The sequence below is a fragment of the Vulpes lagopus genome, chromosome 7 (assembly GCF_018345385.1).
Source record: "Vulpes lagopus strain Blue_001 chromosome 7, ASM1834538v1, whole genome shotgun sequence".
NCBI classification, from domain to species: domain Eukaryota; kingdom Metazoa; phylum Chordata; class Mammalia; order Carnivora; family Canidae; genus Vulpes; species Vulpes lagopus.
Window position 1 is genome coordinate 130,503,257 of NC_054830.1, and position 126,530 is coordinate 130,629,786.

A 126,530-nucleotide genomic window follows, 5' to 3' on the forward strand; every position below is an offset into this window, starting at 1 on the left:
TCTGATATTTCCCACTCATTTTTTCTCCTTTCCCCTTTATTCCCTTTCACTATTTTTTATATTCCCCAAATTAATGAGAACATATAATGTTTGTCCATTTCCAATTGACTTATTTCACTCAGCATAATACCCTCCAGGTCCCTCCACGTCAAAGCAAATGGTGGGTATCTGTTGTTTCTAATGGCTGAATAATATTCCATTGTATACATATACCACATCTTTTTTTAAATAATAAATTTATTCTTTTTGGTGTTCAATTTGCCAACATACAGAATAATACCCAGTGCTCATCCCATCAAGTGCCCCCCTAGTACCCATCACCCATTCCCCCCCTGCCTCCCGTCCTCCCCTTCCACCACCCCTAGTTTGTTTCCCACAGTTAGGAGTCTTCATGTTCTGTCCCCCTTTCTGATATTTCCTACCCATTTCTTCTCCCTTCCCTTCCATTCCCTTTAACTATTATTTATATTCGCCAAATGAATGAGACCATATAATGTTTGTCCTTCTCTGATTGATTGATTTCACTCAGCATAATACCCTCCAGTTCCATCTACATTGAAGCAAATGGTGGGTATTTCTCATTTCTAATGGCTGAGTAATATTCCATTGTATACATAAACCACATCTTTATCCATTCATCTTTCGATGGACACTGAAGCTCCTTCCACAGTTTGGCTATTGTGGACATTGATGCTAGAAACATCGGGGTGCAGGTGTCCCGGCGTTTCATTGCATCTGTATCTTTGGGGTAACTCCCCAGCGGTGCAATTGCTGGGTCGTAGGGCAGGTCTATTTTTAACTCTTTGAGGAACCTCCACACAGTTTTCCAGAGTAGCTGCACCAGTTCACATTCCAACCAACAGTGTAAGAGGGTTCCCTTTTCTCTGCATCCTCTCCAACATTTGTGGTTTCCTGCCTTGTTAATTGTCCCCATTCTCACTGGTGTGAGGTGGTATGTCATTGTGGTTTTGATTTGTATTTCCCTGATGGCAAGTGATGCAGAGCATTTTCTCATGTGCATGTTGGCCATGTCTATGTCTTCGTCTGTGAGATTTCTGTTCATGTCTTTTGCCCATTTCATGATTGGATTGTTTGTTTCTTTGGTGTTGAGTTTAATAAGTTCTTTATAGATTTGAAAACTAGCCCTTTATCTGACACGTCATTTGCAAATATCTTCTCCCATTCTGTAGGTTGTCTTTGAGTTTTGTTGACTGTATCCTTTGCTGTGCAAAAGCTTCTTATCTTGATGAAGTCTCAAAAGTCCATTTTTGCTTTTGTTTCTTTTGCCTTCGTGGATGTATCTTGCAAGAAGTTACTGTGGCCAAGTTCAAAAAGGGTGTTGCCTGGGTTCTCCTCTAGGATTTTGATGGAATCTTGTCTCACATTTAGATCTTTCATCCATTTTGAGTTTATCTTTGTGTCTGGTGCAAGAGAGTGGTCTAGTTTCATTCTTCTGCATGTGGATGTCCAATTTTCCCAGCACCATTTATTGAAGAGACTGTCTTTCTTCCAATGGATAGTCTTTCCTCCTTTATCGAATATTAGTTGACCATAAAGTTCAGGGTCCACTTCTGGGTTCTCTATTCTGTTCCATTGATCTATGTGTCTGTTTTTGTGCCAGTACCAGACTGTCTTGATGACCACAGCTTTGTAGTACAACCTGAAATCTGGCATTGTGATGCCCCCAGCTATGGTTTTCTTTTTTAAAATTCCCCTGGCTATTTGGGGTCTTTTCTGATTCCACACAGATCTTAAAATAATTTGTTCCAACTCTCTGAAGAAAGTCCATGGTATTTTGATAGGGATTGCATTAAACGTGTAAATTGCCCTGGGTAACATCGACATTTTCACAATATTAATTCTGCCAATCCATGAGCATGGAATATTTTTCCATCTCTTTGTGTCTTCCTCAGTTTCTTTCAGAAGTGTTCTGTAGTTTTTAGGGTATAGATCCTTTACCTCTTTGGTTAGGTTTATTCCTAGGTATCTTATGCTTTTGGGTGCAATTGTAAATGGGATTGACTCCTTCATTTCTCTTTCTTCAGTCTCATTTTTAGTGTATGGAAATGCCATTGATTTCTGGGCATTGATTTTGTATCCTGCCATGCTACCAAATTGTTGTATGAGTTCTAGCAATCTTGGGGTGGAGGCTTTTGGGTTTTTTATGTAGAGTGTCATGTCATCGGTGAAGAGGGAGAGTTTGACTTCTTCTTTGCCAATTTGAATGCCTTTAATGTCTTTTTGTTGTCTGATTGCTGAGGCGAGGACTTCCAGTACTATGTTGAATAGCAGTGGTGAGAGTGGACATCCCTGTCTTGTTCCTGATTAGGGGAAAGGCTCCCAGTGCTTCCCCATTGAGAATGATATTTGCTGTGGGCTTTTCGTAGATGGCTTTTAAGATGTCGGGGAATGTTCCCTCTATCCCTACACTCTGCAGAGTTTTGATCAGGAATGGATGCTGTATTTTGTTAAATGCTTTCTCTGTATCTAATGAGAGGATCATATGGTTCTTGTTTTTCTCTTGCTGATATGATGAATCACATTGATTGTTTTACGAGTGTTGAACCAGCCTTGTGTCCCGAGGATAAATCCTACTTGGTCATGGTGAATAATTTTCTTAATGTGGTGTTGTATCCTATTGGCTACTATCTTGTTAAGAATTTTTGCATCCATGTTCATCAGGGATATTGGTCTGTAATTCTCCTTTTTGGTGGGGTCTTTCTCTGGTTTTGGAATTAAGGTGATGCTGGCCTCATAGAACGAATTTGGAAATACTCCATCTCTTTCTATCTTTCCAAACAGCTTTAGTAGAATAGGTATGGTTTCTTCTTTAAACGTTTGATAGAATTGCCCTGGGAAGCCATCTGGCCCTGGACTCTTGTGTCTTGGGAGATTTTTGATGACTGCTTCAATTTCCTCCCTGGTTATTGGCCTGTTCAGGTTTTCTATTTCTTCCTGTTCCAGTTTTGGTAGTTTGTGGCTTTCCAGGAATGTGTCCATTTCTTCTAGATTGCCTAATTTATTGGCGTATAGCTGCTCATGTATGTTTTTAAAATCGTTTGTATTTCCTTGGTATTGGTGGTGATCTCTCCTTTTTCATTCGTGATTTTATTAATTTGAGTCTTTTTTGTTTCTAATAAGGCTGGCTAATGGTTTATCTATCTTATTAATTCTTTCAAAGAACCAACTCCTGGTTTTGTTGATCTGTTCCACAGTTCTTCTGGTCTCTATTTCATTGAGTTGTTTTTTTTATTTTTTTATTTTTTTATTTCATTGAGTTTTGCTCAAATCTTTATTAATTCTCTTCTTCTGCTGGGTTAGGATCTATTCACTCTTTTTTCTCCAGCTCCTTTAGGTGCAAGGTTAGCTTTTGTATATGCGTCCTTTCCAGTTTTTGGGTGGATGCTTGTATTGTGATGTATATCCCCTTCAGGACTGCTTTTGCTATATCCCAAAGATTTTGAATGGTTGTATCTTCATTCTCATTAGTTTCCATGAATCTTTTTAATTCTTCTCTAATTTCCTGGTTGACCTTTTCATTTTTTAGCACGATGGTCTTTAACCTCCACATATTTGAAATTCTTCCAAACTTCTTCTTGTGGCTTAGTTCTAAGTTTCATAGCATTATAGTCTGAAAATATGAAGGGGACAATCCCAATCTTTTGGTATTTGTTAAGATGTGATTTGTGACCCAGTATGTGGTCTATTCTGGAGAAAGTTCCATGTGCACTTGAGAAGAATGTGTATTCAGTTGAGTTTGGATGTAAAGTTCTGTAAATATCTGTGAAATCAATCTGGTCAGTGCATCATTGAAAGGTCTTGTTTCTTTGGATATGTTGTGCTTAGAAGATCTATCGATTGTAGATAGCGCCATGTTTAAGTCTCCCTATATAAGTGTATTATCTAAGTATGTCTTGACTTTGGTTATTAATTGATATACTTGCCAGCTCCCACATTCAGGGCATAAATATTCATGATTTTTAGGTCCTCTTGTTGGATAGATCCTTTAAGTATGATATACTGTCCCTCTTCATCTCTTACTACAGTCTTTGGGATAAACTTTAATTTTTCTAAGGATGGCTACCCCTGCTTTCTTTTGAAGACTATTTGAGTGGTAGATGGTTCCCCTACCTTTTATTTTCAGGCTGTAGGTGTCCTTTTGTCTAAAATGAGTCTTTTGTAGATAGGAAATAGATGGGTCCTGCTTTTTTATCCAGTCTGAAACCCTGAGGCTTTTGATGGGGTCATTAAGCCTATTCACATTCAGCGTTACTTTTGAAAGACATGAATTTAGTGTCATCATGATTCCTATTCAATCCCTGTTTTTGTGGATTGTTTCCTTGGACTTCCTCTTTCTTTTACAGTGTCCCCCCTAATATGTCTTGCAGTGCTGGTTTGGTGGTCACATATTCTTTCAGTTTCTGCCTACCTTGGAAGCTCTTTATCTCTCCTTCTATTCTGAATGAGAGCCTTGTTGGATAAAGCATTCTTGGCTGCAGTTTCTTCTCATTTAGGACCCTGAATATATCCTGCCAGCCCTTTCTGGCCTGCCAGGTCTCTGTAGAGAGGTCTGCTGTTAACCTAATACTTCTCCCCATAAATTTAGGGATCTCTTGTCTCTTGCTGCTTTAAGGATCTTCTCTTTATCTTTGGAATTTGCAAGTTTCACTATTAAATGTTGAGGTGTTGAGCGGTTTTTTATTGATTTCAGGGGTGGATCTCTCTATCTCCTGGATCTGAATACCTGTTTCCCTTCCCAAGTTAGGGAAGTTCTGAGCTATGATTTGTTCAAATACACTTTCTGGTCCTCTCTCTCTTTCAGCGCCCCCTGGGGCCCCAATTATATGTAGAATTTTCCTTCTGAGGTTGTCATTTGTTTCCCTTAACCTGTCCTCATGATCTTTTAATTGTTTTTCACTTTTTTCCTAATCTTCCTTCCTTGCCATCAACTTGTCTTCTATGTCATTCACTTGTTCTTCTACCTCATTAACCCTCATCGTTAGGACCTCCATTTTGTATTGCATCTCATTTTATTTATTTTTAATTTCGGCCTGATTAGATCTAAATTCTGCAGTCATGAAGTCTCTTGAATCCTTTATGCTTTTTTCTAGAGCCACCAGTAGCTTTATAATTGTGCTTCTGAATTTGCCTTCTGACATTGAATTGTAATCCAAATTTTGTAACTCTGTGGGAGAGAGGACTGTTTCTGATTCTTTCATTTGTGGTGAGTTTTTCCTTCTAGTCATTTTGCTCAGTGCAGAGTGGCCAAAAACAAGTTGTACTGGAAAAAGGAGAAAAAGAGAGGGAAAAAAAGGGAGGGGTTGGAGAAACAGAAAACAAAAAACAAGGGGGAGTATCCTCTGATTCTATATAGTGTAAATCCCTTGACTTTCCCTGGAACTTTCCAGTGCTGCTTTGTCAATAAGTTGCTTTTCCCCTGTCCTTACATCTGGTCTTCTGGGGGAGGTGACTGCTGTGCTGATTCTCAGGTGTGTGCACCTGGGGGAGCTGCCCAGCCCCCAGCCAGATGCATGGCTCAGTGGGAGCTGCTTATCCTGTGAGGCCCCTGCTCAGTCCCAGGTACAAGGTGACACTGGGAGGAACAACAACAGTGGAGGTGGCCAGCTCTCCCGCTCTGGAGTCAGCTCCCACAGTAACTATCTCAACTCGCAGTCCGCAGGGGCCTGGATGCTCCAGGGACGGGGGCCCCGATCTGCACAGCTCCAGGCTACCTGCTGGCAGGAGCATCCTTGCTGTCCTGGGCCCTGCTGGCCTCTGCCTTTCCAAGGGGAGGGCCGGATCTTGGGCTGTATCCCCCAGCTCCCTTGGCTCCGGGGCCTGCACCGTTGGAATCACGCTCCCGGGGCAGCGCAGCCCCCTCCGCATGGAGCCGCCACCTGAGCCGCTGCTTGAGGTGCTCCCGGGGCCCGCCGGGTGGGCGCTCCTGCCCTTTAGGGAGCTCCGCTGCGGTGTGTGGTGTGCTCTCTCCCGGGGCGCAGTTCCTCTCTTAGTGCCCGTGGGAGCCTGAGGGCATCCCTGCCCCTCCTAGGATCCTGCCCACCTTTCCATCTGGGAAGATTGGTAAAGTTTCTGCTCCGGGACTGGGCTCTCCTGTCCTGGGGGCACTCGCCACTAGGCCTTAGCCTGGCTTCTTGCGGGGGTCCCTCCCCCGGATGCTTTTTTATTTCTTTATTTTTTTCCATCTTCCTACCTTCATAGAAGCATGAACTCTTCTCACTGTAGCGTTCCAGCTGTTCTCTCTTTAAATCTCAGTCTGAATTCGTAGGTTTTCAGGATGATTTGAAAGTTATCTAGGTAAGTTGGCAGGGACAGGTGACTTGGGGACCCTACTCTTCCACCATCTTGCCCCGCCTTGAACAGTTTTCTATAAGAAACACACTATGTGGCAGTTCATTTTACGATATAAAAAAGTAAAAAGCAACTGTCAGATTATTTTTACTGCAACTGGCTCTTATAATATTTAAAGACTTCAGAGTGGTCAAAATAAATGAAGAATGGAGTTTTCTCCACCTGTATATAGGGTTTGTCCCATGTTTATGTTTGCCAAGTTCATATTATTGAGATATAAAATATATGCCAAGCCCGCTTCCAGGAAGAACATGGAATAATTTATAATCAAAAGCATAGAAACCTGCAGTCTTCGAAGGGCCTGGAGTTGATAGAGTCATAGAACCACATGATGACAAGACCTTGGTTTAGGCAGTGTATGTATGGAATTCAGTCTCAAATGGCCACAGACAGTAGATAGGGTAAGGTGGGTATGAAGCACAGTGGGGCAGGGAGATGGACAGTAGTGAAAACTGGGAACTGGAGAGGAATGTCTGCTTAAAGTTTACCTCCAGCAAATTAGTATCTTAGATGAATATTGGGTTGTGCTACTGCCACTGATTTTTACATGAGATACTAGAAATTATAATTTAAAAATAAAATATCCCAATTTTAAAAGATTTATGTAAGTCAAACAAAATATGAGTTTCCAGTTTTGGTTCAAAGATCACACACTTTAGATCTTTGGACAGATATTAACTGACTATACACTTGTCACTTGCCAGACATTTGACAATTAATGGAGATTTAATAATGAACAAAAGAAAAACTCCTGTTTTTCCACTATCACATGTCTGAGCTCTGTCCCCAGGGTGTCTGAGAATCCAATTTTTCACTTATAAATGGGTTCTCCCATTACATCTTTGTATCCATCCCCCTTGCTTCTGTATAATCCCAAATTACTCCCAATAAATTTTCCTCCATCTCCCCATCTTCTTGTTTTAATTTTCATTGTGAATTTTTAAATTTAAGCATGAATTAGTAAAACATTATTCACCTGTACCATATGTAAAAGCTTGCTCATCAAATTTGTTTAACCATTAGTTCTAATGAAGCAAACTGTGGACAAGGACACTAAGAATGTTGTATATACACCAGTGCCCAGCCCTTACTATCTCAATATGCTCAGTCTAAAGGCATGAAGAATGCAGTTAATAACTTGTATACCAATGAAGAGATAAGATACTGTATCACTAAGAAAAAGTATTTCTTAATTTAATATGATTAGTGGAGGGGAAAATACATTGTGAAAGACCTGGATATCTCAAAATGTATTGAAGTCAGTGGCAATGTATCTAAAAGGCAATCCTATGAAGTATTTCTGTTTAACAGAAGAGGGACAACTGGAGAAGTCATGGAGAGAATCAAGGTGGAAATTGTTAATGACATGTATGGAAATAACCTTTTGCCTCGCGATCTGATTTCTCCTTCAACTTCTATTCAAATGGAGTGAATTTGTTATTTAATTTTGGTTTCTTTCATGGTACTTCAGGGTCCTGGGATCAAGCCCTGCGTTGGGCTCTCTGCTCAGCAGGGAGTCTGCTTCTCCCTCTCTCTTTGCCCTTCACACCTGCCTGTAATCTCTCTCTCTCTCTCAGATAAGTAAATAAAATTAAAAGAGAATAGAGAAAATTTATAAATATTCATTTGGAATGAACAGTGATCTGAGTTCAAAACTATCTCCTTCAAACAGGAAAAGGTGTTTTGAAGTACCTGCCCCCATCACATCAATAGGTATGCAGATGAGAGACTTCAATAGAACTGCTTGAAGATTTCAGTAAATGCATATTTTAGTTGGGTGGGAACAGAGTGAACCAGGTCAGAAATTCTGGGAGATGAGAAAAGAGCCGATAGCTGCTACAGTAGTGGATTCAAGAAAGTCTTGGCTGCTGCAATGGTTTTGAGACAAATGATGAAAGGGACCTTCCTTTGTATTGGAAGAGGACCACAGTGAAGGGAAAGCTAGTTCAGGGTCGCTCCAAGTCTAATCCAGTAGGGCCACCAAAGGGACAAAGGGATCTAATAGCATGATGCCGGGAGAGAATGCTGGGTCTCCAGAGGCTACAAAAGTGATATAAACTTCACAGGAGGAGATGCACCAGGCCAGACTGGGGACCTGCAGGCCCATTGTCCCAGTAAAGAGATTTCTAAGAACCCATATTTTTCATATGAGAGAAGAGTCAGCTTATTAAACACCTCTCAGGCTCAGATTGGTAGAGTAAGAACTGTTTTGTAACTCTTTCCTTTCTCCTATGCATGTCCCAAAGTGGAGGACCCTATGGCCATTCTTAACATGCTGGCAAGGAAGGGGCAGGGGGAGAGAGAGAGAGAGAAGCTGCCCAAGGGGTCACCTAGAAGGAGTCCTAGCTGGGGAGAGGACAAGGCTGAATGTTAAATGAGATTATGAGTTTTTAGTATTCATAGATCATGCTTTCAAATTAGTGAATTTAGATTCTGGTTATGTTTATAACTGAAATTGGTTGTGATACATTTATTACTATGGATGTCATGCACCTGCAGGAGTTTTCATCCAAATGCAAGGGGAAATAAGATAGAAAGGACAAGAGGAAACAAAAATGTAAAATTTAGGTCACATCTAAGGACCACACTGTCCCTTAAATCCATTATATGTATTAATTACCCACTTATTCTTAAATCCCACTGCAGAGAGTGTGCTACTTCCTGCAGTGATAAGGCTGAAGAGGAGATGGAAACAGCTAATGACAGCACAGGTGGGTATTTCATCTTAGTGGGCTTCTCTGAACGGCCTGAGTTAGAGCTGATCCTCTCTCTCTTTGTCCTGATGTTCTACACCGTAACTCTTGTGGGCAACGTGGCCATCGTCCTGCTCTCTATCCTGGATACTGGACTTCACACACCCATGTACTTCTTCCTTAGAAACCTCTCTGTGCTTGACCTCTGCTTCACCACCAGTATTGTGCCCCAGATGCTGGTGAACATGTGGGGAGGCAACAAGAAGATCAGTTATGCTGGCTGCATGGTCCAGTACTGGGTGGCCTTGGCACTTGGCTCCACTGAGTGTGTGCTCCTTGCAGTAATGGCGGTTGACCGCTATGTTGCAGTTTGCTGGCCTCTGCGCTATGCCTGTATCATGCACCCCAGGCTGTGCCACCTCCTGGCAGCAGCTTCCTGGTCCTTTGGTTTTGCCAACTCCTTTTTACAGTCCTCAATGGCCATCGTGCTGCCTCGATGTGGAAACCAGCGTGTGGACCATTTCTTTTGTGAATTGTTGATCATCATTAAACTCTCCTGTGTGGATACTGGCCCAACAGAATCTAAAATGTTTATTGCCCGGCTAATCATTCTAGGCATGCCTGTCTCCATTATCCTGACCACTTATGTATGCATCACCAGGGCAGTAGCAAAAATGCGCTCAGCAGAGGGAAGGAAAAAGGCCTTTGGGACCTGTGCCTCCCACCTAATGGTAGTCTCACTCTTCTATGGGACCATTATGTTTTTGTATCTGCAGCCCAAGGACAACTACTCCCAGGACCAGAGCAAAGCACTGGCAGTGCTGTACATGATCCTTGCACCCACACTCAACCCTCTGATCTACACGCTGAGGAATAAGGATGTGAAGAAAGCAGTCAGGAGGATGATAGGGAAGGAGCAGGTGTAGGGAGATCAAGAGTGTGAAGAACATGTGAGGCAACCACTGGAGACATATGTGGGGTGCACTTGTTTCACTTTTGTGAAGGGATTGGGAAATCTGCTGTGTTTTATCCTCTAGCTATTCCTGGGATCCTTACGGGGTGGACGCTCACCAGAAGGAAACATAACCATCCCTTAAAGGAACAACTTTGGCTAAGACAATCCTCACTGGCAAGTAATTCTGTGTCTGACTATTGATACTTTCCCATTTTCAATGCATAGTCACAAGCTTGTTCAGGTGCCACCAAATATACATCTAGATGTTATAATAACTCTGATGATAATTCTACTACATTTATTAGGTAGCTACATGACCATAGAAGCTTCTTCATTTTCTCCACCACCACTTTCACTGCACCATCATCAAAACAGATTGTAAAAAACAAACAAACAAACAAACAAATAAACAAAACCAGATTGTAGTCAGCTATAGAGGGTTTAGCCGGTAATGTACATTGCAAAACCTGACCATCATGAATAAATATATGGGGAACAAGGACAAAAGAATAAAAGACAAGTAGACAGAAACTGCACAGTATACCAAGTATTCCTGTTACTTAAAACTGAAAGGAATATCATGACTATTCAAGGCATGGCTGTATAACATGTCAAATTCCACCTAATTTAGAACAATTTTAGAAGAGGTGTTATACATTTCAAAATTATAAAAATGATAAATGAATAAAGAGAACTGTTAAGTAGAGATAAGGTAACTGATGTTAAGGAGATTCTAAATAGAATCTCTGCATACCTTCATAGAAAAAGAGAAGAGGAAAATTAAAAAGCACTATTTTGAGTAAGGAAGTGAAAGCAAAGGGAGTCATGTGGCTTGATTTGCACTGCTACATTCACGTGGTTTTCATGCAATCATGATTGCGTGGTTGCTAATCCACATTGGCATTAACATGTTGCTCAGTCATTCATTCTGTGGCCAAATATGGGCCCCAAGTGCATCCTACCTTTCTGATGGTTGGTTCAACCTATAATGACGTATCATTGTAAGAGAAAGTCTCCATTAATTAAAGCAAGACTTGAGAAAAGCATCCTCTCATTCCCAGAAGAGCACAGTCTTTTCTTACATAGCTCTGGATGTGATGTTATGCCCAGCTATAATAGACTGGAAGCATTACTTCTGTACTTCTTAAATTGCATATCCATGTACTTAGAAAGGAGCCTAACACCCTGTAAATAATCAATAAATATGGGTTGAACGAATGAATATGGCAAATGGCAGCATAGTTTAGAATACCTCAGGACGTCTTTGTGGGGTTATAATGCAACCTTTCATCCTATAGGATGGACTCTTTGTATTGCCATGTGACTGAAGGTACAGACTGAAAAATAAAAATGACTGGCTACAGCCATGTCTACTGAATTCTGTAATAACCACACTAAAACACAATAGGCAGGGATTAGTCCAAATACAAATCATTGCTAAAAAGAAGAAAAAGAAATAATTGCAGTGTTTTTCATCAGCTTTTCAACTAGAGCTGTTCTCAACATGAGGCAATTTTGCCCCCCACCCAGAGGACACTTGGCAATGTCTGGAGACATTTTTGGTGATCACAACACCAGGGAGGTGTTACTGGCATCTAGTAAGTAGAGGTCAAGGATGTTGCTAGATATTGTACAATGCACAGGATAGTCTCCCACAATAAAGAATCATCTACACCAAAATGTCAACAGTGTTGAGGTTGAAAGTCCTAAATTAGAGAAATAAATATGGATGTTCTGATCAGAAGTATAACACTTATAAAGGCAAGCATATTCATGACAGTGAGGTAAACTGATATCTGAACTTCTATGAAGTCAGTGATCACTCTGTGTCAGAGAAGATCTAACTAGGAAAATAGAAATAACTAAGTATTTACAATGAAAGCTATTTAATACAGAGCATTGGTGACACAAGTGATAAAAGGACTGCGAATCCAAATAGGAGATATTGAGGAAACCCTGAGATCAGTAACAGTATGAAGATGCTAACATCCCTAGACTTGAGATAAAAGAAGTTGGTGTTAGTAGAACTCAAGGAGTAGGGTCATCTGGAAGAAACTGCAGTCAGCATAACAGACTGGTCTTGCAGAAACTGGAGCAGCTTTCCACTGCTACTGCCTGAGGTGCCACCTAAAGCAGAATGGGACTAGCCCACCTATCCCTTCATTCTCTCCTCCAATATTCTGTGGATATGGAAACCAGGAAAATGCAGCCTGCAGGGTCGTCAGCACCTCATATCACTCTCTCTACCTCACCACAAACTGACTAGATCAGGGAAGGGCAATAAAGGTATTCAGAGACCAATAGGCTTGGGGTTGGCACCAGTAATCCTTACTAGAGTCTACCTCCATTCTCTCCTTCTGTGAATGTTTCCATCTCATAGAAAATTCAGGCTTTCAGTTTATAGTAGGCAACTTCCCACCTCTCTCCAGCAAGGGGGCCACATGTCCTGCCAGTTATATACCAATCCCAAGTCCATTACTTCAGGTAATACACCATCCTTTTCATCTAGTCTGAGTAACATCTCAGGGTCTGATGGTCTACAAATGAAATAGAAAATAATTGGTTAATATATACATAAAAATATCCATAACAGCCATAGTCTTCATTCCTGTAATGGGTTATAATGCCACTGCTGTTACTGATTTCAATCACATTATTTTATGACCCAGTTTATGTTACTTTTGCTTTCAACCACTATCTGGTGAGTTGTACCAAATTTTTGTTTCTAAAGGTTATGAAGCCTTTTTGGACTGTCATAGTTTTTTTTAAATATTTTATTTCTTTATTCATGAGAGACACACAGAGAGAGGCAGAGACACAGGCAGAGAGAGAAGAAACAGGCTCCCTGCAGGGGTCTGATGTGGGACTCGATCCCAGGACCCTACGATTACAACCTGAGCAAAGGCACATGCTCAACCACTGGGCCACCCAGGTGCCCCTGTCATAGTTTTTAAATAACACTGTCAAACATGGCAGTACTAAGAGTTACCCAGAGAATTGCGTGGGTTTCAAACATTGTGTTTCTTATCCTCATTGTGTAGTAACCAGCCTACTTCCCTTAATAACTGGGATTATTTGCCTTGTATAAGAAATTAATATTCTTAACTAATTCTCAATTCAATGGCATCATGGAATGAAGTCCCATCAGACAAGGTGAAGTCATAACCATTGTTGTGTCTTCTGGTGAACACACTTATCTTTCAAAAAGGAATTAAGACCTCAGAAGCAGCAGAGTTTAAGGTTGTAGGGAATGTAAAGAAAAACTGAAGTGGTTTACACTCATCTCTTCTCCTTGGTTCCTGAGCCCATGGATTCTATCTTTGGGAAAAAAGTAACCAGATATAGAAAGCATATAATACATGATATATAATACCCATAGAATGTTATATACAAGCTGATGAGATAATGTTTATCAGTAGGTTATCCAAATACTCTATCAGATTACCTACTTCTAGATATTATGGTACATGGAAAGAACAATACCTTTTATGGACATAGAGTCATTGTCACATTTTGTTATGTTGAAATGAATTTGAGATGATACTATGTGGAATACCGTGATGGTGAATGAGGCATTCCTGAAATCCTCAGACAATTACACAGAAGCATAGCAAAGAGGGATGGCAAATCCATGTGCAGAATATGTCCTGTTATAGTGATGACAGTTTTTATGTTGGAAGGGGACCAATGGCATAAACCAGGAAGATAGATTGAGGATTCAGGGGATGACAGATAGTTGGGGCTCCATGTGAACCTTCAGTTTTGACAGTTAAGACACTCATTTTTAGTCGTAGGCAGATCGGTATGGTAAGGAAAAATCTATATGACTAAGCCTATGCATAACCTCGATTGCCAGCCCCACTGGCAATTTATACACAGGCCCACTGAGTAACTCTTGGAGTAGCTAAGGAAAGAAGCTGGCTGACACCCACATGCTCACAAATATTCCCAACTCGTGACCATTCTGGGAGGTTCCTCCATATATGCTTTCCCCAGGGCCCATTAACAATCTGGGATTTATTTCTTGAAAATATTGGAGGATGGGACTTTGTACTAAGACTTTTTGTGTTACTTACTCATTGGGCTTTTCGGAAGGTCTGTCCAGAATCCCTATTTTGCCCTGACTCATGGAACATTGGAATTTGTTCTTAAAACCCAAATGGTAGAGTGGCTTTTACTGCAGCATGGATTTGCTATACAGCGTTGAGACATCATATGGACTAATGGGGGAAAAGGTTGGAGCAACAGAACCAAATGTGGTGTATTTTGCATTCCAAATCCAAAGTGGCTCAGCAATTGCAGTGCCTCTTTCTCACAGGTAACCGTTTAAGATATAGTAACTTTTTTCACTTTAGAAGAGAATGAATGAATGTTGCACTTCTTCCTTGGTATGATAGGTCTCTGAAATTTCATGGGTCTTATCTCCTACCTGTTGTCATGCAAATATTTTATGAGGGCATAAGATATTCACAATTTTGTCTGGCCTGATGTCATTAATTTAGTGGGCCAGCATGATATACTGTGAGATTTCTATATGATCAAAGTTCCTATGGATTATATGATGATTGACAGCAGAAGAGTTGAGACAGCTCTGAGGAAAGACAACACAGATATACTGCTTTACATGTCAAGTTAAATTGTACTATTTTTGATAAGTCTTGCTGATTTACATGAAGAAAATCTTATTTTCCAGGGAGGGGACTATGTTGATTTGCTAAAGCAAAGATATCCAATCTTCCACAGATGCTACAATTTTTTATGACTTCCTGATTAACTTTGTGGTAATCTATACTTGTTCCACAAGACCTGGAGTGACCTTGACATTAGATAGGTTAAATGGAAATGGCTCCAATCCTTGCAATTTTTTCCCAGAGTTGCAGTATTGTTTTTTGTTTATGATTTTGCTATCAAGAAATACTTTCAGGGACTTAACTTAGTCCTTTGTACCATAGTAGCTCCCATTCCATAAGAACCAATGTGCAGTTATTGTAAAAGAATATTTCCTCCAGGGATCCCTGGGTGGCGCAACGGTTTGGCGCCTGCCTTTGGCCTGGGCCGTGATCCTGGAGACCCGGGATCGAATCCCATGTCGGGCTCCCTGCATGGAGCCTGCTTCTCCCTCTGCCTGTGTCTCTGCCTCTCTGTCTCTCTCTGTGTGACTATCATGAATGAATAAATAAAATCTTTTTTTTAAAAAAGAATATTTCCTCCAGCTACATATCAAGACCAGTAAAATTAACACAGAATTAATTTGCGGATACACTACCCACTATGACATGGATTTGGCCTAAACTCTATTTGTTAGATGATTTCTTTAAGTTTCCAAACTGGCCTTTTAAATCTGTATATTTTCCTTTGTCTAATGCAGGGTCACCCTGGTAAGTAACTGCAGACTCCCTGTAGGGAAAAGTGAGAGACCTCTACGCTTCATTTTCGTTCTTTAAAAAAAATTTTTTTTTAATTTAAATTCATTCCCAGCACCATTTGTGGAAGAGATTGTCTTTTTATTCCAGTGGATAGTCTTCCCTCCTTTGTTGACTATTAGTTGACCATAAAGTTGAGGGTCCACTTCTGGGTTCTCTATTCTGTTCCATTGATCTATGTGTCTGTTTTTGTGCCAGTACCACACTGTCTTGATGACCACAGCTTTGTAGTACAACCTGAAATCTGGCATTGTGATGCCCCCAGCTATGGTTTTCTTTTTTAAAATTCCTCTGGCTATTCAGGGTCTTTTCTGATTCCACACAAATCTTAAGATGATTTGTTCCAACTCTCTGAAGAAAGTCCATGGTATTATGATGGGGATTGCATTAAACGTGTAAGTTACCCTGGATAAAATTGACATTTTCACAATATTAATTCTGCCAATCCATGAGCATGGAATATTTTTCCATCTCTTTGTGTCTTCCTCAGTTTCTTTCAGAAGTGTTCTGTAGTTTTTAGGGTATAGATCCTTTAGCTCTTTGGTTAGGTTTATTCCTAGGTATCTTATGCTTTTGGGTGCAATTGTAAATGGGATTGACTCCTTCATTTCTCTTTCTTCAGTCTCATTGTTAGTGTATAGAAATGCCATTGATTTCTGGGCATTGATTTTGTATCCTGCCACACTGCCGAAATGCTGGATGAATTCTAGCAACCTTGTAGTGGAGTCTTTTGGATTTTCTATGTATAGTATGTCATCTGCGAAGAGGGAGAGTTTGATTTCTTCTTTGCCAATTTGAATGCCTTTAATGTCTTTTTGTTGTCTGATTGCTGTGGCTAGGACTTCCAGTACTATGTTGAATAGCAGTGGTGAGAGTGGACATCCCTGTCGTGTTCCTGATCTTAGGGGCTTTCCCAGTGCTTCCCCATTGTCAATGATATTTGCTGTGGGCTTTTCGTAGATGGTTTTTAAGATGCCGAGGAATGTTCCCTCTATCCCTATACTCTGAAGTGTTTTGATCAGGAATGGATGCTGTATTTTGTCAAATGCTTTCTCTGCATCTATTGAGAAGATCATATGGTTCTTGTTTTTTCTCTTGCTGATATGATCAATCACATTGATTGTTTTACCAGTGTTGAACCAGTCTTGCATCCCGGGGATAAATCCCACTTGGTCATGGTGAATAATCTTCTTAATGTATTGTTGGATCCTATTGGCTAGTTTCTTGTTGAGAATTTTTGCATCCATGTTCATCAGGGATATTGGTCTATAATTCTCCTTATTGGTGGAGTCTTTGTCTGGTTTTGGAATTAAGGTGATGCTGGCCTCATAGAACAAGTTTGGAAGTACTCCATCTCTTTCTATCTTTCCGAACAGCTTTAGTAGAATAGGTATGATTTCTTCTTTAAACGTTTGATAGAATTCCCCAGGGAAGCCATCTGGCCCTGGACTTTTGTGTCTTGGGAGGTTTTTGATGACTGCTTCGATTTCCTCCCTGGTTATTGGCCTGTTCAGGTTTTCTATTTCTTCCTGCTTCAGTTTTGGTAGTTTGTGGCTTTCCAGAAATGTGTCCATTTCTTGTAGGTTGCCTAGTCATTGGTGTATAGCTGCTCATAATATGTTTGTTTAAAATCATTTTTATGTTTTGGTATTGGTTGTGATCTCTCCTTTTTCATTCGTGATTTTATTATTTTGAGTCTTTTTTCGGTTTCATAAGACTGGCTAATGGTTTATCTATCTTATTAATTCTTTCAAAGAACCAACTCCCGGTTTTGTTGATCATTCTACAGGTCTTCTGGTCTCTATTACATTGAGTCCTGCTCGAATCTTTATTATATCTCTTCTTCTGCTTTGTGTAGGTTTTATTTGCTGTTCTATCTCCAGTTCCTTTAGGTGAGAGGTTAGATTGTATATTTGAGTTTTTTCCAAAATTTTTAAGGGAGGCTTGTGTTGCAATGTATTTCCCTCTCAGAACTGCTTTTGCTGTATCTCAAAGATTTTTAATGGTTGTATACTCATTTTCATTAATTTCCACGAATCTGAAATTCTTCTCTAATTTCCTGGTTGGCCCTTTCACCTTAGCAGGATGCTCTTTAACTTCCATGTGTTTGAATTTCTTCCAAATTTCTTCCTGTGATTGAGCTCTAGTTTCAAAGCATTATGGTCTCAAAATATGCAGGGGACAATCCCAATCTTTTGGTATTGGTTGAGACCTGATTTGTGACCCAGTATGTGGTCTATTCTGGAGAAAGTTCCATGTGCACTGGAGAAGAATGTGTATTCAGTTGCATTCAGAAGCAAAGTTCTGTATATATCTGTGATATCCATCTGGTCCAGTGTATCATTTAAAGCTCTTGGGATCCCTGGGTGGCGCAGAGGTTTGGCGCCTGCCTTTGGCCCAGGGCGCGATCCTGGAGACCCGGGATCGAATCCCACATCGGGCTCCCGGTTCATGGAGCCTGCTTCTCCCTCTGCCTGTGTCTCTGCCTCTCTCACTCTCTCTGTGACTATCATAAATAAATAAAAAAAAATTAAAAAAAAAAAGCTCTTATTTCTTTGGCAATGTTGTGCTTACAATATCTGTCCTTTGCAGAAAGTGCCATGTTGAAGTCTCCTACTATTAGTATATTATTATCTAATAATAATAATACTGTCTTTATTTTGGTTATTAATTGATATACTCAGCCCTTCCCACATTAGGGGCATAAATATTGATGATTGTTAGGTCTTCTTGTTGGATAGTACCCTTAAGTATGATATAGTGTCCCTCTTCATCTCCTACTACGGTCTTTGGATAAACTTTAATTTATATGACATGAGGATTGCTACCCCAGCTTTCTTTTGAGGACCATTTGAATGGTAAATGGTTCTCTAACCATTCATTTTCAGACTGGAGGTGTCCATAGGTCCCAAATGAGTCTCTTGTAGACAGCAAATAGGTGGGTCTTGATTTTTTATCCAGTCTGAAACCCTGCATCTTCTGCTGGGATCATTTAGCTTATTCATGTTCAGAGTTACTATTGAAAGATATGAATTTAGTGTCATCGTAATACCTATTCAGTTCCTGTTTTTGTGGATTATTTCTTTGGGCTTCCTCTTTCTGTTACAGAGTCCCCCTTAATTTTTCTTGCAGAGCCGGTTTTGTGGTCACATATTCTTTCAGTTTCTGCCTATCTTGGAAGCTCTTTATCTCTCCTTCTATTCTCAATGAGAGCCTTGCTGGATAAAGTATTCTTGGCTGCATGTTCTTCTCATTTAGGACCCTGAATATATCCTGCCAGTCCCTTTTGGCCTGTCAGGTCTCTGTGGAGAGGTCTTCTATTAATCTTATATTTCTCCCCATATAAGATAGGGATCTCTTGTCTCTTGCTGCTTTAAGGATTTTCTCTTTATCTTTGGAATTTGCAAATTTCACTATTAAATGTTGAGGTGTTGAAGGGTTTTTATTGATTTTTTTGGTGGGGAACCCCTCTATCTCCTGGATCTGAATGACTACTTCCCTCCCAAATTAGGAAAATTCTCAGCTATGATTTGTTCAAATATGCTTTCTGGCCCTCTGGCCCTGGTGGAGCTCTCTGGAAACCCAATTATACATAGATTTTTCCTTCTGAGGCTATCATTTATTTCCCTTAACCTTTCCTCTTGGTATTTTAGTTGTTTTTCCCCAGATTCTTTCCTTGCTATCAACTTGTCTTCTATGTGTCTCACCCTTTCTTCTACCTCATTAATCCTCCTCATTAGGACCTCCAGTTGGATTGCATCTCATTCAATTGAGTTTTAATTTTGGCTTGATGAGATCTAAATTCTGCAGTCATGAAGTCTCTTAAATCCTTTATACTTTTTTCCAGAGCCACCAGTAGCTTTATAATTGTGCTTCTGAATTGGCTTTCTGACATTGAATTGTAATCCAAATTCTGTAACTCTGTGGCAGAGAGTACTGTTTCTGATTCTTTCTTTTGTGGTGAGTTCTTTCTAGTCATTTTGCTCAGTGCAGAGTGGCTGTATGAGCGAGCTGAGTCAATAATATCAACCATAACCTAAGTAAATTTCACCCTAGATGATTCTGACAAGGTCAGAAACCAGAAATTGAAAACAAAGATCAGACCAAAATAAAACAAAAGGATCACTAAAGTGAAAAACAAAGTTTAAAACAAAGTAGAAAGAAATAAAAGGCCAAGGAATCCCAAAGAAGAAGAAGGAAAAAAAGACAAAAAAGCAAAAGTAAAGAGGGGAAAAAAAGAAAAAAGAAAAAAAGACAAGGAAAAAAGGGTGGGGGGCTTGGGAGATGGTGGTGGTGACAACGTTGTAGTGGAGGGTGGATATATTGTACCTGAGGGTTCCTAGACGGTGATCCTCTTGGTTCTGAGTATATTAAGTTCTGTATGTTAGAAGATGCTCAGTCCCAAGTTTATATAAACCAGAAAATCTTGTAGAAAGCCCCAACATTGACCACCAAAACATAAATGAGATAAAAGTGGGGGGGGCAGGCAGATAGGGAATGAGGAATCTCACAGAATGAATCAGCATGGTATACCACTTGGTTCTGGGTGCACACTGGTCATGTTTTAGAAGGTATTAACTTCCACCATTGTAGAACAAAACGAGGCAGAGAAAACAAACAAACAAACAAAAAAACCCCACAAAACAAAAAAAACCCATAAATCTTGTAAATCTCCCAACGTTAAGTTGAGTATGTTGAAGGGATTCTAGAAGTGGAAAATATATCTAGGACCTGTAACTGTAGAAATTTGAAAGTGAGAAAGGAAAAAACTTACAAATGAAGAGGTGGTAAAATATTGTAGTTAAGGTGGGAAAAGAGGAAAAAAATTGGAAATTTACAGTCTGATATTGAAACGAGTTGTACTGGAAAAAGGAAGAAAAACAGTCGGATGGGTACCCTCTGGTTCTACATACTGTAAATCCCTTGTCTTTCCCTGAAGCTTTCCAGCAGTGCTGGGTCAAGAACTTGCTCTTCCCCTGTTCTTCCAGCTGGTCTTCTGGGGGTGTATGCTGTGCTGATTCTAAGGTATGTGTACCTGGCGGAGCTGCCCCACCCTCTGCTGGGCGCTGGGCTCAGTGGGAGCAGTTGACCCCATGAGACCTCTGTTCCCCAGCGGTCCACCTCTCCCAGGTGCAGGGTGACACAAGGAGGAACAACAACACTGGCGGTGGCCAGGTCTCCAGCCCTGGAGTCATCTCCCCACTAGTAACTAATGGAATATCCCAATCCACACTGGCCTAGATGCTCCTGGGTGGTGCGGTGCACTGATCTGCACAGCTTGGGGGTGCCTAGTAGCAGGAGAGTCTTTGTTGTCCTGTGCCCTTCCTGTTTCCATCTATACTGGGGAGAGTGCAGGATCGTGGGCTGTGTCCCATCGGCGCCCTGGGATCTGGGGCCCTGTGCTGCTGGAATTGTGCTCTGGGGCCAGTGCTCCTGAAGTCAGCAGGGCACAGACCCCTCTGTCTGGAGCTGCCCACCTGACAGACCTGGCTTCTCCCTGATGCCCTGCTGGGTGCATGCTCTAGCCTTTTACAGAGATTGGCCCACAGTTTGTGGTGTGCTTTCCCCCAGGTGCAGTTCCTCTATTAGTGACTCCAGGAGACTGGAGGCCTCACTGCTCCTCCTGCAATTCCGCCCGATTTCCTTGCTAAGCGTCTTTTTGGCTAGGAAGAATCTGATGCAGATTTTTTTAAGTTCCCGCTTCTGCAGGGCCGGGCTTTTCTGTTCCGGAGGCTTTCTCTGCTGGCCTTAGCCCAGCTTCTAGCAGTGCCTCTCCCCCACTTGATTCATTTTTATTTTATTTTTTTTCTGACTTCCTACCTTGTTAGAAGTGAAAACGTTTCTCTCTGTAGCGTTCTGGCTGTTCTCTCCTTAAATCTCAGGTCGAATTCATGGTTTTCAGGATGGTTTGAAAATTATCTAGGTAAGTTGGTGGGGCCAGGTGAGTTGATGACACTATTCCTCTGGCATCTTGCTGGCAGCCTCCAATCCCAATCTTTTCCTATTGGGTGAGACCTGATTTATGACCCAGTATGTGGTGTATTCTGGATAAAGTTCCATGTGCACTGGAGAAAAATGTGTATTCAATTGCGTTCAGATAAAGTTCTGTATATATCTGTGAAATCCATCTGCTCCAATGTAACATTTAAAGCCCTTGTCTCTTTGGTGTTGTCCTTAGAACATCTGTCATTTGCAGAAAGTGCCATGTTGAAGTCTCCTGCTATTAGTGTATTATTATCTAAGCATGTCTTTGGTTATTAATTGATTGATATCCTTGGCAGCTCCCACATTAGGGGCATAAATACTCATGATTGTTAAGTCTTCTTGTTGGATAGACCCTTTAATTTTGATATAGTGTCCCTATTCGTCTCTTACTACAGTCTTTGGTATAAACTTTAATTTACCTGATATGAGGATTGCTACCCCAACTTTCTTTTGAAGACCATTTGAATGGCAAATCGTTCTCCAGCATTTTTAGGCTGGAGGTGTGCTTAGGTCTAAAGTGAGTCTCTGTGAGTAGACAGCAAATAGATGGGTCTTGATTTTTTATCCAGTCCAAAACCCTGCATCTTTTGATGGGATCATTTAGCCCATTCATGTTAAGAGTAACTATTGAAGGATATGAATTTAGTGTCATTGTAAAACTTACTCAGTTGCTGTTTTTGTGGATTATTCTTTGGGCTTCCTCTTTCTTTTATAGGGTCCCCCTTAATATCTCTTGCAGAACTGGTTTGGTGGTCACATATTCTTTCAGTTTTTGCCTATCTGGGAAGCTCTTTATCTCTCCTTCTATTCTGAATGAGAGCCTTTCTAGATAAAGTATTCTTAGCTGTATGTTCTTCTCATTTAGTACCTTGAATATATCCTGCCAGCCCTTTCTGTCTTGCCAAGTCTCTTTGGAGAGGTGTGCTGTTAATCTGATATTTCTCCCCATATAAGTTAAGAATCTCTTGTCTCGAGCTGCTTTAAGGATTTTATCTTTGGAATTTGCAAGTTTCACTATTAAATGTCAAGGGTTTTGAGTGGTTTTTATTGATTTTTTTGGGGGAACCTCTCTTTGTGTTGGATCTGAATGTCTGTTTCCCTCCCCAAATTAGGGAATTTCTCAGCTATGATTCATTCAAATATACTTTCTGTCCCTCTTGGCATCTTATGGAATCCCAATTATATGTAGATTCTTCCTTCTGAGGCTATCATTTATTTCCCTAAGTGTTTCCTCATGGTCTCTTAACTGTTTTTCTCTTTTTTCCCCAAGCTTCCTTCCCTACCATCAACTTGTCTTCTGTGTCAGTCTCTCTTTCTTCCACCTCATTAATCCTGGTCATTAGGACATCCAGTTTGGGTTGCATCTAACTTAATTTATTTTTAATTTTGGCCTGATTAGATCTCAATTCAGCAGTAATGAAATCTCTAGAGTCCTTTATGCTTTTTTCCAGAGCCACTAGTAGCTTTATAATTGTGCTTTTGAATTGGCTTTCTGACACCGAATTGTAATCCAAATTCTGTAACTCTGAAAAAAAAATTCTGTAACTCTGTGGCAGAGAGTACTGTTTCTGATTCTTTCTTTTGTGGTGAGTTCTTCTTTCTAGCTATTTTTCTCAGTGCAGAGTGTCTGTATGAGTGAGCTGAGTCAAGAGTATCAACTATGATCTAAGTAAATTTCACCCTAGATGATTCTGACAGGGTCAGAGATCAGAAATTGAAAACAAAGATCACATCACTTGCCATCAGGGAAATACAAATCAAAACCACAATGAGATACTACCTCACACCAGTGAGAATGGGGAAAATTAACAAGGTAGGAACCAACAAATGTTGGAGAGGATGTGGAGAAAGAGGAACCCTCTTGCATTGTTGATGGGAATGTGAACTGGTGCAGGAACTCTGGAAGACTGTGTGGAGGTTCCTCAAAGAGTTAAAAATAGATCTGCCCTATGACCCAGCAATTGCACTGCTGGGGATTTACTCCAAAGATTCAGATGCAGTGAAACACCGGGACACCTGCACCCCGATGTTTATAACAGCAATGTCCACAATAGCCAAACTGTGGAAGGAGCCTTGGTGTCCATCGAAAGATGAATGGATAAAGAAGATGTGGTCTATGTATAGAATGGAATATTACTCAGCCATTAGAAATGACAAATATCCACCATTTGCTTCGACGTGGATGGAACTGGAGGGTATGCTGAGTGAAATAAGTCAATCAGAAAAGGACAAACATTATATGGTCTCATTCATTTGGGGAATATAAAAAATAATGAAAGGGAATAAAGAGGAAAGAAGAAAAAATGAGTGGGAAATATCAGAAAGGGAGACAGAACATGAGTTAGGAGTCTCTCTGGGAAACGAACAAGGGGTGGTAGAAAGGGAGGTGGGTGGGGGGTGGGGGTGATGGGCACTGAGGGGGGCACTTGATGGGATGAGCACTGGGTGTTATGCTATATGTTGGCAAATTGAACTCCAATAAAAAAAAAAGAAAACAAAGATCAGACTGAAGTAAAACAAAAGGACCACTAAAGTAAAAAACAAAGTTTAAAACAAAGTAGGAAGAAATAAAAGGCCAAAGAATCCCAAAGAAGAAGAAAAAAAGATAAAAGTGAAAAAAAAGAAGGAAAAAAGGCAAAAGTAAAGAGAAAAAAAAGAGAGAAGAAAAGAAGGTGGGGAACTGGTAGATGGTGGTGATAACCATGCTGTAGTCGAGGGTGAATGTAATCTACCTGAGGGATCCTAGAGGGTAATCCTCTTGGTTCTAAGTATATTAAGTTCTGTATATTAGAAGATGCTCAGTCCCAGATTTATATAAACCAGCAATACTTGTATAAAGCCCCAACATTGACTACCAAAACATAAACAAGATAAAAGAGGGGGGCAGAATGGGAATGAATAGAGAATATAATCTCACAGAATGAACCAGCATGGCATTCCACTTGATTCTGGGTGCGTTCTGCTCATGTTTTAGGAGGTATTAACTTCTGTCATTGTAGAATAAATGAGGCAGAGTAAACAAAAAACAGAAAACAAAAACCCATATCTCGTATATCTCCCAAAATTAAATTGAATCTGTTGAAGGGAATCCAGAAATGGAAAATATATCTAAGACATGCAATTGTAGAAATATGAAAGTCAAAAAGGAAGAAACTTAAAAATGAGGAGCTGGTAAAATATTGTAATTAAGGTGGGAAAATAGAAAAATATTGGAAATTTTTAGTCTGATATAAAAAGAGTTCTAATGGAAACAGGGAAAAAATATTTTAAAAAGTGGGGGAACCCTTTAGTTCTATATACTATAAATCCCCCGACTTCCCCTGGAGCTTTCCAGTGCTGCTTGGTCAAGAACTTGCTCTTCCTCAGTTCTTCCAGGTGGTCTTCTGGGGGAGGGATCTGTTGTGCTGATTCTCAGGTGTGTGTGCCTGGGGGAGATGCCCCACCCTCTGCCAGGTGCTGGGCTCAGTGTGAGCTGTTTATCCTGTGAAGTCTTTGTTTCCTGGTGGCCCCTCCGTTCCCAGGCACAGGGTGAAACAAGGAGGAAAAACAATGGCAGCATAGATCTCCGTCTCTGGAGTCAGTTCCCCACTAGTAACTAATACAGTCTCCCTGTCTGTACTGTTCTAGATGCTCTTGGTCAAGCAGATGCACTGATCTGCCCAGCTTGCAGGGTGCCCAGGGGCAAGAGAGTTCTCACTTTCCTGTGCCCTCCCCACTTCTGCTTGTTCCAGGAGAAATGCAGGATCGTGGGCTTTGTCTGCTTGGCACCCTGGAATCTGGGGCCCTGTGCTGCTGGAACTGCTCTCCTGAGGTCTAAGGTCCTGAAGGCAATGGGGCACAGCCACGTGCATCCCAAGTGGACCTGTGCCTAACTGACTGGCTTCTCCCAAATGTCCCGAGGGCTGTGGTCCTCTAGACCTTTACCAAGATAGGTCTGTGGTGTGTGGTGCACTTTCCTCTGGGGCGCACTTCCTCTATTAGAGACTCTGGGAAATCTGGAGGCTTCACTCCTCATGGGGCCCCTTGCCCACTTTATACTTTTTATTTATTTTTTTCTGCCTTCCTATCTTGCTAGAAGTGAAAACTTTTCTCTCTGTGGTGTTCCGGATGTTCTCTCTTTAAATCTCAGGTCAAATTCAGAGGTCTTCAGGGTCTTTTGAAAGTTATTTGGTGGGACCAGATTGAGTTGAGGACTCCTACTCTTCTAGGAAACATTTAAAGAAGAGTAAATTCCTATTCTTTTCAAACCAGTTCAAGAAATAGAAGAGGAGGGAAACTTCCAAATTCATTTTATAAAGCCAGCATTACCCTGATACCAAAATTAGATAAAAACATTAAAAGAGAGAGAGAGAGAGAGAACTGCAGGCCAATATCTCTGATGAACATAGATGTAAAACTCCTCACAAAATATTAGCAGGCCAAATGTAACAATACGTTAAAATATCATTCACTAACATTATGTGAGATTTATTTTCAGATGCAAATGTGGTTCAATATATGCAACTCATTCAAAATAAATCAAACATGGTATATCACATGAAAAACAGAAAGAGTAAACTCATATGATCCTTTCAATAAATGCAGAAAAAACATCTACAAAGTACAAAATGTACTCATATTTAAAAACCCTCTACAAAGCAGGTTTAGAGGGAAGAAACCTCAACATTATAAAGCCTATATATGAAAAATTTACAGTGAACATCATACTCAATGGTGAAAACCTGAGTGCATTTCCCCTAAGGTCAGGATTAAGACAAGGATATCCACTCTTACTACATTTATTCAAGATAACACTATAAGTTCTAGCCACAGCAATCAGACAAGAAAAAGGAATGAAAGGCATCCAAATTGGTAATGAACTGCTAGAACTGATCAATAAAATCAGAAATGTTACAGGATACAAAATCAATGTGCAGAAATCCATTGCACTTCTATAAACTAATAATACAGCAACAGAAAGAGAAATTACAAAAAGCATCCCATTTAAAATTGCACGAAAAATATAACATACCTAGGAACAAACTTAATCAAAGCAGTGAAAGACCTGCACCCTGAAAACTATAAAACATTGATGAAAGACTGAAGATGACACAAACAAATGGAAAGATCTCATGCAGTGGAAGAACAAATATTGTAAAATATCCACACAATGCATAGAACTATACAGATTTAGCGCAATCCCTATCAAAATACCAACAGCAGTTTTCACAGAACTGGAACAAGTAATTCTAAAAGTTGTATGGAACCACAAAAGACCCCAAATAGCTAAAGCCATCCTGAGAAAGGAAAACAAAGCTGGAGGTATCACAATTCCAGATCTCAAGTGATACTTTAAACTGGTAGTAATTAAAACAGTATTGTATTGGCACAAAGATATACACAAGATCAATAGAACAAAACTGAAAGCCCAGAAATAAATCTACATGTATAAGGTATAAGAAAGAAGAGAAGAATATGGAAAGGGTAAAATCAATTTTCCAACAAGTGGTTTTGAGAAAACTGGACAGCTACATGTAAAAGATGTAGCGGGACCACTTTCCACACCATAGCCCCCCAAAAAATCAAAATGGACTAACAAGCTAAATGTGATATCTGAAACCATAAAATTGTTCACATAGGTCTTGTTTCTTCAACTACAAAACAGTTGTCTCTTAAAACGACATGAATAAAAATAATTTTACAGGAGGATCTTTGAGTGTGCTCATCTATAACAATTATCAAATAGCAAATCAGTATAAGACATTGCATAGGAAATGCTACCATTTTTGTAAAAAGAAGAAATAGATATGCATATTTCTTTACATGTTCATTAAATGGACCTGTAAGGGTGACATAGTCCCTCTTACAGAAACTTGAGGAATGGCCATTGTGTGCATTGTATACATCTTAGAGCTCTTGGTTTATAAACTACATAGTTGATTTCTTTTCAACAAATACAGGAAAAAAATAAATAAATTGCTTAGAATGTTTCACACGATCAGGAAAGGGTTATACTTACAAATATAGTTTTATTTAAAAGGATAGAGACACATAGGATGGGTCTGGGAGGGAGTACACAGCTTTCATGCCTGTCTCCATGGAGCCAGAGCACACCACCATCCTGGAACATCAACCAGGAAGCCCACTGAGCCTTGGTGGTCAGAGTTTTGCTTGAGGTTTCATCACAAAGACATGACTGCTCAAGTAATTGGCTACTTGATTGAGCTTAATCTTCAATCTCCCTTCTCCTCCCCAGAGGTCCAACTGGCCCAAAGTCCCCATCCTCTAAACATGGTTGGTCTTCCTGGTGGCCAGCCACTGACCTGAAGCTACCTAGGATCTTACCTGGAATCACTTCATTAGCATAACAAAGTCAGCTCCTTTCACTCAGGTAATTCCCAGGGTTTCTGAAGCTCTGTGCCAGGAACCAGGGACAAGGACTAGATACACTTTTATTAGACTTCACTCCCCAGAGAGTTTGGGCTGTCCAAGGTTAACAGGGTTGGGGGGGTGGGCGCTGGTATGAGAGTCATTTTCCAGGACTCAGCCTGTGTTCTCTGATTCCAGATTCAGATTCTGCCTGGCCCGGAGCCTGGGGCCTGGTTAGAGTATCCTCTTGGGGGTCGCTGAGAAGCCCCCTGCCTGGGTTCCTGTGCCCTCCTCTCACTCATGTTGCTAAAACACACAAAATCACTGTCCATGGTGCCTTTCAGTTTCACTTCCTGGCAATGCCTGTGTTTCTCAGAAAAGGAGCCCTCAGAACTTTCCTTTCACTTTCTGTTCCTAGATATTCAGAGCTCTGCAATGTGATGACTGCCTCTTTACTATTGGCCAAGTTCCTGTGAGGGTGGAGCAGAGGCCAGAGATTATTTAAGTCCTGCCAGCTCCTCACACACAGTTTAGACATTGCAAGTGACGGTCAGCTCTTTTATCTCTGCAGAGTGACCACACTAGCACACAGGACCTGTTCCAGTGCAAGGCCAGTCTGTGCAGAGGAGTGTTTCTGCCCTGGGCTGCAGGGAGCACTTCATCCAGGCTCTGCATTTCCTGCCCTGCCAGGGGACACATTCAGAGCTCAACTCTGACACCAGAAGTCTCTTTTCTTTCAGGAGCTGGTAAGCAAGAGGCTACTTTGGATTGTGTGCAGATCTAAAAATAGAATCATAGATCTGTAGGTCTAAGGGTGGGAGAGACTGGATGCTCCATTTTGGGTGCTGTGGACTTGGTAGACTGAGGGCAGGATGTCTGGTGGATGAAGCAGTTAACTATTTGGGACATTTTCAGAGAGCAGCTTCAGAACACACTTTATTCATAAGAACTGCAGAAGGATCACGTGAATGTCAGGGCTCTCAGTGCATAAGGCCTTTTCTCTAAGAGCTTCTGGATCAGACACTTCCCATCTCTTGCCTAAATACCTTTCCCTGGGGAGATGATGCATATTAATCTGTTGAAAAACAAAATTCAAATCAATAAATTTTAATGAGCTAATCAGCTTTATTAAATGATTCATGAATTAGGCAGCATCTTATCCAGCAAATAGAAAGGAGATCCATGGGACCCCTGGGTGGCTCAGTGGTTGAGAGTCTGCCTTTGGCTCAGGGCATGATCCCAGTGTCCTGGGATCAAGTCCTACATCAGGCTTCCTGCGTGGAGCCTGCTTCTCCCTCTGCTTGTGTCCCTGCTTCTCTAGAGAGAGAAGTGTGTGTGTCTGTGTGTGTCTTTCATGAATACATAAATAAATAAAATCTTAAAAAAAGAAAAAAGAAAGAAAAGAAAGGAGTTCCATTGAGCTGTAGGAAAGGAAATGTTTTTAAACTAAGAGAAGTAGAGAAAAAGGAAGAAGTCATTAACAATTCCTTTGCCACTGTGAGGGCATCAGCCTTGCAGCAGAGCTTCAAGCTAACTGGAAAACACACACAAAGAACATACTGATAACCAGTGCTAGGTGACACTAGGATAAAGATGAGCTGTGGGTATACAACTGTCTCAGAAGAGGAGGTGTGAAGCCTCTAGGGCAAAAGTAATTTTTCCGGGATAATGGGCCTGACAAGTCAGACATTGCTGGTAGACTGTTTCCACAATTTTCTAGAAGTCCCCCCTCCAATGTCTAGCCATAGTTTGAATCATTTTAAATGCATATGATGGGTGAAGGAATGAAAAAACAGCAACAAAAAGGAGCTTGCTAGTGAGCCAAGGAAAACAAAGCAGCTGTTTTGGGCTTCCCGAAAAGCCCTGACTGTTCAACTTACAGCCGTTGTTTATCTTACTTTCTCTGGGTCAGAAGCAGAGTGTTGCCATGATAGCCTGACATCAGAATGGCAAAAATCTCTGAGGCAATGAGGGACATTTTTGCAGCAGCAGAATGGATTTTGTCCACATGTGCCTCAGTCTTTACAGATTCTTTTGGGGGCTGCCTTTGCATAAAGGTCAGCTGGGGCATTTTCCTGGTAGTCTGAAGTAGGTCTTTGAGTGTGAGCCTCAGTTTTGAGGACAGCAATTTCAGAAGGTAGGAGAGTAATTACAAGTGATAACATTATACTAGGACATATCAAATTTCCAGGAATTTCACAAGATCTAGAACAATTATACACTTATGCAAATGCAACATATTTCACAGGATCTTTGTGTTCTAAGAAGATCCCTTAAATGGTAAGGGAACATTCACATCCTATTACCAAAGGTGGATCAAATGTTTAAAACAAACAAATCTTTGCATTTTAATAGATAGGAAACCAAGTTCTAGTTTTGCACCAGTTTACTTTTGTATGAGAACATTCATTGCAATTAGTCAGTCCTGACCTTGAATAAATTCCCTTCTAGAGATTCCTTTTTCATAACCTTTTTACAACTTTCTTTTGCCTCAAAAAAATGTGTTTCTCCAGTCCGTATACTTTTTTTTTAACCAAAAATATATATCCCAGTTTTCTTTCTTTCAGATATGTTTCCTTTTTAAATGTTTTTTAAAAAAGATTTTATTTATTTATTCATGAGAGACACAGAGAGAGGCAGAGACAGGCACAATGCAGGGAGCCTGATGTGGGACTCCGTTCTGTGACTGGATCCTAGGACTGCAGGATCACACCCTGGGCTGAAGGCAGGCGCTAAACCACTGAGCCACTCAGGGATCCCCTCCTTTTTAAACTTTTAGTAGCTTTAACAACACACATTATTTAGCTTTCTTAACCCTTAGAAACTATTTTTTAGTGAAAATTAAGTTGTGGGCACTTGTTAACTGTGTTAGACCAATGTTCTTGAGATGAAAAGTTTATAAATACACTTTATGACTTCTATAAACATGTGTTTTTATAGTACAATTTTTCTATACAGTATACCAGAAAAGTTTATCAACAGACTTACATTTATCTTTAGTTTCTCAGGAATAAAGAAGCCAAATTAGAGATATGAAAGTCTAATTATTAATGTTTTTTAATTTTATGTATTTGCATATGATCTAGAAATTTAACGAAATTAACTTAAATCATTACTTAAACTAACTCAGCAATATTGTTTTAGTTTTTCAAAATGATTTCAGAAATGATTTAAATATTTATCTAATTTTTAAAAAATTTATTTTAGATCTAAAAAATTAATTTACATCTATTTAATTTACTTGTTTTTAACAATTATGCTTAGATTACTCATGAGCAGTCAAAGATCATGAGACGTCAAAGTCAATTATTCTCCCAAGCTATTTTTATTTTATTATTTTTATCAAGTTTTTAAATTCCAGTATAGTTAACATACAGTGTTAAATTAGTTTCAGGTATATAATATAGTGATTCAAGCGTTCTATACATAGCTCTGCTCATCATGTTAACTGCACTTTTTCATCCCCATCATCAGTTTCACCCATCCCCCATCATCCCCTCTGAGAACCATCAGTTTATTCCCTATAGTTTAATTTGTTTCTTGATTTGTCTCTCTCTTTTTTATTCCCTTTGCTCATTTGTTTTTGTTTCTCAAAGTCCACATATAAGTAAAATCACATGGTGTTTGTCTTTCACTAACTGACTTGTTTCCCTTAGCGTTATACTCTCTATTTCTATGTCATTGCAAATGACAGGATTTAATTCTTTTTTTAATGCCTGAAAAATATTCCATTCTATGTATATATCACATCTTCTTCACCCATTCATCTATTGATGGTCACTTGGGCTGCCTCCATTATTTGGCTCTTGTAAATAATGCTGCTTATCCACAGAGTACATGTATCCCTTTGAATTAGTGTTTGTGTATTTTTTTCAGTACATATTGGATGGTAGGATATTTCTATTTTTAACTTTTTGAGGAATCTCTATACAGTTTTGCAGAGTGACTATACCAGTTTGCTTCCCCATCAACTGTGAGAGAGGGTTCCTTTTTCTCTACATCCTTGCCAACACTTTTGTTTTTTTTTTGTGATTTTGTTTTAGCCATTCTGACAGGTATGAGATAATATCTTATTGTGGTTTTGGTTTCCATTTCCCTGATGATAAATGGTGTTGAGCATCTTTTCATGTGTCTGTTATCTATCTGGATGTCTTCTTTGGAAAAATGCTTATTCATGCTTTTGCCCATTTCTTAACTGGATTATTTGTTTTTTGAGTATTGAGTTATATCAGTTTTTCATGCATTTTGGATACTAACCCTTTATTGAAAATGTCATTTGCTAGCATCTTCTCTCATTAAGTAGGCTTTCTTTAAGTTTTGAATAGTTTCCTACACTGTGCATAAGCTTTTTATTTTGACGTAATCCCAATAGTTTATTTTTGCTTTTATCTCTTTTGCTTCAGAAGACATATATAGAAAAATGTTGCTATATTTTTCAATTCTCAAAAATAGCATAAGGTGTTATCTGCATCAGATACACTACTGGTATCTCTTAGAGGAAGCAAAAACATTGCTCTACCCAAATTTTAGTTCAACTGACATGGCAGCAAGCTCTCTGTTTCTCATATCCTCCCCTTCACCACCTTGAATCTGGTCTCACCTTAGTGACTTGGACTATGTTCTAGGAATTCTGAGAGTGGAATATAAAAGCTTTGTAGCTTCCACTTAGATCTCTAAATAGTCTTTCTAGGAACCCTTCTCTGCCATGTGGGAGGTTTTGAAGAAGCCACATATTGCCTTATGTTTGCAGTGTTGGCTGAGTTAAGTCATCTGGTTGTGCCAGCCAAGGAGCCAGACACATAAGTGAAAGTATCCTGGATCTGAACACCACCTGGTGACTTCCATTGATGCCACATGGAGCAGTGCAGCCCTGCTTGAGTTCCTGACCCATGAAATTATAAGATGTTCTGACCTGTTCCTATTTTTAAGCCACTAAGTTTTGAGGTAGTTTGTTTTGCAGAAATAGGTCATATCAAATACTCTGTAGGCTGTAGATGGTAAGTTCATGTGACAAAAAGAACCTCCTATCCACTGCTTTTCATTCTATAACTGAAAGAGTCCTCTTGAGACCGAGGCCTGCCTCCCACTGGTCTGGGTGAAGGAGAAAGAAGAGAGATACTAAGTCCCAAGAACTCAAGGCCTTTGATTTGATACTTTACCCAATAGATAATCAGAACTAATGACTGCCACCCTCCAATTATCTTCACGGAAGGAAGAAGGGTGGGTCAGTACATAGAAGGGAAACCCCCCCACTTTGTGCCACCAGAATTGTGGGGAGAAGTTGCCCCATCGTGCCACATTATTTATCAAAAGAATTTTCTGAAGTGACAACTTGGACCTGACAGGCCTGCAAAATACCATATTTGTAAACTTTAGTTATTATTTTTTATTTTCTTTGTATTTATTTTATACAGAATTTACTCCTGTCCATAAGCTTTCATTTCTTCATTTTCTTCTGGGATATCTTTTTCTTCTGTGTAACATCCTCTTCTGGTTTAAAAACAATTTGCTCTTTTTCAGTAAGGATCATCTCAATGTGGCAGGGAGAGCTCATGTATGGGTAATGTGACTGTGAAACCTATAAGTCCTATGCCCCATCTTGGGGCCTTTGTTCACCTGGATGTGCTCAATTACCAGAGGTTGTACATTTAAACCCTTAAGTTCAGTATTAATTTCTGCATCCTTAAATATGTGTAGTAAAAATTCAGTGCTCTTTTTTTTGGCTGCTCATCCTGTGTCCAGATGCACTGTTTGGCCTGGGCAACTTACCAATTCCACCATTGTAGTGACAGGAATGGCACAAATTGTTTCTGCAAAGTGACATCCTACAGACACTTGGTGACTTTATGGACATGCCTACACCTGATGGCCTGGACAGTTTCACGTGTGTTCTTAAAGTGAAAACAAAGATTTAAAACTCTTACTATGAAAGATTTTGTAGGGTTTTCTGGGTCAACTGAATAATGAACCATTTTCAGAGATCACCTCTGGCCATTTATGAAGAGCTTTAAACTTTATTTTTGCCTTTTGAAGGTGTGCCTCATTTTCTAAGCCTTGTACTATTTCTCCCACACCCCTCCCCAATTCTCACATTTTATGTTTCCAAGAATTTTTTCTATTCTCTTCATTTTCCTTATTTATGGCCTCTGATTTTTGTGGATACAGTTTTTAACCAGCTAGTAGTTACTGAGTGACTATTATGTGCCAGAAAATGACTTAATGTGGGGATAGTGTAGTAATTTCTTATCTCTCTGACATTAATGAGAGGTTGGTTTTCCTCCTTCACCATCATTTGCCTCTGATATCTCTGAGTTGCAACAGCCTTGCAGTCTGTATTGCTGCCTCAATCAGAGGTTGTGATCCTTGACTGCCATTTCCTATATATACATATAAAGCCATTCCAAATAGTGATACATACACGCACTCTCCAGAGGAGAAAGCAACAAAAGGACAAGAGGGAAACTGGGAAGTAGATGAATGAGTGCTAAAGGATTTAGTTGACATAAGAAAGCAAAACCTTAAGGTGACAAGAACCCCATTTGTTCCTCCTCTGTGCTCTAGGCTGGTGGAGTTACCTGAAAGCTATTCTGGGCTGAATTGTGTCCCCACTCCCATCTTAATTCCTTTGATAAAGATCTAACCCTCAATAAGTCACAATGTAACTATATTTGGAGATAAGGGCTTCAAAGAGGCAATGAAGTTAAAATGAGACCTTTAGGATGGGACCTAATCCATTATGATTCCTTTTAAGCAGAGGAAAGTGTGACACAAACAAGCAGGTACACAGAGGAAAGACCATGTGTACAAAAGATTCTGCAAACCAAAGATAGAAGCCTCAGAAGAAACCAATCCTGAAAACACTTTGATATATGACTTCTAGCCCCAGATCTGTGAGAAAATCAACTTCTTTTGTTTAAGCTACCCAAACTGTGGGATTTTGTTATGGCAGCCTGAACAGACAAAGCTCTTGCAACAGAAATAATACTGACAAAAGCACTAGTGCTGATAACTGGTGTTCAGGCCCAGGTGAACCCATTTTGTAAGAGTGAAACTAGCTAATACCATGTCTACACAAGGACACAGGATTTTTGGAGTCAACTGAGGAAGGAAGAATGGAATTGGAGGTGGTCTTAGTGCTGCTTGTAACAGAAGGGGGATTGTTGTCATCACTACCTGCCCCCTTAGAGTTGACCTTAGGAAGGAGGCTGTTCGGTCTGAAGGAGACCTCTGGACTCAGAGACTTGAGAGGACATTTCACATCAGTCCTTGTGACTCTGCATGGGACAAGTGTAAAGTGTCAGATCCCCAAGGGCAGCTGAATTCCTTGACTGAGTCAAACCTGCTGTCAGCAAGTCTATACTTAGGTGGGCAGGGAAACTGTGCTTCCAAGAGTCACAAAACCAAAAAACATTGATTCAGAAGGAGTCTTCAAATAGCTTAGTCCTCCAGTTCCTTGTTTTACATATGTGGAATGAGGTCAAGGGTTATGTTGTGACTGGCCTGGTCAGTATTCTGGTTCTAGAGGAAAGAGAGTAACAGGCAGCCACTTTTCGGGTAGCCAGGATGCCTCTAGGTACTACATTAATTAGTGGATTGATCACTGTAGAGAGCAGGGAAGGAGACAGGCTTCATCTTGACTCCTCATATCCACAATGCCAGGTCTTCTCTCATTTCATTCTTTAATTATACCTCCTGGGATACTCTTTATATATATATATGTATATATATATATATATAATTATATATATATGTATATATATATAATTATATATATACTCTTTATATAATCATATATATATATATAATTGAAGTATATTTGACACACACTGTTACATTAGCTTCATATGAACAACATAATGAATCAGCAACTCTATATGTTCTGTGCTCATCCCAAATGTAGCTACCAGATTACACCATACACCACTACTATAATCTCATTGACCATATTTCCTACACTGCAACTACTATTAGTTCTGGGATAGTCTTTACCTGAGAGACACTTTGCTTCCCTGCTCAGCAGAGTTTGCTTTGAGTAACTTCATTCTAAATGTTTTGCCTACATTTCTATTGTCTGCTTCTTCCCACTGGCCTCTGAGAAAAATGACGACATGAAACACTTCCATTGCCGCCATCTTCTCTAATAAGGAGGTGCTGAGCGTCACAGTCACATGCTGGTCTATGAAATGAAGGCACATGTGGTGGTGGAAAAGAAGTTCCACCCAAACTTTAGAGAGGATAGGAAACATTTCTACTTCACCAGCCTGGACACCCATCTTGCAACCAGATAGCCTGAATTTCTTTGTCTCTGACTGATGATACTAGAAGCACAGCATCAACATTTGCTTTTGTGGGCTTCTTGAGTCATTTAAATTCCTTCTCAACAGTCATTTTCTTATCACTGATTTCATGGGACTTTTCACTGTATGCTTAGATTTGAAAATGGCACTGTGTGTTTAGATTTGCAAATGGCACTAAATATAAGGTCATGTCATATCTTTTGGGTAGTCAACTTTTGATCTTCTTAAGTGGTCAGGAAGCAAAAGGCCAAAAATATTTTTACAGTTCATGAAACACAAAATATCTCTCTAGTTGAATTCAGTGAGAGGAACCATGGTCAGGGAAGTCTTCATTCACTTTGCTCCCAGGAAAAGGCTGGGACATGAACTCAGCCTTGTGTCCTCAGCATTCAGAGCACACTCAGGGTCTCAGTGGGCCACTCTGGCTTTCTCATGCACTGTAGCCCAATCAGTGTTGTGTGGTGATGATGAAGGAATGATGATAGAGACTCTGTGGCAGATTGGATGGAGGCCAGTCAGGAGTCACTTGGACCCATGGATCCAGGTGAACAGCTCCCCATACCTGGCCATGGTGCTGGCAGAAAGAAGAGGAGAGTTTTCAAGGCCTCAGAGACAAAAGAAAAGGGAATTAATTATTATTATTTTTTAATTCTTAAGAGTCCTTCTTTATTATAAATTTATTTTTTATTGGTGTTCAATTCTTAAGAGTCCTTTCAAACCTAATTAAAAGCAGACTTCCAATCCAATGAAGAGAAACTGAGGGGTTGAATTGGAATAAAAATCTATTGGGAATCAGATCAGATTCTGGAAACAGCTCTCAGGAGGTTCATTTGATAGGGTTACCATAATAAAATATCATGGACTGGGGGGCTTAGCAACATAAATTAATTTTCTCACTCTTAGGGAGGCTGGAAGTCTAAGATCAAGGTGCCGATAGGTTTTGCTTCTCCTGAAGCTTCTCTCCTTGGTTTGCAGATGGCCACCTTCTGCTGTGTCGTCATACGGACTTTCTCTGTGTGTGTGCACCTATGGTGTCTCTTCCTCTAAGGACACAAGTCCTATTGGATCAGGGTCCCACGCATCTAAGCTCAGTTAATCTTCATTACCTCCTTAAAGAACTTCCTTCAATACAGTCACAATAGGGGTTAGGGCTTCAATATAGGAACTTGGGGATACGTACTTCAGTCCAGAACAGACTTAAGTCTAAAAAATTTTTAGTAGCAGTACTCCTTGCGTAATGTTAGAGTTGTACTAGGTAATGTTGTGGATATGTTTGAGGACACTGGCTGTCCAGGGGAAGTTCATTAAGAGGAAAATCCAGGAAGATGAGCCAGCAGCTCCTCTAGAGCTTAAAGGACATGATTCAGGAAGCTGCTTCAGATACAGAGGTGGTCTGATATCATGTAATCTCCTCTAGAAAGAAATGGGTGGTCACAGACACCAAGTTACAAGTTTACTCCACATTTGAGTGTAAGGGCAGGCAGGTCCTTCTCAACTGTCTAGTAGCACTAGAAATACAGAAAATATCTGAATGATGGGAAATTTGATACTTCTTGATAAGTAACACATTCTCTTCCTTTTGTGAAATGTGTAAGTATCCATATATTATGATCCAGAAAGTCCACTCCTATTTCTGGAGAAATTTCTGCACAGGTGTACCAGAAACATATGTAAGATGTTTATAGCAGAACTGTGTAGAAGGGAAAGAAACAACTTTAAAGAACCCCAAACTCAAATTTCCATTTGCAGGGAAAAGAGAGATTACATGTGCTCTCTTGGCAAAATGGAAACACATGTGATAGAAACAATTAAAAATGAAAAGCAGCTTATAGAAGATGGCACACAAAATAATTATATTTTTCTGAGACACCAAGGAAAGCTAAATGATATATTTTTTGAAGATTTTATTTATTTATTCATGAGAGACACACACACAGAAGCAGAGATATAGGCAGAGACAGAAGCAGGCTTCAGGCAGGGAGCCCGATGTGGGATTCGATCCTGGGACTCCAGGATCACGCCCTGAGCCGACAGCAGATGCTCAACTACTGAGCCACCCAGGTGTCCGGCCAAATGATATATATTATGAGGAATTACACATCTATGGTAAAAACTGAGGGAAGCAAAAAATGATAAACTCAAAATGGGAAGATGCTATATGTCTGAAAAGATATATATAGAGACATGATATGGGGTGAAGGATGTAGGAATATTCAGTTATACAGGAAAACTTCTAGTTCTTAATTTTGGGAGTTGAGTTCACAGGTATTTATATCTTTTTTATATTGTATATCTTTTTTAAAGATTTATTTATTTATTTTAGACAGAAGGAGTGTCTGCAAGCAGAGGAGGAGTAGAGAGAGAGGGAAAAAATCTTCAAGCAGACTCCCCAGTGAGCCAGAAGCCCAATGTTGGCCTCTATCCCAAGACCCTGAGATCTTGACCTGAGCCAAAACCAAGAGTCCGACACCTAACCACCCTGGTGTCTCTGTATATGTTGCTTTATGCTGTGTGTATGTATGTATGTAATATCATATACATCCTACAGTAGCAAGCTGATGAACACATACAACACTTAGAAAATGTAATAAAGGACAAAGCCAAGGGTGAAGAATGACATCAGCAGACATTATCTTTTCCAATAGACTATATCTCAAAGCAGTTTTACTGTCACGGCAAAATGGAGCAGAAGGTACAGAGGGTTTCCATGTATCCCCTGCCCTCACACACCTATAGCCCCCACTATCAACAACTCACATCATTCATTGTACAATTCATGAACCCAAACTGATCCATCTTTCTGGGGTCACTCTTGGTGCTATGTATTCTATGGGTTTTGACAAAAGTATAATTTATCCACCGTTGTCATATCACACAGACTAGTTTCACTGCCCTAAACGGCCTCTATGCTCCATCAACTTATCCCTACCTCCTCTGAACCCTTGGAACTACTGGTCTTTTTATTGACTCTACAGTTTTGCCTTTTTTAGAGTGTTATGCCTTTGGAATCGTGCAGTATTCATCCTTTCCAGATTGGTTTCTCTCACTTGGTAATATGCATTTCAGTTTCCTCCATGTCTTTTCACACCAGCTGTCATTTATTTATTTATTATTATTTTGAGATTTATTTATTTCTTTATTTATTCGAGAGAGAGAGAGAGACAGAGAGAGAGAAAGAGAGAGAGAGAGAGGCAGAGACACAGGCAGAGGGAGAAGCAGGCTCCATGCAGGGAGCCGGATGCGGGACTCCATCCCGGGAATCCAGGATCGCGCCCTGGGCCAAAGGCAGGCGCTAAACTGCTGAGCCACCCAGGGATCCCTGTCAGCTGTCATTTAAAGAGCCTTCTGAATACTGAGTGGTAAGTGGAAGTACTCCAGGTCACTAGTGCCTGGTGACACTACTGAACCCCAGGGATGAATTTTCCCTGGAGACAAACAGGTGACCATCCAAGGAATGAGTATGGAATTAGCATTGGGCTTTTTATTGGCAACAAGGCATGCTTGAAGAAGATACATCTTTAGAGTTCTAAGAGAAAATTATGTTGTATCCAGAATTTGGAACTCAGTTAAACTATTTATTGATAGTAATCACAAAATAAAGGCATTAATTCAAAATGTGAAGACTCAAGTACACCACACAGAGAACTTTTTCTGTTCTCTTTATCTAGGATATTGTTTTAGGGTTTTGTTTTGTTTTGGTTTTTAGATTCCACAAATGGTGAGATCAAATGATATTTGTCATTCTCTGAATTATTTTACTTAGTTAAAGCCTTCAAGTTCTACCCATGTTGTAGCAAGTAGCAAGATTTCAAGATTTTATTCTTTTTTATAACTGAATAACATTACATTATATATATCACTATTATATATAAAAACTTATATGCCACAATTATATGTTTACCACATATTTTATATATACATTTATTTTATAAATATGTAAATATTATAAATATATAAATGATTATATCTCACATTTTCTTTTTTTAATAATAAATTTATTTTTTATTGGTGTTCAATTTCCCAACATACAGAATAACACCCAGTGCTCATCCCGTCAAGTGCCCCCCTCAGTGCCCATCATCCATTCACCCCACCCCCGCCCTCCTCCCCTTCCACCACCCCTAGTTCATTTCCCAGTTAGGAGTCTTCATGTTCTGTTTCCCTTTCTGATATTTCCCACACATTTCTTCTCCCTTCCCTTCTATTCCCTTTCACTATTTTTTATATTCCCAAAATGAATGAGACCATATAATGATTGTCCTTCTCCGATTGACTTACTTCACTCAGCATAGTACCCTCCAGTTCCATCCACGTTGAAGCAAATGGTGGGTATTTGTCGTTTCTAATGGCTGAGGAATATTTCATTGTATACATAAACCACATCTTCTTTATCCATTCATCTTTTGATGGACACCGAGGCTCCTTCCACAGTTTGGCTATTGTGGCCATTGCTGCAATAAACATTGGGGTGGAGGTGTCCCGGCGTTTCACTGCATCTGTAACTCTGGGGTAAATCCCCAGCAGTGCAATTGCTGGGTCGTAGGGCAGGTCTATTTTTAACTCTTTGAGGAACCTCCACACAGTTTTCCAGAGTGGCTGCACCAGTTCATATTCCCACCAACAGTGTAAGAGGGTTCCCTTTTCTCCACATCCTCTCCAACATTTGTGGTTTCCTGCCTTGTTAATTGTCCCCATTCTCATTGGTGTGAGGTGGTATCTCATTGTGGTTTTGATTTGTATTTCCCTGATGGCAAGTGATGCAGAGCATTTTCTCATGTGCATGTTGGCCATGTCTATGTCTTCCTTTGTGAGATTTCTCTTCATGTCTTTTGCCCATTTCATGATTGGATTGTTTGCTTCTTTGGTGTTGAGTTGAAGAAGTTCTTTATAGATCTTGGAAACTAGCCCTTTAACTGATACGTCATTTGCAAATATCTTCTCCCATTCTGTAGGTTGTCTTTTAGTTTTGTTGACTGTATCCTTTGCTGTGAAAAAGCTTCTTATCTTGATGAAGTCCCAATAGTTCATTTTGCTTTTGTTTCTTTTGCCTTTCTGGATATATCTTGCAAGAAGTTACTGTGGCTGAGTTCAAAAAGGGTGTTGCCTGTGTTCTCCTCTAGGATTTTGATGGACTCTTGTCTCACATTTAGATCTTTCATCCATTTTGAGTTTGTCTTTGTGTATGGTGAAAGAGAGTGGTCTAGTTTCATTCTTCTGCATGTGGATGTCCAATTTTCCCAGCACCATTTATTGAAGAGACTGTCTTTCTTCCAGTGGATAGTGTTTCCTCTATCAAATATTAGTTGACCATAAAGTTGAGGGGCCACTTCTGGGTTCTCTATTCTGTTCCATTGATCTATGTGTCTGTTTTTGTGTCTGTACCATACTGTCTTGATGACCACAGCTTTGTAGTACAACCTGAAATCTGGCATTGTGATGCCCCCAGCTATGGTTTTCTTTTTTAAAATTCCCCTGGCTATTCAGGGTCTTTCTGATTCCACACAAATCTTAAAACAATTTGTTCCAACTCTATGAAGAAAGTCCATGGTATTTTGATAGGGATTGCATTAAACGTGTAAATTGCCCCGGGTAACATTGACATTTTCACAATATTAATTCTGCCAATCCATGAGCATGGAATATTTTTCCATCTTTTTGTGTCTTCCTCAGTTTCTTTCAGAAGTGTTCTGTAGTTTTTAGGGTATAGATCCTTTACCTCTTTGGTTAGGTTTATTCCTAGGTATCTTCTGCTTTTGGGTGCAATTGTAAATGGGATTGACTCCTTCATTTCTCTTTCTTCAGTCTCATTGTTAGTGTATAGAAATGCCACTGATTTCTGGGCATTGATTTTGTATCCTGCCACGCTACCAAATTGCTTGTATGAGTTCTAGCAATCTTGGGGTGGAGGCTTTTGGGTTTTCTATGTAGAGTGTCATGTCATCGGTTAAGAGGGAGAGTTTGACTTCTTGTTTGCCAATTTGAATGCCTTTAATATCTTTTTGTTGTCTGATTGCTGAGGCGAGGACTTCCAGTACTATGTTGAATACCAGTGGTGAGAGTGGACATCCCTGTCTTGTTCCTGATTAGGGGAAAGGCTCCCAGTGCTTCCCCATTGAGAATGATATTTGCTGTGGGCTTTTTGTAGATGGCTTTTAAGATGTCGAGGAATGTTCCCTCTATCCCGACACTCTGCAGTTTTGATTAGGAATGGATGCTGTATTTTGTTAAATGCTTTCTCTGCATCTAATGAGAGAATCATATGGTTCTTGGTTTTTCTCTGGCTGGTATGATGAATCCCACTAATTGTTTTACGAGTGTTGAACCAGCCTTGTGTCTTGGGGATAAATCGTACTTGGTCATGGTGAATAGTTTTCTTAATGTACTGTTGGATCCGATTGGCTAGTATCTTGTTAAGAATTTTTGCATCCATGTTCATCAGGGATATTGGTCTGTAATTCTCCTTTATGGTGGGGTCTTTGTCTGGTTTTGGAATTAAGGTGATGCTGGCCTCATAGAACGATTTGGAAGTACTCCATCTCTTTCTATCTTTCCAAACAGCTGTAGTAGAATAGGTATGATTTCTTCTTTAAACGTTTGATAGAATTGCCCTGGGAAGCCATCTGGCCCTGGACTCTTGTGTCTTGGGAGTTTTTTGATGACTGCTTCAATTTCCTCCCTGGTTATTGGCCTGTTCAGGTTTTCTATTTCTTCCTGTTCCAGTTTTGGTAGTTTGTGGCTTTCCAGGAATGCGTCCATTTCTTCTAGATTACCTAATTTATTGGCGTATAGCTGTTCATAATATGTTTTTAAAATCGTTTGTATTTCCTTGGTGTTGGTAGTGATCTCTCCCTTCTCATTCATGATTTTATTAATTTGAGTCTTCTCTCTCTTCTTTTTAATAAGGTTGGCTAATGGTTTATCTGTCTTATTAATTCTTTCAAAGAACCAACTCCTGGTTTTGTTGATCTGTTCGACAGTTCTTCTGGTCTCGATTTCGTTGAGTTCTGCTTGAATCTTAATTAACTCTCTTCTGCTGGGTATAGGGTCCATCCGCTATTTTTTCTCTAGCTCCTTTATGTGTAAGGTGAGCTTTTGTATTTGAGTTCTTTCCGGTTTTTGAATGGATGCTTGTATTGTGATGTATTTCCCCCTCAGGACTGCTTTTCCTGCATCCCAAAGATTTTGAATGATTTATCTTCATTCTCATTAGTTTCCATGAATCTTTTAAATTCTTCCTTAATTTCCTGGTTGACCCTTTCATCTTTTATCAGGATGGTCCTTAACCTCCACGTGTTTGAGGTCCTTCCATACTTCTTGTTGTGATTTAGTTCTAATTTCAAGGCATTATGGTCTGAGAATATGCAGGGGATGATCCCAATCTTTTGGTATCGGTTCAGACCCGATTTGTGACCCAGTATGTGGTCTATTCTGGAGAGAGTTCCATGTGCACTTGAGAAGAATGTGTATTCAGTTGAGTTTGGATGTAAAGTTCTGTAGATATCTGTGAAATCCATCTGGTCCAGTGTATCATTTAAAGCTCTCCTTTCTTTGGAGATGTTGTGCTTAGAAGACCTATCGAGGGTAGAAAGAGCTAGATTGAAGTCACCTAGTATAAGTGTATTATTTTCTAAGTATTTCTTCACTTTGGTTATTCATTGATTTAAATATTTGGCAGCTCCCACATTCGGGGCATATATATATTGAGGATTGTTAAGTCCTCCTGTTGGATAGATCCTTTAAGTATGAGATAGTGTCCCTCTTTGTCTCTCACTACAGTCTTTGGGGTAAATTTTAGTTTATCTGATATAAGGATGGCTACCCCTGCTTTCTTTTGAGGACCACTTGAATGTAAATGTTTCTCCAACCTTTTATTTTCAGGCTGTAGGTGTCCTTCTGTCTAAAATGAGTCCTTGTAGACAGCAAATGGATGGGTCCTGCTTTTTTATCCAGTCTGAAACCCTGCGCCTTTTGATGGGGTCATTAAGCCCGTTCACGCTCAGAGTTACTATTGACAGATAGGAGTTTAGTGTCATCATGATATCTATTCAGTCCTTATTTTTGTGGATTGTTCCACTGAACTTCTTCTTAAAGGAGAATTTTAAGAGTCCCCCTTAAAGTTTCTTGCAGAGCTGGTTTGGAGGTCACATATTCTTTCAGTTCCTGCCTGTCTTGGAAGCTCTTTATCTCTCCTTCCATTCTGAATGAGATCCTTGCTGAATAAAGTATTCTTGGTTGCATTTCCTTCTCATTTAGGACCCTGAATATATCCTGCCAGCCCTTTCTGGCCTGCCAGGTCTCTGTGGAGAGGTCTGCTGTTACCTTAATACTCCTCCCCATAAAAGTCAGGGATTTCTTGTCTCTTGCTGCTTTAAGGATCTTCTCTTTATCTTTGGAATTTGCAAGCTTAACTATTAGATGTCGAGGTGTTGAATGGTTTTTATTGATTTTAGGGGGGGATCTCTCTATTTCCTGTATCTGAATGCCTGTTTCCCTTCCCAGATTAGGAAAGTTTTCAACTATGATTCGTTCAAATACATATTCTGGCCCTCTGTCTCTTTCGGCACCGTCGGGAACCCCAATTAAAGGTAGGTTTTTCTTCCTCAGGCTGTCGTTTATTTCCCTTAATCTAACCTCATGGTCTTTTAATTGTTTGTCTCTTTTTTCCTCAGTTTCCCTCTTTGCCATCAACTTGTCTTCTATGTCACTCACTTGTTCTTCCACCCCATTAACCCTCTTCGTTAGGACTTCTAGTTTGGATTGCATCTCATTCAATCGATTTTTAATTTCTGCCTGATTGGATCTAAATTCTGCAGTCATGAAGTCTCTTGAGTCCTTTATGCTTTCTTCCAGAGCCACCAGTAGCTGTATAATAATGCTTCTGAATTGGCTTTCTGACATTGAATTGTAATCCAGATTTTGTAACTGTGGGAGAGAGGACTGTTTCTGATTCTTTCTTTCTTTTGAGGTGAGGTTTTCCTTCTAGTCATTTTTGTCAGTGCAGAGTGGCCAAAAACAAGTTGTATTGGGAAAAGGAGAAAAAGAGAGGAGAGAAAGAAGGAAAGAAAAGGGAAAAAGAAAAAAGAAAAAAGGAAGAAAAAAAGAAAAAAAGAGAAGAGAAAGAGAAAGAAAAAAACCACGGGGGAGTATCTTCTGATTCTGTATATTTTAAGTCCCTTGACTTCCCCTGGAACTTGTCCTTCTAGCTGGTCTTCTGGGGGAGGGGCCTGTTGTGCTGATTTTTAGGTGTTAGCTCTAGGGGGAGCTGCTCTGCCCCCTGCCTGGTGCAGGGCTCAGTGGGGGTTGTTTACCCCGTGAGACCCCAGGAGGTACAGCCCCAGTGGCGGGGTCAGCTCTGGGACCCTGGAGTCAGCTCCCGCAGTAGCTCCAGAGCTCTCCATCTGTAGGGCCTGGAGGCTCCGGGGCGGGGCCGCTGATCTGCTCAGCTGGGGCAGGAGCGTCCTTGCTGTCCTGGGCCCTCCCAGCCTCTGCCTGTCCCGGGGGAGGCCGGATCCTGGGCTGTGTCCCGGCGTCTGTGCTCCGGGGCCTGTGGTGTTGGATACGCCCGGGAAGGTTGGTGCAGCTCCTGCTCCTCCGGGACGGGGCTCTCCTGTCCTGGGGACACTCGCCCTGGCCTCAGCCCAGCTCCTCGCGGCCCCTCCCCCTTGGAGGCCTTTTGTTTCTTTATTTCTTTTTCCCCGTCTTCCTACCTTGATGGAAGCGCGAACTCTTTTCACTGTAGCATTCCAGCTGGTCTCTCTTTAAATCTCAGGCCGAATTCGTAGATTTTCAGGATGATTTGAAGGTTATGTAGGTAATTTGGTGGGGACAGGTGATTTGGGGACCCTACTCTTCAGCCATCTTGTCCCTCCCCCAGGATCTCAGTTCTTATTGGATTGTTATTCTCTCCATCCTATCATGTTTTAGGGACATCAGAGAAATGCTCCATCTGACATACAGAGACAAGCACTGCTATGATGGGACAAAGACTGAGAAATAATTCAGGGAGCAGAAGGAGGATAAGAGCCTGAAATTCCAGATAGACAAAACTGCAAGGCAAAGATGCAAGTTCACACATGAACTTGACACCTAGCTGTGGATGCAGAGGAGCACAGGAACACACAATTACAGCTCTCAGTAATAAGGTAGGAAATACCTCTGAGACTCAGGTACCCTGGAAGTGATGGGGCCTTTGTAGTGGGTGACAGAAAGCTCCCACTCGGGGTCTCCCCAGGGTTGGGCTGCTCCCCAGCGGTGTGTGAGAATCACTCTGGGTCTGGTGCTGTTTGGTTGGCTCTGGTCTGCAGTGTCCTCAGAACCCAGTGGGCTGGAGCTTGATGCTCCAGTATGCACACCTCAGGGTCCAGAGTCAGAGTTGCTGATCCTAAGTCAACACTAGGAAATCAGGAAGTATGATTTATAAGTATATTGTTACATTTCCTCTTTGCAGAAAGGGGAATAAATTCTTCTCAATGAATGGCTTAGGAAATTCCCTCTCTCCTGGTTCCACTCAGATGAGTAGAGGTCCAATCAGTGTAACATACAGTCTCAAGGCTGTTGTACAGTGGACATCTCCCCTTCCCTGGTTCAACCTCACCTCCAACTGAGTGAGACACCTGCAGTAGGGACAGGAAAAGCGTCAATTTATCTTCTCTTTCTTCCTCCCACTGCCTCCATTACATGGAGGAGCATGGCGTAGGGGAACTACAAGAATAGGAAAGGACTCACTCAGGATGTTTGCAATCCAGCTGAATGTCCCTCATAGGAGTATCCAATGAAGGCCCATGTTGATATCTCCATTGGGATGTTGGAGCAGGCATAGTCCAGGCCTTCTAGGCTTCTACCTCCTCTGTGGTAGAGCAGGAACAGAAGGGTAGCTCCACCTCTTTCTCCTCATCCTACCCAGGAAGACCATATGCAGCCCTCATTGTTGGGCATGTCCCTTGTAACAGGCTCATTAAAATGATCCTTGCTTTCCCTTTCCTCGACCTGTCAGCTGTCCTTTCCTGACCCAGGATGGGAATCCAGGATGGCAATGATATATTAATAATCTCTTAGCCACAGAAGGATTTCATAACTTGTTATGGATATTTGAAATCTTGGCAGATATTTGTAAAACAGACCTTCTCTATCACCCTGTTGCAGTCACACAGCACCCTCCCTGGGGCCTCTTGTGACCACCGTTACCCTGGGTTGCTTTTCCTTCTGCTCTCTCATGAGAATGAACATGACAATCACTGAAATGTTAAGCAGCTGCCCAGAGTCACCCAGATGTAGTGAGCAGTGCTAGGCTCAGATACCTGGTTGGGGCAGATGCATTGACTCTACGTGAGGTCACAGCTGGGGTCAGGAAGTGAAATCCACAGTGAATGTAGCTTCTGCACTCTGATCTCCATGGGTGGAAGTGAGTTAGCCCCTGAGCTGGGCACATTGCGCAGCCTCAAGTAGTTACTTTGCAGGCAGTGTCTGCACCTATCTGAAAGCCAGCCTCACAAGGGGCTGAATGTGGACTTCTCACTAGTCTGGGTGCTGACATTAGAAGAACAATCTCAGGTAGGATGCAGCAGGGCTGGTCTGAGAACACCCCTACCCTTCCCTGGGATTCTGGGCTGAAGATGCTTAAATAATCTTGCATAAGCTTCAAGCAAATGCTGTAGGAGTCCCACCCTCTGGAATGGAGAAAGTGAAGCTAGTTCTCCCCCTTTTTGAGATTTCCAAGAATAGAAACTGAAAACTACTCTTGCTTAATTCCCTCCAGCTTGGGCTGGGAGCCTGCCACCACCTTTATCCAGAAATTACACAACTCTGAGCAGAAAAGGCACTGAAACAGAAAACCCTGCAATTTTGTACTTCCTAACTCCTTTTCTTTCCTTTCTCTAGGCTCTTCCTAGGACACCCCAACCCAACACAATTCCATTCCTTCCTTACAGAGTATCCTGGATCTGAAACCAGTTTTGGATGGTCCCAGAGGAAACTGTCTCTGCTTAATGGCTGCCCATGATAGGTAATTTCCAGGAAGACCACTGATTTCTGCATGATCACAGTCACCTGCTGCTTCTTGGAGCAGGAAAGTGAGAGAGCTCCTACTGTTCAGCTTGGCTAATAAGCCTGCTAGTGTGAAGACATGAAAGGTGGAGTCTGAGTCCAGGGCAGGAGAGCTTGGGAACTGGTTTATCCATTTCAGTGAATATTCACAGCAGGGCTCCTCTCTAGCATTCTTCAGGGACAAAACTTGGCACCCAAACTCTTTGTCTGCTTCAAACCCATTCATCCCTCCAGTATGGAGGCAATGAGCCCACCACCTCTAGGTTCATAGCATTGAGGGTCTTCTGATGGGGATAGGGTTGGAAAATGACAGCAAGTTTTGCCATTCATATTCTCATAGAATCTAAGTAGGATGTAAGACAATGACAATTTCTAGGGTAACCTGGGATTGGGACAGTCTGTCTGGAGCACCAGCTTGGACCTTCTGTGGGTTGGGGACTGGGGGTGGGATTTCAGGGACAAGCTGCCTACAATGCACATGTATATCTGCATTGGAGAAACTGTCCCTGTTGCTGGACACGAGTTCCATCCTTCACAGATGAAGTCAGTGAAGTGGACTCTTGAATACTCTCTTCCTAGACAGGTCCTTTTGTACTTCATGCCCATTGGTGATTATTAAACTTTCCTAGAACAAATCAATATGTAGATTTTTTTTCCCTCACCCCTTCCCTATGATGATAAAATGGGGGAAATGTGGGTCTTGGTCCACATTGGGTTCAAAATCACAGAAGTCCTTGCTACCTTGGATTTCTAGTCTGGTATATGGTTGATCCCTGCTTCATGGCTCAAGATGATTGGGCATGACATGAACTCTAAAGGATCCTGCATGGGAAATCCACTAACGAGTGCTTTTCATTCTGCTTCTTAGTTTATGAAGTCTATTAGGTCCATTATAACAAGAGTTCAAAAAAGTTACCCAAAGGAATAGAATGCAATAGATTAAAATAAAGGGAAGGCAAACTGTTGGTAAACTCTTTCTTCAGGTGTATGCACGTGTGTTGAGTATGTACTTAGTTCCTATGTGGAATGCATCTCTCACTGCCAGTGTCCTTCAGAAAACTTTGAAAGATCTGCATATAAAGTCTGATTATCTTTGCAAGCACAACTGCTGAGCTCCCTCCATAAAGGCCTATGTATCTTTGCTCAGGGACTTTCAAACTCTGTTTGGAGAGGGAAGATCAGAGGCACAACATGAGTAGGATCTACAGAAAGGGAGATTGGGCTTGCATTGGGCTGGTCTCGGCTTCTCAACTTCTGGGTCAGTAATCTGAGCCTCATGTCCTACAGACACATGTGCACTGACCATTCCTGGAAGACTTGCAAATTCTCATGGAGTTACCCTTGTCCCAGCCTGGCCTGGCAGTGTCACATGGCCATAGTACTGCCTAAAAGGATTCTGAGAGGATCCCATGTGCAAGGTTGTATAGAATCAGGTGCAAGACAGGAACCAGATGAGCAGGTAGTGGGGGACAGGGAGCTGTGGTTAGTGCTATGGGGCCTCAGTCACCCCTCCAATAGAGTCTAGCACAGGTGCTCAGGTGAGCAGATATGTGAAAAGTCCATAGTTGGGTCAGATATGGTCACAGAAATAGTCTGGAAGAGGGTAGGTTTATGCTCACCTCCCACACCTACTTTGGGATGGGGGGAGGTCATACTTTTCCCCAGCCTCTACTTGTTTTCCAAAGGGCTGTGGCAGAACTGGCTACAACATTTCAGATGACAGATTAAGGAAGAAAAGTTAATTTATCCATCAGCCAGTAAGTGGGAGATATGCAATGATACATTGTGCTTCATTCATCTAATAGAAATGTGTCCCACACCTGCTGGCCACTAGGCAGAGCCTAGGGAATTATTTACTGTAAGTACCAAGACCTGCATATATATTATTATGATATCAAGTATTTAACATGGGATAGCACAGTACTTTCAGGGACTTTAACCTTTTGAAGAGAGCAGGTTTTTTTTTTTTAATTGATCTAACACACAAGAAGTTAAGGTGAGACGGGTACATATGGAGGTTGTGATGGGGTTTAGACAAACCAGGGAAAGGATTGAAGGGCTCCAGCTCAGTTCTTATGTTCTAGCTCTCCTAGGTCTCAAAGGACCTCTGATAAGGACATCTAGCCTTCCCCATCCCATAGTAGGGGCAAACTTACAGGTAAGCAGAATCCATACCCTTGTCCCATGCTCAGGAGCAGAAGAAAGCCCTTCATAGAATCAAGTCAGTGAGCCTGGAATTCATGAAGGAGATTGTTTCTCTGGAGCCATGATGACAGTTCAGGCTTCCAGGAACCTCTATACCCCATAAATATGAATCCAGGTTATTCTGAATAATAGTCAAGAGAGCCCTTAAAGAAGGCTTTGAGTACAAGGTCAAAGGAGGGCTAATCTTAGATATTCTCATTCCAGACTGTTCCTTCAGCTTGAGCCAGCCCAGAGCTCCATCTTTCTGACTTCTATCCAGCTTTGGCCATATGTGCTTTGCCCAACCACCATGTTATTCACACCCTCACCTGCCTCAGGGCATTTCCACTCCTTGCAGGAGGAGGCACCATTCTTGTTGACTATTGCACTTCTCTTGGTGAAGGACCCTGAAGACTTTGTGGGCACAGGCCTCGGAAGATTCTGGTCCCTAAGCAGATGCGATGGTGATCACATCATAATCCATCAGCTTCCTTCCCTCTGAACTCCCAGCATCTCCTGATCATTTCATTAGGCATCTCTATCTCCCAATGGGGGTCAAGTTCACTGCAACATTTTCTGAGAAGTGGGAACACATTGTGGGTTTTCCCTTCACACTTGGAAATCAGTGAGTTTTCTGTAATGTGTAGTGAGGATGGGAGTTGAGAGAGGACTGTGATTTCCATTCTCTCCACAAATTAGTAAGGGTGTATCCAGGAGGAAGTAAATGGCAGTTAACAGCAACAAATGGACCCACATCCCCAAGAGAAGCATCTTAGCATCCAGCCATTCCTTGGCCTCTGGAACTAGAGATTCAGCATTAAGTAGGATCATCCTCCCCTCCTGTCCAGACAGAAACAGAGAATCACACTGTGGGTTTAAATCTTGGATCCCAGGTCATTGCTATGCCATTTAAGGCTTGTTTCTCATCTGTGAGACACTGTTTCTTCATCTGTGACCAGGAATAATACTATTTCTTGTCTAACAGAGCTTGGAGAAGATTAATCAAGAAAAGGCATGCAGAAGATCCTTCCCAGACAGACTCACAGATCAGAATCTTCATACGCTGCAGTAAGAGTTGGAGGGAGTAAGGAGAACCAGAGAAAAGTCATCCTCAGAGGTCCTAATAAGACCAGAGAGGATTCACCAAGAGGTTACTGTGAGGCCTGCCCAGAGCTCCACTCGGACCTTAGCATGAAATCCTCACTGGAGACATGTGAGGTGGGTAGCATAGCTTCCTGGCTTGCACAAGACAGAACACCGGGGATCAGTTTTCAGTGTGAAAACATTCACATTACCATGGGTCCAGCTTGTCTGCAAACTCTGTCAGGGCTCTTGGCAGTTTCCTCATTGGCAGGGTATGTCTAGGCCTAATGCTGGATGAAAGTATTCAGAGAAGACTGGGGGGCAGTGATGCTAGCAGGACCCACCAGTGGAGAGGAAAGCCAGTGTGATAGGTAAAGTCTGCACCATGGGACCTGCAACTCAATATGAAATTTGTTCTACTGATGAGACTGCAGTCCTTTTGAGCAGAAACCTGAACATTTGGGTGTGAGTTCTCATCTTCAGAAGCATCAGGAGACCCCATATATGGCTCTGGGAGGGAAGAAGCCCTCATACAATAGAAGGCCTCATGGCCTCACAGGGAAACTCCTCAGCAAAGAGTCAATCTTGAATTAGAAAATGTTTTAAAATTTGTATTGGTGCACATAGAGATAGTAGATGTCTTTTTTTTAAAATTTATTTATGAAAGATACAATGAGAGAGAGAGAGAGGCAGAGACATAGGCTGAGGAAGAAGCAGGCTCCCTGCAAGGAGCCTGATGTGGGACTCGATCCTGGATCCAGGGATCATGCCCTGGGCCAAACGCAGGCGCTCAACTGCTGAGCCACCCAGGTGTCCCGAGATAGTAGATGTCTTCAGGGAAATTACCACAGCAACCATAGCCTGTGGGATTGTGAAAGCCCACCAGTCAGTACTGTGCATAGCCCCTAGGAGTAGAGGCCACTAGGTAATCCCAATCAGTTCCCTTTTCAGTTCTGCCTGATAAAATGCTTACAATTTTACTGTAGGGCTCAGCTTAGAAAGTTTATTTTATTTTTTTAAAGATTTATTTATTTATTCATGAGACAGAGACAGAGAGAGAGAGAGAGAGAGAGAGAGAGAGAGAAGCAGAGACACAGGCAGAGGGAGAAGCAGGTTCCAGGCAGGAACCCCGAGGTGGGACTCCATTCTGGGTCTCCAGGATCACGTCCTGGGCTGAAGGCGGCGCTAAACCGCTGAGCCACTGGGCTGCCCTAAGAGAAAGTTTATAGGAGAATTTAAATACTTATAATCACAATAGTGACAAAGATAAAAAATCATGTACAAAAATAAGTACTGACTTAAAAAATCAGTAGGATATCATTTGGAAAACTACAACTTAATTATTGAAGTGGATGAGGGCCTGGGATTTCTTAGGTATGCGATTAGTGGTGAAATATATGGAAAATGGGGGAAAATGCACTTTTCACTGTTGTTAAAAATAATTAAATTGTTCTTGACTCTGAAGACATAAGTATTGAGGATGGGTGAGTCCTCAGGATTGAAAGGTATGGAGAGTTGGAACAAGCTTGCTTCTGCCCTGTAGACATACTGCTCACCCAGTCAGGGAGGAGATGTACCTATACCTGCCTGGCTCCTGACTGAGCAACCCTCATTATGCTCTTCTGCTCAAGCCCACTTCATCCATAGACTGCTTAAGAGCTGACTATTGGTACCACAGCTGCTGTGCATTCCTCAGCAGGCTCTGAACCCCTAACATGTGCACATCTCCTGAATGAATACCTCTGCTGCTTTTCTTTTCAACAACTTTATTGGGATATAATTTACACATTCTGTGATTCATGTCTTTTAAGTTTTCAGTAGTTTTGAATATATTCACAATGCTGTACCCCTGTCACAATCAAATTTAGAACATTTTCATTATCCAGAAGATATCCTGTACCTCTTGACTGTTGGCTTTCTTTTCCCTTATGCCATCTGCACTTCAGATCTAGGAAATCCCCAATATATTTCATAGAATACATGGTCTGATGTGATGTCTGCTTTCACTGAGTATAATGTTTTGGGGTTCATCCATGTTGTAGCAAGTATCATACTTCATGTTTTTTTCTTTCCCAATGCTGTTCTCTTGTATGGAAAGATCATTTTTGTTTATCCATTGAACAGTGGGTGGGCAACTGTGTTAATTCCCTTTGAAGGCTACTGTTAATAATGCTGCTGTGAACATCTGCATGCAGGTTTCATGTAGATGTATGTTTTCATCCTTCTTATGTATACACCTAGGAATGTAACTGCTGGGTCATTTGGTGACTCCACTTAAGTTATTTTATTAGTTTTATTGAAAAATAACTGGCATACCTCACTGTATGAGTTGAAGGCATATAGCATGATGATTTGATATCAATGATGTCAAATAGGCATATACAGGATATATTGACACAGTAAATTAACATATATTATGAAGTAATTCCTGCAATAGGTTAAGCTAAAATCCATCATCTCAATAAAAGGAAAAGAAAGAAGAAAAAAGAGAAAAATTCTCTTGTTATGAGAACTCTTAGGATATTTTATCTTGACAACTTTCTTATGAATCATACAGCAGTGTCATCTATCGTCATCAGGTTGTACATTACATCCCTAGTGCTTACTTATAACTGAAATCTTGTACCTTTTGAACATTTCCTCCAATCTCCTCTCTCTCATGCCATGACTCTGCTGTTTCCTAAGTCTGTTCTCTTTTTCTATGAATTTATTTTCTTTTTAAATTCCACACATCAGATTATGTAGTGGTTGCCTGATTTATTTTACTTAGCATAATGCTTTCAAGGTACATCCATGTTGTTACAAATGGTAGGATTTCCTCGTTTTTAATGGTTAAATATGTGTAAATTTTTGACAAACTATCAATCATTTTTTGCAGAGGCCTGCTGTTTCTCATCTAAATGCCTTTGCAGGGAGTTGATTGTGGATCTGACACCCTCAGTTTGGGATACCAGATCTGATGATACCTCTGCCATCCTGTGTTCCTGGCCCTCCTAACTCCACTGCTTTTTCCCACTTCTGCAGGTCACTCCACTGCTCAGCGATGTGACACAGCCCACCCACTCTCTTCACACACCATTACTTACATCCTCCAACTATGATATGCCATACAATATGGGCTGGAGTAGCTTATCTAAGGAGACTGCCATAAACATTGAAAAGGCCTTGGGAGGAAGGAAGTTGCTGGAGGTGGTCCCTATGGTCAGGGAGACCCTGAAGAGAGCATCCAGTGTCCCATTGAGAATTGCTGTGACTGGGGACTCTGGCAATGGCATGTCTTCTTTCATCAATGCACTGCGGGGAATTGGGCATGATGAGGAGGATTCAGCTCCCACAGGGGTGGTAAGAACCACCCAGATTCCCACTTGCTACTCTTACCCCCACTTTCCCAATGTGGAACTGTGGGACCTACCTGGAACAGGGGCAGGCACCCAAAGTCTGGAGAACTACCTGGAGGAGATGAAATTTAGCCAGTATGACCTCTTCATCATTATTGCATCTGAACAGTTCAGCATGAATCTTGTGAAGCTTGCCAAGGCCATCCAGGTCCTGGGAAAGAGATTCTACATTGTCTGGACCAAGCTGGACAGGGATCTCAGCACAAGTGCTCTCTTGAAAGAACGTCTCCTGCAGAATATTCGGGAGAATATTCAGGAAAATCTCCAGAAGGAGAGGGTTTTCGAACCCATCATATTCTTGGTCTCCAGCTTTGAGCCCTTATTGCATGACTTCCCAGAGCTTAGGAACACCTTGAACAGGGACATTTCTGATATCAGGTACTGTGGTCCCCTAAAGAATCTGTCCCACACTTATGAGAAGGTCATTAGTGACAAAGTGACCATGTTCAGGGGGAAAATAGCCTCAAAGTCTTTTGACACCCTTGGCATTTGGAATGCAGATGATCTTGGGGAGTGTCTGATAGCCTACCACTTGCTCTTTGGTGTGGATGATGAGTCTCTCCAACAGATAGCTCAGAGTATGGGGAAACCCATGGAGGAGTACAAGGCCATTATGAAGTCTCGGGATCCGCACACTATCATTAGAGGGGACTGGGCAGTATCTTGCATGAATTGTAATACATCCTCTTGCTTATATACAATTCTGAGGTACATCCCACTGTTAGGTGACTTTATTATCAACTTTCTGAGAAAGTGGAAACACAGACGCCTCCTGGAAATAGTTGCTGAGGACACCAGAACCATCTTGAAGAAAATCCTGAAAGACTCCATCATCTGAAGAGTTGATGTCATCAGGAACCTTCTAGAGGGAAGTCAGAACATCTGGTATCCTCTCCTCACACTGTACCCTTTCTGAATTCCCAATCAAGATCAGTTACTTCCACTTTTATCAAATCTAAGTTTCTTGAGGTAAATGAGCTGACTTGCTCATTTTGAACCCATGTCACGAAATTCCCAAATATGTTCTACTTCTTGCCATTTGTTAAATGAGTCTGGATCCAAAGGTGGAAGAAAAGATTTGCTCAGTGTGACACACAGTCTTATTGTGACATCCACCCCATAACGCCATTTATCTGACGCCCATGTTCTTTCACCTCTCACCTCACATTCTATGGACTCATACAATCTTGACCTGCCCCTAGGTCAGTGGTAGACACTCTAAGATGGCCTCCAACATTTTCTCCTGTTTTTAGGGCTATGTTTAATCCCTTCCCCTAGAATGACTAATAGAATATGACAGCAATAATAAAATGTCCATAAATTCCAAAATTTTGTTATGAAAAGTCTGCAGCTCTGTCTTATAAACACTCTGCTCACTGGCTCTCTCTTGCTCCTGCTCCAGCTCTCTGTCTCCCTCCTACTCTCCCTCTCCTTTTTTCCTCTCTCTGCCTAGAAACCATAGAAAGTTTATACTAACCTGCTGGAGAGGCTCTGAAGCATCAGAGGCAGCCTGCACTAACTGCCAGTCATGTAAATAAGTCATCTTGGGAGTAAATCCTTCAGCCCCAGCAAGATTTCAGAAGATGCAACTCAGCTGATAGCTTGACTACCACCTCAGGAGAGACCCTTATCCAGAGCTACACAACTAAAACTGCTCCTAGATTACTGACCCCTAGAAACTGTCAGCAAATAAACACTAGTTTTAAGTCACTAAGTTTCAGAGTATTTGTTCCACAGTAACAGAAAAAACAATACCAACAGGAAGCTCCTTACAGAACTAGTAGTTGTGAGTGACCTCTTCCCTCTGTGATTCTCACTCCTGCATGGACCCAGCACAAAGGAGCTGTACCCTCTCCAATCACAGCCCTTCCCTCCTTGGCCTCTGGATGTGCATTTCCCTGCATTCGACTGAAGGACCAGCTGCTGTCAACATTCACAGGTCATTTCATCAAGCCTCAGGCCACACAGAGTCATCCTGTTTGGGGCTCTATATTTAAGAAGAAAAAGCAGGGGAAAAAAAAGAAGTAGCTAGACAAAGCAATGCTCAGTGGAGAGAAAGAGAGGAAATGACAGTAGAATAGGACTACTCCCCTGAGGAAGAGCAGGCTAGGGATCTCTCTGAAGGTGTTCTATACAATACTTTTAAATTATCATTCTCACTTGCACTAGTTGCTCTCCCAACCTGGAGCACAGGGCTCACTCTTATCTGTCCATTATGTTGGTGGTGCTGGTGCTTCTTGGATTTCCTCTTGCCTGGTCATTTACATTGAGTCCATTCTCAAAGTGAGAAAAAAGTTCTCTGTGTGGTATACTTTCTGAGTCTTCACGTTTTGAATTAATGCCTTTATTTTGTGATCACTGTCAATAGTTTAACTGAGTTCTGAATTCTAGATACAACATTTTCTCTTAGAACTCTAAAGATCTATCTTCTTCAAGCATGCCTTGTTGCCAGTAAAAAGCCCAATGCCAATTCCATACTCATTCCTTGGATGGTCACCTGTTTGTCTCCAGGGAAAATTCATCCCTGGGGTTCAGTAGTATCACCGGGCACTAGTGACCTGGAGTACTTCCACTTACCACTCAGTATTCAGAAGGCTCTTTAAATGACAGCTGACGTGAAAGGACATGGAGGAAACTGAAATGCATATTACCAAGTGAGAGAAACCAATCTGGAAAGGATAAATACTGCACAATTCCAAAGGCATAACATTCTAAAAAAGGCAAAACTGTAGAGTCAATAAAAAGACCAGTGGTTCCCAAGGGTTCAGAGGAGGCAGGGATAAGTTGATGGAGCATAGAGGCCAGTGAAACCAGTCTATGTGATATGACAATGGTGGATCAGTGGTGGATAAATTATACTTTTGTCAAAACCCATAGAATACATAGCACCAAGAGTGACCCCAGTGTAAACCATGGATGTGGAGAGAAAGATGGATCAGTTTGGGTTCATGAATTGTACAATAGATGATGTGAGTTGTTGATAGTGGGGGCTATAGGTGTGTGAGGGCAGGGGATACATGGGAGCCTTCTGTACCTTCTGCTCCATTTTGCCGTGACAGTAAAACTGTTTTGAAATATAGTCTATTGAAAAAGATAATGTCTGCTGACATCATTCTTCACCCTTGGTTTTGTCCTTTATTGCATTTTCTAAGTGTTACATGTATTCAGCTGCTCATTATAGTAGAATATAGATGATACTACTTACACACATACATATACACAATGTAAAGCAAAATGTAAATACCTATGAACTCAGCTCCCAAATTTAAAGCTAGAATGTTTCTTATATCATTGAATATTTCCACCCACTTCACCCCATATCCTGTCTCTGCATCTCTTCTCAGACATACAGCACTTTCAAATTTTGTTTTTAACATGTTTTTTTTTAACATTTTTTGCTTCCTTCAGTTTTTACCATAGATGTGTGTTAACTCAGATGATGTATTATTTAGTTTTCCTTGTTTGGATGTCTTAGAAAAACATAATTATTTTGTGTGCCATCTTCTATAAGCTGCTTTTAATTGTTTCTATCACAGGTGTTTCTGTTTTGCCAAGAGAGCATATATAATCTCTCTTTTCCCTGTAAATGGAAATTTGAGTTTGGGGTTCTTTAAAGTTGTTTCTTTCTCTTCAGCACAGTTCTGCTATAAACATCTTACACATGTTTCTGGTACACCTGTGTAGAACTTCCTCCAGAAATAGGAGTGGAAGTTCTGGGTCATAACATATGGATTCTTACACATTTCACAAAAGGAAGAGAATGTGTTACTTACCAAACAGTATCAAATTTCCCATCATTTAGATATTATCTGTATTTCTGTCACTACTGATATTGAGAAGGATCTCATACCAACAAAGCCCACAAAATCAAGTGTTGACACTGTGCTTCTAGTATCATCAACTGGAGAATGTTGTGCGCTCTGCGGCAACACGATCAGGGTCCCGAGGGTAAGGGGATGAGGAAAATAAAAGAAAAGCAAAGAGATGGGGACAGGAGGGACACGGTGGATGATGTCCAAGCAGTGCCAGCTTTATTCAAGGTTCTACAACATTTTATAGCGTGAGCAAAACAAAGCTAAGAAGGTATCTATTTTTAGCATGTTTGTGAAACCCTCCAAAGTTTCCCTTTCTCAGCATGCAAGACAGACCCACTGGTGCCAGAAGACCTTGGTAAATAGATAAGCTTGTTGCTCCAGATGTGCATACTTGAAAGTAATATTAGGTATGGTTAACAGACCAGCAAGGACAGCATAGACCCTTATTTACATTTATGACCAGGCCAGAATAAGTTGTATCTATTGTGTTATGTGGGCGATCACGTACAAGTGAGCTCTGAGAACCATTGCTCAAGCCCTTTCTCAAGCGTCAACCAACTATCCACCCTTTAAGCTCCCGAGCCTTTCGAGTGAATGAGGGATGCAAGTCCGGGCCTGGTTTGGTTCAGTTACTCCAGCTAGTCCGTGGTCGCCCACAGGAGTATCTGAGATTTAGGCTGTCTGGTTGCAAAATGGGCATCCTTCCTTGTGGAGTCTGTTTCCTATGTTCACTAGGTTTGGGTAGACCTTCTTTTGAGACCACCACATTTGCCTTTATTTCATAAACCAGCATGTGACTGTGACCTTCAGAGCCTCCTTATTCTTTTTTGTATAATTTTTATTGGAGTTTGATTTGCCAACATATAGTATAACACTCAGTGCTCATCCTGTCAAGTGCCCCCCTGAGTGCCCGTCACCCAGTGACCCCATCCTCCCACCCACCTCCACTTCTACTACCTCTTGTTTGTTTCCCAGAGTTAGGAGTCTCTCATGTTCTTTTACCTTCTCTGATATTTCCTACTCATTTTGTCTCCTTTCCCCTTTAATCCCTTTCACTATTTTTTTATATTCCCTGAATGTATGAAATCATATAATGTTTGTCTTTCTCTGATTGACTTACTTCACTCGGCATAATACCCTCCAGTTCTATTCACATTAATCAAATGTGGGTATTATCATTTTAAATGGCTGGGTAATATTCCATTGTATACATAAACCACATCTTCTTTATCCATTCATCTTTCGATGGACACTGAGGCTCCTTCCACAGATTGGCTATTGTGGACATTGCTGCTAGAAACATCGGGGTGCAGGTGTCTCTGTTATGCACAGCATCTGTATCTTTGGGGCAAATCCCCAGCAATGCAATTGCTGGATCATAGGGTAGCTCAATTTAAAACTCTTTAGGAATCACCACACAGTTGTTCAGAGTGGTTGTATCAGTTCACATTCCCACCAACAGTGCAAGAGGGTTCCCCTTTCTCCACATCCTCTCCAACATTTGTTGTTTCCTGTCTTGTTAATTTTCCCCATTCTCACTGGTGTGAGGTGGTATCTCATTGTGGTTTTGACTTGTATCTCCCTGATGGCCAGTGATGCGGAGAATTTCCTCATGTGCTTCTTGGCCATGTGTATGTCTTCTTTGATGAAATTTCAGTTCCTGTCTTCTGTCCATTTCATGACTGAATTGTTTGTTTCTTTGCTGTTGAGTTTATAAGTTCTTTATAGATCTTGGATACTAGCCCTTTATCTGATAGGTCACTTGCAAATATCTTCTCCCATTCTGTAAGTTGTCTTTTAGTTTTGTTGACTGTTTCTTTGGCTGTGCAGAAGCTTTTATATTGATGAAGTCAAGATAAAGAGATAAAGAATTCATTTTGCTTTTGTTTCCCGGGCCTTCCTGGATGTTTCTTGCAAGAAGTTGCTGTGGCCAAGTTCAAAAAGGGTGTTGTCTGTGTTATTCTCTAGGATTTTGATGGATTCCTGTCTCACATTTAGATCTTTCATTCATTTTGAGTTGATCTTTGTGTAGCTGTAAAAGAATGGTCCAATTTCATTCTTCTTCACGTGGCTGTCCATTTTCCCAGCACTATTTATTGAAGAGACTGTCCTTTTTCCAATGAATAGTCTTTCCTGCTTTGTCGAGTATTAGTTGACCATAGAGGGGAGGGCCCATTTCTGGGTTCTCTATTGTGTTCCATTGATCTATGTGTCTGTTTTTGTGCCAGTACCACACTGTCTTGATGACCACAGCTTTGTAGTACAACCTGAAATCTAGCATTGTGATGCGCCAGCTATGCTTTTCTTTTTTAAAATTCCCCTGGCTATTCGGGATCTCTTCTGATTCCACACAAACCTTAAAATAATTAGTTCTCACTCTCTGAAGAAAGTCCCTGGTATTTTGATAGGGATTGCATTAAACGTGTAAATTGCCCTGGGTAACATTGACATTTTCACAATATTAATTCTGCCAATCCATGAGCATGGAATATTTTTCCATCTCTTGTGTCTTCCTCAATTTCGTTCAGAAACATTCTGTAGTTTTTAGGATATAGATCCTTTACCTCTTTGGTTAGGTTTATTCCTAGGTATCTTATGCTTTTGGGTGCAATTGTAAATGGGACTGACTCCTTCATTTCTCTTTCTTCAGTCTCATTGTTAGTGTATAGAAATGCCACTGATTTCTGGGCATTCATTTTGTATCCTGCCATGCTGCCAAATTGCTTGTATGAGTTCTAGCAATCTTGGGGTGGAGGCTTTTGGGTTTTCTATGTAGAGTGTCATGTCATCGGTGAAGAGGGAGAGTTTGACTTCTTCTTTGCCAATTTGAATGCCTTTAATGTCTTTTTGTTGTCTGATTGCTGAAGCTAGGACTTCCGGTACTATGTTGAATAGCAGTGGTGAGAGTGGACATCCCTGTCTTGTTCCTGATCTTAGGGGAAAGGCTCCCAGTGCTTCCCCATTGAGAATGATATTTGCTGTGGGCTTTTCGTAGATGGCTTTTAAGATGTCAAGGAATGTTCCCTCTATTCCTACACTCTGAGAGTTTTGATCAGGAATGGATGCTGTATTTTGTCAAATGCTTTCTCTGCATCTAATGAGAGGATCATATGGTTCTTGGTTTTTCTCTTGCTGATATGATGAATCCCACTAATTGTTTTACGAGTGTTGAACCAGCCTTGTGTCATGGGGATAAATCGTACTTGGTCATGGTGAATAGTTTTCTTAATGTACTGTTGGATCCGATTGGCTAGTATCTTGTTAAGAATTTTTGCATCCATGTTCATCAGGGATATTGGTCTGTAATTCTCCTTTTTGGTGGGGTCTTTGTCTGGTTTTGGAATTAAGGTGATGCTGGCCTCATAGAACGAAATTGGAAGTACTCCATCTCTTTCTATCTTTCCAAACAGCTTTAGTAGAATAAGTATGGGTTCTTTAAACGTTTGATAGAATTGCCCTGGGAGGCCATCTGGCCCTGGACTCTTGTGTCTTGGGAGGTTTTTGATGACTGCTTCAATTTCCTCCCTGGTTATTGGCCTGTTCAGGTTTTCTATTTCTTCCTGTTCCAGTTTTGGTAGTTTGTGGCTTTCCAGTAATGCATCAATTTCTTCTAGATTGCCTAATTTATTGGAGTATAGCTGTTCATTATATGTTTTTAAAATCGTTTGTATTTCCTTGGTGTTGGTAGTGATCTCTCCTTTCTCATTCAGGATTTTATTAATTTGAGTCTTCTTTCTCTTCTTTTTAATAAAGCTGGCTAATGGTTTATCTATCTTATTAATTCTTTCAAAGAACCAACTCCTGGTTCTGTTGATCTATTCCACAGTTCTTCTGGTCTCGATTTCGTTGAGTTCTGCTCGAATCTTAATTGACTCTCTCCTTCTGCTGGGTGTAGGGTCCATTTGCTGTTTTTTCTCTAGCTCCTTTATGTGTAAGGTGAGCTTTTGTATTTGAGTTCTTTCCAGTTTTTGAATGGATGCTTGTATTGCGATGTATTTCCCCCTCAGGACTGCTTTTGCTGTGTCCCAAAGATTTTGAATGGTTGTATCTTCATTCTCATTAGTTTCCATGAATCTTTTAAATTCTTCCTTAATTTCCTGGTTGACCCTTTCATCTTTTAGCAGGATGGTCCTTAACCTCCACATGTTTGAGGTCCTTCCAAACCCCTTGTTGTGATTTAGTTCTAATTTCAAGGCATTATGGTCTGAGAATATGCAGGGGACGATCCCAATCTTTTGGTATCGGTTCAGACCCGATTTGTGACCCAGTATGTGGTCTATTCTGGAGAAAGTTCCATGTGCACTTGAGAAGAATGTGTATTCAGTTGAGTTTGGATGTAAAGTTCTGTAGATATCTGTGAAATCCATCTGGTCCAGTGTATCATTTAAAGCTCTCCTTTCTTTGGAGATGTTGTGCTTAGAAGACCTATCGAGTATAGAAAGAGCTACATTGAAGTCAACAAGTATAAGTGTATTATTATCTAAATGTTTCTTCATTTTGATTATTAATTGATTAAATATTTGGGAGCTCCCACATTCGGGGCATATATATTGAGGATTATTAAGTCCTCTTGTTGGATAGATCCTTTAAGTATGATATAGTGTCCCTTTTCATCTCTCACTACAGTCTTCGGGGTAAATTTTAGTTTATCTGATATGAGGATGGCTACCCCTGGTTTCTTTTGAGGACCATTTGAATGGTAAATGGTTCTCCAACCTTTTATTTTCAGGCTGTAGGTGTCCTTCTGTCTAAAATGAGTCTCTTGGAGACAGCAAATGGATGGGTCCTGCTATTTTATCCAGTCTGAAACCCGGCGCCTTTTGATGGGGTCATTAAGCCCGTTCACGTTCAGAGTTACTATTGACAGATATGAGTTTAGTGTCATCATGATATCTATTCAGTCCTTATTTTTGTGGATTGTTCCACTGAACTTTGTCTTAAAGGGGAATTTTAAGAGACCCCCTTAAAATTTCTTGCAGAGCAGGTTTGGAGGTCACATATTCTTTCAGTTCCTGCCTGTCTTGGAAGCTCTTTATCTCTCCTTCCATTCTGAATGAGAGCCTTGCTGGATAACGTATTCTTGGTTGCATGTTCTTCTCATTTAGGACCCTGAATATATCTTGCCAGCCCTTTCTGGCCTGCCAGGTCTCTGTGGAGAGGTCTGCTGTTACCCTAATACTCCTCCCCATAAAAGTCAGGGATTTCTTGTCTCTTGCTGCTTTAAGGATCTTCTCTTTATCTTTGGAATTTGCAAGCTTAACTATTAGATGTCGAGGTGTTGAATGGTTTTTATTGATTTTAGGGGGGGATCTCTCTATTTCCTGGATCTGAATGCCTGTTTCCCTTCCCAGATTAGGAAAGTTTTCAGCTATGATTTGTTCAAATACATATTCTGGCCCTCTGTCCCTTTTGGCACCGTCGGGAACCCCAATTAAATGTAGGTTTTTCTTCCTCAGGCTGCCGTTTATTTCCCTTTATCTAACCTCATGGTCTTTTAATTGTTTGTCTCCTTTTTCCTCAGTTTCCCTCTTTGCCATCAACTTGTCTTCTATGTCACTCAGTCGTTCTTCCACCTCATTAACCCTCGGCATTAGGACTTCTAGTTAGGATTGCATCTCATTCAATCGATTTTTAATTTCTGCCTGATTTGATCTAAATTCTTCAGTCATGAAGTCTCTTGAGTCCTTTATGCTTTCTTCCAGAGCCACCAGTAGCTGTATAATAGTGCTTCTGAATTGGCTTTCTGACATTGAATTGTAATCCAGATTTTGTAACTCTGTGGGAGAGAGGGCTGTTTCTGATTCGTTTTTTTGAGGTGAGGTTTTCCTTCTAGTCATTTTGCTCAGTGCAGAGTGGCCAAAAACAAGTTGTATTGGGAAAAGGAGAAAAAGAGAGAGAAAGAAGGAAAGAAAAGAGAAAAAGAAAAAAGGAAGAAAAAAAGAAGAAAAAGAGAAATAAAAAGAAAGAAAGGGAGAAAAGGGTGGGGGAAGCAAACAGAAATCAAAAAGCAAAAAAAACAAAACAAAACAAAAAAAAAACAAACCAAAAAAACAAAAAAGAAAACAAAAAAACACGGGGGAGTATCTTCTGATTCTGTATACTTTAAGTCCCTTGACTTCCCCTGGAACTTGTCCTTCTAGCTGGTCTTCTGGGGGAGGGGCCTGTCGAGCTGATTTTCAGGTGTTAGCACTTGGGGGAGCTGCTCTGCCCCCTTCCTGGTGCAGGGCTCAGTGGGGGTTGTTTACCCCGTGAAGCCCCAGGAGGAACAACCCCAGTGGTGGCAGCCAGCTCTGCAGCCCTGGAGTCACCTCCCACAGTACTCTGGGGCTCTCAGTCTGCAGGGCCTGGAGGCTCCGGGGCGGGGGCTGATCTGCTCAGTTCGGGGCAGGAGCGTCCTCGCTGTCCTGGGCCCTCCCGGCCTCTGCCTGTTGTGGGGGAGGCGGATCCTGGGCTGTGTCCCGGCGCCCTTGCTCCGGCGCCCTGTGCTCGGGCGCCTGTGCTGTTGGATTTGCGCTCCCTCCGCGCAGCCCCCTCTGCGGAGCCTCTTCCTCCGCCCGAGACCCCCCGCCAGCTGCTCCGGGTCCCGCCGTGCCCCCCGCCCCCCAGCTGCTCCGGGTCCCGCCGTGCGCGCTGCAGCCCTTAGGGAGCTCGACGCACTCTCCCGGGGCGCAGGTTCCTGTTAGTGTCCCCGGGAGCCCCAGGGCATCTCCGCCCTCCTGGGTCCTGCTCTACCTCCCTGTGGGCCCCTTTCCACCCGGGAAGGTTGGTGGAGCTCCTCCTCCTCCTGTCCTGGGGACACTCGCCCCGGCCTCAGCCCGGCTCCTCGTGGGGCCCCTTCCCCTTGGATGCCTTTTGTTTCTTTATTTCTTTTTCCCCCGTCTTCCTACCTTGATAGAAGCGCGAACTCTTCTCACTGGAGCGTTTCAGCTGGTCTCTCTTTAAATCTCAGGCCGAATTCGTAGATTCTCAGGATGATTTGAAGGTTATCTAGGTAATTTGGTGGGGACAGGTGATTTGGGGACCCTACTCTTCTGCCCGTCTTGCCCCTCCTCCCAAATAAACATTTTTAAAGAGAATAATTTATTTTTATTAAATTTGAGAAGTATATTTTCTTTCCTCTCAAGCCATTTCTTCATCTAAAAAGTCTGGTATCTTTCAACATAAACTATGTATCTAAGGAATGCCTGTGTCTCTTCAATTTGAATATTTAAGTCACCACAAATTTCTGAATAATTTCCTACCAATTTTAAGTCAGCACTTACGTTTGTACATAGTTGTTTATCATTGTCATTGTGGTTGTTACAAGCTTTTAAGCTGCTCTGTGAATTTAGATTTCTCTTGCAGGCTGAACCCTGCGGTGAGATTGTAGGCATTTTAGGGGACAAGATTAGGAAAGAGAATTAACTAGGATTACCTCATTAACTCTCCCCCTGCTTGCTATACACATAGTACTTTTGGTTGTTGGGCTTTCACAATACCATAAGTTATGAGTGACTACTTTTTATTTCCTTTAAAAATCTGCTACTTTTATATGCATGAATGCAAATTTTAAAAATTCAAGATCATCTCTTTGACTGAGGAATTACCCTGACAGCCCCATGAGGCCCCTTCTGCCAGACCAACCTATTGAGTCCTAAGAAGCTGGGGACTCATCCTCACATCTACTTGTCATGTTTCTGCTCCAGAAGGCCCACCGTCCCCTCTGTGGTTGAAGTTTCACATCCGTCTATGGGCCTCATAGTGCAGCTTCACACTCTTCTCCTTTGGGCTTGCTTCTCCTGGTTTGGGTCATGCATGAATCAAAGCATCCCAGGATTCTTTGGCTGCAACCATTTCCAAGGTCTGGACTCACCATTACCATCAAGGAAATGGTGTTTACCATTTCCGAGTCTACCAAGAGACAAACTCTGCCTGAGGCACCATGAAGGTTTTCATATTGAAAACTGAGCCTCAATACTCTTCCCTGTGCAACAGGGAAGCCTTGCTACCCATTTCACAGGACTCCAGTAAGGATTTCATGGTATGATTCAGGCAGAGCTTTTGGCAGGCCTCCCAGCAACCTTTTATGAATCCATTCCCAGCTCTTTGTGTCTTCCTCAATTTCTTTCATAGGTGTTCTGTAGTTTTTAGAGTACAGATCCTTTACCTTTCTCATTTGGTTTATTCCTAGGTATCTTATGGTTTTGGGTGCAATTGTACATGGGATTGATTCCTTAATTTCTGTTTCTTCAACCTCATAACAATGAGTGTATAGAAATGCATGTGATTTCTGTGCATTGATTTTGTATACTGTCACTGTGTTGAATTCCTGTATTCAACTTCTAGCAATTTTGGGGTGGTATTCTTTGTTTTTTAACTTATAATATCATGTCATCTGTGAAGAGTGAGAGTTTGACTTCTTTGCCAATTCGAATGCCTTTTATTTCTTTCTGTCGTCTGATTGCTGAGTCTAGGACTTCTAGTACTATGTTGAACAACAGGGGTAAGGGTCAACATTCCTGTCATGTTCCTGACGCTTTGTTTTTCCCCATTGAGAATGATATTCATTGTTGGCTTTTCATAGATGGCTTTTATGGCATAGAGGTATGTTTCCCCTATCCCTACAATTTGAAGAATTTTAATCAAGAAAGGATGCTTTATTTTGTCAAGTGCTTTTTCTCCATTGATGGAGAGGTTCTTGTCTTTTCTTTTATTAATGTGATTTATCACATTGACTGATTTGGGAATGCTGGACCACCCATGGAGCCCAGGAATGAATTCCACTTGGTTGTGGTGAATAATCCTTTTAATGTACTGTTGGATTCTATTGGTTAGTATATGCTGAGTATTTTGCCATCCATGTTCATCAGGGATATTGGTCTGTAATTCTCCTTTTTGATGAGGTCTTTGGTTTTGAGATAAAGATAATGCTGGCCTCATAGAGTGAGTTTCGAAGTTTTCATTCCATTCCTATTTTTTGAAACAGCTTCAGAGGAATAGGTATTATTTCTTTTTAAAATGTCAGGTAGAATTTCCCTGCAAAGCCATCTGTCCCTGGCTCTTGGTTTTTGGGAGGTTTTTGATGATTGCTTCAATTTTCTTGCTGGTTATTGTTCTGTTCAGATTTTCTATTTCTTCCTGTTTCCATTTTGGTAATTTATACATTTCCAGGAATGCATCTATTTCTTCCAGATTGCCTAGTTTGTTCATATAGTTGCTCATAATGTGTTCTTAAAATTGTTTGTATTTCCTTGATGTTGATCATGATCTCTCCTCTTTCATTCATGATTTTATTAATTTAGGTCCTTTCTCCTTCTTTTTGAGAAATTTGGTTAGGGATTTATCTATCTTATTAATTCTTTCAAATAACCAGCTCCTAGTTTCATTGATCTGTTATACTGTGCTTCTGGTTTCTATTTCACTGATTTCTGCTTTAATCTTTATTATTTCTCTTCTCCTGCTTGGTTTAGGCTCTTTGCTGTTCTTTCCAGCTCCTTTAGGTGTAATGTTAGCTTGTGCATTTGAGATTTTTCTAATTTTTTGATATAAGCTTTTTTTTTTGAAATGTACTTTCCTCTTAAGATCACCTTTGCTGTATCCCAAAGGTTTTGAACAGTTGTGCTTTCATTTTCATTAGTTTGCATGAATCTTTTAAATTCCTCCTTAATTTCCTGATTGATTCATTCATTCTTTACTAGGATGCTCTCTATTCCCCAAATGTTTGAGCTCATTACAAATTCCTTCTTGTGATTGAGTTCTAGTTTCAAAGCATTATGGTCTGAAAATGTGCAGAGAATACTCTTAATCTTTTGGTACCAGTTGAGACCTGATTTGTGACCCAGTATATAGTCTATTCTGGAGAACATTTCATGTGCAGTTGAGAAAAATGTGTATTCTGTTGCATTGTATGGGATGTTCTTTATACCTGTGAAGTTCATCTTGTCCAGTGAGTCATCCAAAGCCCTTGTTTCTTTGTTGATCTCCTGCTTAGATGATGTCTCTATTGCTATAAGTGGGGTGTTAAAGTCTCCTGCTATTATTGCATTATTATCAATGTGTTTCTTTACTTTGGATATTAATTGGTTGATATAACTGGCTGCTTCCAAATCAGGGGCATGAATATTTATAATTGTTAGATCTTCTTGTTGGGTAGATTCTTTAAGTATGATATAGTGCCCCCCCCCATCTCTCAGTACAGTCTTTGCTTTAAAATCTAATTTATCTGATATGAAGATTGCTACACCAGCGTACTTTTGATGTCCATTTACATGGTAAATGGTTCTCCACAACTTCATTTTCAGTCTGAAGGTGCTTTTAGGTGTATAATGTGTCTTTCATAGGCAGCATATATATAGATCTTTATTTTTTATCCAATCTGATACCCTGTGTCTTTTTGTTGTTGTTGTACATATTTTTTTATTGGAGTTCAATTTGCCAACATATAGCATAACACCCAGTGCTCATCCCATCATGTGCCCACCTCAGTGCCCGTCTCCCAGTCACCTCATCTATAAAGAACTTATTAAACTCAACAGCAAAGAAACAAACAATCCAATCATGAAATGGGCAAAAGACATGAACAGAAATTTTACCCTGTACCTTATAATTGGAGAAATTAGCCAATTTACATTCAGAGTAACTATTGAAAGATATAATTTAGTGCCATTATATTCCCTCTAAAGTCCATGTTTCTATAGATTGCCTCTGTTATTTTCTGGTCTATGTTATTACTCTTACACTCTTTTTGCTTACAGGATCCCCTTTCATAATTCTTTCAGGGATGGGTTAGCATATTCTTTCAGTTTCTATCTGTCCTGGGAGCGCTTTATCTCTCCTTCCATTCTGAATGACAGCCTTGCTGGAGAAAGTATTCTTGGCTACATGTTTTTCTTGCTTATATCATGAATATATCATGCCAACCCTTTCTGGTCTGGATAGGTCTGCTGTCAATCTAGTATTTCTCCCTCTATATGTTAATCATCTCGTGTTTTGAGCTTCTTTCAGGACTTTCTCTTTATCTCTGAAATTTCAATCTTCACTACTATATGTTGAGTTGTTTATCTATTTTTATTGATTTGGGGAGGGATCTTCCCTACCTTTTGGATCTGAATGCCTGTTTCCTTCCCCAGATTAGGGAAATTCTCAGTTCTGATTTACTCAAATATACCTTCTAGCCCTCTCTCTGCACCCTCAGGCACTCCAATAATTCTGATGCGGTTTCTTTTCATGGCATGATTCATCGCTCAGAGCCTCTCCTCATGGGCTGTTAATTGCTTTTCTCTCTTTTCCTCAACATCCTTTCCATCAACTTTCTTTCTTGTCACTTACTCTCTTCTGCCTCATTTACCTTAACATTTACTGCATCTCAGTGAGAGTATTTTTAATTTTGGCCTGATTATTTCTCATTTCTGAGCTAAGATATTCTATAGAGTTTTTAATGTTTTTTTTAAAGCCCAGCTAGTAAATTTATAATATTACTTAAATCCATATTGATTAATTCTACAGCAGAGAGTATTATCTTGGTTTCTTTCTTTTGTTGTGAATTCCTCCTTCTGGTCATTTTCTCCAGAGGGAATGGATGAATGAGTGAACAGAATAAAAAATATCATCCATGACCCAAGCAAAATACACACTGGACAAATCCTATAGGTCAGAAACCAGAAAGAAAAAAGAAAAGAAAAAGAAAATTTTTTAAAAAGAGAGAAAGAAATAAAAGGGGGGATGGAGGTAAGGAAGAAAGAATATAATCTCACAGAGTGAATAAAACAGGGCAATCCACTTGGTCCTGAGTGTACTTTGGCTTGTGTGTTAGAAGACAGTGAATTCCAAAATTTTAAAAATAGCAGAATTTATGTATACAGAAAAATAAAATTGAACACAGTGAAAGGAAGCCAAAATGAAGAACATATCTATAACATGTAATTGTAAAAAATTAAAGTTTAAAAAATGACTTAAAAATGAAATCTGATAATTTCATACTAGTTGAAATAGGAAAAAAGAACAAAAATTGGAAAATTTTAAACTGAAAGATAATGAACTATAGGAAAAAAACTTTGAGTTCTATATACTATTTTCCCATACCACTTGAGTTTTGCAGTCCTGTTTGGTCAGTAATTTGTGATTCAACTGTTCTTCTAGGTGGTCTTCTGGGGGAGGGGCCTGCTGTGCGGATTCTCAAATGTCTGTGCCTGGCAGAGTTTCACCACCCCTTGCCAGAGGACCAGACTCAGTGTAAGCTATTTGCTCTGTGTGGCTTTTGTTTCCTGAAGGCTTTCCTTGCCTTTTTAGAGGGTGAAAATAAAAATGGCCACGCCCCAGTCTCCAGCCCAGGAGCTAAAAGATGGTGGTGTCTACCATACTCTGCAGATTCCTGTGGTGACTGCCCACTCCAATCCTCCTCAGGGGAAGGTAGAAGGATGCTGATTTGTGCACTTTCCAGGATCCCAGCAGGGAGAGTTTTTGCCTAATCCTGTGTGTATCTGCTCTGCCCTTCCCAGAGGAAGTGGAGTCCTTTACAGGGCTCTGGCATCTAGAGTGTTAGCCTGGTCGAATGCACACCCACTCCTCTTCTCCTGGAGGAAAGCAGAGGGTTGCTGCATTCTAGTCCTTTGCAGGGACCCAACATGGAAAGTGGTCATCTGATCAGGCCATGGTTCCTGAGCAAACCAAGCTGAGCCCCTTCCCAGTCTTGCTGACCTAAACCTGTTTCCCCTCTCCAATTCTTGGGAACTCTTCCAGCTCAGGCACCCCTGTTCTTTCTTTGCCTCCAGGGATCTTGAGTCTTCACTGTTCCACCTGGGATTCTGCCCTGCTTCACCATCTTTCAGGCAGGGAAGTCTCTCACTGGAGCAGATTTCTAAAGGTCTTGATTTTGAGCTCTAGGGCTGTATCACTTTCTGGTAGTCAGCTTACAAAGGTTCACTCCTCCTGCCGTTTATCTTTGGATATATCCCCTCCGTTTCTCTTCTCTGCACTCCTACATTGCAAAAAGTGGTCACTTTTCAATTTGTATTGTTCCATCTATTCTTTTCTTATGTCTCAAGCTGAGTTCATAGGTGTTCAGGATGATTTGATGGTTATCTAGCTAAATTAAGGGGACCAGATGAAAGGAGGACCCCCTAATTTTCTGCCATTTTCCCTCTTCGCATGCCTTTTCTTAAGTACTCTTGTTAGAAAGCCCTGGATGTCCTACATAACTGACCACATGAGTCACTCTGCTTCTCCCTTCCTGTGTTTTAATTACCATCCTTATGTTTCAAATTCACCAGTGAAGAGTGAACCCTCAAACCCTAGGGTTTTCAGCCTCAATAAAGACTCAATAAAGACAGAACCCCAAGTCCTTATCTCTCTCCTCAAACTTGCTATGTAGCTTCATGCATGTCATGTGCCCTCAGCACCTGTAAATAATACACTTTGTTTTCAAAGTTCCCAGATGATTTTTGCTGAGGTGTGTCTTGCAATCATAATAAGAAGCACAAAGGCCTGTTCAGCCAGAGAGTTGGTTCTGGCTGGGGCAATGTCTATGCTGGCTAGCCACAAGTATTAGGGACCAGATGACTGCCCCAGTCTTTTCCAGATACAACTGTTATCAATAGGCTGAGCCTAACACAAAAGACTGGGTTAAAGTCCCAGAAAGAATTGCTGCATCTCATGTGAAATGCTTGGTATAAAAATGCACATTCAGGTCTTGGAACTTTTAATCAAATAATTCTACTAGATTCCTTTTCCTATGATCCTAGCTCCCAGCTGCTATTTGGTACATTTTTTTTTTTTTTGATGAAAGAAGCATGCTATGGCTTTTGTATACCCTTATCTTACTGCTGACTAATAAATTAACTTTTCTTCCTAAAATCTGTGACCAGAAGAGCTGAATCCAGCTCATTCACACGCCTGAGGAAAGTGAGTAGGAGCTAGAACAGAATATGAGGGCACCAAGGTGTGTGTGGGTGTCAGCACAACCCTACTCTTTTCTAAACCATTTCTTGTGACCATATCTTGTCCAACTATGAACTTTGTAGCTACATGCTCACTTGAGCACCTGTGTTGGAGAGGGTGGTAAGGCCTCACAGTCCTAGATCCCTGCCCCTCACTGCCTGCTCATTTGGTCTAACCTTGAATCCTGGTGCTATTCATACATTCTTGCAGCACGTGACTACATCTTAGCCCTGGTACTCTTCCAATGCAGTACTATACCCATATGCCCCCCCTCCCCACTAGGCCATAGGGGGAGTCAATTATTTTGTGAGAAGTTGAAGTGTCCTAGAGGAGTAGTCAGTGATCAGTGTTGGTATGTATAAGCCTCCAGGACATTGAGGCTCAGAGCACTGACCCAGAAGTTAAGTTCCCATTAGGGATCAGCCTGGGATGCAAGTGGCCCTCCATTCTCCCTTCTTTGTAGATCCTAGTCAAGTTATACATCTGGCTTCCCTCTCTGAACAGGAATTGAAAGTCTCCGTTAGAAGGGACATAGGCTTTTTTTTTTTTTTTTTTTTTTTTTTGACATAGGCTTTTATAGTGGGAGCCCAGGGAGCAGGTTAAACTAGAGAGGGCAGTAGTGCTTAGAAGGAGAACTAGGCCTGAGAGCAGATCTTCCAAAGTCTTCTGAATGACAGTAGCAATAAGAGCAATAAGAGATGCATTTCACATAGGAAGTACACACTTGACATACATGCACACATAACACACATACACATACTCATCTAAAACTAAATTTCACCACACAATTGGTGTTTGTTTCACTGTCAACAGTTATGATCAGTTAACTTTTTAAAAATGCTAGTCATAACTCATAAAACTGGTACACAGGCGAGGGCATGGACAAGATGGAGTTCACCGAGGCCGAGAGCAACAAGAACGACCTGGTGTCTGAGTACCAGCAGTACCAGGACCCATGGCCGACGGACAGGGGGAGTTCGAGGAGGAGGAGGGCGAGGACGAGGCCTAAGAACTTCTCAAATAAATTGTGCATCTTTAGTGACCTTCTGTTGTCCTCAATCAAGCATGGTCTTTCTATTTGTATACTGTGGTGCTCCGTTTTGTCTCTGTCAGAAATTCACACTGTTGATGTAATAATGTGGAACTCCTAAAAATTACAGTATTGTCTAAGATATCTATACTAATAAAAAAGCATGTGTCCAAAAAAATATTTTACCACCTAAGACATAGAATGAAGACACTTGTTAGTGGATTTCCTATGTAAGGTTCTACATAGGACACATGTCACCTAATTATCCTGAGCAGCAACCAGAGAGACTCACAGAGAAGTGGAACTCAGATGTAGAGCCTAAAGCATCATGGACTTTTGTCAGCCCAAAATCTAATGTAGGTCAAAGCTTCAGGTGTGTTCCCCATCTGATTATGACAAACAGGGAAAGGCAAAGGTAAAATCAGTATCCTGATTTATTCCAGGGAAGTGATTCTCACACACTGCTGGGGGGCAGGCCAGCCCTGGGGGGTTCCAAGTGGGAGCTTTCTGTCACCCACTACAAAGGCCCCATCACTGCCAGGGTACCTGAGTCTCAGAAGTATTTCCTCTTTTACTACTGAGAGCTGTAATTGTGTGTGTGTGTGTGTGTGTGTGTGTGTGTGCTTCTCTGCATCCACAGCTAGTTGTCAAGTTCATACGTGAACTTGCATTTTGCCTTGCAGTTGTTTCTATCTGGAATTTCAGGCTCTCTTGTCCTCTGCTTCCTTCCTGAATGATTCTTGGTCTTTCTCCTATCATAGCAGTGACTGTCTCTGTATGTCAGACAGACAATATTTCTCTGATGTCCTCAAAATATGGCAGGAGAGAGAGATTCAGGCCTGAGTACACACAAAAGAATATAAGCAGCAAAAATCTGAAAAGAACTGAGATCTTCCGGTGCTTGGGTGGCTCAGCAGTTGAGTGTCTGCCTTTGGCTCAGGGCCTGATCCAGATTCCCGGGATCGAGTCCCAGATCGGGCTCCTTGCATGGAGCCTGCTTCTCCTCCCTCTGCCTGTGTCTCTGCCTCCCTCTCTCTGAGTCTCATGAATGAATAAATAAAATCTTAAAAAAAAGAACTGAGATATTTTATTTTAAAACTTTTACTGACTTGTGTAATACAATGACCACCTACACACTGAGTAATCATCCCAGAAATAGAGCATCTCTAACAACATATACCTCCCTCTGTGTTCCTATTCACTCCAGTTCTGTCCACAGCCCCTGGGTAACAATTTCAAGAAGTATATGTTTATGATTCTTTTTTAAAATTTGTGGTGGTATCACTTAGATATGCATGCTTAAGAATACATTGTTCAGTTTCCTTGAAACTTAATTTAAGGATATTCTACAAGTTCTTAATATTTAATGTCAATATTATATCAAAAGATTAATTGCTTTCTATATATCTGTGGTTCAATCCTTTCAATGCTGTATATCTCAACTTTTTCATCCACTCTCTGTCAAAGCCTATCCTCTCCTTTTTCACTGTTATGAAGACTGCTGCTAGGAGCACATATCCACATGTTTCCTGTGCATTTTTGCAGAGTGACATAGTGTTAGGAGTGGCAATGCTGAGTCCTGAGGTACATGAATGTGCCATTTTATGATTCAGCCATATTATTTCTTCAAAGTGATTGTATTGATTTGCATTCCCAGCAGCCACATTTCAGAGATTCTATCAATGTACATTCTCACCAATGCCTGATTTTGTCCCACTTTTTAAATTTTGCAATTGAACTAATTAATAATGTCATCTTATAGTGCACAGAGATGAATTTATCTCATTACTAGTTAATTTGTGATGATTTCTCTTTTTTTTCTTATATGTGTTTTTTTCTATGAAAATTCTGTTCATGTCTTTTGCATATATCAGTGCTGGATTTTTCAGTTTTTCTTAGTGATTTCTGGAATTTTTTAAATACTTTCCTTCCATTGATCATTAGTTGACTACATTTATGCAAAAATCTCCAGATTTGTGGAGATTTTTAGTTTCTTTTTTCATTTGTTTTCATGAAGAAAAGTTTTTCCTTTTAATGTAGTCAAAGATATTACATTGTTCAGCTTGTGTCATACAGCTGTCATCTAAGTATCTTTATATGGATATCATCTCATTTAAGAAATCTTTCTCTAGGAGAAAAAAGAGGAGTTAAAATGACAGAAGTGTAGCAACTCTAATTTCATCTGGTCCCTGGAATTCAGCTTGATAGTTATCAAATAATTCTGAACACTTGTGAAGTTAACCAGAGATCTGAGAAAAGAATTGCTGAGATTGTACAACTAGAAAAGCAGCCATTTTTTGCAAAGTAGGAGATATGGAGATATGAATCAGGGAAATACAACAGAAGATAAACAGCAGGATTTACAAAGAGTCTGGCTTAAGGAAGCTACCAGAAGAGTCTGGCTTAAGGAAGCTACCAGAAAGTATTATAAGCAACAGAAGCACAAAATTGGAACTATTGAAGTCTGCTCAGGTGGGAGACATTGCTACCTGAAAGGCTCAGGTAGCAAAGCAAGGGCAGAATCCCAGGTGGTCTCAGGGGAGAGCATGGTCTCAAGATCCCCAGGGCTACAAGAAGAACAGGGGCATCTAAGCGTGAGAGTTCCCAAGCATCAGAGCAGGGAAGCCTGCTGCAAATTGTGAGTTTAGGAGACAGCTTTCTACCCCGTGTTGCCATAAACTGTGAATTGCTGCTTGGTCAGGCAACCACTGCCTAAGCAAGGGTCCAGCAAACGGCAGAAGCCCAGAGAGACCCCTTTTCCTCTCCTGAGGGGAAAAGTGGGGATCTGTGCTTCAGGAGTCCATAAAGTTTGGAGATTCAAATTGGGTTTGCATGCTTGAGATAAAAACACTCAGTCACAGGCTGGGTGAGCATAGAGTTCTGATGGAAACCAGGGAGACCAGAGTGATTGCTTTTCTTTGAGGGCTGTCTAAAGAGTAGAGCATGTGAACTTTCAGCTCTGGTTGATCGAGGTGACACTGTTTTTATCTCCCTCATCAGTGCTGAAAGCCTTCATGTAGCAATACAGGCCCACACTGTGCAATCCAGAACAGCTTGCACTGATTCCAGTCCTCTGACAAGGGCAGTGCATTCCACTGGGCAAAGACACCTGAGAATGAGTCCAAAAGCCCCTCCCCTAGAAAACCAGCAGGAACATGCCGCTAATACCAAGTTTACCAATCATACAGAACTGTAAAACATAAACTCTAGGGTAAAACAATATACAGCGCTTATCATTTTTTCTTATTATTCTTTAGTCTTCAGTTTTATGTCTTTTCCTTTTCATCTATTTTCTTATTTTATAAGAAATTCTTTTTCAAAGTCTTTTTTGAGTTTTTATTTTTACATTTACATGTTTTGTTTTTTCATTTTTGGTTTCCTTTCATTGTATTCAATTATATATATATGTATAATTATATATAATTACATATATATGTAAATATATATATACATATTATCTTTCCTATTTGGGGATTTAGTTTCTTTGAACAAATAGACCAAAATACACTCAGGATCTAGTTAATTTTGTATTCTGTTCTCCTCCTTGTTTGATTTTTGTTTCTTTCTCTCTCTCTCTCTTAGGATTCTATTCTCTTCTGATTTGCTTATGTATATATTTCTCATGTTGTGGTTGCTATTTTTGTATTTTCCCTCTTTCATATACAGTTGTCTGGAATAATGACAAGATAGAAAAACTCACTGCCCGAAAAAAGAACAAGAAGCAGTACACACTGCCAGGGATTTAATCAATATGGATATAAATAAGATGTCAGAACTAGAATTCAAAACAATGATTATAAAGGTAGTAGCTGGGCTTGAAAAAAGCATAGAAGGCACTAGAGAATCCCTTACTAGAGGGAAAAAAAGAACTAAAATATAAACTGGACAAAATAAAAAAGCTATTACTGAGATGCAATAAAAAATGAAGGCTCTAACTGCCAGAATAAATGAGACAGAAAAGAGAGTCAGTGATATAGAAGACAAAATGATGGAGACTAAAGAAGCTGAGAAAAAGAAGAGATAAACAACTACTGAATCATGAAGGGAGGACTTGAGAGATCAATGATATCATGAAGTGAAACAATATTAGAATAATTGGGGTCCCAGAGGAAGAGGATTGAAAAACATAAGGGCAGAAGATTTATCTGAAGAAATTATAGCTTCCCCTTAATCTGGAGAAGGAAACTTGCTCTCAAGTCTAGGAGGCACAGAGAACCTCACTCAAAATTAAAAAAAAAAAAAAGATAAACACCTTGACATATAACAGTGAAGCTTGCAATTTTCAGAGATAAAGAGGAAATCATGAAAGCAGCTTGGAACAAGAGGTCCTTAACCTACAAGGTTATAAATATAAGCAAACTTGTCCACAGAGACATGGAGGGCCAGAAAGGATTGGCATGATATATTCAATGTGTTAAATGAGAAAAATATGCCACCAAGAATAATTTATCCAGCCAAGCTGTCATTTAGAAAAAAAAAAAAAGGAAGAGATAAAGGGCTTTTAAGGACAAACAGAAACTAAAAGAACGTTTAATCACTAAACCACTCTGCAAGAAATATTAAAGAGGATGCTATAAGTGAAAATAGAGCCCCAAAGTAACAAACACCAGAAAGGAACAGAGACAATCTACAGAAGCAGCTACTTTTCAGATAACACAATAGCACCAAATTTCATTAATTACTCTGATTATAAATTAACTAAATGTTCCAATCAAGAGACACTTGGTATCAGATTGCATAAAATAACCCCAAAAAACAAGAACCATAGATGCCCTGTCTATAAGAAACTCATTTTAGATTTAAAGAAACCTCCAGATGAAAGTGAGGGGGTATAGAACCATTTATCATGCTAATGGATTTCAAAAGAAAGCTGGAGAAGCCATCTTTATATCAGAGAAAATAAATTTTAAACCAAAGACTGTAATAAGAGATGTAAAAGGACACCATATCATAATAAAAGTGTCTATCCAACAAGAAGATCTGACAATTGTAAATATTTATGTCCCTAATGTGGGAATAGTCAATTATATAGACCAATTAAAAACAAAATTAAAGAAACACATGATAATAATACAATAAAAGTAGAGAACTTAATACCCCACTTCCAGCAATGGAAAGGTCATCTAAACAGAAGATCAAAAAGGAAACAAGGGCTTGGAATGACACACTGGACCAGATGGACTTCATAGATAAATTCAGAGCATTTCATCCTAAAGCAACAGAATACACATTCTTTTTGAGAACATATGGAAATTTTCCACAATTGATCACATACTGGGTCACAAATCAGATCTCAACTGATACCAAAAGATTGGGATTATTCCCTGCATGTTTTCAGACCACAGTGTTTTAAAACTTGAACTCAGTCAGAAGAGGAAATGTGAAAGAACACAAATACATGGAGGTTAAAAAGCATCCTACTAAAGAATTAGTGGGTCAACCAGAAAATTAAAGAAGAATTTTTAAGAATTCTTAGAGACAAATGAAAAAGGAAACTCAATTCTTCAGAACCTTTGGATTGGAGTATGTCTAAAGGAGCAGGAAAAAGACAGCAAATAAGGCCTAAATTCAGCAAGAGAAGAGAGAAAAAAAAAGATTAGAGCAGAAATCAATGAAATACAAATCAAAGGAACAGTAGAAAAGATCAACAAAAGTAGGAGCTGATTCTTTGAAAGGTTAAGATTTGCAAGCCCCTAGCCAGACTTGTCAAAAAGAAAAGAGAAAGGACCTAAATCAATAAAATCATAAATAAAAGAATAAGATCACAACTAACACCAAAGATATACAAATATTTCAAGAGCATATTATAAGCAACTATATGACAAAAAATTAGGCAGTTTGGAAAAATGGATGCATTCTTAGAAATATATAAACTACCAAAACAGAAATAGGAAGAAAGAGAAAAGCTGAACAAACTCATAAGCATCAAGGAAATTGAAGCAGTAAACAAAAATCTCCCAACAAACAAGAGTACAAGATTAGATAGCCTCCCAGAGGAATTCTACCAAACACTTAAGAAAAATTAAAACCTATTCCTCTGAAGCTGTTTCAAAAAACAGAAATGGAAGGAAAACTTCAAAACTCATTATATGAGGCCAGATATACCTTTATCTCAAAACCAGACAGAGACCCCCACAAAGAAGGAGAATTACAGACCAATATCTCCGATGAATATGGAAGCAAATGCTCTCACCATACTAGTCAAAAGGATGCAACAGTACATTTAAGGATTAAATTTTAAAAATAAATAAATAAATACATTTAATTGATTAAATAAATCAATAAATTGATTTAAAAAAATCCACTTGGTCTTGGATTAATTCCTGGGCTATAAGGGTGGTTCAACATCTGCAAATCAATCAATGTGATACATCACATTAATAAAAGAAAGGACAAAAACCATCTGATAATTCTCTAGGTGCAGAAAATCAATTAACAAAATACAGCATCCTTTCTTGATCAAAAACACCTTCTGCCATGTGGGATTGAGAGAATATACCTATATCATAAAGGCGATATACAAAAAGCCCACAGCAAATATCATTCTCACTGGGGAAATTGAGACAAAGCCAATCCATAAGAGGCTCTTAACTGTAGGAAACAAACTGAGGGTTGCTGGAGGGGGGTTGGTGGAGGGATGGGATAACTGGGTAATGGGCATTAAGGTGGGCACTTGATAAAAAGAGCCCTGGGTGTTATATGCAACTGATGAATCACTAAACTCTACCTCTGAAAGTCAAGAGAGAGAGAGAGAGAGAGAGAGAGAGAAAGAAAAAGAAATCTTTCTCTAAGAACAGTCAGAGGATCTCCTACAGTTTCCATTTGAGATTTAGGTCTTAAATCTATCTGGAGTAATGTAAGCAGAGATTCAGTAACTTCTGTCCATATGGAGAGCCAGTTAGCTCCCTTTACTAGATGGTGCCTTCCAGACCCCCTGACATCCCATGGACTTCTCCCATGCCACAGAATTCCACACATACCTTAATCCTATACAGGGCTCTGTGTCCCTTTCTGTGGGTCAGATGGTCTATTCCTGTGCCAGCATCCAAATATCTTATATACTATAACATGGAAATAAATATTATCTGATACAGCAGATTTTCCTATGTTCTTCTTTTTCTTGAGAAACTGGTATTTTACCCCCTGATTTTCCACATAAATCTTAGAATCCAGGCTCCTTCCTCCCCTCTGAACTCCCACCCTGCTGTCTTGCCAGATTTTTCCCCAGAGCTCTTCCTGTTATTTTAAGTTGTTTATGGGATGTGACCCCGTGAATTACCAGTGTCATACATGACCAAGGGTGAAAAGGTCACAGCCAGCAACAGGGCTTCTAAAAATGAAAGAAACAAAAACACAGAGAAATGTTATAGTTCTCCTTTCTGAAGGGAAATGTTTCTCTCATTCACCGGAAGCTTTGGAAACTTGCTCATAGCCTTCCTCCCTGTCCACCGGACTACCATGGGAGTCTTAGCTAGATGACCTCTCAGGGGTCATCAGAGACCTGCCTCCCGCCCCTGGCATCTCTTTGCCCTCCTTTCACTCCCTGAGCCACCTGAAGTCAAAATACTTTTATGTCTCTTTTCCTGGAAGTGCTTTTTCTGTGGAGAAACAGTGGTTTCACTTTCATGTCCTGTAGATGTAAGCCCACAACTCTCAGCAAAGTCTTCCTGTTGAGGCTTTCATTCTTCCTGTTGTTTTCACACTTTATCCAGGCAAGACAGAGGCTCTCCAGCCCCTTGCTTAGTGCAGTGATTTCAGGAGTGCCCAGTGCCTGCTTTTCCTAGAGAGGACAGCTCTATGGAGTGTTTCTGTGGCTGGGACTCCAAGGAGCTCTTCGCTAATCTCAGCATTTTCAACTGTGTAAGCAAAAACATTCATGGGCTCTGACATCAGAAACCTCTTTTCTTTCTGGAGCTGTTGAGTGAGCCAAATGTGTACTTGCAATATTAGGATGCTGGCTTGTGGTTGGAGGGTTGAGTGACAGGGGTAGCTGGTGGAGAGGTAAGATTTCATCCAGCTGCTCACTCAATTCTCTTTGAAGAAGAGAAAAACATTGTGAAGGTGTCTCTATAGTAGAAGAAAATTTGGAATTAGCAGAATATTTACTGGGTGTCTCCAGTTGGAAGCTACACCATGTATTAATGCAATCTCTACCCCATTGCCATAGATCTATTTAAAAACATGATGAGTGTTGATAATTGTTAGCAATGCAAAGTAATTGTTTTGTTGGGCATTTTTTCCCATCTGTTCAGGGTATAACAAAATACCCAGGTGACTTATGAACAGAAACATATTTCTCATACTTCTGGAGGTTGGGAAGACCTAGTTCAAGGCATCGGTAGAGTCATTGTTGGTGAGAACTCACTTCTGAGGTGTACATTTCTTCTTGTTGCTTCACATGGCAAAAGGAGCAAATTAGCTATCTGCATCTCTTAAATGTCACTAATCCATTCATGATGGCTCTCTGCCTTCATGACTAAGGCAATGACACCAATTCTATCTACTAATACCAGAAATTGAGCTTTCTCTTCATCTGTGAATTTTTCAGAGGACATAAACATTCAGTCCATAGTAGTTATACATATAACATCTCTCCATGGAGGTTCAGTGACTTCCCACCCTCATCTTAGAATAGAGCATTCTTGCTGTTGTGGAATTTTCTGGTTCCATACAAATTTTGGGAATATTTGTTCCATTGCTGCACAAAATGTTGATGGTGTTTGTTAGGGATTGCATTGAATGTGTAGATGGTTCTGGGTAGAATAGACATTTTAACGATATTTGTTCTTCCAATTCATGAGCTTGGAGTATTTTTCCATTTGTTTGTGTCTTCTTCAATTTCTTTCATGAGTGTTCTGTAGTTTTTAGAATACAGAGCCTTTTGTAAGGTAAAAAGATCCTTACCTCTTTGGTTAGGTTTCTTCCTAGATATCTTATGGTTTTTGGTGCAATTGTAAATGGGATAGATTTCTTGATTTCTCTTTCTTCTGTCTTATTGTTATTCCACAACAGCCAAAGGTGTGTTGAAAAATACACCTAAAACTTGTGGCATCACACTTCCGGTCTTCAAGCTATATTACAGAGGTGTAATCATATCAAGAAAGTATGATACTGGCATCAAAACAGTTGCAGAGATCCAATGAATAGAACAGAGACCCCAGAAATGGACCCTCAACTCTATGATCAACTAATCTTCAACAAAGCAGGAAAAGAATATCCAATGGAAAAAAGACAGTATCTTCAATGGTGATGGGAAAATTTGATAGGCACATATAGAGGAATGAGACTGGACTGCTGTCTTACACCATATACAAAAAATGAACTCAAAATGGACAAAAGGTATATATGTGGACCAGCATCCATCAAAATCCTAGAGGAGAACACAGGCAGCAACCTCTTTGACCTTGGCTGCAGCAACTTCCTGCTAGACACATCTTCAAAGGCAAGGGAAACAAAAGTAAAAATGAACTATTGGGACTTCATCAAGATACAAAGCTTATGCAAAGCAAAGGAAACAGTCAACAAAACTAAAAGGCAACCTCCAGAATGGGAGAAGATATTTTTGAATGTCTCATCAGATAAAGGGCTTGTATTCAAAATCTGTAAAGAACTTACTGGGGACGCCAGGGTGGCTCAGCGGTTGAGCATCTGCCTTTGGCTCAGGGCATGATCCTGGTCCAGGAATCGAGTCCCGCATCGGGATCCCTGCGGGGAGCCTGCTTCTCCCTCTGTCTATCTCTCTGCTGCTCTCTGTGTGTCTCTCATGAATAAATAAATAAAACCTTAAAAAAAAAAAAAAGAACTTACCAAACTTAGTACCCAAAGAATAATCTAGTCAAGTAATGGGCAGAAGACATGAACAGACATTTCTTCAAAGAAGGCATATAAATATGTGGAGGCCGAGAAAATTAAAGCCATTCCATCTTGAGTTCAGCGTTAGCACAACTCAAGAAGAAGAGAGCATCTCAGGCCCCTGTGAATAAGAGCTGAAATTTGCCTTGCTTTCAGTTACAGGAAAAAACAGCTTATAGTTTAATGCCCTAGAAAGCCCCATATTAGAATGAGAACAGAGCCCAAGCCAGTGGCAGGAAGCCCCATATCAGAATGGGAACAGAGCTCAATGCCCTTGAAAGCCCCATATCAGAATGTAAACAGAACTTGAGAAATTCTTCCATCCCTTCTGGAGGTCCCCGAGACCAGCCCATAAAACTAAGCTGGAACCCACCTCGGAGTCCAAGTTCCTGCTCCGCTGTGTTGGGTACACTTGGACCCAAGCTCGAGCTTGTAAATAAACCCTCGTGTGTTTGCATTGGTGTGGGCTCCTTGGTGGTTTCTCGGTTTCGCAATCTTGAGCACAACAAATAGCCAACAGATACATGAGAAAATGCTCAACATCACTCAGCATCAGGGAAATACAAATCAAAATTGCAATGAGATACCACTCTTACCATTCAGAATGGCTAAAATTAACAAGTCAGGGAACAAGAGATGTTGGCAAGGATGTAGAGAAAGGGGAACCCTCTTACACTGCTGATGGAAATGCAAGCTTGTACAGCCACTCTGGAAAACAGTATGAAGGTTCCTCAAAAAGTTGAAAATAGAACTACCCTATGACCCAGCAATTGCACTACTAGGTGCAATTGCATAGGTGTTTATGCAAAGGATACAAATATAGTGATTCAAAGGGGCACCTGCACCCTAATGTTTATAGCAGTAATGTCCACAAGAGCCAAACTATGGAAAGAGCAAAGATATCCATTGATAGATGAATAGATAAAGAAGAGGTGGTAAGACATAGATACAATGAAATATTACTCAGCCACCAAAAAAATAAAATCTAACTATTTGCAAAAATGTGGATGGAACTATAGGGTATTATGCTAAGGGGAAATAAGTCAATCAGAGAAAGACAGTTATCATATAATATTATTCATATGTCAAATATCAGAAACAAAACAGAGGAAAAATGAAATAAGATGAAATCAGAGAGGAAGACAATCCATAAAAGTCTCTTAACTGTAGGAAACAAGCTGAGAGTTGTTGGAGGCGAGGTGGGGAATGGGTTAACTGGGTGATGGACATTAAAGAGGGCACTTGATGTAATGACTCCTGGGTGTTATATGCAACTGTTGATTCACAAAATTCTACCCCTGAAGCTAATAATTCAGTATATGTTAACTAGATTGCATTTAATTTTTAAAAAATAAAAATAGGGATACCTACGTTGCTCCATTTTAATATTCATTTCAATTTTCTTGAATCTTTGGGATTCTCCATTTAACCAGTAATATCATCTTCCTGGGTACTTCATTAGTAATCAGTTAAATAAAATCCTCAAGGCATAATCATATTATACTTATTTGAGAGTTATGATTGAAAAGTAATTCTGTAGGACATGTGATTGTGATGAATATTTAGTATGTCGCTGCTGGCAAAAGCCCACTGGTAGTTCTTGAGACAACTTTATGTCCATAAGTATTTTTAAAACCATAGTCTCCTCACTCATAGTGGATAAGAATCCTCATCTATAAGATACTAATGATGACCTTGAATTGTCATGATATAATCAGATACCTATGTTTCAAAAGCATGCAGAAATGAATAGGGAAAATTAGAGCTCTTATCTACTTCCTCTTGCATTTTTTGTCATATGCTCTAAATCCCACCCAAATTCTCCCATCAGATGAGGAAAATGGACATTAAGCTGCCATGAGGCAATTTTTACCCCATGAGAGGATTATGTGCTTGGCTATCCCTCTTATAGAACACACATCCTGGGGGACTTTTCTCTGCCTCCAGCCTCTCCCACAAGACAAGTCTTGCTCCTATTTGCTTCAGGGATGGGAGTTGAGCTATTTCTGCAATTCTTCTGTGCTCCCCAATGTGCTGGCCTGACTGATTTTTCTTGCAGAAGGGAAATGGTTTGAGCTCTGTATTGAGATTTCAGGAAAATGCACTGTCTGTATTCATTTCTCATTGCTGTGTAATAAATCAACACAAATTTAGTGGCTTAAGACAACTCAGATTTATTGGCTTATAGATCCAGAGGGTATTTGTCTAAAATGAATCTTAATGGAGTTATAATGAAGGTGTCAGCAAGATTGGTTACTTCTGGAGGCTCCAAAAAGACAATCTATTTCTCTGTCTTTTCCAGCTTATAACAAGTAACCGAATTCCTTAGCTTCTGGTCCTTCTTACATCTTACATGTTTCTGGATCTTCACTCCAGCCTCTGATACTTTCATTTTATTTCTTCTATATTTAGCCTTGCCTTCTTTATATAAGGTCCCCTGTGACTATATCACTACATTAATTAGTATGGCAAGGAGGATCATCTCTCCAGAAACCCTTGCTAGAATTCAAGTAGTCCTTCAAGAGACCAAGAGGTGGCTAACATAAATCAGGAATCACTTGTGGATGTAGAAGTACTCCCCTGGATGTTACTGTGACTGGGTAATCTGGCACTGGGAATTCCAATTTCATTATGGACTGTGGGATCTTAGTCATGATGAGGATGTTTCTGCGAGCGTAGGAGTTGTGGAGACCACCATGAGGAAAAAATTCTATCAACATTCAAAATATCCCAATGTGATCTGGGAACTGCCTGGAACTAGTACCCTCAATTTCCTTCCACATATGTATCTTGAAATGGTGGGATTTGCTAACTAAGACTACTTCACAATCATTCTACCTCACAATTTAACTTCAGTGATTACATGCTGGCCCCCAAAATCAAGAAGCTAGACAAGAAGTTCTGCTTTATTAGAACCTAGGTGGACAGCGATTCATTTAATGAAGAGAAAAAGCAAGCTCAGGTCATTAAAAATAGAGAGAGTTCTTCAATAGATATGAGAGAACTGCCTGGCTAATCTCAGCAACATCAGAATGCCTGAGCCAGGAACCTTCTTAGTCTCCAACTTTGACCTGGATGACTTTGATTTCCCAAGACTGGAAGAAACCCTGCTGAAGGAGCTCCCTGTTCATAGTACTATACTTTTGAGATCCTGTTGCCCAATTTGTCTGGTGCTTCCACTGAAATGAAGAGAGCTTTCTTCAAGGAAACTATCTGTCTGGATGCTCTGAAATCTTCCCTGGATGCCCTGAAGTCAGCATTGGCCTTTTCTTCTTTATGTTGTGCTTCAGTGACTTTGATTTGCCCCAGGAAGAGAGGTCCTTGAAACCTTACCAAAGCCATTTCTCTTTGGATGCAAAATCAGTCAAAAAGATTGCTGAGAAGCTGGGCATATCTGTGGAGGAGACTGAATTTCACCAAGTAGTTGAATTTCTGCTTGCTTGTGAAGGATAACAGCATAGCAGCCAAGGCCATGAATTCCAGTTTTTGAAAATCTACTTTCCACATTTGAAATTTAACTTCACAGGCCATTGATGTTAAAATTTTCTTGCATACGATTTTAGAGAGTTTTGGTTTACAACTATGCCACAGAGATGAGTTGAATTGCCTAACAGAACAACAAATGGTATTACATTTTTAAAAAGATTTTATATATTTATTTATTCATGAGAGACACACACACATGCACAGAGGCAGAGACACAGGCAGAGGGAGAAGCAGGCTCCATTCGGGACTCGATCCCAGGACTCTGGGATCACACCCTGAGCCAAAAATAGGTGCTAAACTGCTGAGCCACCCAGGGATCCCCTATATGGTGTTATGTTTTGTCAGTGGTAGGGTCCTGTTCCACGCTGATACTCCACTGCTATGCAAAGGAGATTTGACCATGGTCTCTCCCTGCACTCCCTGGTCTATATTGCTTAAAACGTTGACAGAAATGCATCCCATACTTTTCCTTATTCTCATGTATTATGAGGTAGTGTACATTTGCTTGATTTACTCAGATAATAAACATTAGGCAACAATCAAGATAATTGTTATCCATTGGCTTTTTATGAAGGATTTTCCCCAGTCATCATATCAATATCCTATCACCAAACTAAGTGAAATCCACTAGTATGGAAACTTGTCCAAGTAAATAATCTATTGTGTAAGAGGACACTAACAGGGAGGGCACTATAGCAGGGAGTTGCAAGAGGAATAGGTTAATGTTCTATGATGTATTTCCGGATATTACAGGGTAACAGAGGGAAGGGCACAAAGTCAGAGTTTATATTTCTAAGACTTTACCAACACTAGATGGGCAAGAGACCTGTGAACAGGGAACAATGAGGGCAGGAGATATGAGAGAGTGAAGGTAAATTAGGAAGGAGACTGGAAAGCAAAGATGAATTCATTAGGCAAATTGGAAGAATAGTGTTTTTGTTTCCACATAAATTTCTACATCAGATTTGTGAAATGAGACTTGGCAAACATGAATATGTCCCTCAAGGCTCAACAACAGTTATACCTGCTGTTACTGTAATTGAGATTTTCCCACTACTTTTCTCCATCACTGGTATAGGGTGGATGCTTTATGTTGTAACAGGTGTACATGGGGAGGCTGTCTCTCAGATGCTCCATTACTCTGAAAGTAAAGGGTGCAGAGATATAGAGAAGGACACTACTGACCCACAATCCCCTGAGCATTCCTTGCTCATCCCCTGCTCAGGGGTGGTCTCCTGTAGGGCAGAATATTGTCAGTAAGGTAGACAGTGAACGACTGTGCTACCTCATGTATAACAGATGTTTGAAGTATTCAAGAGAAGGAGTTCTTGACTCTCTTGTAAGGGACATTGAACTTAAATATTTTGTTTCTTAGATATTGATATGCATCCCTAGTGCTGAATTTACCCCCTCAGAGTCCTACTTATTCAGTTTCCACCCTGACTGGGTATACTGTCTTTTACTTCCTGCCCTGACCACCCAGAGTTAGTGAAGACTCCCCAGGTTTCAGGGCTCAGTCCTTGAAAGACCACCCTCAGTTCAGTCACCAGCTGCACTTGGAGGAATTCCCTAGGTTATTTGGACCTCCAACTGCCTACAAATTAGGGGGCCCTTATAACCCCCTTAGGCTTGCTAATTGATTAGAATGATTCACACGAGTCAGGAAACTGTTATATTTACACATACAGTATTATCTAAAAGAATACGCATAGGGTGAGGTCTGGGAGAGAGTACACAGCTTCCATGCCTCTCTCCATGGAGCCAGAGTGTGCACCCTCCCGGAACATCAATGCAAACATCAACCAAGAAGCCCACTGACCCTTGGTATTCAGAGTTTTTGATTGAGTCTTCATTGCAAAGACATGATTGATCAAATCTTTGGCTCCTTGATGGAGCTCGTCCCCACCTGCCTTCTCCCCAGAGGTCCAGCTGGCCCGAAGTCCCCATCCTCTAAACATGGTTGGTCTTCCTGGCGGCCAGCCACTGACCTGAAGCTACCTAGGATCTTACCTGGAATCACCTCATTAGCATAACAAGGTCAACTCCTTTCACTCAGGAAATTCCCAGGGTTTCTGAAGCTCTGTGCCAGGAACCAGGGACAAGGACTAGATACACTCTTTATTAGACTTCACCCCCAGGGAGTTTTTGGGCTGTCCAAGGTTAACAGAGGGGACATGAGAGTCATTTTCCAGGACTTGGGCCTGTGTTCTCTGATTCCAGATTCAGATTCTGCCTGGCCTGGAGCCTGGGGCCTGGTTAGAGTGTCCTCTTGGGGGTCGCTGAGAAGCCCCCTGCCTGGGTTCCTGTGCCCTCCTCTCACTCATGTTGCTAAAACACACAAAATCACTGTCCATGGTGCCTTTCAGTTTCACTTCCTGGCAATGCCTGTGTTTCTCAGAAAAGGAGCCCTCAGAACTTTCCTTTCACTTTCTGTTCCTAGATATTCAGAGCTCTACAATGTGATGACTGCTCCTTTATTGGCTAGATTCCTGTGAGGGTGGAGCAGAGGCCAGAGATTATTTAAGTCCTGCCAGCTCCTCATACACAGTTTAGACATTGCAAGTGACAGCTCTTTTATCTCTGCAGAGTGATCACACCAGCACACAGGACCTGTTCCAGTGCAAGGCCAGTCTGTGCAGAGGAGTGTTTCTGCCCTGGGCTGCAGGGAGCACTTCATCCAGGCTCTGCATTTCCTGCCCTGACAGGGGACACATTCAGAGCTCAACTCTGACACCAGAAGTCTCTTTTCTTTCAGGAGCTGGTAAGCAAGAGGCTACTTTGGATTGTGTGCAGATCTAAAAATAGAATCATAGATCTGTAGGTCTAAGGGTGGGAGAGACTGGATGCTCCATTTTGGGTGCTGTGGACTTGGTAGACTGAGGGCAGGATGTCTGGTGGATGAAGCAGTTAACTATTTGGGACATTTTCAGAGAGCAGCTTCAGAACACACTTTATTCATAAGAACTGCAGAAGGATCACGTGAATGTCAGGGCTCTCAGTGCATAAGGCCTTTTCTCTAAGAGCTTCTGGATCAGACACTTCCCATCTCTTGCCTAAATACCTTTCCCTGGGGAGATGATCCATATTAATCTGTTGAAAAACAAAATTCAAATCAATAAATTTTAATGAGCTAATCAGCTTTATTAAATGATTCATGAATTAGGCAGCATCTTATCCAGCAAACGGAAAGGAGATCCATGGGACCCCTGGGTGGCTCAGTGGTTGAGAGTCTGCCTTTGGCTCAGGGCATGATCCCAGTGTCCTGGGATCAAGTCCTACATCAGGCTTCCTGCGTGGAGCCTGCTTCTCCCTCTGCTTGTGTCCCTGCTTCTCTAGAGAGAGAAGTGTGTGTGTCTGTGTGTGTCTTTCATGAATACATAAATAAATAAAATCTTAAAAAAAGAAAAAAGAAAGAAAAGAAAGGAGTTCCATTGAGCTGTAGGAAAGGAAATGTTTTTAAACTAAGAGAAGTAGAGAAAAAGGAAGAAGTCATTAACAATTCCTTTGCCACTGTGAGGGCATCAGCCTTGCAGCAGAGCTTCAAGCTAACTGGAAAACACACACAAAGAACATACTGATAACCAGTGCTAGGTGACACTAGGATAAAGATGAGCTGTGGGTATACAACTGTCTCAGAAGAGGAGGTGTGAAGCCTCTAGGGCAAAAGTAATTTTTCCGGGATAATGGGCCTGACAAGTCAGACATTGCTGGTAGACTGTTTCCACAATTTTCTAGAAGTCCCCCCTCCAATGTCTAGCCATAGTTTGAATCATTTTAAATGCATATGATGGGTGAAGGAATGAAAAAACAGCAACAAAAAGGAGCTTGCTAGTGAGCCAAGGAAAACAAAGCAGCTGTTTTGGGCTTCCCGAAAAGCCCTGACTGTTCAACTTACAGCCGTTGTTTATCTTACTTTCTCTGGGTCAGAAGCAGAGTGTTGCCATGATAGCCTGACATCAGAATGGCAAAAATCTCTGAGGCAATGAGGGACATTTTTGCAGCAGCAGAATGGATTTTGTCCACATGTGCCACAGTCTTTATAGATTCTTCTGGGGGCTGCCTTTGCATAAAAGTCAGCTGGGGCATTTTCCTGATATTCTGGGGTAGTTCTTTCAGTGTGAGCCTCAGTTTTGATGACAGTAATTGCAGAAGGTAGGAGAGTAATTGCAAGTGATAACATTATACGAGGACATATCAAATTTCCAGGAATTTTACATAACTTCTAGAACACTTATATACCTATACAAATACAACATAAAACACTGGATTTTTTTTTTTAGAAAGATCACCACTTACTATCAAAAGTAGATTAAATGCTAAAAACAAAGAATATTTGTCCTTTTAATAAATAGGAAACCAAATGCTAATTTTGCACCTGCTTACGTTTGTTTTAAAATTTATTCATTCCAATGTCAGTCCTATGTATAAACTTCTTTTCCAAAAGTTTCTTTTACATAATCTTTTTACCAAAAAAAAAAAAAAAAAAGAAAGAAAGAAAGAAAGAAAGAAAGGTGCATCTGGTCCAGATATCTTTAAAAAAAAACAAAAACCTTTTCTTTCATTCAGAGAAGTTTCCTTTTTTAATTTTTGTAGCTATAACAAAATATATTAGAGTTCTCAACCCTTAGAAACTTTAATTTTTATTGAAAACAAAGTGGTAAGCATGAGTTAACTGTGTCTTACACCAGCATTTTTTAGATTGGCAAATTTAGAAATACACTTTGTAATTTCAACAAACGTGCTTTTTCTATAGTACAACTTTTCAATAAAGAACTCAAAAGAAGTGTACCAATGGATGTACATTTAACTTTAATTAAGACGTCAAAATTAGAGAAAACTAATTTTAGTAATCAATGTTTCATTATTTATCTTATTTGGAAATGATCTAAATATTTAGTGAATTTAACTTAAATCATTTCTTACTCTAACTCAGCAAAATGTTAAGGTTTTAGCTTAGATTTCAGAATGATTTTGGAAACTATATAGAAGTTTATCCAATTTCTTTTTCTTAAGTAAGCTCCATGTCTAACATGAGGCTTAACCTTATGACTGCAAGATTAAGAGTTGCATGGCCTAAGAAGTGAACCATACAGGGGCCCCTACAAGTTGACCTAAATTTTTAAAAAATTAATTTACACATTTATTCAATATTTTTGTTCTTAACAATTATGTTTAGATTACTCATAAAATGAGTACTCATAAGTCATGAGACATCAAAGTCAATTATTCTGCCAAGGTATTTTTATTTTTTATTAAGTTTTTAATTTTAATGCCAGTATAGTTGATATAGACTGTTATATTAGTTTCGGGTATACAATATGGTGATTCAACAGTTCTATACATTACTCAGTGCTCCTCATAGTAAGTGTACTTTTACTTTTTAATCCCCAACACCTTTTTCATCCATCCTCCACCTACCTCCCACCTGGTTACCATCAGTTTGTTCTCCACAGTTAACAGTCTGTTTCTTGATTTGTCTGTCTATTTTTCCCCCTTTGCTCATTAGTTTTCTTTCTTAAATTCTACATATGAGTAAAATCATATGGTATTTGTCTATGTTTGACTGACATATTTCACTTAACATTAATACTCTCAAGCTCTATACATGTCATTGCAAAAGGCAAAATTCCATCTTCTTTTTTTAGAGATTTTATTTATTTATTTGAGAGCATGACCTGGGGGGAAGGAAAAAGGGAGAGGGAGAATCAGACTCCCTGCTAAGCAGGGATCCCAAGGTTGGGCTTGATCCCAGGACCTGCAGATCATGACCTGAGCCAAAGGCAGACACTTAACCAACTGAGGCACCCAGGTACCCCAAGATTTCATTCTTTTTATGGCTAAAAACCATTCTATTACATATATATCACATTTTCTTTATCCACTCATCTATCAATGGACACTCGGGCAGCTTCCATAATTTGGCTATTGAAATAATGCTGCAATAAACAGAGAGGTGCTTGTATCCCTTTGAATTAGTGTTTTTGTATTTTTTGGGTAAAGACCCAGTAGACCAATTACTGGTATGGTATGGTAGGGTAGTTCTATTTTTAACTTTTTGAGGATCCTCCATACTTTTCTTCCACAATGGCTGCACCAGTTTGCATTCCCACCAAGTGTTTACCATGCTTCCTTTCCCTCCACATCCTTGCCAACACTTCTTGTTTCCTGTGTTGTTCATTTTAGCCATTCTGACATGTGTGTGAGGTGGTATCTCATTGTACTTTTGATTAGCATTTCCCTGATGATGAATGATGTTGAGCACCTTTTCATGTGTGTGTTGGCTTTTTGGATGTCTTTTTTTGGTGAAATGTCTGTACATGTCTTCTGTCCATTTTTAAATTGAGTTATTTGTTTTTTTGGGTGTCGAGTTGTATTAATTCTGCATATATTTTGTATAGTAATTCCTTTTTTAAAAAAGGCTTTTCTCAAAAAAACATTTTATTTATTTTAGAGAGAAAGGATGGGGATGGGATAGAGAGGCAGAGTGAGAAGACAATCTCAAGCTGACTCTGCTGTGCAGGGAGCACAATGCAGAACTTGATCTCAAAACCCTGAGATCATGACCTGAACCAAAATCAGGAGTCAGCTGCTTAACCAACTGAGCCATCCAGGTGCCACTTGTATACTAATTCTTTAGCTGATATATCTTTTGCAAATGTATTCTCTCAATTCATTAGGTTGCTTTCTAGTTTTGTTGTTTCCTTTGCTGTGCAGAGGTTTTTTACTTTCATGTAATCCCAATAGTTATTTTTGTTTTTATTTTCCTTGTTTCAGGAGATCTATCTAGAAAATTGTTGCTATGGCCAATTTCATTTACTGCCTATGCTCTCTTCTAGGATTTTTACGGTTCTAGGTTTCCCATTTATGTCTTTAATCCATTCTGAATTTATTCCTGTGTATGGTATAGGAAAGTGGTTCAGTTTGATTTTTTCATATGTAGCTGTTCAGTTTCCCAACACCTTTTGTTGAAGAGACTATCTTTTTCCAATGGATATATTTTCCTGCTTTGGCGATGATTAATTGACCATATAATTGTGGATACATTCCTGGGATTTCTATTTGATTCCACTGAACCATATGTCTATTTTTATGCCAATAGCATTCTATATTTTTGTTTTTTATTTAAATTTCAGTTAGTTAATATGCAGTGTACTATTAGTTTCAGGGGTACAGTTTAGTGATTCAACACTTACATAAAATACCCGGTGCTCATCACAAGCATACTATTTTGATCAATACAACTTTGTAATATAACTTGATGTCAGGAAATGTGATGTCTCTAGTTTTGTTTTTATTTCTTAAGATTTCTTTGGCTGTGTGGGTCTTTTTTTTTGTCTCTATACAGATTTTAAAATTGTTTGTTCTGGTTCTGTGAAAATTGCTGCTAGTATTTTGATAGTTTTTGCACTGAATCTGTAGCTCTCTTGGGTAGTATAGATGTTTTATAATATTCACTCTTCTCACCCATGAGCAAGGAAAGTCTTTCCATTTCTTTTCATTGCCTTATATTTCTTTTGTCAAAGTTTAATAGTTTTCAGAGTACAGGTCTTTCACCTCTTTGGTTAAGTTTATTCCTAGATATTTTACAGTTTCTGTTGCAATTGTAAATGCAATTGTTTTCTTAATTTCTCTTTCTGTGGCTTCTTTAGTTTATATATTTATTTTTTAAAGATTTTATTTATTTATTCATGAGAGACACAGAGAGAGAGGCAGAGACACAGGCAGAGGGAGAAGCAGGCTCCCTGCAGGGAGCCCGACCTGGGCTCAAGCCCTGGGCTGAAAGCAGGCACTAAACCACTAAGCCACCTGGGCTGCCCGCTATGGGCATCTTTATTAGTGTGTAGGAATGCAATATTTCTGCATATTAATTTTGTATCCAGCAAATTTAATGAATCCATTTATCTGTTCTAATTTTTTTTGGTGGAGTCTTTAGGGTTTTCTATATGTAGCATCATATCATATGCAAATAGTGAATAAGTTTTACTTCTTCCTTACCAATTGGATGGCTTTTATGTCTTTATGTTGTCTGCTATTTCTAGGACTTCCAGTATTGTGTTGAGTGTGTGTTGAGAGGGGACATCCTTGTCTTTTTTCTGACCTTATGGGAAATGTCTCAGTTTTTCCCCATTGCGTATGATGTTCCCTGTGGGTATTTATTTATTTATTTATTTATTTATTTTATTTTATTGGAGTTAAATTTGCCAACATATAGTATAACATCCAGTGCTCATCCCATCAAGTGCCCCCCTCAGTGCCCATCACCCAGTCATCCCATCTTCCGTCCCACCTCCCCTTCCACTACCCCTTGTTCCTTTCCTAGAGTTAGGAGTCTCCTCGTGTTTTGTCCCCCTCTCTGATTTTTCCCACTCATGTTCTCTCCTTTCCCCTATGATCCCTTTCACTATTTTTTATATTCTCTGTATGAGTGAAACCATATGATGATTGTCCTCCAATTGACTTACTTCACTCAGCATAATACCCTCCAGTTCTATCCACTGTGGGTTTTTCATAACAGACTTTTATTTTCCCGTTAGTATGTTCCCATTAGTACTACTTAGGGTTTTTATTACAAAAATTCTACATTGTCAAATGGTCAAATGCTTTTTGAATCTATTGAAATAACACATGGTTTTTTATCTTCTCTCTTATTGATAGAATGTATCACATTGATTGTTCTGTGAATATTGAACCACTATGCCTCTCATGAATAAATCCCACTATATTGTTCTCCCAAGCTATTAAAATTTTTTTGTAACAGAGAAAGCATCAACTTATTTATTTGACTTTAAGTAAACAAAGGTAGAATAAAAATGTTATTTTTAATGCTTATAAACTCTAAAGACATTTTTATTTTTATTAAACCAACAGTCTTAAATTAGCTTTAATACTGAATATTTTTCCAAATCACGTGAATTTGAACAACATTTAATGTAATGTCCATTTTTCTGAGAGTTTTAGAACATTCAATCCTTACAAGTGCCTGCCTCAAACCAACCAAATAGAGCCCTTTTACAATGAAACACTCCATATATATATGGACACACAACTGCAGAGTCCTTGTCATTAGTAATTTTTGTGGAAAAGATTTTAAGATTTTGTTTAACTTAATTAAGAATTCATCTTCAGGAGGCTGTGCTAGAGTTTGGGTGCATTTTAGCAGTTGGTATCATAGAAAGGCCTCTTTCCCTTTTTTCCCCCCCTTAGTCTCAGGCAATTATGGGTGTGTTTCTATTTCAAAGACATGATAATGTGTATTACTTTAGGGGGGCAGAGAAAGAATGCAAGTTCCTCCAGGAAAGATTTGGTTTTCTAAGACCAATAACTCACAAGTCCTTTGAAATAAATGGAAAGTTTTCAAGTTGGCAAAAGAATAGGTGAACTTTGAATTGCCTCTAGAGCTGACTTGTATTTATGGTTTCTGTCAAGGCAATTCAGATAGAAGATAACTTAGAATAAGTATTCAAATAAAGGAGGATAGTGGAAAGCATTAACAATTATATCAGTTTTATGGTCTTTTGTATTGGGTACTTCATTTCTTTTTTTATCAGCTTTTAGTAGTGACACTTTCAATGAAGCTATTTTGGAATTTTGAAGCTTTTGCTTTTAAGTGCACTTCTCAAGTTATCTTTTTTTAATGTATATTTTTTATTGGAGTTTGATTTGCCAACATATAGTAAAACACCCAGTGCTCATCCCCCCTTAGTGCCCGTCACCCAGTCATTCCATCCCCCTGCTTACCTCCCCTTCCACTACCCCTTGTTTGTTTCCCAGAGTTAGGAGTCTCTCATCTTATCTAATTGGAGTGTTCCTCAGAAAGACAGCTATAATTCTAGGTTGCAATTCCCCTGAGAGCTGGAAGCAGTTTAGTAGGACCCTTGCCATAAATGGTGTTTAGCCCACATTTCTATCCAGCCATATCTAGTTACAAATAGGGAGTGACTCACAATTTCCTCTGGCCTTACTTTATGGCTACCAATCTGAAAGTCTCCAACCCAATCTGTTAGGGACACAAACAAGATTATAGATTTTTATAGCTTTCGGAACCATAATTATTAGATATAAAATAAGCAATGTGCTAAAGTGTAGAAAAATTAACTCTGGATTTTAAAGATCCCCTTTATTTATTTTTATTTGCTTATTTATGTATTTATTTATTTATTAGTTTTCTTTAAATTAAAGCTTTACTTTATGTACACATTAACAGAAACCAACAGCACTGAGGTAGTAAAACTGTGGATATAAGCAAGAACCAAAGAACTAGAGGCTGGGACAAGGATTGAACCTGCAGGCCTCCAAGAATGGGGACTGCAGTATGACGCCACACACATAAAGAACTGTCCCGGCCACCAACAGTTCCCAACGTGGAATCTGAGTTCAGAACCAAGGGCTAAATTTAGAAGTTACTGCAGACTGTTCAATAGAGTGTCCTGTACACATCACCACCAGTGTCCATCATGGATGAAACCAGCAGGTTCCATTAATGAAGACTGCAGACAGGAAATGGGGAACAGCCTAAGGCAGCAAAGAGCAGTAAATATAGACTGTGGCCTGGAACTGAGGAAGGGATACCAATGTGGACTTGTAGAATGAGCCAAAGACTAAAGACTGGTGCTCTGTCAGAGCCTCTGTGTTGGTGACACTGACTCATTAACCCTGAGGTGGAAAGGCAATTTGATCAGGAGTTGTAATGCAAAAAAAAGAGCAGAACTCAAAGCAAGATGGACTAGCATAGCCCTTGGCAATGTTGAGAAAGACAGTGAACTAAAAAGGACTCATGGAGCCCTACACCTGTGTTTCTTGTTGTCCTCAAATACAGGTCAGAAGTTTACCTAGGATCTAGACACTGACACCAAATCTGTAAAAAAATAAAATTCAACCGAGTATATTCTAGAGGCTTAATGGTTTTATTAAATGGTTTATGAATCAGGCAGCTTCCCACCTATCAAATAGAAAGGAACTCCATCAAACTCCAGAAAAGGAAAAGTTTTGAAGTATAGAGAGAAAGCAGAAAAGAACCCATTGTTTTAGCCAATGTTGTCCTCCTAAGGGGAAAGAAGGGAATTTGTCAACATAGTTTTAGTGCTGACCAGGCAACAGCCATGTTGACTGCTGAAAGATCACATCCTTGGAGGTTGAGACTACAGTTAGGTACTAAGTCTTAGTTTACTGACTTGGGCTTTAACTTAAGTGGCTCCATGATGGCCCTTTTTAGCACATCTCTCCATAGAACTGAAAGTTTTGTGTGTTGGGTCTTTGAGAGGATGAGATGAGAATTGTATGTATATATATGCACATCTAAGGATCACTGACATGGATTTCTCACATTCCCTCCCATTTCTATCCCAGCTGCAGAGGACACACTGCAAGAGGAATACAAGCTCCCAGGGATCACATTAAAAGTACTCTGCCACTGCTTCCCTTGCATTGCTGTTTCATTAGAAAATAATAACAGAACTTCACAGGGAACATCAGGTGAGGTATGGAAACTTAACAATAGGGCATGGCTTTTGTGTGTTTGAAATTTGCTCATCACACAGAATTTTGTTTTCCACATCTATTTGCCCTCTCAGTCCTGTCATTTGATTCCCTCTGCTGTATTTATTCTGTTCCTCAGGACCTGTCTCAGAGATTTCATCGCTTTGCTGTGTATTTTTCCCCACATCTTCTGAGAATGCACAGACATGGAACCATATCTGATAGGGCTGAAGTCTCACCTTGTTGGCTCCTTCTTAAGGCCCTGATTGTGTATGCCTCTTTCACACTGAGGCTTGCTCATTCTGCTTTGAGTGGTACCTGCTCTCCAAAGGGGTGATATTGTTTGCCCTTCACACAGCCAAATGTTGGCCCTGCACATGCCACATCCTCAAGATTTCCACTCTACTGCATGTGAAGAATATTCCTCCTGAGCAGTCAGAAGTGCTTTTTTAAAAGTTGCTTCATAGCAATCTTGAAATGTAGATTCCCACCATTCTCTCTTCTAAGGATAATGTTTGCACTCCCCATTCATATGTATACCAGTCCAGACCTTGTACACTTGCTCTGAATATTTCTTCCCAAATTTGTTTTTGCCATCCTCTCCTGAATTGTAGCCTATGGAATAAAGGGGAAAGGAGGAAAAATAAGTGGGAAATATCAGAAAGGGAGACAGAACATGAAAGACTCCTGACTCTGGGAAACGAATTAGGGGTGGTGGAAGGGGAAGTGGGCGGGGGGTGGGGGTGACTGGGTGGCGGGCACTGAGGTAGGCACTTGACGGGATGAGCACTGGGTGTTATTCTGTATGTTGACAAATTGAACACCAATAAAAAATAAATTTATTAAAAAAAAATTGTAGCCTATGGCTACCAGGAAGCTCCTGGAGGATGTGCCTGACCCCTCACTTTTAGTCTAAGGACACTTCTCTAGCCTACATGCTGCCTAGACATCAGTGCTAACTTGAGGTAACTTGTTTCTTGGTTTAAAAACTCTGCACCCAGGGATCCCTGGGTGGCGCAGCGGTTTGGCGCCTGCCTTTGGCCCAGGGCGCGATCCTGGAGACCCGGGATCGAATCCCACGTCGGGCTCCCAGTGCATGGAGCCTGCTTCTCCCTCTGCCTGTGTCTCTGCCTCTCTCTCTCACTCTCTCTGACTATCATAAATAAATAAAAATTAAAAAAAAAAACTCTGCACCCAATCTCTGCAGGGGATAGTATACAAATACTTCACATTACATTTAGTCCTGAGTATATGATTTCTTCTGGTGCCCCATCTCAAGGTACAGGTCTCCAGTGATCAGATAGGTCCAGGATTCCAGAACCAGCTCAGTCTGACTGATAGCAAGAAAAATGACAGAGGGACTTCCTTATCGTGGCTGGCTTCTTACAACATCCCATTCAGCTACTGCTTCAGTCTTTGCTCATAAGACATTTTCCACCAGTGGCACTTTATATACCAGTCAGTCCTCTAGGTGGTTTATCTCTCCTACTGGTTTCTGTCCCCTATTATATGCAGGCTTGAAGTAGGTGATAGGTGATCTCAGACAGTTGGAGTGGTTCATAAAAAGTCCTAGGTGGGTAGTCCAACATGCTTTTTTAGAATATGGAAGTCCATTTCACCTACTGTTACTACTCCAGGAAAAATAGAAGAGTCCTTTCAACAGCTTGTTTCATGAGCCAGCACACTTTCTAGGTAAAAGAAAACACATTTGCAATCATTAAACGTTTCTATCTTTTCATAAAGATACACAGTATCTTTCTGAGAAGGAAAGAAGCCACTTGTCTTTATTTAGCTACCTCATATAAGACCCAAAGTCTATGACATGAGGTTGGAAGTTATCAGAAGGGGATTTTCTGGAGGGTCTCACACCACAGGTGGGAAGGGATATGGTGGTGAATATCAGTGCTGTCTTTTAGATTTTCTACCATAAAGAAGTATTATTTTCATAATATTACAAATAAAAAAAACTAAAACAAGATAAAGAAAGGATAATATGGGCAGGAAAGTTTCAGTAGAAGAATCAGGCTCTGAAATTTGTCTGGAAGAATGAAAAGCATCTTAAACAAGAAGGGCTTTCCAACATAAGGGAAGTGCCTGAACAAGGGCAAACTTTGCATCCAGGTCAGAAGTCCACACAATGCCTGGACAGAAAGAGAAGGGCTCCTGGATACAATGTTGTGGCCAGGACTGATATTATATCTGTCCCTAATGGCACAGTCAAGCCACCACTTGTTGTACTAACTCTTTTTCCTTCCATCTTCTCTCTTCCCCATAGTGCCTTTTACTATTCCAGCCATGGGTCAGTCCCCTCCTTCCACACCCTCGAATAGAAATGGTGGTGATTTGGCCTCCAGCTTTGACAAGTTTTTTAAGGAATTCAAGCTGGAGACCAAAATTGTCTCTCAGGAGACCATCAGCACAATTCAATCACATCTGGAGAGAGGGGATCTTCAGAGTGCATTTTCTGCAATCAATGATGCATTGAGAGATATTGACAATGCCCCACTGAACATTGCTGTGACCGGGGAATCTGGGACAGGAAAGTCCAGCTTCATCAATGCCCTGCGGGGCGTGGGGCATGACGAAGAAGGGGCTGCCCCCACTGGGCCAGTGGAGACAACTTTTCTCAGAAAGGCCTATAAACACCCAAAGTTTCCCAGTGTGACATTTTGGGATCTGCCTGGCATAGGGACCACTAGCTTTCAGCCTCAGGACTATCTGGAGAAAATGATATTTAGGGAGTATGACTTCTTTATTATCATCTGTGCTACACGCTTCAAAATCAATGATGTGCAACTGGCTACAGCAATTAAAAAAATGAAGAAGAATTTCTACTTTGTCCGATCTAAAGTGGATAGTGATTTATATAATCTAAAAAGAATTAAACCCAGAGAATTCAATAAGGATGAAATCCTGCAAAAGATCCGCAATGACTGTGTGAAACATCTGATGGAGGCCAATATGAGTGATGCTCAGGTCTTCTTAGTCTCCAGCTTTGAGTTATCTGACTATGATTTCCAAAGCCTGGAGACCACCCTTCTGAGGGAGCTCCCTTCCCACAAGCGCCACATCTTCATGCAATACCTGCCGATTGTTACTGAGGCCACCATTGACCGGAAGAGGGATTGCCTGAGACAAAAGGTCTGGCTGGAGGCCATTAAAGCTGGAGCATCAGCCTCCATCCCTTTGGTGGGCTACATCAGTGATAACGATGTGGAAACTTTAAAGGATACTTTAACTCTCTACAGGTCTTACTTTGGATTGGATGATATATCCCTGAAAACCATAGCCAAGGACTTGAATGTGTCCGTGGAGAAACTCAAGGCAAACCTTATGTTTCCCCATTTGCTATCAGTTGAAAAGTACGATGAATCATTAGGGGAAAAACTGTTGAAATATGTGGAAAAATTCTGCTCTGTTAGTGGAGGACCCATTGCTGCTGGTATTTACTTTAGGAAGATTTACTATTTGAAAAATTATTTCCTTGACACTGTGGTGAGTGATGCAAAAGTTCTCCTTAAAAAGGAAGAGATTTTTAAGGACCCTGTGGACTCTGAGCAAACCTATCTACATATGAATGTTGGAAATGAAAATGGGAAAAGTGACACATCCAGCTCCTGAATTTATTCTCAGTGCTGGCATGGCAGTGGTCCCTGGAAAAATGACTTAGGGCTTCCTTCAAACATCTTGACCCACTGCCCTCAAGGTGTATCACAGACATTTCCATAATTCACTCTTGAATAAACCTTGAACTTAGTGACTATTATTTGACAGTGAGAATAATGGGCTCTAAAGAATCCTTCCTTCATATGATCCTTCCTGGGAAAATGAAAGAGAGGAATCTGGAATTTTCTGCTACTGGAGAGAATAACTCTTTGTGTGATGGTTGCTTCATAACCCAGAACTGGTATTTCTATAGACATAGTAGTAAAAAATGGCTATGCACATAGTGGGTTCTGAAAAATGGATTTTTATATAAATGGATACATAATACATCTTTGGTGTTCTGACACTCTGTAATGAATCCATACATTCTTTTTCTTAAAGTTTTTATTTAAATTCCAGTTAGGGAACAGACAGTGTAATATTAATTTCAAGTGTATAATATAGTGGTTCAACACCTCCATGTAATACCCAGTGATCATCACAAGTGCACTCCTTAATTTCTATCTCCTATTTAACCCTTCTTTTCAGTCACTTCCCTCCTGGTAACCATTAGTTTCTTCTCTATAGTTAAGTGTCTCTTTCTTGATTTGCCTTTCTCTGTCTCTCTTTGCTCATTGTTTTGTTTCTTAAATTCCACACACGAATGAAATAATATATTTGTCTTCACTGACTGACATTTCATTTAACATAATCTTCACCCATGTCATTATAAATGGCAAGATTTCATTCTTCTTTATGGCTGAGTAATATTTCATTATATCTATATCCATATCTTTATCTATATCTATATCTATATATCATATCTTAATCCATTGATCAGTCAGTGGACACATGGGCTGTTTCCATTGTTTGGCTATTGTAGATAATGCTGCTATAAACATTGGGGTCATATGTCTTTTAATTAGTATTTTTATAATTTTGCGGTATATACCTAGTAGAACAATTACTGGATCATTGGGTGCTTCTATTTTTAACTTTTTGAGGAACCTCTATACTGTTTTTCAGAGTGGCTACACCAGTTTGCATTTCTACAAATGGTTCAAGGGGATTCCCCTTATCAGAAAGGGAGACAGAACATAAAGACTCCTAACTCTGGGAAATGAACTAGGGGTAGAGGAAGGGGAGGAGGGTGGGGGTGGGGGTGAATGGGTGACAGGCACTGAGGGGAACACTTGACGGGATGAGCACTGGGTGTTATTCTGTATGTTGGTAAATTGAACACCAATAAAAAATTAGTTTATTAAAAAAAGGGGATTCCCCTTTTTCCACATCCTCACCAACACCTGCCATTTTATTGTGTTATTGATTTTAACCATTCTGATGGGTACAGGTTGATATATCATTGCAGATCTGTTTTGTATTTCCTTGATACTGTGTGATGTTGAGCATCTTTTCATGGATCTGTTAGCTATCTGGATATATTCTTTGGAAAAATGCCTACTCATGTCTTCTGCCCATGATTAATAAGATTATTTGCTATTTGGATGTTGAGTTTTATATTCTTTATACATTTTGTATACTAGCCCTTTGTGTGCTTCATGTTGTGTTTTGGCTGCTTTGTCCTTCAGGCCAATTATCTGTAGAGGCTCTCCCTGCCTGCAGTAGGCAATGTTTGGTCCTTATCCTGAATGTCGTGAGTTCTAACTACGCATATTCTGGTCTTCTTGGGAAATGAGACCTAGCACCACCTCCATGAGAACTGATGCCCTGCAGAACTCTGGTCAGTGGGAGACCTCAGGTAGGCAGGGGTTTGTGCTGGTCTTCTGGTGGAGGAGCCTATCACACTGGGACTGATGGAAGCCTGACTAATAAGGGCACTTCCATTGGAGCTCAGGAGTGTGGGGCTTGGTATATGCAAGTTAAGCAGCCAGTGCTGGCACTGTGCTGTTTCCTGTTGGTGGCTCTACATTTATGCTGAGGGGTGAGAGAGAGAATTGATAATGGCCACTTGCTTTGTTCCCAGGGAAGTGTCTCCATGATGTAGATTCTCAGGGAGTGGTCTGACCAGATTGAATCATTTCCCCACTGTGTACCCCAGGTGCTATTTAGATCACTGTTTCCAGGCTGTCTGTCCTGGAGTTGTTTCCCCGTGTTCTCTCCAGGAACAGTGCAGTGCCTTCTGGGCTCTAACCTAGTGAAGCCCACTGACTTTTAAGACTCTGGGCTTTAAGTCCCACTGATTTCAGGAACTCATGACATTCAGATACTCTTATTTCCCAAGCCAGTCGCTTTGGGGAAATATTCTCCTTGTACCTTATCCTGGGTGCGCCACTTTCTTGTCCTTTTCTATAACCATGTCTCCTACCCCTCCTAAGCACCTGCAATCCCTTTCTCCCCTAAACCACAGTTATGCACTTCCTATCTTCTTTGATGTAACCTCTTCTCTCCTTTAGTCATGGGGTTTAGTTCTGCAGTCTTTGTGGTCTATTTCTGGGGTATTTAGGATGATTTGATTACTATCTAGTTGCATTCACAGGACAAAGTGAGCCTAGGGTCCTCCTACTCTGCCACCATTTTCCTCTCCAAAACATTTGCTTTCATTCATGAATGTATAAATTCTGATTGTTAATAGATCATCAGTTATGTTGACATATCTTCCTTATCCTTTCTAGGGTTATCATTGTATTTAATAAACATAAAAGATAGTGAGATGAACATGTGTCACAGAAAATGAAAGAGAAACATAAGCTAAGGAAAATATCTATCTGGGATATTTGTGAGAGAGAATTATATAAGATAGGAACATAGTCAAAGGATTTGCATATTGTGTGTCCAGACACTCCTTGCTTGCCATCAGTATATTTTGTGCCTAAACTTGAGAAGTTAAGGAATAAGGAACAAGAGGATTGTGACAACAACATGGAAATTTAAAAAAATTTTTCAAAAGGTCCTTAAACATATCCAATCCCTTGCCTAATAAGGGAAATGCAAATTAGAAATGGTATCTACACTAAGATACCGCTTATGCCCTGTGAGATTGGAGGAAACTGCAAAGTTGGTGAAACTGTAGAAAAATAGTTTTTGTCGTACAATGCTGGTAGTTGCACAAATGACATAATCTATAATGGTGAATTACACCATCTCTAGGGAAATTACAAACACATTTACACTTTGCCCAGTGATCATACTTTGAAGAATCTGGGCCATAAAAACTGAGAGTAGATTGGTGGTTGGCAGGGCTGTGGGGAAAATGTGTAATGCTATTGAAAGAGTATTAGCTTTTAGTTATAAGATGAATGTAACTATAGTTAACATACTGTGCTTTATACTTGAAATTTGCTAAAAGTATAGATACTAATCATTCTCACCACACACACACATAAAATATAAATATGTAGATGGTGGTTGTATTGATTAACTTGACTGTGGTAATCATTTCACCAAATATATAAATATATCACATCATCACATTGTGCACTTGAAATACATATGATTTTTTCTATAATTTTTATCTAAATAAAGCTGAGGGGAGAATTAAAAAAAACTGGAAAAATTACAAAGAAATATACATTTAAAGTTATTCATTGCAGCACTATTTGAAATGGTAAAGCACAAAGTTGAAATGTTCTTTAATAGGAAATGCTGTAGCCACAAAATAGATCACTTGACAACTATACAAAAGAGTGAGTAATACCATGTATATTGCTATGCTCTCATATCCAGGATATATTGTTTATTGTTCAATGTAAAAAGATGGAGAATTATATGTATAGTATGTTAGTGATGATCTAAGACAGTTCAAAATATAAATATATATTTGCACGTATTCCTCAATTAAACATGAGAAAACTTTAGAATAAAAGTCAATTATCTATAGGGGAAGTGATGGTAATGGGTGGAGAGGCAGTGTAAGAACTAGATTTCGTTTAATGCAACTTATTTTACATTGGAACTATGCAAATGTTTTACATAGATATATAACTGTATAATTAGACAAACATCCAACATAGAAACACAAATCAAATCAAAACAAATGAATCTAAGCTAATGGGTGGTCTAACAAAGCAGAAGATTTTTAAAAATATGATTGATGATAATCTTAAAAATTCCTGTATAATTAGAATTAAGTTGGCAGAGGAGTAGGGGGACTCTAATTTGTCACATGCCTTGAATACAACTACATAGTTATCAAATCATTCTGAATACCTGAGAAATCAATCAGAGATATGACCTACATGTAGAAAAACAACCACCTTTTGGAAGCTAGGAGGTATGGAGACTTGAACCTGGGGTGATATAACTGAGGATATGGCAGAGGGGAGGGAACCTGCTTAAGGAGGCAAAGTATTATAAGCAGAGGAGTGCAAAATCAGAATGTTTAAAAGTCCACTACAATGAGGGACGTCCCTGGCTTAAAGGTGCTCAGGTGGTGAATTAGGGCAGAATCATAGGTATGACAGTGTGGTCTCAGGATTCCCAGAGTTATAAGAAGAATGGGGGACTTGCCTGAGTGGAGCAGAGTTCCCAGGCATCAGAGTGGGGAAGCTGTGCCAGCTTTCTGCTCTATGTTGCCACAAACTGCAAACTGCTTCATGGTTGCGCCATCGCTTTCCTGCAAGGGGCCTAGCAAAAGGCAGAAGTGTGGTGAGATCCACTCTCTCCCCCAGGAGGAATAGAATGGGTTCTAGGCACAGTAGTCCATAAAATTTGGAGTTTTGAAACTCAGTCGTGCACCTGAGATAAAAATATTTGGTCACAGCCTGGATGAACAGAGTTCTGGTGGAAACCAGGGAGACAAGAGTCATTGCTTTTCTGTGAGGGTTGACTGAAGAGTAGAAGGTGTGAACTTTCAGCTCTGGGGATAGAGAGTGGGGCACTGCCATATCCATCCCACAGATCAATGTTGAAAGACTTCAGGGAGCAAACGAGCTCTACATATTGGAATCCAGAGCCACTTACACTGAACATGGCCTCTGCACAAGGGAGATGCATATGTAGCAGGACAAGTCCACTTGAGAATCAGTGCAACAGGCCCCTCTCAAGAAGGCCAGCACAAACAATTGGCTCACACCAAGTTTGCTGATCATAGAAGGCCGCAAAGCTTCAGCTCTTGGGGAAAACAGTATATAGCATTCCTTCTATTTTAGTTCTTTAATTATTTAGTATTATTTCTTCAGTTATTTTATTTTTTACTGTTTTTTAAATTTTATTTAAATTTTGTGTATTTTTAAATTTTTTGTTTCCTTTCATTGTATTTTATTATATATATAATAGATATACACATGTTTTTCTTTCTTATTTTGGAATCTAGTTTCTTTTAACTAGCAGACCAAACCATACCCAGAATCTGGTGTTTATTTTGTCATATTCTGTTTTTTGCTTTTTTTTTTTTTCTGTTGTCAGTGTTGTTATTTTCGTTTTTTTCTCTTTCGTCTTTACTTTTTGGATAAAATAAAGAGATAGAGAAATTCACCCCAAAAGAAAGAACAGAAAGCAGTACTCACTGAAAGGGATTTAATCAATATGGATATAAGTAAAATATCTGAACTAGGGTTTAAAACAATGATTATAAAGATAATAGCTGGGTTGAAGAAAGTATATAAGATACTAGAGAAACTCGATTGTAAAAATAAAAGAACCATAATTTAAAAATGCAATTATTGGGATGCAGTCCCAAGTGGAGGCCATAAAAACAAGGATGAATGAAACAGAAGAGTGAATCAGTGATACAGAAAATTAAATAATGGAAAATAAGGAAGCTAAAAAGGAGAAAGATCACAAAGGGAGACTTAAAGAAGTCAGTGATTCCATAAAGTGAAATATCAGTACCATAGGGGTCGCAGAAGATGAGGAGTGGAAGAAAGGAGCAGAAGATTTATTTGAACAAATTATAGCTAAGAATTTCACTAATCTGAGGAAGGGAACAGCTGTTGAAGTCTAGGATGCATAAGAAATCCTATCAGAATCAATAAAAATAGGTCAGCACCTCAACATATTCTAGTGAGGCTTGCAATATTCAAAGATAAACAGAAAGTCTTGAAAGCAGCTTAGGACAAGAGATCTTTAATCTACAAGCATAGAAATAAAAGCCTGGCAGAAGACCTGTCCACAGAGACCTGACAGGCCAGAAAGAACTGGCATGATATATCCAAGGTACTAGATAAGAAAAATATGCATCCAAGAATACTTTATCTAGCAAGGCTGTCATTCAGACTAGAAGGAGAGATAGTTTCCAGAAAATACAAAAACTAAAGGAATTTGTAATCACTAAGCCAGCCCTGCAAGAAATATTAAAAGGGATCCTTTGGGTGGAGGGAGATCCCAAAAGTAAGAAAAACCAGAAAGGAACAGAGACCATTGACAGTAACAGTAGCTTTACAGGTAATAAAGTGGCACTAAATTCATAACTTTCAATGATTACACTGAATGTAAATGGACTAAATGCTCCAATCAAAAGACATAAGGTATCAGAAGATATAAAAAAAAAAAAAGAAGACCCATCAATATGCTGCTTACCAGAGGCACATTTTAGACCAAAAGACACCTTCAGATTGAAGGTGAGGGGATGGAGAACCACCTATCATACTAGTGGACATCAAGAGGAAGCTAGAGTAGCCATTCTTATATCAGACAAACTAGATTTTAAGTTGAAGGCTGCAATAAGAGATGAAGAAGAACACTGTATCATAAAAAGTTTTGTCCAACGAGATCTAACAATTATAAATATTCATCCCCCTAACTTAGGAGTTTCCAAATATATAAACAAATTAATAACAAAATTAAAGATCCTCATTGATAATACAGTAATAGTAGGGGGCTTTAACACCTACTAATATATATCAAAAGAAAGCTAGGATAGCAATTCTTATTTCAGGCAAATTAAAATGTATTTATTTTATTTATTTTAAAAAAATATTTATTTATTCATGAGACACACAGAAAGAGAGAGAGAGAGAGAGGCAGAGACACAGGCAGAGGGAGAAGCAGGCTCCATGCAGGGATCCCAACATGGGACTCGATTCCAGGGCTCCAGGATCACGCCCTGGGCTGAAGGTGGTGCTAAACTGCCTAGCCATCTGGGCTGCCCTCAGGCAAATTAAATTTTAAACCAAAGACTGTAATAAGAAATGAAGAGGGACACTATATCATACTTAAAGGGTTTATTCAACATGAAGATGTAACTATTGTAATTATTTATGCTCCCAAATTGGGAATAGCCAATTATGTAAACCAAGTAATAACAAAATTAAAGAGACACATTGATAATAATACAATAATATTATATTTAACACCCCACTCATAGCAACCAACAGATTATCAAAGCAGAAGATCAACAAGGAAACAAGGGCTTTGAATGACACACTGGAACAAATGCACTTCACATATATATACAGAGCATTCCATCCTAATGCAACAGAATACATATTCTTCCTGAGTGCACATGGAGCCTTCTCCAGAATAGACTACATACTGGGTCACAAATCAGGTCTCAACTGATACAAGAAGTTTGAGGCATACCATGCATATTTTTAGACCACAATGCTATAAAACCTGAAGTCAACCACAAGAAAAGTTTTAGAAAGACCACAAATACACAGGGGTTAAAGAACATCCTACTAAAGAATGAACAGGAAATTAAGGGAGAATTTTAAAAATGCATGGAAACAAATGAAAATGAAAGCAAGAGAGATCAAAACCTTTAGGATGCAGCAAAGGGAGTCCTCTTTAAAAAATGTTTTACTTATTAATGATATACACAGACAGAGGCAGAGGGAGGAGCAGGCTCCCTGCAGGGAGCCTGTTGTGGTTCTTGATCCCAGGACCCCAGGATTGTGACCAGAGCCAAAGGCAGATGCTCAACCACTGAGCCACCCAGGTGGCCCAGCAAAGGAGCTCCTAAAAGAGAAGTACATAGCAATACAGGTCTTCCTCAAAGAAACAAGAAAAGTCCCAAATACACAACCTAACTTTACACCTAAAGGAGCAGGAAAAAGAATAGCAAGTAAAGCCTAAATCCAGCAGGAGAAGAGAAATAGTAAGGATTAGAGCAGAACTCAGTGGTATCCAAATAAAAAACAAACAAACAACAACACAAAACAGTAGAACAGAGCAATAGAACAAGGAGCTAGTTCTTTGAAAAATTAGTAAGATTGATAAATTCATGGCTAGAATTCTCAAAAAGAAAAGAGAAAGGACCCAAATTAATAAAATCATGAATGAAAGAAGAGAGATCACAACCAACACAAAGGAAAAACAAATTATTTTAAGAACATATTATAAGCAATATATGCCAACACATTAAGCAATCTGGAACAAATGGATTTATTCCTAGAAACTTATAAACTACCAAAACTGAAGTAGGAAGAAATAGAAAACCTGAACAGACGCATAAGCAGCAAAGAAATTGAAGCAGTAATGAAAAATCTCCCAACCAACAAGAGTTGAGGACTAGATGGCCTCCCAGTGGAATACTACCAAACATTTAAAGAAGAATTAATACCTATTCTTCTGAAATTGTGTCAAAAAATAGAAATGGAAGGAAGACTTCCAAAGTCATTCTATGAGACCAGCATCACCTTGATCCCAAAAACCAGACAAGCACGCCATCAAAAAACAGAATTACAGATTAATATCCCTCATGAACAGGAATGTAAAAATTCTCATCAAGTTACTAACAAATAGGATCTGACAGTACATTAAAGGATTATCGACAAAACCAAGTGGGATTATTCCTGGGCTGCAAGGGTAGTTCAACATCTGCAAATCTATCAATGTGACACACTTCATTAATACAAGAAAGGACAAGAAACATATGATCTTCTCTATAGGTGCAGAGAAAGCATTTGACAAAGTATAGCATCCTTTCTTGATTAAAACTCTCCACAGTGTTGGAATAAAGGGAACATACCTTAATATCATAAAAGCCATCTATAGAAATCCCACAGCAAATATCAATCAAAACCACAATGAGATACCACCTCACACCAGTGAGAATGGGGAAAATTAACAAGGCAGGAAACCACAAATGTTGGAGAGGATGCGGAGAAAAGGGAACCCTCTTATACTGTTGGTGGGAATGTGAACTGGTGCAGCCACTCCGGAAAACTGTGTGGAGGTTCCTCAAAGAGTTAAAAATAGACCTGCCCTACGACCCAGCAATTGCACTGCTGGGGATTTACCCCAAAGATTCAGATGCAATGAAACGCCGGGACACCTGCACCCAGATGTTTCTAGCAGCAATGTCCACAATAGCCAAACTGTGGCAGGAGCCTCGGTGTCCATCGAAAGATGAATGGATAAGGAAGCTGTGGTCTATGTATACAATGGAATATTACTCAGCCATTAGAAATGACAAATACCCACCATTTGCTTCGACGTGGATGGAACTGGAGGGTATTATGCTGAGTGAAATAAGTCAATCGGAGAAGGACAAACAGTGTATGTTCTCATTCATTTGGGGAATATAAATAATAGTGAAAGGGAATAGAGGGGAAGGGAGAAGAAATGGGTAAGAAATATCAGAAAGGGAGACAGAACATGGAAGACTCCTAACTCTGGGAAATGAACTAGGGGTGGTGGAAGGGGAGGAGGACAGGGGGTGGTGGTGACTGGGTGGTGGGCACTGAGGGGGGCACTTGATGGGATGAGCACTGGGTGTTATTCTGTATGTTGGCAAATTGAACACCAATAAAAAATAAATTTATTATTTTAAAAAAGAAAACAAATATCATTCTCAATGGGGAAAGACTGAGAGCTTTTCCCCTAAAGTCAGGAACACAATAGGGGTGCCTACTCCCACCTCTGTGAGCACCAACATAGGACTAGAATTCCTAGCCTTCTTAGAAATAAAAGGCATTTAAATTGGCAAAGAAGATGTCAAACTCTCATACTTGCCAGATGACATGATACTTAATGCAGATATAAAAAAAAAACACACAAAACCTCTCCACCCCAAAATTGCTACACCTCATACAGAAATTCAGCAATGTGTTAGGATAGAACATCAACAGGCAAAAATTAATTGCATTTTTATACACTAAGAATGAGACAGAAGAGAGAGAAATTAAGGAATCATTTCCTTTTACAATTGCACCGAAATCTATAAGATACCTAGGTATAAACCTAACCAAAGAGGTAAAAGACCTATACTCTAAAACTACAGAACACTTATGAAAGTAATGGAGGAAGACACAAAGAAATGGAAAACCATTCCATGCTCTTGGATTGGAAGAAAATATATTGTGAAAATGTCTTTGCTACCCAGGATAGTCTAAATATTAAATGCAATCCTTATCAAAACACCATCAAAGTTTTTCACAGAGCTGGCACAAATCATCCTAATATTTGTAGGGAACCAGAGAAGACCCTAAATAGCCAGAGGAAAGGGCTTCTCAATGCCTGACTTCAAGCTATATTCCAAAGCTGTGATCATCAAGACAGTGTGGTACTGGTGCAAAAACATAGCTCAACGGAGCAAGACAGAAAACCCAGATATGGAACCTAAACTCTATGGCCAAGTAATCTTCAACAAAGCAGAAAAGAATATCTAATGAAAAAAGTCTCTTCAACAAATGGTGTTGGGAAATTTGGACAGCCGCAGATGAATGAGACTGGATTGCTGTCTTACATCATATACAAAAATAAACTCAAAATGGATAAAACACCTAAGTATGAGACAGGATCCTTAAGTCCTAGAGCAGAACACAGGCAGTAATCTCTTTGACCTCAGTTACAGCGACTTCTGGCTAGACACATCTCCAAAGGCAAGAGAAACAAAAGCATAAATGCACTATTAGGACTTCATCCAGATGAAAACTTTTTGCACAGCAAAGGAAATAGCAACTAAAAGGCAACCTACAGAATGGGTGAAGATATTTGCAAATGTCTTATCAGACAAAGAACTATTATCCAAGATCTATAAAGAACTTATCAAACTCAACACCCATAGAACAAGTAATCAGGTCAAGAAATGGGCAGAAGACATAAATAGACATTTCTCCAAAGAAGATATACAAATTGCCAACAGACACATGAAAAAATGCTCACTGCACTGGGCATCAGGGAAATACAAATCAAAACTACAATGAGCTACCACATCACATAAATCAGAATGGCTAAAATTAACAAGTCAGGAAACAAAAGATGTTAATGAGGGTTAACAATTGTTAATGAAGAAAGGGGAAAAAGGGGAACCGTCTCATGCTGCTGGTTGGAATGCAAGGTAGTACAGCCACTCTGGAAATCAGTATGGAGGTTCCTCAAGATGTTAACTACCCTACAACCCAGCAATTGCACTCCTGGGTATTAACCCCAAAGATACAAATGTAGTGATCTAAAGGGGCACCTGCACTCCAATGTTTATAGTGGCAAAATCCACAATAGTCAAACGATGGAAAAAGCTGAGATGTCCATTGAGAGATAAATGGATAGAAGCAACTATGGGGGCAGGGCAAGATGGCAGAAGAGCAGGGATCCTCCCCTCACCTGGTCCCACAACGGTACCTAGATAACTTTCAAAACATCCTGAACACCTACGAATTTGACCTGAGATTTAAAGAGAGAACAGCCCAAATGCTACAGAGAGAAGGGTTTTTGCTTCTAGCAAGGTAGGAAGGTAGAAAAAGATTAAAAAAAGAATCAAATGGGGGAGGGGCTCCGCGAGGAGCCAGGCTAAAGCGGGTCAGTGAAAGCCTCCAGGACAGGAAAGCCCTGCCCTGGAGAAGTGAGAACTTTAAAATCTGCACCAGATTTTTCCTGGGCGGAAAAGTGCTCAGCAGGGAAATAAAGCAGAATCTCAGGAGGAGCAGTGAAGCCTGCAGATTCCCAGAGTCACTAATAGAAGAAGTACGCCCTGGGGGAAAGCACACCCCAGACTGTGGACCCATCTTGGTAAAGGACTGGAGCGCACACCCAGCAGGGCATTTGGAAGAAGCCAGTCTCCAGACTGAGGTGCCTGTGCCCTGATGCCTTCGGGAGATGTGCCCACCAACAGCGCGATTCCAGTTGCACAGGGCCCTGGATCCCAGGGCACCCAAGCGACAAAGCTGGTGATCCTGTGTTCCCCATGGGACAGGCAGAAGCGAGGAAGGCTGAGAACTCTCCTGCTGCTGGGCACCCCCAAGCCGTGCAGATCAGTGCATCCATGCCTGCCCTGGGAGCATCTAGGCCAGTGCAAACTGGGAGACTCCATTAGTTAGGAGCAGGGAGCTGACTCCAGAGCTGGAGATCTGGCTGTCACCATCGTTGTTTTTCCTCCTTCTTTCACCCTGTGCCTGAGAGGGGTGGGGCCAGCAGGGAGCAAAGGCCTCACTGGACAAACAGCTCACACTGAGCCCAGCACTGGCAGGGGGTGGAATCTGCACCCAGGTGTGCACACCTGAGAATCAGCACAGCAGACCCCTCCCCCAGAACACCAGCTGGAAGAACAGAGGAAGAGCAAGTTCTTAACCAAGCAGCAAACAAAGCTCCAGGGGAAGTCAAGTGATTTATAGGATACAGAACTAGAGGATACCCCTCCTTTAAAAAAAAAATTCCCTTTTTCCGTTACACCTCATTTTATATCAGACTAAAAATTTCCAATATTTTTTCTCTTTTCCCACCTTAACTACAATATTTTACCAGCTCTTCATTTTTAGGTTTCTTCCTTTTTGACTTTCATATTTCTACAATTACATGTCTTAGATATATTTTCCACTTCCGGATTCCCTTCAACAGATTCAATTTAATTTTGGAAGATATACAAGATATGGGTTTTTGTTTTGTGTTTTTTTGTTATCTCTGCCTCATTTTGTTCTACAATGGCAGAGTTTAATACCTCTTAAAACATGACCAACATGCACCCAGAGCCAAGTTGAATACCTTTTTGCTTCATTGTGTGAGATTATATTGTCTCTTCCTTCCCATTCTGCCCCTTTCTTTTATCTTGTTTATGTTTTGGTGGTCAACGTTGGGGCTTTCTACAAGTATTGCTGGTTTATATAAATTTGGGAATGAGCATCTTCGAACATACAGAACTTAAGACACTCAGAACCAAGAGGATCACTCTCTAGGACCCCTCAGGTAGACTACATTCTCCCTCCACTACAACTTCTTGACCTCCACCATCTCCCAGTCCCCCTCTTTTCTTTTTTTTTTTCTTTTCTCTCTTTGCTTCTTTAACTTTGTTTTTTTTTCTTCTTTTTTCTTTTTCTTTTTTCTCTTCTTCTTTGGAATTCATGGCTTTTATTTTTTATTACTTTGTTTTAAAATTTGTTTTTCACTTTAGTGGTCCTTTTGTTTTCTTTTGTTCTGATCTTTTTAATTTTCTGGTCTCTGACCTTGTCAGAACAATCTGGGGTAAAATTTACTTAGGTTGGGGTTGATATTTTTGACTCAGCCCACTCATACAACTACTCTTCACTGAGTAAAATGACTAGAAAGAAGAACTCACCACAAAAGAAAGAATCAGAAACAGTACTCTCTGCCACAGAGTTACAGAATTTGTATTATAATTCGATGTCAGAAAGCCAATTCAGAAGCACAATTATAAAGCTACTGGTGGCTCTACAAAACAAACAAACAAACAAAAAAAACATAAAGGAATCAAGAGACTTCATGACTGCAGAATTTAGATCTAATCAGGCTGAAATTTAAAAACAATTAAATAAGATGCAATCCAAACTGGAGGTCTTAACGACAGGGTTAATGAGGTAGAAGAAAGAGTGAGTGACATAGAAGACAAGTTGATGCCGAGGAAGGAAGCTAAGTTAAAAAGAGAAAAAAATTAAAAGACCATAAGGAAAGGTTAAGGGAAATAAAAATCTAAGAAGGAAAAATCTACATATAATTGGGGTTCCAGAAGGCAACGAGAAGGCCAGAGGGCCAGAAAGCATATTTGGACAAATAATAGCTGAGAACTTCCCTAATTTTGGGAGGGAAACATGCATTCAGGTCCAGGAGATAGAGGGGTTCCCTTCCCCCAAAAAATCAGTAAAAACAATTCAACACCTTGATACTTAGTATCTTGCAAAACTTGCAAATTTCAGAGATAAAGAGAAAAACTTAAAGAAGCAAGAGATAAGAGATCCTTATCTTATATGAAGAGAAATATCAGATTAACATCAGACCTCTCCACAGACACCTGGCAGGCCAGTAAGGGCTGGCATGATATATTCAGAGTACTAAATGAGAAAAACAAGCAGTGAAGAATACTGTATCCAGCAAAGCTGTCATTCAGAATAGAAGGAAAGGTAAAGAGCTTCCAGGATAGGCAGAAACTGAAAGAATATGTGACCACCAAACCAGCTCTGCAAGACATATTAAGGGAGACTCTGTAAAAGAAAGAGCCCAAAGAAATAATCTACAAAAACAGGGACTAAATAGGTATTATGATGACACTAAATTCATATCTTTTAGCAGTTACTCTGAATGTGAATGGGCTAAATGAACCCATCAAAAGACGCAGGGTTTTGGACTGGATAAAAAATCAAGACCCATCTATTTGTTGTCTACAAGAGACTCATTCGAGATCTAAGGACACTTCCAGCCAGAAAATGAAGGGGTGTAGAACAATTGTAAATTGAATCATAAATTTTTCTCCATTCAAATGGTCCTCAAAAGAAAGCTGGGGTCACAATCCCCATATCAGATAAATTAAAGTTGATCCCAAAGAGTTTAATAAGAGATTAAGAGAGACACTGTATCATAATTAAAGGATCTATCCAACAAGAAGACCTAACAATCATGAATATTTATGTCCCTAATGTGGGAGCTGCCAAGTATATCAATCAATTAATAACCAAAGTAAAGACATACTTAGATAATAATACACTAATACTGGGAGACTTCAACATGGCACTTTCTGCAAATGACAGATCTTCTAAACACAACATCACCAAAAAAACAAGGACTTTTTAAAAAAAAAAAGATTTTATTTATTCATTCATGAAAGACACAGAGAGAGAAAGAGATAGGCAGAGACACAGGCAGAGGGAGAAGCAAGCTCCATGCAGGGAGCCCAACATGGGACTCGATCCCGGGACTCCAGGATCCCGCCCTGGGCCAAAGGCAGGAGCCAAACTGCTGAGCCACCCAGGGATCCCCAAAACAAGGGCTTTAAATGATACACTGGACCAGATGGATTTCACAGATATATACTTTGCATCCAAAAGCAATGAATACACATTCTCCTCAAGTGCACACGGAACTTTGTTCAGAATAGACCACATACTGGGTCACAAATCAGGTTTCAATGGACACCAAAAGATTGGGATTGTCCCCTGTATATTTTCAGACCTCAGTGCTTTGAAACCAGAGATCAATCTCAAGAAGAAATTTGGAAGGAACTCAAACACGTGGAGGTTAAAGAGTATCCTATTAAAAGATGAATCGTCAACTAGGAAATTAGAGAAAAATTAAAAAGATTCATGGAAACCAATGAAAATGAGATACAACCATTCAAAATCTTTGGAATACAGCAAAAGCAATCCTAAGAGGAAAATACATCGCAACAAGCTTCCTTCAAAAAATTGGAAAAAACTCAAATACACAAGCTAGTGTCGCACCTAAAGGAACTGGAGAAAGAACATTAAATAAAATGTACACCAAGCAGAAAAAGAGAGGTAATAAAGATTTGAGCAGAACTCAATGAAATAGAGACTAGAAGACCTGTAGAAAAGATCAACAAAACCAGGAGTTGGTTCTTTGAAAGAATTAAAAGATAGATAAACCATTTGCAAGCCTTATTAAAAAGAAAAGAGAAAAGACTCAATAAAATCACAAATGAAAGGGAGAGATCACAACCAATACCAAGGAAATACAAATGATTTGAAAGCACTGGGTTTTATACTATATGTTGGCAAATCGAACTCTAATAAAAAGAATAATAAAGAAAACATATCATGAGCACTTATGCACCAATAAATTAGGCAATCTAGAAGAAATGGATGTATTTCTGGAAAAACCACAAATTACCAATACTGGAACAGGAACAGGAAGAAATAGAAACAGGCCAAAATTGAAGCAGTCATCAAAAACTTCCCAAGAAGAAATAAAACCTATTCTACTAAAGCTGTTCCAAAAGATAGAAAGGGATGGGATACTTCCAAACTCGTTTTATGAGTCCAGCATCACCTTAATTCCAAAACCAGAGAAAGACCCCATCAAAAAGGAGAATTATAGACCAATATCTCTGATAAACACATGCAAAAATTCTTAACAAGATACTAGCCAATAGGATCCAGCAGTACTTTAAAAGATTATTCACCATGACCACGTGGGATTTGTCCCTAGGATGCAAGGTTGGTTCAACATTGGTAAAACAATCAACGTGATAGATCATATCAACAAGAGAAAAAACAAGAACCATATGATCCTCTCAATAGATGCAGAGAAAGCATCCTGATCAAAACTCTTCAGAGTGTAGAGATAGAAGGAACATTCCTCAGCATCTGAAAAACATCTACAAAAAGCCCACAGCAAATATCATTCTCATTGGGGAAGCACTGGGAGCCTTTCCCTTAAGATTAGGAACATGACAGGGATGTCCACTCTCACCACTGTTATTCAACATAGTATTAGGAGTCCTAGCCTCAGCAACCAGACAACACAAATAAATAAATAAATGGCATTCAAATTGGCAAAGAAGTCAAACCCTCCCTATTCACAGATGACATGATACTGTACATAGAAAACCCAGACTCCACCCCAAGATTGCTAGAACTCATAGAGCAATTCAGCAATGTGTCAGGACACAAAATCAATGCCCAGAAATCAGTGGCATTTCTATACACTAACAATGAGACTGAAGGAAGAGAAATTAGGGAGTCAATTCCATTTACAATTGCACCCAAAAGCAGAAGATACCTAAGAATAAACCTAACCGAAGAGGTAAAGGATCTATACCCTAAAAACTACAGAACACTTCTGAAGGAAATTGAGGAAGACACAAAGAGATGGAAAAATATTCCATGCTCATGGATAGGAAGAATAAACATTGTGAAAATCTGTATGCTACCCAGGGCAATTTACACATTCAATGCAATCCCTATCAAAATACCATGGACTTTCTTCAGAGAGTTGGAACAAATCATCTTAAGATTTGTCTGGACTCAGAAAAGACCCCAAATAGCCAGGGGAATATTAAAAAAGAAAAGTAGAGCTAGAAGCATCACAAGGCTGAATTTCAAGTTGTACTACAAAGCTATGATCAACAAGACATTGTGGTACTGGCCCAAAAACACACATAGATCAATGGATCATAGACAATCCAGAAATGGGCCCTCAACTCTATGGTCAACTAATATTTGAGAAAGCAGGAAATACTATCCACTGGAAAAAGGACAGTATTCAATAAATGGTGTAGGGAAAAATTGGACAGCCACATGCAGAACAGTGAAACTAGACCATTATCTTACACCATACACAAAGATCTTTCATATCTAAATATGAGACAAGAATCCATCAAAATCCTAGAGAAGAACACAGGCTACACCCTTTTTGAACTTGGCCACAGCAATTTCTTGCAAGATACACCTATGAAGGCAAGGGAAACAAAAGGAAAAATGAACTCTTGGGACTTCTTCAAGATAAAAAGCTTCTGCACAGTCGAAGAAACTACGTGCGAATGACATATCAGATAAAGGGCTAGTATCCAAGATCTATAATTACCTTATTAAACTCAACAGCAAAGAAACAAAGAATCCAATCATGAAATGGGCAAAAGACATGAAAAGAAATTTCACCAAAGAAGACATACACATGGCCAAGAAGCACATGAAAATATGCTCCACATCACTTGCCATCAGGGAAATACAAATCAAAACCACAACCAGATACCACCTCACACCAGTGAAAATGGAGAAAATTAACAAGACAGGAAACAACAAATGTTGTAGAGGATGTGGAGAAAGGGGAACTCTTGCACTGTTGTTGGGAATGTGAACTGGTACGGTCACTGTGGAAAACTGTATGGAGGTTCCTCAAAGAGTTAAAATTGAGCTACCCTATGATCCAGCAATTGCACTACTGGGGATTTACCCCAAAGATACAGATGCAGTGAAAGACTAAGACACCTGCACCCCAATGTTTATAGCAGCAATGTCCACAATAGCCAAGCTGTGGGAGGAGCCTCGGTGTCCATCAAAAATGAATGGATAAAAAGATTGTTAGAGAGAGAGAGACAGAGACAGAGACAGAGAGAGCCAGGAGCATTATTTATATATATATATATATATATATATATATATATATATATATATACATATATATATCTTAATGGAATATCATATATATTAATATTATATTATATATATAATGAATATTGCTCAGCCATTAGAAATTATGAATACTCACCATTTGCTTTAATGTGGATGGAACAGGAGGGTATTTTGCTGAGTGATGTAAGTCTATTTCGAGCACGACAAACATTATATGGTTTCACTCATACAGGGAATATAAAAAATGTGAAAGGGATTATAAGGGAAAGGAGAGAACATGAGTGGGAAATATTAGAGAGATTGACAGAAAATGAGAGACTCCTAACTCTGGGAAATGAACAAGGGATAGTGGAAGGGGAGGTGGGTGGCAGATCGGGTGACTTCATGACAGGCACTGAAGGGGGCACTGGACACGATGAGCACTGGGTGTTATACTATATGTTGGTAAATTGAACTCCAAAAAAAAAAAACATACCAAATAAAGGAAAAGAATAAATTCTTGTTATTTAGAACAGCAATAGTAGGCATTGAGGTCTTTAACTAAGTGAAAAAGTCAGATAGAGAAAAACAAATACCATATGATCTCACTATATTTTGAATCTAAAAAATAAAACAAGAAAAAACAAATCAACCTCCTACATATAGAGAACAGATTGATGGTTGCTGTTGAGTGAGGGATAAAATTGATTAGAGAGGTAAATGGTACAAAAAACAATTATGTAAAAAAATAATCAAATATGTAAGTTGTGGGGATGTAATGTGCAGTATAGTGAATACAGTATAGATTATACTGTATTGTATATTTGAAGTTCCTAACAGAATAGAATTTAAAAGCCTTCACTAAAAGAAAAATATTTGCAAATATGTAAGGAAGACTTACACTTGTCATCATTTTGCTATATATACAAATATTGAATCATTTTGTGATACACTTGGAACTAATACCAAGTTGTATGCCAATTATACCCCAATTAAAGACATAAAACAAAGATATCCCCCAAACATCTGGAAATGAGAAGTGTTCTAAGTATGCAAGGATCAAAGAGAGAAGTCACAAAGGAAATTAAAACATATATTGAATAATTAAAAATAAATATGTCACATATCAAAATTTATCATGAAACTAGAGCAGTCATTAAAGTTTGACATTAAGTGTCAATATTAGAAAAGAAGATATAAAATCAGAAATCTATATTTCCACAAGTCTATAGAGAAAAGAGTAAGTGAAACTGAAAACAAGAAGGAAGGAAATAATAAAGATTATGGCAGATATTAATGAAGTAAAAAATAAACAATGGAGAAAAGCAATGAAACAATAAGTCAGCTGCCTGAAGTGATCGATAAATTTGATAAACTTCTAGTTAGGCTGAACGATACAGAAAAGACAAAAATTATCAATATAAAAAAATGAAACATGGGGCATCAATACTGTTCCCATGGACATTAAAAGGATAACAATGAATAATAAGAACTCTATCCTCACAAATTCAACAAGTGAGAGAAAACAGACTAATTACTTAAAAGACAAGAACAACCAAAACTCAAGCAAAAGAGACAAAATAAAAAGTTCTATATTAATTAAAAATCTTTTAAAAAAACAAAAGAAAGAAGAAAGTAAAAAAAAAAAAAAGAGAGAGAGAAAGAGAGGGAGAGAGACAGAGAGAAATTCAGGCCCATATGTTTTCACTAATGAATTCTACCAAACATTTAAAGAAGAAATAGTATTAATTCTATATAAATTTATCCAGAAAAGGAAGGCACAATAGACAAAACAATTATGAAAAAAAGAATAACGTTTGAAGGCTCACATCCTATTCTTACCCTATTCTAAGACTTACCAGAAAATTGACATAATTTGGACATTATGGTATTGAGGAAAGCATAGATATGGCACAACAATGGAACAGAATAGAGAGGACAGAAATTCACCTGAGTATGATTAAACAATTTTGACAACTTGTTAAGGCAATTCAATAGAGAAAGAAATTTCTTTCAAGAATGTTTCCTAAAAAGGTGTATACCAATATAGTGGTGGTGATATTATGGGGGGAGAGGGTGGAGATGAACAAATTAGCCCATATGTTTCCCGGAGAAAAGGTTTGTGATGATAATTTCTCTGTCTCAAGTTAATTTATCTGTGTTTGCCTCCTAATAATTCCAGTGTCTCCGTGAAGCCCTTTCACTGGGCCATACTTACTTTATGTAAGTGTTAAACTTCTTCATTTTGGACTTGTATCCCCACAAAGTCTCTGAGTAAGTGAATTAGACCCCATTTTGAGAAAGGGAAATGTTTTTGAAGTGATTTACCAAAGGTCAGACAGCTAGAAAGCTGCACAACCACTTTCTTTGCTCACTCTCACACAAATATCCACCTGTGTGTACACGGCATCTCCATTCTGAGTTCAAATAGCCACAGTTATATTTCTGAGCTCGTTTCCTGATTCCTCATTACAATTATGCAGGAAAAAAGGCATCCCAACAAAGATCACCAGAGTTTACCTCCCACTTTCTCGATGACATCCCCCAGAAAGTGATTTCATTTGTCCCTTGCTATGCTGACTTAGGACTGCTGCAATAGGAGAGAGAAGCCTGACCTGGGAATTGGACATTTCACCTCACCTACTCCAACAATGTCCTACTTCAGAGAACCAAAATTTCATCTCACAGCTCCTAAACTGGAGAGAAGTTAGGACAGAGATTATATTACAACATTGACCCAGTCTTCTACAAAATGCCTTCAGAAAATGGCATGGACAATCAAGGGAGAGGGGTTTCCCTTCCTCAAAAACATAAACTCTCTGATGATCTGAGTCACTACCACCAAACTTAGGTCAGGAAAGGGAGTTTTGTGTTCAAGAAGTCATGGGGGGAACAAAAAAGTTAAGGCATAGTGAAATCTTATTGAGGGCTACTGCATGACAAAGTTCACTCCAGATGCCTAAAGTGTTGGCCAATTATTCATGGCACCTTCTCGAGGAGCTTTAGAAGGTCCTTCAGACAGAGACTGAGTGAGTTTTGCAGGATGACATAAGAAGGACCCAAAATTGCACACAATCATTGACTGGGCTCATAGGTCTTGAATTATAGACACCTCCCAGCTCTATCTCCTCCTCCCAGACCCCAACACCTCTATCTTCTTAACAGGTCCCTCTTTCACACTTTGCACTGCCAGGGGAATCCTTTAAGCTGTTTATGTATGCCAGCCAGGCACATGAACACTCTTGTTAATGTTGGGATCAGTCTGATGAAACCAAAGTACTAATACTTATTGTAATACTTCCACCTTCTTCTGAGTTCTTCCGTCCCACAGTGAAAGATTCATTTTCTTGTCTCTTCGGGAAACTCAGGAACTTTTAAATAAACCCCACAGCTGTAAGTATTTGATAACTCTCATTTTATCACAAGTATCTTTCCCAAGGCACCTATAAAGACCCTTTGGATTTGTCTTTTTCTATCTTAAGGCCACCAAATTGGAAGAAAAAGGCCCAAGGATCTTGAAAAGGTCATGACTTCTGGAGGAGAAGAAGATTGTGTAGGACCAGTGCTGGCCACATTTGGTTGATGAGATGAAAAAGGTGGAGTATTTGCTCACTGTCCATGCTCTTTATTAGGATAGATGGGATTTGGTGGCAAGATGGTAAGCAGTCTGTATCCTGCTAGTGTGAATTCTGCACTGGGAATGCATGTGAGAATCTAAGGAACAAAAATTGTTAAATGCAATGTGGCCATACACAAGGGTCAAGAGCTCCTTTCCTTTGAGTATTTCACATGTATTTTATACATGAAGCAGCACAATCACTCACTTTCTCCCTTCTTGCCTCCTTTCTGCCCTCCTGCAGACTTCTACTGAGCAGTGGGGGAGCAAGCTGTAGTGGGGAAATTGTGGGCCAGTAGTACCCTCCTCTTTACATCTGTGCTTTTCACTCTCTGGAGTGAGCCTTCAGAATAATAAGGGATCTGAGAGATAGCCTCACTCATGTATATCTGTTATACCATGAAGCATTTATCAATACTATGCCAGTAATGGGGAAGGAGTAGGAAAATTTAATTACAGTAATAGCAGGAATAACAATCCATGAGCTTTGAGTCAGATATTGTTGTTTTTGCTGGTCCCATTTCACAAGTTTGATGTGAAAATTTGGGTGAAAGCAAAAGACATTATTCTTCCAACTTGTGTAATTGAATTCATCTTTGCTTTCCAAGCTCATTCTTTTTTTTTAAATAAAAGTAAACTGTTTATTAAAAGATACAGCAAAGGTACAGATACAGAGATACATACAAAGATACAGATATATATATATATATATATTTACATATATATACAGTCCCGCTGTTTTCATGTGCACTATACTTAGCAGCACATTAATCAGGCAGCATTTTAATGGGGTTGTTTTGACACTTGGTGTTATTACTGTGTCGTTTTGACAAGATACAACTATAGCCGCATGGAAATTTCAAGGTGTAAATTCCACTTCTCCAATTTTTAATAGTAGCAAAGAGGAGAAGGAGAAGGGAAATGGAGTACCAAGGTTGAGCATTAGGTTAAACACAAGAATTCCAAAGGGCCACGGTAGCACAGGGAAGGGAAAATGATTAAAATTAAAGACTATCTGACAAACAACCCAAAGAAACCATTGTTTAAGGGCAATGGGCTATGTATCCAAGATGCTCACACATCAGCCTACAATGACCTTTTCCAATCCAGTTCTTGTGTTAAACCTGAGGATCTGCCTCTCTCTGCTCGATCCCTCCACCCAATAAATTTGCTACCACCAAAATCTAGAGCTATAGAGCCTTGAAGCAAAACGGGAAGCTAAATAGTTGTACCTTGGGCTACCTTCCCATAAGTGCAAGGAGGGCCCAATGTTGGGTAAGGATGTGATAACACTATTCTCTGCAATTCGATGCTTTTCACTTTGTGGCTTGGTTCCACAAAGTGAATTGCATGGAGTTACTGTCAAATGAGAAGCTGCGGGTTGTTTCATCTGTCGTCTAACCCGGCCCTGCCGTTTAACCCGGCCCTCAGAGGGCAAATTGCTGCTGGAAACATTATCATCATCTTTGTTTTCTTCACCATTTTTCTCTACAGGAACCCACTCTCCATAAACACTATCTGCTTCTTTTTTTCGATGTTGAGATCCAGATGACACAGGAAATTCTTCTGATAATGTTACCTGGCTTTTTGGTGGAGTTGGCTTTGCTGCAGCAATATTCAGATTGAAAAAAAAATGGGTTTGGGCTCACTGAGTTTAAAGGGATGATGATAAAAAGGAGGTTCTTCTTCCTCTTCATCCGAAACCTGAGGCTTATTCACTATTACATCATCATCTTCTTTACTCTGTGCGATCTGTTTGCATTTCTCAGTTAGTTCTTCTATAGTAGCTCCTCCTGATTTTTTAGCAACTTTCTCTTCTATTGTGGGTGGAGGTGCAGGCTTTAGGTTTGGCGGTAAAGGAGCACCAGCCTTAGCACACATGGCAGCTGCATTAGCTTTGGCTATTTCAAGTAATTGAGCCTTATTCAAATCGGTCAGACGTTTAGGTGATCTGCCTCTTTCAGAAGACCTGGATCGTTTACGACGGATGGGAGATCTGCTGAACCTTCTTCTCAAGGGTGTTCGTGATCTCCTTAATCTTACTGGTGAGATACTAAAGCTTCGTCTCCTTACCACAGACCTTGATCTTCTCCGGCGGCTCGGGGTGCGGCTCTGGCGACTCGGGGAAATACTAAAGCTCCTCCTCCCCACAGATCTATATTTTATTTTTTTTAATTTTTATTTATTTATGATAGTCACAGAGAGAGAGAGGCAGAGACACAGGCAGAGGGAGAAGCAGGCTCCATGCACCGGGAGCCAACGTGGGATTCGATCCCGGGTCTCCAGGATCGCGCCCTGGGCCAAAGGCAGGCGCCAAACCGCTGCGCCACCCAGGGATCCCCTCCCCACAAATCTAGATCTTCGGCGACTGGGCGTGTGACTCTGACTCCGACGACTTTGGGTGCGACTGCGAGCTCTAAGTGTTTCCCGGTTATCCCTAGAACTTGATCTTTTTCTTTTTCTTTCCCTTGACTTCGACCTGTGCTTTGGAGATCTTTTACGCTTCCCTTTTGATACAGAGGGCCTTCCTCTGGACTTTGACCTTGATCTGCTGCTCCTCCTTCTGCGTCTGAACCGGACCTTGAACGTGTTTGAGAACGATGAGACTTGGACTTACATGATCTCTTCCTTGCCCTAGAACGAGATCCAGGCTCATTCTTAATTCACCTTCATTCTCTCATATCTCATGTCCCTCATTGTATCTTGTTCACAAGTCTCTCATCTCATCCAATGTTTGGAAAGTATTAGAAATATAAACCCTAACTTTGTTCCCTTCTCTCTGTTCC

General features: G+C 40.1%; 2 protein-coding genes and 1 pseudogene across 11 annotated transcripts; all 3 read left to right on the plus strand.

The window, feature by feature from the left end:
* Positions 1-9,055: 9,055 nt before the first annotated feature.
* LOC121495264 (putative olfactory receptor 2W6) lies at positions 9,056-9,988 on the plus strand. Its single transcript, XM_041762497.1, has one exon. It carries the CDS (start codon positions 9,056-9,058, stop codon positions 9,986-9,988), a length of 933 nt encoding a protein of 310 aa, XP_041618431.1.
* An 18,334-nt stretch (positions 9,989-28,322) lies between these two features.
* Positions 28,323-102,676, plus strand: LOC121495793 (T-cell-specific guanine nucleotide triphosphate-binding protein 2-like). Of its 10 annotated transcripts, XM_041763754.1 has the most exons (6): positions 28,323-28,519; positions 44,570-44,655; positions 45,995-46,212; positions 47,948-48,071; positions 51,282-51,514; positions 54,404-58,199. In XM_041763754.1, exons 5-6 carry the CDS (start codon positions 51,311-51,313, stop codon positions 55,613-55,615), a joined length of 1,416 nt encoding a protein of 471 aa, XP_041619688.1. In that variant the 5' UTR covers positions 28,323-28,519; positions 44,570-44,655; positions 45,995-46,212; positions 47,948-48,071; positions 51,282-51,310; the 3' UTR covers positions 55,616-58,199. The 10 variants fall into 10 exon arrangements, with proteins under 10 accessions (XP_041619688.1, XP_041619687.1, XP_041619689.1 ...); XM_041763753.1 differs by lacking the exon at positions 44,570-44,655; XM_041763755.1 differs by lacking the exon at positions 44,570-44,655 and having other exon boundaries at positions 47,998-48,071.
* LOC121494555 lies at positions 73,385-86,878 on the plus strand (annotated as a pseudogene).
* Positions 102,677-126,530: the final 23,854 nt, after the last annotated feature.

Bases quoted from the DNA above. Each gene is read 5' to 3' on its own strand.
- LOC121495264 (XM_041762497.1), top strand. From the start codon at position 9,056: ATGGAAACAGCTAATGACAGCACAGGTGGGTATTTCATCTTAGTGGGC.
- LOC121495793 (XM_041763754.1), top strand. From the start codon at position 51,311: ATGCAGAAGATCCTTCCCAGACAGACTCACAGATCAGAATCTTCATAC. The intron at 51,515-54,403 runs GTGGGTAGCATA...CCACTTCTGCAG, and splicing joins CCTCACTGGAGACATGTGAG to GTCACTCCACTGCTCAGCGA.